This window comes from Triticum aestivum, chromosome 1B, assembly GCF_018294505.1.
Source record: "Triticum aestivum cultivar Chinese Spring chromosome 1B, IWGSC CS RefSeq v2.1, whole genome shotgun sequence".
NCBI classification, from domain to species: domain Eukaryota; kingdom Viridiplantae; phylum Streptophyta; class Magnoliopsida; order Poales; family Poaceae; genus Triticum; species Triticum aestivum.
In genome coordinates this window covers 154145356-154289534 of record NC_057795.1, presented here as the reverse complement: position 1 = coordinate 154289534, position 144179 = coordinate 154145356, and positions in this window count along the sequence as shown.

Genomic DNA, 144179 nt, shown 5'->3' with positions numbered 1-144179 from the left:
TGTGTACCACACCTAAAGTGTGCCTTGCCATGAGTAAGTCAAGGGGTACAAGTGTGATCCAGGAATGGATCATAGGACAACGGTCAAGGTTATCCTTAGTAACTAGTGGACTAAGGAATTTTCTCTATTATGGAGGTGGTAAAAGAGTTCGTCGTAAAGGGTAACGCCGATGCAAACTTTGACACTAATCTGGATGACTCTGAGTAGTATACTGGATTCGTATAGTAGAGCAGTTATTTGGAATAGTTCCAAATATCGCGTGGTAGCTGCATCTAAGAGATGACATAGAGATTTGTAAAGCACAGACGGATCTGAAAGATTCAGACCCGGTGACTAATAACCTCTCTCACAAGCGAGATATGATCAAACCCAATGGGTGTAGGATTCATTACAATCACATAGTGATGTGAACTAGATTATTGACTCTAGTTCAAGTGGGAGACTGTTGGAAATATGCCCTAGAGGCAATAATAAAATGGTTATTATTATATTTCCTTGTTCATGATAATTGTCTATTGTTCATGCTATAATTGTATTAACTGGAAACCGTAATACATGTGTGAATACATAGACCACAACATGTCCCTAGTGAGCCTCTAGTTGAATAGCCGTTGATCAATAGATGGTTATGGTTTCCTGACCATGGACATTGGATGTCATTAATGACAGGGTCACATCATTAGGAGAATGATTTGATGGACAAGACCCAATCCTAAGCATAGCACAAGATCGTGTAGTTCGTTTGCTAAAAGATTTTCTAATGTCAAGTATCATTTCCTTAGACCATGAGATTGTGCAACTCCCGGATACCATAGGAATGCGTTGGGTATGCCAACGTCACAACGTAACTGGGTGGCTATAAAGGTGCACTATGGGTATCTCCGAAAGTGTCTGTTGGGTTGGCACGAATCGAGACTGGGATTTGTCACTCCGTGTGACGGAGAGGTATCTCTGGGCCCACTCGGTAATGCATCATCATAATGAGCTCAATGTGACTAAGTAGTTAGTCACGGTATCATGCATTACAGAGTGAGTAAAGTGACTTGCCGGTAACGAGATTGAACGAGGTATTGGGATACCGACGATCGAATCTCCGGCAAGTAACATACCGATTGACAAAGGGAATTGTATATGGGATTGATTGAATCCCCGACATAGTGGTTCATCTGATGAGATCATCGTGGAACATGTGGGATCCAACATGGGTATCCAGATCCCGCTGTTGGTTATTGGCCACAGAGCTATCTCGGTCATGTCTGCATGATTCCCGAACCCGTAGGGTCTACACACTTAAGGTTCAGTGACGCTAGAGTTGTTATGGGAATTAGTGCGCAGTTACCGAATGTTGTTCGGAGTCCCGGATGAGATCCCGGATGTCACGAGAGTTCCGTAATGGTCCGGAGGTAAAGATTTATATATGGGAAGTCCTATTTTGGCCACCGGAAAATGTTTGGGATTTTTCGGTATTGTACCGGGAAGGTTCTAGAAGATTCTGGAGTGGGGCCCACCTGCATGGGGGTACCCACATGAACGTGGGTAGTGGGGGAAATTCCCCACACCCCTGGTCAAGGCGCACCAAGACCCCCCCTTAGAAGGAATAAGATCATATCCCGAAGGGATAAGATCAAGATCCCCAAAAAGGGGGGATAACAACCGACGGGGAAGGGAAATGATGGGATTTCTTTCCTCCCACCTTTGCCAACGCCCCAATGGACTTGGAGGGCAAGAAACCATCCCCCTCCACCCCTATATATAGTGGGGAGGCGCATGGGAGCTGCATCCCTTGCCCCTGGCACAGCCCTCCCCCTCTCCAACACCACCTCCTGCTCCGTAGTGCTTGGCGAAGCCCTGCCGGAGAACTGCAAGCTCCACCACCACGCCGTTGTGCTGCCAGAGCTCTCCCTCAACTGGATCAAGAAGGAGGAGACGTACCCTGGCTGTACGTGTGTTGAACATGGAGGCACCGTCCGTTCGGCGCTAGATCGGATCTTCCGCGATTTGAATCGCCGCGAGTACGACTCCATCAACCGTGTTCTAGTAACGCTTCCGCTTAGCGATCTTCAAGGGTATGAAGATGCACTCCCTCTCTCTCTTGTTGCTAGTATCTCCTAGATTGATCTTGGTGACATGTAGGAAATTTTTTAATTATTACTACGTTCGCCAACAGGGCCGAGATCCAAGGGGAGGCCAGGGGCTCTCCCACCCCTTTTGCTTTCTTTTCCTTTTTTATACTCTCACTTTATCTTTTTATATTGTTTGTTTTTCTTATTAGGTTTATTTTATTTTTAGTTTATAGAATATAACACTAGCGTAATATTAGTAATTATGCCACTACCACAATTAATTTGGCACTTTAATTAAATGGTTTACATTTTTATTATTTAAAAAGCATTTAATAATTGTTTTACCCCTGTTTTATTATTTTTGGGCACTTAAAATACCTTATAAAATATGGGTTTCAACATGACAAATATCCAGGGATTATTTGCCACACTTTGAACATTATAGTTTGCATGTTTGTGAAATTTAATTTTGGACTTCAATTTGAATTTGAATTTGAATTATGCCTTGGATCAAATGAGGATTAGCAACAGTAATGTGGTTACATGGCACGATTAACTTGGGATAACTGTAGCTTAATTATTTGGGTGTTACAAATCTCCTCCACTACAAGAAATCTCATCCCGAGATTTAGGAGGTAGATGGAAACAAAGCGAGGTATTCATCATGAAGACGGTCCTCGCATTACCAAGTGCCTTCATCTTTAGAATGATTTGACCACTGAACTTTAAGAAATTTGATAGCCCTCTGAAGGGTGTGATGTTCAGCTTGACCGAGAACGTGGACCGGATGCTCTTTGCAAGTGAGTCCATCTTGCAGGGGTTGAGCCTTATAAGGCATGGGGTTGTTGCAATAAGACTTGTGACTCAAGGCATCGACATGACATTAGTCTTGCCAGACGTATAAGGGATACTGTAGTCATAGTTCGTTGTTGCTTCCAAACATCACTGCTTACGGAGAACCAGAGCTAGATGAGTAACAAATACTTTAGACTTTGATGATCGGTGAAGATCTCGCAATGATAACCAAGAAAGAAATGTCGCTGCAAATTCAGTGCAAATTTAATTGTAGCATGTTCATGGTCATGGACTGGGTAGTTCTTTGGGAAGACATCCTGAAAAAAAACACTAGAGCATTTTCAATTCTCACAAGAGGAGAAGTGTTTAATGCATTCAAGGAATAAATCTGTGCTTCAACATTTCGAACAAGAAGAGCATGGTAGCTTACTATCTCACTTGAATGATGTAGTAGATGGACGGTATTAGTGGCACAAATGGCAGAAGTGATATGTGTTTTCAACCATTCCATTCCCAGAATGATGTCAATATTGGAAAACTTCAAAACAATGGGGGAAATTTGGAATTCCAACCCTTCAATTTGAACAGGGACGTTGTGACTAACCATGGTGGTTCGACATTGGCCGCAGAATTCAACTTGGAATTCCGGCCAAGTGATGGCGGTTCCAACAGGTAAGGAATGCCTGTGGTTGTCCCACCATTGAGCAACGGGACCTTTCTGGTAGTAAGCCGCGAAGGTGACATAGTTGGCAGGGCTACACCAGCACACTCCAACTCGAAAGTGATGTCACAGAGCCCGTCATCAGCATCAAGGGGCTGAGTTGAGCTACAGTAGATGATAGAGTTGAGACACGCAAAGTATTGCAATGTTACTAGGGGTGGCTGCTGATTCATATTGGGACGAGGAAACTGAGCCGTGACTCCTTCCATGAACTGGCAATTCAACTCAACTGCTTGTAGGAGATATGCCCTAGAAGAAATAATAAATGCTATTATTTATCTCCATGTTCATAATTGTGTTTATGTTCCGTGCTATAACTGCTATGGTTCTCGAGTCTGCAATAACCACGAGGCTCGGAGGGAAACTCATATGCACGTGTGGAATAATAACGGTAAAATGTATTCCTAGTCTGGCCTCTAAGACTAGCTCAAGTGTTGCATGATGGTTCTGTTTTCCTGATCATGGGCATGACTATGCCGGCAACTTTGAGGACACAATGCTAGAAGAACACTTGTGTTGAATTGACCTGATTGATGTTATGCTATGAGATATGTTCATCACGAGTTAATAGTAAATAACACAGAGAAAGTTAATGTCTGCATAATTCCTTAGACCATGTGAGTATCGAGTTCCTTCATGCTTGCTTCATGAACTTTGGGGTTTGTTAAACTTCATCCGTAAAAGGGTGGCTATTACAATGGCTTACGAGTTCATGGAAAAGAATGATAAGGAACTAGATAGCTCAAGATTGGGGTTTGCTCCTCCAACGTCGGAGAGATATTCTTTGGGCCCTCTCGGTGCTATGATATCCATCATCGTCTGGCTAGACACAGTGTGATTTGATCACAAGGATGCCGGAACACAGGAACGAGAAAAGAGAACAAAACTGGTAACGAGGAAACTGGCACAATGAACAAGTTGTTGATTCATGGGGATGCTACTAAATCTCACCTCCGATTTTGTAACATACCGCTAAGCAATAGGAATAACACAAGACAACTACAGGTTCACTCGAGTATTCATTCGTGTGTGTATAGGGACCAATATGGATGTCCACGGTTCAACTATTGATCATTGATCGGAAAGAGTTCCAGTCATGTCTATACTTCACCGAACCTATGGGGTCACACACTTAAGGGTCATCTATCTGCTAAGTAATAGACAGGGAGTCCGAGAGATTGTTTCCGAAAAAGTTTTGGAGACAACAGAAAAGTTTCAGAGAGTAAAACTGGAAATGTTTCAAAGACAAACTACATATAAAAAATCTTTCAGAATGAGTCAAGATATTTATTTAGTGGATATCGGAAATGTTCTGGACCATCCATAATTTTTCTGGATTTTTCAGACACTGAAAATATTTCATGAAAAGTTGTCATGAATAGTATAGTGAATAGTGTAACACTATTAGGGTACGACCCCCTTTTGGTGGATTTTTGGAAAGCCACCTTTTGGAGCTTTGTCCCTAAAGTTGTGGAGCATATTTTGGGGAGGTGGGGGGCCCTTTGTGGCAGCCCAAAACGTCCTTGGTATGGGGGCCCACCCATGGGGCTTCCTCCCACTTTTGGTGGCTTTTGGGTGGAAAATATCCAAGGGCTTTTTGGTATTTTCATGTGGCCCTCTACCCCTTGCCTCCCACTATAAATAGAGGTGGAGAGAGCTCTCCATGTCATTGAATCTCTCTCAAAAACACATGCCATGCAATTATCTGGCTTTCTATCTCCCTCTCTACGAAATAGTTTCATACGCAAAGGTTGTCTAGTCTTCGGTTGGGCCTAGTTCTGGATGGCGAAGCCCTGCTGGATAGTTGACACCGTATGTGTGCAACCCGATAGAGAGGTCGTAGTTTCAATCTTAGTTCGAGAGATAGGCTGAGGTTCTGTCCGAGGTTCTGACCGAGGATCTGACCATGTGCCCCCCGAAGGGCTGTCTGAGGGACTGATCGAGTTTCTGTCTGAGGACCTCTCGGATGGCTGTTCGAGGGACCGCCTAATGAGATGTTCAGGGGAGTACATCCTCGCGGTTGGGAGGTTGTAAAAGACTAGCTGCATGGATCTACACAAACAATCTCCACCGACTCTCCTTACGCTGTGCTACGAGTTGGTAATGATCAGATCAAACCTTGTATGCATCTTCATAGTGGTCCTGGGCTGGTGCATAGGTTGGATTTTTTGTTTCTGCTGCATTCCCCTACACTGTTGTATCATTCCGGCCATGTATTCGGGCAGCCATGACTAGCTGGTCTAACCATCCTTCTTAAATGCAACAAGGGGTAGTTTAGCAAGGGGTGGAGCAAGTGTATGGAGTTATTCATGATGTAACTTGAACAATGAGCAAAGGCGTAGTATGTACAAAGCAATAGTCATTGAAGACATACAGTTACATATGCGCAGCCAATTATAGGTTGTTCGTATGAGTTTGGACAAGAGAAACATCCTAGACATACTAGGCGGCACACATACACGCGTTGGAGGGATACAACAATGGAACATACCAAAGGCTATGTCAACGTCAAAAAAACCCACTAGAGTGAGGAATCTGCAGAGGACGATGCAGGGTGCCCTCGATAAGAGGATCCTGCGGCCCGTGAACATTGTGAAGCAGATCTTGGCCTTCAATTCGAGAAAGGTGTAATACAAATCTTCGGGTGGATGTGATCACGAGATCCTAATGTTTAGAGTTAGTAAAATCATTTAACCCGATTAGTAGAGAGATCACCCAGAGTATACACGAGGAATAAAAGATCCTAATACCAGACATTGGCGACGTGGTCCTGTAAGTCACACAATCATGTTAGTAAAACAATTTTTCAAAGACTAGACTAAACTTCGGCCAAGGAGTTGGAAAGGGGGGTTCTTATAGGCAGTCGGCTATGATTCCAACTTGTGATGCCCCCATTTAATCGTACACTAACCGTACACGCAAATGTGTATGATCAAGATCAGGGACTCACGGGAAGATATCACAACACAACTCTAGACACAAATTAAAATAGTGCAAGCTTCATATTACAAGCCAGGGGCCTCGACGGCTCAAAAACAGAAGCTCCAAACACAAGAGTCAGTCGAAGCAACAATATCTGTGTACATACATAAAGTTAAATAAGATTTCCTTAAGAGGGCAAGCACAAACAAGATACATATCAAAAATGCGCATGCCTCCTGCCTGGTACCTTCTAACTACCCTTGGTCGTTGGCGGTCTCCATGTAGAAGTAGGCAGTGTCGGGGTAGTAGTAGACGTCGGCAGTGGCATATGGCTCCTGGGATCCACCATCTGATCGCAACAACCGGGTATGGGAAAAAATAGGTAGCAAAGCAACCGTGAGTACTCATCCAAAGTACTCGCAAGCATCAGATCTATAGTAAGTATGCATCAGTATCAAAGGAATGAGCTGTATCTGTGGACTGAACTACAGAATGCCAGAGGAGAATGGAAATCCTAGCCTATCAACGACTAGCCTCTTCAAGCATCTTGCAATATTCAGAAGAGTACAAAATAACATATTATAATTAGTAAGTATATTTTAACATTAGCTCCTGGGGATCCTTTCTCGACTCCCTGTGAGAAAGCAATCCCGGAGCCATCATATCCATCTCATGTATCAAGTATCCATTTCTAGTTGTAATAGATTGGTATAGAACTCCGAGCATCCATTACCATGTACACGGCTATTCAAATAGATGAACTTCCCTGTAGGGGTGCACCACATTACCCAACACACTTGATTACTCTGGTCGGACACACTTTCATGGGTCATGCCCGGCCTTGGAGGATCAACATGTCGTTGTCCTACTGAGGGAGTCTGGATTAGGGGGTGTCCGGATGGCCGGACTATGACCTTTGGCTGGACTCCCGAACTATGAAGATACAAGATTGAAGACTTCGTCCCGTGTCCGGATGGGACTTTCCTTGGCGTGGAAGACAAGCTTAGTGATACGATATGTAGATCTCCTCCCATTGTAACCGACTCTGTCTAACCCTAGCCCTCTCCGGTGTCTATATAAACCGGAGAGTTTTAGTCCGTAGGACGAACAACAATCATACCATAGGCTAGCTTCTATGGTTTAGCCTCTCTGATCTCGTGGTAGATCTACTCTTGTACTACCCATATCATCAATATTAATCAAGCATGAGTAGGGTTTTACCTCCATCGAGAGGGCCCGAACCTGGGTAAAAACTTCATGTCCCTTGTCTCCTGTTACCATCCGCCTAGACGCACAGTTCGGAACCCCCTACCCGAGATCCGCCGGTTTTGACACCGACATTGGTGCTTTCATTGAGAGTTCCTCTGTGTCGTCACCTTTAGGCCCGATGGCTTCTTCGATCATCAACCACGACACGGTCCAGGGTGAGATTTTTCTCCCCGGATAGATCTTCGTATTCGGCGGCTTTGCACTGCGGGCCAATTCACTTGGCCATCTAGAGCAGATCGAAAGCTAAGCCCCTGGCCATCAGGTCAGATTTGGAAGTTTAAACTACACGGCTGACATCCGCAGAGATTTGATCTTTGACGGATTCGAACCAAAGCCGAGCGTGCCGCACTGTCACGATGGGCATGATCTAGCTCTGCCGCCGGACAGCTCCCAGAGCGTCGCTCAGGTGTGCGCTCTGACCCTTAGCTCGGAGCCGACTGCGCCGGTCGAGGACGGGTGGCTGGACGCCACCTCGGGGGCTGCAATCTCTACGGTGATCGAGCCGAACACCAATCTTATCCTTCGCGGAGCTCGTGACTCCAAGGTGCCGGACTCCTTTCCATACTCCGAATATTCCGCACCCCTCCCCATCGAACCCAATTGGGCTCCGATCATGGAGTTCACCGCCGCAGACATCTTTCAACACTCGCCCTTTGGCGACATCCTGAATTCACTAAAGTCTCTCTCTTTATCAGGAGAGGCCTGGCCGGACTATGGTCAGCAAGGTTGGGATGCGGACGACGAAGAAATTTGAAACCCACCCACCTCCCACTTCGTAGCCACTGTCGATGATTTAACCGACATGCTCGACTTTGACTCCGAAGACATCGACGGCATGGACGCCGATGAAGAAGACGAACAAGAACCAACGCCTATAGGGCACTGGACAACCACCTCATCCCACGATGTATACATGGTGGACACACCTAAAAGAAACAACGACGAGGATCAAAAGGGCGCAACGAGGGATCGTTCCCTCGAAAAGCAATCAAAGCGGCGGCATAAGCGCCGCGCCAAACCCCACCTCAACAAAGACCCAGCCATAGAGGAGGACGAACCGACGGACGACGAACATGCCGTCGAGCAACTGTCCGAACAGGGCAACTTGGATAAACAAACCAAACAACCCGACCCCGGCGAAAATAATAGTCCGGACGACCTCACGCCGGACAAGTTGCTGGAGCAGAAGAACCTCCACCAAAGGCTCGTTGCCACTGCGCGTAGCCTGAAAAAGCAGAAGCGGAAGCTCAAAACAGTGGAAGATGCACTCAGAATCAGATGGGGTAAAGTACTCAACACCGCACACAAGTATGGCAACAGTCACCACACAAAGAGCTATCCGAAGCGAAAATTACTACCGGAATTTGATGAGGAGGCCTTAGAGCCCCCACAGTCAAAAAACAAGGAAGCCACCAGGTCGGATAGACGACCCCATGACCAACATAAAGCGGCAAAGAATACCGCACTCAATCCGGCATGCGATCCGTATAAGGATTTGCATCAAAAAGACGGCCCAACTAGATCTATCTACGGGCCAAGAAAGCAAGCTCTAGTAAGCAATGCAATGCAACAAATATCCGAACATCGCGCGACACCCAAATACAGGGGCGCCGCACATCCCCTACGTTTCACCGACGAGGTGCTGGATCATGAATTTCCAGCGGGATTCAAGCCCATAAACATAGAGGCATACGACGGAACAACAGACCCTGGAGTCTGGATTGAGGATTATATCCTCCACATACATATGGCTAGAGGAGATGACCTCAAGCTCAAAGGGCCAGCCCGGCACTGGCTTAAAAGCCTTCCCGAAAACACCATAGGAAGTTGGGAAGAGCTCGAGGATGCTTTTCGGGCAAATTTTCAAGGGACCTATGTCCGACCTCCGGATGCAGACGGTCTAAGTCATATAACTCAACAACCCGGAGAGTCAACCCGGAAACTCTGGAACAGATTCCTTACTAAAAAGAATCAGATAGTCGAGTATCCGGACGCCGAAGCCCTAGCAGCTTTCAAACATAGCATTTGAGACGAATGGCTCGCCAGACACCTCGGCCAAGAAAAGCCAAGGACAATGGCCGCATTGACAAGCCTCATGACCCGCTTTTGCATAGGAGAGGATAGCTGGTTGGAAGGAAGTAGCACCAGCGACTCAAGTACATCCGAAGTCAGAAATGGAAACGGGAAACCGTGCCGTAGCAAGGAATAGCGCCGGATCAAGGGTAACAGCCCGAAGAGCATGGCAGTCAATGCCGGATTCAAAAGCTCTCGGAAGAATCCGAAAAAGCCGCCCCTAAAGATAATAAGGACGAGCTATCTAACCTCAATAAAATCTTGGACAAAATATGCCAAATCCATAGTACTATCGGGAAGCCTGCAAACCACACCCACAGAGGTTGTTGGCTCTTCAAGCAATCCGGCAAACTCAACGCCGAACACAAGGGGCTCGACATACCAAGTGAGGACGACGATGAACCCCACAAGCAGAGCACCAGAGAACAAAAGAAGTTCCCACAAGAAGTCAAAACAGTAAACTCACTTCATGTGACAAAAGGGAAAAACAGAGTGGCGCCTATGGAGATACGCGCCATACGGCCTGTCCCAGAGGAGTCCCGCCACTGGTTGTTACAACCAATCACCTTCGATCAACATGATTACTCTAGAGGTATCCGGAATGCAGGCTGTACTGCTATGGTCTTAGATCCAATAATTGGCGGACTCCACTTTACACAAGTCCTAATGGACGGCGACAGTGATCTGAACCTGCTATATCAGGACACAATCCGCAAAATGGGGATAAACCCAGCAATAATTCGCCATGGCAACACTTCCTTTCAAGGGGTCACGCCAGGCCCAGATACCCATTGTACAGGTTCCCTGTTGCTAGAAGTTATGTTCGGCTTCCCGGACAACTTTCGAAGCGAAAAGCTAACCTTCCACATCGCCCCATTCATAAGTAGCTATCAAGCACTACTGGGACGCGAAGCTTTCGCCCGCTTTAACGCAATACCGCATTATGCATCCCTCACACTCAAAATGCCCGGTCCACGAGGCATCATCTCATTAAAGGGAAATATCGAACGTACCTCGAGCGCGGACGATGGTGCGGCTGCCTTGACAGCCGCACACTAAACCAACTCTACTAGTTAGAGCACCTAAACAGGCGTTTAAGACCCCGGACATGGCTCGATGAGTCCGGCTTACACACACAAAGGCTTAATAGCCGCATACCCCTGAACAAGGGGCTCCGCGCGTTTACACCAAGAGACAATAAAGCTCAATTCTACCCATTTTCTGTATTATACTTTGGTTATTTTAACATCATTTTTTTCGCACAATTGTTTTCAACTAAGTTCTTCTCTTTTACAGACGAACACCGTGCTACACCCGTCCAGGATACGGCACAACGGAGACACAAGCGCAGACGTACAGTAGGGACCCGTTTCAAGGATTCTTTTCAGATTAAGACCCTGCGTAAACCTTTTTCACTGTCTCTTGTTGATAACATCCCCCGGTTCTTGCTATAACCGAGGTGGAGGCTGGCGTCTTGGCATGTGGCCACGCCAGAATTTTGCGCGTACCTGGACACCAGGGGCTTCTTACCAAGGGCTTTTGTTCAGCCCGTTTTCATAAAGACCGAATACCTTAGGGAGTGTTCGGTGTCGCGAGTTTGGCCTTATATGCATCAGCTCCGAATCATGTCTTTGGTCGAATGTTGGGTTTGCCCGGCTCCTGTGTTTTGCTGCCTTACGTTCCGCTCTATCGGCTAAGGCGGCACCAGGAGAACTACTGCGATTGTGCCCCGGTTCGGCCAGGCGAGCACCTCAGTAGAGAAAAGCAAAAAACTAATTGTCATGATATAGCGAGAGACTGGTCAACCACTCGATGACTTGCCGGAATCTTTAGGATTCCTCCGCATTAACGAAGGGACGTTTCCCAGTCAGGCACACACGCGCCCCGAATTCAGGCGAGCGCGGTGCCCCTAGGGGCTATTCAGTAGCCCCACTGTCAAACTCCTATGGCTAAGTGAAAGTGATAATGCATTATAGTCCGGTTGCCTAGTTCACTGCGCTATCACCTCCTTTATAGGACCAAGACGTTGGATCAAGTGTGAAAATGCACCTTCTTCGAACACCCCCGCATTATATGCATGGGGGCTGAAGCCAACGACTGCTGAGGGAGTTCCGAACTAGGGGGTGTCCGGGTAGCCGAACTATCATCATCGGCCGAACTCCAAGACTATGAAGATACAAGATTGAAGACTTCGTCCCGTGTTCGGATGGGACTTTCCTTGGCGTGGAAGGCAAGCTTGGCGATACGGATATGTAGATTTCCTACCATTGTAACCGACTCTATGTAACCCTAGCCCTCTCCGGTGTCTATATAAACCGGATGGCCTTAGTCCGTAGGTGGAACAACAATCATACCATAGGCTAGCTTCTAGGGTTTAGCCTCCTTGATCTCGTGGTAGATCTACTCTTGTAACACACCTCATCAATATTAATCAAGTAGGACGTAGGGTTTTACCTCCATCAAGAGGGCCTGAACCTGGGTAAAACATCGTGTCCCTCGTCTCCTGTTACCATCTGCCTAGACACCTGAGATCCGCCGGTTTTGACACCGACATTGGTGCTTTCATTGAGAGTTCCTCTGTGTCGTCGCCAATAGGCTCGATGGCTTCTTTGATCGTCATTAATGACGCAGTCCAGGGTGAGACCTTCCTCCCCGGACAGATCTTTCTATTCGGCGGCTTTGCACTGCGGGCCAATTCGCTTGGCCGTCTAGAGCAGATCGAAAGCTACGCCCCTGGCCGTCAAGTCAGATTCAGAAGCTTGAACTTCACGGCTGACATCCGTGGGGACTTGATCCTCGATGGATTCGAGCCACAGCCGAGCATGCCGCACTGTCGCGATGGGCATGATTTAGCTCTGCTGCCGGACAGTACCTTGGAGGCCGCACTCGAGCCCGCTCCGATCTTCAACTTGGAGCCGGCTGCGCAGATAGAGGACGGATGGCTAGACACCGCCTCGGGAGCTGCAACCTCTACGGTGATAGAGCCGAACACTGACATTGTCCCTCATAAGGCTTGTGACTCCAAGGTGCTGGACTCTGAACCTCCTGCGCCCCCTCCGATCGAATCTGATTGGGCGCCGATCATGGAGTTCACAGTGGCGGACATCTTTCAACACTCACCTTTCGGTGACATCTTGAGTTCGCTAAAGTGTCTCTCATTATTAGGAGAGCCCTGGCCGGACTACGGCCAGGACGGTTGGGATGCGGATGACGGAGAAATTCAAATCCCACCACCACCCACTTGGTAGCCACTGTCGATGACTTAACAGACATGCTAGACTACGACTCCAAAGACATCGACGGTATGGACGACGATGCCGGAGACGACCAAGAACCAGCGCCTACCGGGCACTGGAAAGCCACCTCATCATATGACATATACATGGTGGATATCCCAAAGGATGGGAATGGCGAAGGAACAGAGGAGGATGACCCCTCCAAGAAACAGCCCAAGCGCCGGCGTCAGCGGCGCCGCTCTAAATCCCACCACAGCAAGAATGAAGATTCCGGCACCGGAGATAATAATACACCGGACAGTGCCGAAGATAACCCACTCCAGCAAGATGCAGTGCAGGAGGACGGAGATGCCAGCCCTCATGAGAGAGCGGCAGAAGAAGAGATAGAGGATTGCATGCCTCCCTCCGGAGACGAGGCAAGCCTCGACGACGACGAATTCGTCGTGCCTTAGGATCCCGTCGAACAGGAGCGTTTCAAACGCAGGCTTATGGCCACGGCGAACAACGTGAAGAAAAAGCAGCAACAGCTTAGAGCTGATCAAGATCTGCTAGCCGACAGATGGACTGAAGTCCTCGCGGCCGAAGAGCATGAGCTCGAACGCCCCTCCAAAAGCTACCCTAAACGCAAGCTGCTCCCCCGATTAGAGGAGGAGGCATATGAACCCGCATCACCAGGAGACAATGCGGCTGATCGACCACCCCGTGGTCGCGACAGAGAGGCCTCTAGGCCCTTCACTAGACCCGTACCCCGGCATTGCTCGAAAAGCACAAGGCTACAGGGGAACGCTCCGGACTTGCGGGATATATTGGAGGATAGGGCAAGACAATCAAGATCGATCTATGGATCGCGTGGGCGCCCCATGATACGTGACGACAACCGTCGCGCCGGACACAATAAGTCCGGATGGGCCGAACAAAACAGACAAAGCTCTTTTGAGCTTCGTCGTGATATCGCCCAGTATAGAGGCGCCGCACACCCACTATGCTTCACAGATGAAGTAATGGATCATCAAATCCCCGAAGGGTTTAAACCCGTGAATATTGAATCTTACGATGGCACAACAGACCCCGCGGTTTGGATCGAAGACTATCTCCTTCACATCCATATGGCCCGCGGTGACGATCTTCACGCCATCAAATATGTCCCCCTCAAGCTTAAAGGACCAGCCCGACATTGGCTTAACAGCTTGCCAGCAGAGTCAATTGGGAGTTGGGAAGACCTGGAAGCCGCATTTCTCGATAACTTCCAAGGCACATATGTGCGACCACCAAACCCTGATGACCTAAGCCACATAATTCAGCAGCCAGACGAATCGGCCAGACAATTCTGGACACGGTTCTTAACCAAGAAAAACCAAATCGTCGACTGTCCGGATGCGGAGGCCCTTGCAGCCTTCAAGCATAACATCCGCGACGAGTGGCTTGCCTGGCACCTGGGACAGGAAAAGCCGAAATCTATGGCAGCCCTCACATCACTCATGACCCGCTTCTGCGCGGGTGAGGACAGCTGGCTAGCACGCAGCAACAACCTCAGCAAACATTCTGGCAGTCCGGATATCAAGGACCATAATGGCAGGCCGCGTCGTAGCAAAAACAAACGCCGCATTAACGGTGACAACAGTGAAGATATGACAGTCAATGCCGGATTCAGAGGCTCTAAACCTGGTCAGCGGAAAAAGCCATTCAAAAGAACTACTCCGGGTCCGTCCAATTTGGACCGAATACTCGACCGCTTATGCGAGATACATGGCACCCCTGAAAAACCAGCTAACCACACAAACAGGGACAGTTGGGTATTCAAGCAGGCAGGCAAGTTAATTGCAGAAAACAGTGACAAGGGGCTGCATAGCAATGACGAGGAAGAGACCCGGCCGCCGAACAATAGAGGACAGAAGGGTTTCCCCCCACAGGTGCGGATGGTGAACATGATATACGCAACGCACATACCGAAAAGGGATTGGAAGCATGCACTCAGGGATGTATACGCGATGGAGCCAGTTGCCCCGAAGTTCAACCCATGGTCCTCCTGCCCGATCACTTTTGACCGGCGGGACCACCCCACCAGCATCCACCATGGAGGATTCGCCGCATTGGTTCTAGACCCAATCGTCGATGGAGTTCACCTCACCAGAGTCCTGATGGACGGTGGCAACAGCCTCAACCTGCTTTATCAGGACACAGTTCGCAAAATGGGCATAGACCCCTCAAGGATTAAACCTACCAAGACGACCTTTAAAGGCATCATACCAGGTGTAGAAGCCAATTGTACAGGCTCAGTTACACTGGAAGTGGTCTTCGGATCCCCGGATAACTTCTGGAGCGAGGAGTTAATCTTTGACATAGTTCCATTCCGCAGCGGCTATCATGCCCTGTTCGGACATACCGCGTTCGCAAAGTTCAACATGGTGCCGCACTACGCATACCTCAAGATCAAGATGCCAGGCCCTCGAGGAGTCATCATGGTCAACGGAAACACTGAACGTTCTCTCCGTACGGAGGAACATACAGCGGCTTTCGCGGCAGAAGTACAAAGTAGTCTCTTAAGACAATTCTTGAGTCCGGCCGTTAAACGGCCGGACACGGCTAAGCGCGCCCGGAGTAACCTACAACAAGACCACCTGGCACGTTCCGAGCATGCGTAGCAGTGCGGCCCCGTCCCCAGCCCCTGTAAAACGTCAAGATAGGTCCTTCGTGTACACCATTACGCTCTGAAGATACCATGGGCATGGGGAGAGGGGCGCGACCACGATAAGCCCAGACTGCGGTTCAACCACACCAGGGGCTCTCAAGTGTGTCGTTCTTTTTTCCTTTTCTTTCTCTTTTTTTTACCCACAGGACTCCGTTCGTCAGAGGCCCTGTCCGGCAATAGACCTGCCGAACTCACGATGCAACAGCCAAGGAAGAAGAAAGGCTACAGCGAATATCCAGGTGGTCTCCATTACGAGCATTAAATCTGTTTTATGCACCATTCCGCAGCCTACCCCTGGAGGGGGACATATTTTACAGTCACATCCCTTGCTTATCGCACCATTTGTATCGTTCTGCACTTATAACAGTTTTTCTTGAATAAGTAATGCAGCACCCTTTTGCTTCCAATTGCATTTATCTTTTATACATATGTTCATTTGTGACATTACACAGCCGTACGTTTTGGTACGAGTAAAATACACCAGGGGCTTATGTTTCCTGCATCATGGTGTGATAAGTCCGAACACTTTCACAAGTGCGGCACCCCGAACTTATAGCACTATATGCATCAGCTCCGAATCATGTCTTGGGTCAATAGTTGGGTTTGCCCGGCTCCCATGTTTTGGTACCTTACGTTTCGTTGTATCGGCTAAGGTAGCACTGGGAGACCCACTGCGATTGCGCCCCAGTTGAGCTGGGTTAACGCCTCAGTGGAGAAAGCTAAAACTGACCGTCATGATGAGGCGAGAGCTGGTCGCTGTTCGAGAGGTTTTTGCGAGTCCTTAAAGACTTATGCCGCTTAGAGCGAGGAGCCGGATTTTGTCTGGCCCAGGCGTGGATAGCGCCCCAAATTCGGCCTTTTGAAGACTAGGGGCTTCGCCGAAATTTAAAATTATAGAATTCTATGGCTAAGTGAGAGTGTTCAAGCATTATAAGTCTGGTTGCCTTGTTCGTTGTGTTGAGCGCCTCCCTAGATGGACCCAAATATGGGAAGAAGAGCGCTCAAATTTATCCCGAACACCCCAACACTCGTGGCATGGGGGCTGAAGCCGACGACTTGCCATCTCTCAAATTTGATAAACAGCCGCACAGAAGGTAATATTTTAAATTAAAAAGTGTTGCTTAGCGCAAATGAACTAAGTTTTCAGTGCAGAGGATAACAAAATGCGAGTCTACTCAAATATTACATCTTTGGAGCACTCACCCGCAATAGTGCGGGCGCCCTTCAGCACACTCTTATAATACATCTCGGGTGTGCGGTACTCCTTCCCCTCCGGTGGTGGGTCCATCACAAGCTTCTGGGCATCCAGCTTGCCCCAGTGCACCTTTGCGTGGGCAAGGGCCCGACGGGCACCCTCAATACAGGCGGAGTGCTTGATATCTTCAACCCACGGGCACGCATCCACCAGCCGCCGCACCAGGCCGAAGTAGCTCCCAGGCATGGACTCCTTAGGCCACAGCCGAACTATAAGGCCCTTCATGGCCTGTTCGGCCGCCTTGTGGAGCTCGACCAGCTGCTTCAGCTGGTCGCTAAGGGGCATCGGATGTCCGGCCTCAGCATACTGAGACGAGAAGACCTTTTCTGTCGAGCTCCCCTCCCCGGCCCAGTAGACTGCGGCAGCATCAGACACGCTGCGAGGAAGATTTGCGAACGCTCCTGGAGAGCTCCGAATTCGGGTAAGCGACAGGTAATTAACACTCACATGCTTACTTTGCATGAAAAATGCCTTACCCGCTGCTATTTTCTTTACCGCCTCGATCTCCTGGAGGGCCTTGTAGGCTTCGGCCTTAGCGACTTTGGCACTCTCAAGAGCCGTTGCAAGCTCAGACTCTCGAGTCTTCGAGTCACGCTCCAGGCTCTCATGTTTTTGCATGAGATCTTGGAGCTCTTGCTGTACCTCCGCCACCCGCGCCTCCTGCTTCTCTCGCTCGGTGCGCTCCGCAGCCGCATTGCGTTCGGCCACGGCCACCGCCTCTTTCAGGGTCGCCACCTCGTTAGTGGCCCCTGCAATACCCATGTTATCCTTGTCATTCTTTTTGCAACCAAAATCCTTTTCTGTAAGGTGCAATTTTAATAAGGCGTTACTCACCTTCCTTGTCCTCGAGCTGCTTCTTGGCACGGCCGAGCTCATTCTCGGACCGCTCGAGGTTTTCTTTCAAAGTATTGACCTCCGCAGTCAGTGCGGCAGAGGTCAGCAGCGTAGCCTGCAATCCCATATTGACATATTTTTTATGACTCCTGCGTATATCTTTTTTAAGATCCTCAGTCCGGCTTTTCTTTCCGAACACCGAACCGAGCATCAGGGGCTACTGTCTATGTGGTACCATTTTATACATATCTAAATTCTTACCTCAAAGCCTGTTAAAAGGCTGTTGCAGGCTTCGGTCAGCCTGCTCTTGGCGAGCTGCACCTTCTGAATCACCGCACTCATAACAGTGCAGTGTTCCTCTTCGATGGAGGCACCGTTGAGCGCCTCCAGCAAATTATCCGGCACCTCCGGATGGACGGAGGCAGCCGGCGTCACGGTCTTGCCCTTCTTGCGAAGGGGTCGCCCGCCGGACTCCGGAGCCACTGTGGGTTCCGAGGCTGAGTCCGGTGCAAAGTCCGGGAGGTTGTCCTACGACACCTCCGGGGCCCTCTCCTCCTGGTGGGTCCCTTCCTGGGATCCCACCTCGGCATCGTCCGCATCACGGGGGGTGGAGGCAGTCGGAAGAGAATCCATATCCGACGCCCCTAAGGACCCGCTCGACGAAGTGGGGAGATCATCCTTAGGCGGACTGCAGGGTTGTATGCGGCATTAGAAAGACATAATGTGGCGGAAAATGAAAACCTTGAAGTTATTCGGGAGTCCGGATACTTATGATCTCGCCAGAGGCTTGGCCCTTGGAGGCCAGTCCTCGTCGTCGTCACTGGCGCTGGCGGAACAGTCCGGGGGAAGAGTTTTTCCCTTCTTGGACCCTTCGGCCTCCCTTGTTGGGGAGGCCTTCCTTTTCTTCCCTCCCCCCGCTAGGGGAGAGGCTTTCTTCTTCTATTCCTCGCCCTGGTGGGAGGAGTCGGCCTCAGATTCATCATCCGATAGCACCTGAAAACGGGAACTCTTCCGAGTCCCCGTGGCCTTCTTCTTGGCCTTCTTCTCCGGCACCACGTGGGGTGCCGGAGCCAGCAGCCCCGTTAGGCGGGCGTCAGCTGGGTCCTCTGGCAATGGGGCCGGACAGATAGCCTGTGCGGCCTTCTTCAGCCAGTCCTGTCAATGGAAAGGGAGTTTAGATCCCGCATAGAGTCAAGCTATGGAAAACAAGCGTCCCTTAAAGGACAGAATAACTTACTTCATCAGCTGGACGCTCCAAGCTGAATCCGCGATCTTCGGTAGCGAATGCGGGAGCCTCGGCGCCCTTGAACAGCACCTTCCAGACCTCTTCGTACGTAGTGTCAAAGAGCCCATTCAAAGTCTGGTGCTGCGCCGGATCGAACTCCCACATATTGAAGCCCCGTCATTGGCACGGGAGAATCTGGTGGATGAGCATGACCTGGACTACGTTGACAAGCTTGAGCTTCTTGTCCACCAGCTTTTGGATGCAGGCTTGGAGTCCGGTCAGCTCCTCCGAATCGCCCCAAATCCGGCCGCTCTCTTTATAGGAGGTGAGCCGTGTGGGGATGCTGGATCTGAATTCAGGGGCCGCTGCCCATTCGGGGTCACGCGGCTTGGTGATGTAGAACCACCCCGATTGCCACCCCTTGATGGTTTCCACAAAAGTGCCCTCCAGCCACGTTACATGGGACATCCTGCCCACCATGGCGCCTCTGCACTCCGCTTGGCTTCCCTTCACAACCTTCGGCTTGACACTGAAGGTCTTGAGCCACAAGCCGAAGTGGGGCTGGATGCAAAGGAAGGCCTCACACACGACGATAAACGCCGAGATGTTGAGGATGAAATTCGGGGCCAGATCGTGGAAATCCAGGCCGTAGTAGAACATGAGCCCTCGGACAAAGGGATGGAGCGGGAAGCCCAGTCCGTGGAGGAAATGGGGAAGGAATACTACCCTCTCATGGGGCTTGGGGGTGGGGATGAGCTCTCCCTCGGTGGGGAGCCGGTGCGCGATGTCGCTGGACAAGTATCCGGTATTGCGCAACTTCTCGATCTGCCCCTCCGTGACGGAGGAGGCCATCCACTTGCCTCCTGCTCCGGACATAGTTGGAGAAGGTTGAGGTGAGATGTGCAGGCTTGGGCGCTGGAGCTCGGGTTCACAGAGATGGATAAGCCAAGGAGGAAGAAGGCGCAGGTAAAAGGGTTGGATCTTTATCCCCTTATATGGGCGGATGGAAACATGCATCCCCACCGGCCTGATAAAACTCGCTTATCCCCCAAGCGCCGCAATCAATGGCGCGGTTGGGTTACCCACGTCCGTATTGATGGGAATCCCGGAATAAGGGGAACACGATCTCTGCTTCGACAAGACGTGCCAAGGAAACCGCTTCGCTAAACGCGCTGAGGTGGTATAATAAAAACAATTTAAGTAAAGGCTTGGTAGTGGTGTGACATCACGCCATCAAATACGTAAGCAGATTGAACTCGTGTAAATATTATTCTCTCTACGGTGGTATGTGGAAATTATTTTGCAGAGTCGGACACTATCCTGGTGTTCACAATCTTCTATGAATTATTCGGAGGGAGAACCCGTCTTGCAATGCTGAAGACAACATGCGCGCCAGACTCGTCGTCATTGAAGCCTGGTTCAGGGGCTACTGAGGGAGTTCCGGACTAGGGGGTGTCCGGGTAGCCGAACTATCATCATCGGCCGGACTCCAAGACTATGAAGATACTAGATTGAAGACTTCGTCCCATGTCCGGATGGGACTTTCCTTGGCGTGGAAGGCAAGCTTGGCGATACGGATATGTAGATCTCTTACCATTGTAACCGACTCTGTGTAACCCTAGCCCTCTCCGATGTCTATATAAACCGGATGGCTTTAGTCCATAGGACGAACAACAATCATACCATAGGCTAGCTTCTAGGGTTTAGCCTCCTTGATCTCGTGGTAGATCTACTCTTGTAACACACCTCATCAATATTAATCAAGCAGGACATAGGGTTTTACCTCCATCAAGAGGGCCCGAACCTGGGTAAAACATTGTTTCCCTCGTCTCCTGTTACCATCCGCCTAGACGCACAGTTCGGGACCCCCTACCCGAGATCCGCCGGTTTTGACACCGACAACTGCCATCTTTCAGGTTATATACACATATACATTAACGGCCGCACAGGAGGTATTCTAATTCTTGAAAGCACAAGTATAAAAAAGCTTTTATATTCCATCAAAACATTGTTTTACAATAGCACATGTTATTCGAACACAACATCCTTCGAGCACTGCGTCTCTATTAAACGAGCGCCCTGCAGAACTTCCTCAAAGTAGTGCTTGGCAGGTACTCGGCTTTCGTCCGAATCCTGGGATGTAACAACACTGGCCTTCATCTCCGCCCAGTATGTCTTGACACGGTCAAGAGCCATCTGCGCACCCTCTATGCACGCTGACCTCTTCATTGCATCAATATGCGGCACCGTACCAAGGAACTGCTGCACCAAGCTAAAATAACTCTTCGGCTCGGGCCCTTTCGGCCACAGATGACTCACGACATGCTTCATGGCGAGTTCGGATAACCTGTTCAGCTCCGCCCATGCGGCCAAACGATCGGATACCGAAAGTGGGCGCTCTGGATTGTGGAAATGCGACCAAAAAAGTTCTTCCAATTTGTGGTCATGTAGACCCCAGAAGTGTTCGGTCGCGTCCGCGGCACTCGCCGCCAAATCCAGATAAGTGTTCGCCGCACTCCACTTCCGGTCCAAAGGAGCAGACTTAGGATCCCCAAACTTCATCCGCAGCATATAGGGCTTTCCAGCCGTGATATCTCCGGCCTGACGTAGCTCCTCCTTCATAGCTCTCATTGCAGAGCGAGTGTCCTTGGCCTCGGCAGTGACCTTTTCTAGGTCCTTCTGTGCCACCCTATCTTCTTTTTCAAGAAGCTTACAACGATCGGCAACATCCTTCAATTTTACAGCCATCTCGACCATTTCTTTCTTGCTCTGGCAGTGAGCAGCCTGTTCAGCTTTTAGCTCTTCAGCCGCCTTTAAGGCAGCCGCATCACTTTTCCTGGCTTGCTCCTGGCTCGGGAAAGTTCTGCCCGAAGGTTCTCCACGGCAGCGGCGCCATCTGCATTAAGCACTCATGTTATAAGGTACGAGCATCAAGATCCTCTTACCTGATGTCTTCGGAGACATTACATACCTTGTGCCTCGTCCAGCCGCTCATTTACAAGCGTGATGTCGGCATCTGCCACGTCAAGTTGCCGCTTTAGCTCAGCAAATTCATCAGTCCGGCTAGCCACCGAACACCTCGCCACCTACATAGGAAAGGCGACATATTATACCTGCGATTATGATCCTCTGTGCGCCATCATTTTTGACAACACACAGAGTCTTAGGGGCTACTATCTATATAGGGCACATTTTATATATGCTGATCTGTCAAAAGGTACATCATTTCGCGTACCTTAAAACCCGTCAGTAATCTCCTGACGGCCTCGTACAATCCGCTTTCCACAGATGAAATCCTTCTAATCACCGTGTTCATCAACACACGGTGTTCTTCTGAGATAGACGCTCGCCCGAGCAGATACTTCAGCTCCTCCGACCGTGCACCGGAAGGTGCCGGACTAGTCCAAAGACCTTTTTCGAGGTCTGGATTTGGAGAAACCCTTCGAGACGACACCTCGGGGTCGCCCGCCTCGCAAGACAGTGCAGCTGGGGAGGCGTTCCGCTCTCCATCATCTCCGGACGAAGATCCCCTGAAGATGAGCTCTGCTCAGAAGGGTTGAGATCCGAACTGCAAGGTAAAATTTCGGTTATCTTCCTCAGAAATAAAACAGGGATGTCACTCATTTTAAAACCCCTCTCTTTACTTACGGCTCGGTGGAGAGCTGACCCCCTTGGGGGCGCAATGCGGCCGGGGCACTCTCTGCCGCCGGACCCTCTGACGAAGATTTCTTCCCCCGCTTTGAGGCCGTCACCTCCGGGTCTTCAAAGGCGGTCCTTTTCTTTCCCTGGTTAGGGGAATTCTCGATTCCTCCTTTCCTGACAGCCTCCTTCACGGAGGCGGTAGCTTCTTGGTTCCCCTCTTCGCCTTCTTCCAAAGACGCAGTCTCCAGCATCCTGGTCAACACTGGATCCGGCATGGTCTCAGGGAGGGGGGCCGGACACCTGATAAGCTTTGCTTTCACTATCCACTCCTGTTCAAAGGACAACTCTTTTAAGGGCAATTTTTATGATAAACATACGGGTAGCGTGTCCGGGTACAGGGCTACTTACTTGAGTGTCCGGGCGATTGTAGCTCAGACCTGCGTCCTCGGACGAGTCCGGACACATTGCTTGTGATCCAAAGAACAATTTATACATCTCCATGGGCGTCGTGCCCATAAAATATTAGAGGACTCGTGGTCCCTCCGGATTAAATTCCCACAGGTGGAGGGGGCGACGTTTGCAGGGCAGTATACGGCGAATCAGCATAACCTGCGCCACTACGACCAAATTGATATCTCTTTCTAGGAGATCTCGAATGCGGCCCTGCAGCAGGGGCACGTCCTTGGACGGCTCCCAGTTAAGCCCTTTATTGACCCATGACGCTAGCCGTGGTGGGGGACCTGAGCGAAAAGCAGGTGGCGCCACCCATGTGGTGCCCCTGGGAGCTGTGATGTAAAACCACTCTCGTTGCCATAAGCCGAACTCCTCTTGGAAAGAGCCCTCGGGCCATGGAGCACCGGCAATCTTGCTTATAAGAGCACATGCGCACTCTGCGTGCTGCCCTCGATTATCTTCGGTTCTACCTTGAAGGTCTTAAGCCACAGTCCGAAGTGAGGAGTAATATGGAGGAAGGCCTCACACAAAACAATGAACGATGAGATTTGGAGGATGGACTCCGGAGCTAAGTCATGAAATTCCAGCCTGTAATAAAACATGCGTCCCCTCACAAAGGGATCAATCAGGAAGCCTAGCCCCCGAAGGAAGTGAGACGTGAACACCACGCTCTCACCGGGCTGGGGAGTGGGAGTAGCCTGCCCTGGAGCAGGCAGTCTATGCGAGATTTCGCCGGTTAGGTACCTGGCATCTCACAGCTTTCGCACATCTTCCTCTGTGACGGAGGAAGACATCCACCGGCCTTGAAGGTCAGAGCCGGACGTCATCGAAGGTCCGAAGCGCCTGAATCTGGAGCTTTGGGTGTTGGAACTCGAGGTGGGAGGAGGATTTGATGGGATTGAAAGAAAGGAGTCGAGCCTTGGTCCCTTTATAAAAGGGTTTGAATAACAAGAGCCCTCCCCGTGACCGTCTGGGACTCACTTTCAATTAAAAAGTCATACCCATGGCACAGTTGGGTTACCCACGCCCGTATTGATGAGAATCCCGGAATAAGGGGACACGATCTCTGCTTTGACAAGACGTGCCAAGGAAACCGCCTCGCTAAACACACTGAGGTGGGACAGTAAAACGATTCAAATAAAGGTTTGGCTGTGACATGATGTCACGCTACGGAATACGTCAGCAGATTACATTTGCGCGAATATTATTCTCTCTACGGTGGTATGTGGAAATTATTTTGCAGAGCCGGACACTATCCTTGTGTTCAACATCTTCTATGAAGTATTCGGAGGGGGAACCTGCATTGCAATGTCGAAGACAATTTGCGCGCCGGACTCGTCGTCATTGAAGCCTGGTTCAGGGGCTACTGAGGGAGTCCTGGATTAGGGGGTGTCCGGATGGCCGGACTATGACCTTTGGCCGGACTCCCGGACTATGAAGATACAAGATTGAAGACTTCGTCCCGTGTCCGGATGGGACTTTCCTTGGCGTGGAAGGCAAGCTTGGCGATTCGATATGTAGATCTCCTCCCATTGTAACCGACTCTATGTAACCCTAGCCCTCTCTGGTGTCTATATAAATCCGAGAGTTTTAGTCCGTAGGACGAACAACAATCATACCATAGGCTAGCTTCTAGGGTTTACCCTCTCTGATCTCGTGGTAGATCTACTCTTGTACTACCCATATCATCAATATTAATCAAGCATGAGTAGGGTTTTACCTCCATCGAGAGGGCCCGAACCTGGGTAAAAACATCGTGTCCCTTGTCTCCTGTTACCATCCGCCTAGACGCACAGTTTGGGACTCCCTACCCGAGATCCACCGGTTTTGACACTGTCACCTACCTAGGCTCCACAGTGAGGTCCCCGCCGGTCTACATCCTAAGTGCTCTAGGTCTTGGGCCCATCGCCCATTGCACTTCGGGTCATTATGCGATGAGCCGGGACGAGCACCACCTCATCCTGGATGGCACTAGCCCGATAGACCCACAATGTTGAACTGGGTTTTAGCCCTATTTTATTGATTTTTGGACACTTAAAATACCTTATAAAATATGGGTTTCAACTTGACAAATATCCAGGGATTATTTGCCACACTTTGAACATTTTAGTTTGCATGTTTGTGAAATTTGGATTCGAATTATGCCTTGGAGCAAATGAGGATTAACAACAGTAATGTGATGACATGGCACCATTAACTTGGGATTACTGTAGCTTAATTATCGAGGCGTTACAACAAGATCCCATTGACTAAACACATTAGTCACATGCTTGCTAGCTACTTATGATCTTGTATTACCAAGAGGGCCTAGAGATATCTCTCCATCACATGGAGAGATATCTCAATCTATCCATACAACCCAAAAAAATAATTTCTGAGATACCTGTAGAGCACCTTTATGATCACCTAGTTACGAAGTGATGTTTGATACCCACAAAGTACTCTTTCGGTATTAGGGAATGGCACGATCTTATGGTCTAAGGAACAAATACTTGGCATTAAGAAAGTTGTAGCAATTAAACTAAGTGACACGATCAGATGCTAAGCTTATGGTTGGCACTGTCCATCACATAATTCTCATAATGACGTGACCCCGTTATTAAATGACAACTCATGTCTATGGTTAGGAAACCTTAACCATGTTTAATCAACGAGTGATAATCCACAAGTATAGGGGATCGCGACAGTCTTCGAGGGTAGTACTTCACCCAAATTTATTGATTCGACACAAGGGGGCCAAAGAATATTTACGAGCTTAGCAGTTGAGTTGGCAATTCAACCACACCTAGAGAACTAAGTATCTATAGCAAAGTGTTTAGTAACATAGTAGTATGATAGTTTGATAGCAGTGGTAACAGTAGCAATAGTAATGGTAACAGTAACAATAGTAGTTTTGTAGTGATTGTAACAACATCAACAACAGTAGTAACTTAGCAAAGATCAATATGAGAAAGGCATAGGCATTGGACCAGTGATGAATATTTTTGTTGGATGGCACTCATGATCTAGAGCGATACACAATACTCCAATTCATTGATGTAATGTAGGCATGTATTTCGTATATAGTCGTACGTGCTTATATAAGAACTTGCATGACATCTTTTGTCCTACCCTCCCGTGGCAGTGGGGTCCATAAGGAAATCTAAGGGATATTAAGGCCTCCTTTTAATAGAGAACTGGAACAAAGCATTAGCACATAGTGAATACATGAACTCCTCATACTACGATCATCACCAGAGTGAATCCCAATTTCTATCACCTTGGCGTCTGCGGATCATAACACATAGTAGGTGCACAAAACTTGCAAGATAGGATCCAAAACATGCTTATATTCAGGAAAACATAATAGGTTCAGATCTAAAATCATGGCACTCGGGTCCTAGTGACAAGCATTAAGCATATCAAAGTCATAGCAACATCAATCTCAGAACATAGTGGATACTAGGGATCAAACCCAAACAAATTGACTCGATTACATGATAAATCTCATCCAACTCCATCACCGTCTAGCAAGCCTACAAAGGAATTACTCACTCCTGGCAGTGAGTATCATGGAATTGTTGATGAAGAAGGGTTGACAATGATGACGGCGATGAACCCCCCTCCTCGGAGCCCCGAACGGACTCCAGAGCAGCCCTCCTGATGAAGAACAACAGGTGGTGGCGGCTCCATATCGTAAAACGCTACGATTCCTTCTCTCTGATTTTTTCTCTCCATGAGACAGTCTTTATGGATTTGGGGGTAGGGAATATGAAGATATGTGGGACCCATGAGCCAACGTGGGGGCGCACCCCCTAAGCTCGTGGCTCCCTGGTGGCCCCCCTCCAGCAGTTCTTTTCACTAATATTTTTTCTACATTCTAGAAATAATCTCCGTAATCCCAATTCGAGAACTTTATTTCTGCACAAACATAACACTATAGTTGTGCTGAGAACACCGTCAGTGCGGTTTAGTTTCATTCAAAATTATGCGAGTCGAAAACAAGAGCAAATGTGTTTGGAAAAGTAGATACTTCGGAGATGTATCAACTCCCCCAAGCTTAACTCATTGCTTATCCTCAAGCAATTCAGTGGAAAAATTGAAAGTGATAAACAAAAACTTTTACAGACTCTATTGTTCTCATTGTTGTATATATGCTTAACTAGTGCTGAAGTTTTCAGCAAAGATTATGAACTAACCATATGAATGATAACACATAGGTCTCATATTTACTCATGACAATAACATAACCAACTAGCGAGCAATAGTAAGATATCTCGAATGCCAACAATTGTCAAAACAACCATCTTGTTATATTATCAATCTTGGATGTTTTATATTCATTTTATCGCAATTTTATATCATTTTTAGGACTAACCTATTGACATAGTGCCCGGTGCCAGTTGTTGTTTTTGCTTGTTTTTTACTTCGCTGAATATCAGTACCAAACGAAGTCCAAATGCCACGAAACTTTTTGGTGATTTTTTCTGGACAGAAGACAACTTGGGAGCCAAGGAAGTGATCGAGGGGAGGCGCATGGGGCCCACAAGGCACCAGTGCGCGCCAGAGGCCCCTAGCGCGCCCTAATGGGTCGTGGGGCCCATAGCCCCCCTCTCCACCGCCTATCAGCTCTATAAATACTCTAAAATCCCCCAAACCCTAGGGGAGCGGAGAGATCAGAGTTTCCACCGCTGCAAGTTCCAGAACCACGAGATCCAATCTAGAGGACTTTTGGGCACCTTGTTGGAGGGGTCAACAATCATGGATGGGTTCTTCATCAATAGCCTTGCCCCTCCGATGATGCATGTGTAGTTTATCACAGACCTACGGGTCCGTAGGCAGTAGTGATATGTCCCCAACGTATCTATAATTCTTTATTGTTCCACGTTGTTATATTATCATCCTTGGATGTTTTACAATCATTTTATAGCAACTTTATATCATTTTTTGGGACTAACCTATTGACATAGTGCCCAGTGCCGGTTGCTGTTTTTTGCTTTTTTTTACTTCGCAGAATATGAGTACCAAACGGAGTCCAAACGCAGCAAAACTTTTTGGAGATTTCTTTCAGACCAGAAGACACCCAGTGGGCCAAAGAAATGCCAAAGAGGAGGCCCGAGGTGGGCACAACCCACCAGGGCGCACCAGGAGGCCTAGGTGCACCCATGGGGGTTGTGCCCCCCTCGGTGACCTCCCGCACCGCCTCTTCTCCTTATAAATTCCCAAATATTCCAGAAACCCTAGGGGACTCAATGAAACACAATTCCAGCCGCCGGAAGTTCTAGAACCATGAGATCCAATCTAGACACTATCATGAAGGGTTCATCATCCTCATTGGTGCCTCTCCAATGATGCATGAGTAGTTTATCATAAACCTAGGGTCCATAGGCAGTAGCTAGATGGCTTCATCTCTCATTTTGATTCTCAATACAATGGTCTCTTGGAGACCTATTTGATGTAACTCTTTTTGCGGTGTATTTGTTGGGATCCGATGTACTTTGAGTTTATGACAAGATCTATATATCCATGAAAGTTATTTGAGTTTCTGATCTCTTATATGCATGATTACTTATAGCCTCACATTTCTTCTTCAAATCATTCGTTTAGTTAGGCCAACTAGATCAATTTTCTTGCCATGGGAAGAGGTGCTTTGTGATGGGTTCAATCTCGTGGTATTCTTCCCTAGTGATAGAAGGGGCAGCAAGAGACACATGTATCGTTGCTATTAAGGATAAGAAGATGGCGGCTATTCCTACATGAATAGATCTCGTCTACATCATGTCATCATTCTTATTGCATTACTCTGTTTCTCCATGAACTTAATACACTAGATGCATGCTGGATATTGGTTGATGTGTGGAGTAATAGTAGTAGATGCAGGCAGGAGCCGGTCTACTAATATTGGACGTGATGCCTATCTAATGATCATTGCCTAGATATCGTCATAATTATTCAATCTTCTATCAATTTCCCAACAGTAATTTGTTTACCCACCGTGTGTTATCCCTTCAGAGAAGCCACTATTGAAATCTACGGCCCCGGGTCTATTTTCCCATCATATATTTTCAGATCTACATTGCTATTTTCCTTTTCTTTTATTTGCATCTTTTATTTTCAGATCTATATTATCAAAAACCCAAAAATACCCCGCTGAATTTTATTTGTCATTATGCTATTTGCATCTACCAATCTATCTATTTGCCAATCTTTTACCCGAGAGGGATTGACAACCCCTCTGACGCATCAGGTTGCAAGTATCTGTTCTTTGTGTGCAGGTACCATTTACGTAGTGTTGCTTGGTTCTCCTATTGGATTGATACCTTGGTTTCATAACTAAGGGAAATACCTACCGTAGTTGTGCTGCATCATCCTTTCCTCTTTGCAGAAATACCGACGTAGTTCAAGCGACATCAAAAGGAATTTTTGGAGCCGTTGCCGGGGAGACATCATCAACATCTATAAGGTTCCTAATCACAAATCTCATCTCATTACAATTTGTATTATTTTCCATTTGCCTCTTGTTTTCATCTCCCCCACTTCACAAAAATTTCCCTTTTTATTTTGCCTTCTTTCCATTTTCCTTTTTCTCGTTCGATCTTCTGTTTGCTTGTGTTGCCATGTGCCTTCTATATGCTTGCATATTTGCTTGCTAAAAATCTATTGATATGGATCCCCATCCACTTGCTAATCTTTATAAAAGATCCAATCATGATGAACCAATTGCTAGCAAGTTGAGTGCACTAGATTATCTTTATGAAGTTTTGCTTGAGATTCGTGAATCTGAAAATTGTGATGAAGAAATTAATGAAGTGATTCATGATAGCTCCTTCAATTAAAGGCATGTTTGCAATGATTTTACTATAAATTCTATTAATGTCAATTGTGCTAAAGATATGCAAAACCTCAAGCTTGGGGATGCTAATTTTGCTATGTCCACTATTTATTGCAATGATCATGATTGGGGTGATTCTTCTTATGATTTTCAAAATTTAATTAAGCCTCATGTTGAATATGTTATTTGCAATAGTATTGAAAGTGGGTTCGGAAAAGCATCTACTTTAGGTAAAAATAATCCCATTTATTTGGAGAGTGTTCAATCTTATGAAATTTTTGATAAAGGTGGGTTTGGAGAGGCCATGACTTTAGTTGATGTTAATCCCACTATCTTGGGAGATTATAAAACTTTTATGCATGTGGATGATGAAGAGAAAATTTTATATGATAGCTATATTGTTGAATTTGATTATGATCCTACATGTAATTATTATGAGAGAGGAAAATATGGTTGTAGAAATTTTCATGTTACTAAATTACATCTCTTCATGCTGAGATTGCTATTGTTTCCTTCTCCTTCCTTGCATATGCTAGGTTATTCTTGTCTTTATAACTTGTTATCTTATAAAATGCCTATGCATAGGAAGAGGTTAGACTTAAATGTGTTTTTTACATGTTTCATGATGCTCTATTTATGTTTCAATTGTTATCTTTCATGTGAGCATCATTGAATCTTATGCCTAGCTAGGAGCATATAACGATAGCGCTTGTTGACAGGCGACCCAATGAATAAAATTTAATTTTGCCTTTTTCTCTCTGTTCTTGAGTGTTTACACAATTATGCCTCTGTTCTAATTGTGTTTTTATGTTTTAGTTAGTCTTTGTGCCAAGCTAAGCCTTTGGGATAATGTTGGGTGATAGTTGATTTGATCTTGTTGAAAAATAGAAACTTTTGCGCCCAGTAGGAGAATTTTAGAAAATCATAGAAACATGTTTGTGCTATGATATTTTTACACAAGATTTATATAAAAATTTACCACATTGTTCTAATGTTTCAGAAATTTTGGAGTTACAGAAGTATACAAAGTTTCCTAATTACTACAAACTATTTTGTTTTTGACAGATTCTGTTTTTGTTGCATTGTGTGCTTATTTTGATGAATCTAAGGATTGTATCGGGGGGTATAAGCCATGGTAAAGTTAGAATACAATAGTTATAACGGAATAATAAAATATGAATGGGTTTGCAATAGTACTTAGAGTAGTTATTTGCTTTCTTATACTAACGGATCTCACAAAGGTTTTGTTAAGTTTTGTGTGATTGAAGTTATCAAGTTTGGGGTGAGATCACGATGGAGGAAGGAGTAAGGAGTAGCAAGAGCCTAAGCTTGGGGATGCCCCATGGAACCCCAAGATAATATTCAAGGAGAAACAAGCAACTAAGCTTAGGGATGCCCCGAGTGGCATCCCCTCTTTCTTCTAACGTCCATTGGTATTTTACTTGGAGCTATATTTTTATTGCTCACATATCATGAGTTTTTCTTGGAGCGTCTTGTATTATATGAGTCTTTACTTATTTTGCTTTTTAGTTTGTCACAAGTATCCTTGCTGGACTCACCTATTTGAGAGAGCCAAAATTATGCTATGATTTGTTAGAATTTCTCTTTATGCTTCACATATATTTTTTGAGCTATGGAATTGCTCTAGTGCTTCACTTATATCTTTTCGAGCACAATGTGATTTAATATGTTTGAAGAAATACTATCATGCTTCACTTATATTTATTTGAGAGTTAGTAAATTTTAAAAGAAATTCTCTCATGCTCCACTTATATTATTTTGAGAGATGAAAAAAATTTAAGCTCATGTTTTTCACTTAGATTTATTTGAGCTTGTCAAAAAGCAATTGTGATATATTAAACTAGTCCCAAAGTGATAGATATTCAAGAGTGATATAATAAAGACTTTCATGAAGATCATTGGACAAATTAAACTTGATTCTTTGTAGAACTTTTGAGATATGATGATAGTGATATGTGAGTCATGTTGGTGAGTAATTATGCTTTAGTAAGAATATTGGTGTTAAGGTTTGTGATTCTCCTATGCAAGAACGAAAGTCAATAGTTATGCAATGAAATTACATCCTACTTATGGTGCATTATTCGGTGTTAGTTATGCTTAATGCTCGCTTATGTGATTTTTCATTTCTTGGTGGGTTTCTTCTCAATCTTTTCGCTAGCCTCCACCTGTACTAAGTAAAATTACTACTTGTGCATCCAAAATACTTAAACCCAGTTTTGCCATATGAGTCCACCATACATACCTATTGTAGTATTTCCATACCGTTCTAAGAAAATATGTATGTGTCATCTCTAATTGTCAAAATAAATTTCCTTTTTGTGCTTGTACCGCTCATGAAATGGCAGGGGGTGGCTAATATTTTCCATGCTAGATGTGTTATTCTCAAGATGAGTGTTTATTCACTTGTCATTGCAGAGAGTACGACGGTAATAGGGATGCACAATCCCAAAATGAAAAAATGAATTTACTTTATGTTGTCAAATAATAAATTCCTTAGAAAGTGTTGTATGAACTATACCCGTGGATATGGCTAGCCGTGGATTGTGAAAGAATGGTGGAAAAAGGAATGAACTTTATTTTCTGTTTGGGAACCGCCTATGATATATCTAGCATGGAAAGTGTTGGGAATTACTCGGTCGTTTTTGTTGACAGGAAAAGCATGCCTATCAAAATATTTTTTCTCAATTTAAGCTTTGAGCTCTGGCACCTCTACAAATCCCTACTTCCTTCTGTGAAGGGCCTATCTATTTATGTCAGGGAAATGACACCTATGGGATCATAAGGATCCCTTCTACGATTGGCGGGGAGAGAGTTGCACAAAGAGAAGGTCTGGTGATCAGCGCGAGGGATTTTTACCCAGGTTCGGGCCACTGAGGAGTGTAAAACCCTAGTCCCGGTTTGGGTGTATATTTAGTGTTCTTGAGTTCTTAGACTAGCTGCTATGCATGCCCAGTCCAAAAAATTCGGAATCCTCCTCTAGTACGCTTCGGGCCTCTTTTTATATATCAAAGGGGTCGCCACAGTGGCACACAGGAGGTGCAAAGTAGCTATAGTGTACAAGCTTATCACTAACATCGTAGGACAAGCGCATTTAATGTGCTGCTTACGTGTCCTTTAACTTTATTAGGGACGGTAATGGAGCCAATCCCATCCGTCGCTGCTTCACCCCGTCTCGACACGCATCCAGGCTGACGAGGCATGCAGCACCAGGCTGGCTAGCTAGCCGCTATGCTGGCGCGGTGGCAGGGCCTTCGCGAAGATCTACATGCCACCACTCAGGTGCTTGCTTAGTTGGCTAAGGATCTGCATGCCGACACACATGCGTCTGCCAAGTTGGCAAGCTGGTTGCCGCACTGGAACAACTATGGGGTGGCGAAACCTTGTCAGGTGCGGGCCCAACCGTGGCCCCCGAAATTGTCCCTAACAAGGGTCTTGCTGGGGCCTCGTAGTCATCTCCGGCAAGAGCCTTGCCGGGGGGGTCTTTATCTTCTGGTCTCCACGTAGACTGGCGCTTCGCAAATTGCCCTGGCAAGGGCCTTGCTGGGGCTACGCAAGCCACCCCGACAAGGGTGTTGCCGTGGGAGGTCTAGCTTATCTTCTGCTCTATAATCGCTGGCTCGAATACTATCTTGGTAGCCTTGTATCTTTCCTTCTACTGCCCCGCCAAGCCTAGCGGCAGGTGTGGCTACAACTGCCCATGCACAAGTAAGGGGTATAGAAGGGCCCAAACTTATGTACACCGACAGGAGCCCCTAGGCCTGGGCCACACATGAGCGCGAAGTGTCGTTGGGCCAGGCACAGAACAGTGCGCGGACACGCGTGGCAGGGATTAACTGCTGTAATCTTCTTGTGAGTTGTGTTTCCCCATGGTCCGCATTGAGTGCATGACGTGGGGGTCATGCGTGGAATGGTTGCAGCAGGCCTGCGACGTCTCATAGTGAATAGTAAAGAGGCGGACCACGCCTTCCCCATAAAAAGAGGAATCCGCAGGGGCGCTGCTCATTTAACCTTCTTGCCTTTCCCAATCTAGGAATCGTCGTTCCCCTCTTATTCCTCGAGTGCAAACCAGAGCGCTAGCTTCTACTCGCTGTTAGTTGCTGAGCTTCCATCGCTCTTGATCCCTCGCCCCCTCTCAGCCGCCATGGCGCCTAAGGCAAGCAAGGGCAAGGGAGTGACCAAGGCCACCGAGGGGAAGGAGGTGCCGGAGAGCGAACTGGTGAAGCTTCGGAAGAAGCACACCATATTCACCTCGATGATCGATGCGCTCACGCTCAGGGACCGATTCTGGTGCCTGTGGTTGAGAGAGACGCCGGGGCACCCCGCCACGCACATCATCCCCGCTCCCTTTACCAACCCTGGTCTAGATAAATATCCTTTCTTCGTTGATTACTTCTATTGCAGGCTCTGCCCCATTTCTCACATTTCTTCAACGACATCATGCACACCTTCGGCTTCCACCTTCCGGATTTCACGCCGAAAACCGTGGCGTGCATGGCCATCTTCGCCCACCTTTGTGAGGGCTTCGCCGGGGTATATCCCAACATAGCGCTCTTCCGCCACTACTTCGTCCCTCGCCTCCAGCCAGGGGATGCCATCTCTGGCTGTATCACTTGGATCCCAAGGGCTTTGAGCAAGAGCACGTACCCAGAGGGGTCCCAGAAGGAGAAGTGAGATGAATGGCGGGGCCAGTGGTGCTGGATCATGGAGAAGGAGACGTAGCCATTCTGCCAGGTCCGTCAGAAGCCGCCGGTCCGCGGCAAGCACTGGGGTGAGTTTGATGTCAACGACAAGAAGCTTACGGTCGCCACCACCAGAATCCATCGCCTGAAATCAGCCGGGCTCACACTTGAGATGGTTGGGCCCAACTTCATCCGCCGCCGCATCGCCCCTCTGCAGAACAAGGGAAGGCTGACCTGGGACTTCAAGAATGCCAAAGACATCATGAGGCTTCGCCCCCGTCCCGAATTGCAATTTCATGGTAATGCAACATGCATCCCTCTGTCAGAAGCTTTTTCAGCTCAAGGTTGACATGGCCGGCAAGGCCAACAAGACCGGTAGGGCTAAAAAGACCAGCAAGGCCAACAACCCGTTCAAGTTGCCAGCAGGGGTGGTACGATTGAGCAACAACTCCTTCTTGACCTCCATCATCACCATGATGCCGGTGTTCAACGCCAATGGCCTGGACCCGACCTAGGATGAGCCAGAAACGGTGCTGGTGCAGGGATTCTTTGACAACTTGTCGAAGAAGTACATTTGCAGCAAGCCGTTGCTCATTTGCCCCACCACTGAAGAAGAGGTGGCATACATCGCCACCAGGGCGGAGAAGGCAACACTTGCCGAGGAGGCCAGCAGCCTTGGCACCATGGAGGACGAGGCCAAGGAGGCCAACAAGGAAAAGGAGTTTGCCAGGTGGAAGGACTCTATCAGGGAGCACAGCGGCACCGGTGTCGGGGTTCCCCTTGCTGAAGAGGCGTCCGAGGAGTTGGCCGAGGAGACATCTGATGCGGATGAGCCTTCAGCCCCAAAGAAGAAGCGTGTTCTGCGGCGGGCCAGCTCCGGCGAGCCAGTTCGGCCCGGCAAGGCCATGCAGTGGCAAGAGGCCCAGGTGCAACTCGTGCGTCAGACGAGGCATGTGGCTGTGGTAGCAGCGAAGGAAGCCACGATAGTGAAGAAAGTTGCGGCCGCTGCCTCCTCCTCGACCAAGCGGCCCAGGACTCCATCTCCTCCTCCTCCCCTCGTGGACACCATCCCGTCGGCTGATTTTGACCTCGGGTCCTTTAGCCCGAAAAGGAAGAGGAGGCCAGAAGTGGAAGATGAGTAAGCATCTTGCCTCCTTATTCATTCCCCCAATCCTCCATTTAGGTTATTTTATTCTGACTCGATCTTGTCTTCACAGTGATATGGAGACGCTGGCTCGAAGGGTGGCGAAGAGAGCCAAGGCCTCGATGGGCGACGAGCCCCCGGCAAGCACTTCACGTGCGCCAGAGATGATCGTAATCAGCTCGGACGCCAGCCCTCAACGCAGCCCCCATTCCAGCCCCCAGCGTGAGTCCATTACTCATTTCCCACTGGCAGGCGTTAGAATGTGCATCTTCAGTGCTGACTTTGCCGGGTTCACAGGAGGAGAGGGGCAACAGGAGGAGCCGCTGAGGGCCACACCCAACATGCCGCCCCCATTGACCACACCACCCAGGTGGGATCCTCGGCAAGGGCATCCATCAATGAGCCCACGTGCATGGAGGAAGGAATGGCGAGCATAGGCGCCAGCGGCTCTCCCCCGGCAAAGAGCGTTGCCGGGGAGGGAACCACTCTTCCTCACCTTGTCACAGGTAAGCCACCTTCCTCCTGTCTCCTTTCATCTTCGTCATGCAATTTTCTTTCTGTTTCCCTGTTCTGAGCTTTGATTTTGGTTCTTCCTCATTATCCTTTTTGGTTTCTAGACCCTCTCTCGACGGACCGGACGGACGTCGAAGCTATCATGGAGGAGACAACCAACGATGCCAAAGCTGAGGCCGCCAAAATCGCTGCCAAGGAAACCGCTAAGGCTACTGCCGAGGAACCCGTCAGGGCTTCTACCGAGGAGGCCACCAAGGGGCCTGCCAGGGAGGCCGGCAATGAAAACGGTGACCGTACTGACGACAACTTTGCCGCGGGAGCGCCTAGCGCTACACCAGTCCCAGAGCCCTCAACTGTCGAGGAGAAGGTCGTTGACGACCAACCCTCATCCTCTACAGCCCCCACCCCATGCAAGTACTTGAAGGTGGGCGACAATCTGTTCATCAGCATCCAAGGGACGGAAAGCACCGGAGCACCAACCGAAGGGGAGGTTTTTGATGACGAGGTCCTCACCGCTGCTTGGCTCCAAGTTGTTGATGAGCCGAGCACCAGCAGTAGTTGTTCTAAAGAAGACCAGCTCCTCCAGGCCATGAGCATGAATTTCTAGAAGCTCCAGGCTCTCTACCACGCCCGCAAGGATAAAGAGGACTCTAGGATGGCGGCCATGGACAAGGAAGAAGCAGACTTCCAGGAAAGCATCGCTCAGATGGAGGTTTGGTTCACCGAGGCCCAGCAGGATCTAAAGGCCGCCCAGGACCAGCTGGGCAAGCGCTGGCATGAGCTCCTCCTGAAGCAGGCTGACATGAAGAAGGCCCAAGAGGTGGCGACCGGTCAAGCCACCAAGGATGAAGCTGATCAGAGGCAGCACCGCATTCTGCTTGATGCCCAAGAAGAAGACCTGGTTGCCTGTGAAGAGGCGCTTGCCGCCAAGCTCCACGGCAAGGACGAAGAGGTCGAAAAGCTTGTCGCGTAGCGGACCCAGGAGCTGAAGCAGGAGCACAAAAACACACTTGATGCTCTGGCCCTCGACAATGTCGACAAGTTAAAGGAGGCCGTCGACGGCACTGAGGCTGTGGAGGCTGCCAAGAATGAGCTGGCCGGCAAGGTGGAGAAGCTGGAGCTAGAACTGGAGGAGCTGAAGAAGGAGATCTTGACGTTGAAGAACAACAGGGACATGACTGTCCACACCTTGGCGGATTTGCAGGTCGCCATCTTCGACAAGACTAGGCTACTCTTCGAGGCCAACGATTCCATCGCCGATCTAAAGCTGAAGCTGGACAGCTTGGAGGGGACACTCATGGAGACCAGAGCCCATGAAAAGGCCCTGGTCAATGACCTCGAGGATGAGAAACACCTGCTGCAGAGTGCTGCCGCCACCCACAACGACTTTGTGGATGACACAAGGCTCTGGACCAGCCGCCTTGTTGATGTTGCGGAGAGGCTCACCACGCAGTTGTCTGTCATGGGAATGTTGAGCTTCAGGTTCTCCTAGGAAGTGAATGTGAGCCAAAGTGCCAGGCTGACCCTGTTCTTTGAGCGCGTCCTCGAAGCCCTGGTGGTTCTCCACTCCAATCGAGCGACTCATCTGGCTAATGAGGCCCGGAAGCTTTGCCGGTGTGCCCTTCTCAAGGTGCTCACCAAGGTGGTGTACTGGAACCCCAACATCGACTTCACCAACACACTCGAGAGCTTGCTAGAGGATGCAGACCTCAAGGCGCTCGAAGAGCGTGTTGAGCCAACCATCAGCTGTGTTGATGGAGTCAAGAGGTTGGAAGGCCAGCGCCGGGATTAGCCACTCCATTCCTCATTGCCGCTGCGAATTCGTACCCAAGACGATTCCATCTCAAGTTAGAACCGCAGCAACTATTGATGTAATATAACTTGTTGTGCTTTGAACTGAACGCATGTTATTTTCCTATTTGATCTCTCTTTGTATGTACTACACCCTCTTGAGCTACCTCTTGAGCTTTGCGTTGGTTTTCCTTGAAGAGGAAAGGATGATGCAGCAAAGTAGCATAAGTATTTCCCTCAGTTTTTTAGAACCAAGGTATCAATCCAGTAGGAGGCTACACGCAAATCCCTCGTACCTACACAAACAAACAAGAACCTCGCAACCAACGCGATAAAGGGGTTGTCAATCCCTTCACGACCACTTGCAAGAGTGAGATCTGATAGAGATAATAATAAGATCAATATTTTTGGTATTTTTATGATATAGATTGGAAAGTAAAGATTGCAAAATAAAATAGATCGGAAACTTATATGATGGAAAATAGACCCAGGAGCCATAGGTTTCACTAGTGGCTTCTCTCAAGATAGCATTAGTATTACAGTGGGTGAACAAATTACTGTCGAGCAATTGATAGAAAAGTGCATAGTTATGAGAATATCTAGGCATGATCATGTATATAGGCATCACATCCGCGACAGGTAGATTGAAAAGATTCTGCATCTACTACTATTACTCCACACATCGACCGCTATCCAGCATGCATCTAGAGTATTAAGTTCATAAGAATAGAGTAACACATTAGGCAAGATGACATGATGTAGAGGGATAAACTCAAGCAATATGATATAAACCCCATCTTTTTATCCTCGATGGCAACAATACAATACGTGCCTTGCTGCCCCTGCTATCACTGGGAAAGGACACCGCAAGATTGAACCCAAAGCTAAGCACTTCTCCCATTGCAAGAAAGATCAATCTAGTAGGCCAAACCAAACTAATAATTCGAAGAGACTTGCAAAGATAACCAATCATACATAAAACAATTCAGAGGAGATTCATATTTCTCATAAATAAACTTGATCATAAACCCACAATTCATCGGATCTCGACAAACACACCGCAAAAAGAGTTACATCAAATAGATCTCCAAGAAGATCGAGGAGAACTTTGTATTGAGAATCAAAGAGGGAGAATAAGCCATCTAGCTAACAACTCAAGAATTAGAACTCAATACTTAGAACAAAATATGACTCTATGTGAATGCCTCCGGCGGTGTATCGGGATATGCAATGAATCAAGAGTGACATGTATGAAATAATTATAAGGGTGGCTTTGCCACAAATACGATGTCAACTACATGATCATGCAAAAGCAATATGACAATGATGGAGAGTGTCATAATAAACGGAATGGTGGAAAGTTGCATGGCAATATATCTCGGAGTGGCTATGGAAATGCCATAATAGGTAGGTATGGTGGTTGTTTTGAGGAAGGTAAATGGTGGGTGTATGATACCAGCAGAAGTTGCGCGGCACAAGAGAGGCTAGCAATGGTGGAAGGGTGAGAGTGCGTATAATCCATGGACTCACATTAGTCATAAAGAACTCATATACTTATTGCAAAAGTTTGTTATCCCTCGAAGCAAAGTACTACTATGCATGCTCCTAGGGGAAGGGTTGGTAGGAGTTAACCATCGCGCGATCCCGACCTCCACACATAAGGAAGGCAATCAAAAGAACACCCCATGCAACAAATTTGTCACACAATGGTTACCATACGTGCATGCTACGGGACTTGCGAACTTTAACACAAGTATTTCTCAATCTCATAATTACCCAACTAGCATGAATCTAACATTACCACCTTCATATCTCAAAACAATTATCAAGTATCAAACTGACCATAGTATCCAATGCACTCTATATGATAGTTTTTATTATACCCAACTTGGATGCCCATCATATTAGGACTAATTTTATAACCAAAGCAAATACCATGCTGTTCTAAAAGACTCTCAAAATAATATAAGTGAAGCATGAGAGATCAATAATTTCTACAAAAACCACGACCGTGCTCTAAAAAGATATAAGTGAAGCACTAGAGCAAAATTATCTAGCTCAAAAGATATAAGTGAAGCACATAGAGTATTCTAATAAATTCCTATTCATGTGTGTCTCTCCAAAAAGTTGTGTACAGCAAGGATGATTGTGGTAAGCTAAAAATCAAAGACTCAAATCATACAAGACGCTCCAAGTAAAACACACATCATGTGGTGAATAAAAATATAGCTCCAAGTAAAGTTACCGATAGACGAAGACGAAAGAGGGGATGCCTTCCGGGGCATCCCCAAGCTTAGGATTTTGGTTGTAATTGAATTTTACCTTGGGGTGACTTGGCAATACCCAATCTTAGGATATTGCCACTCATTATTCCATAATCCATCAAATCTTTACCCAAAACTTGAAAACTTCACAACACAAAACTCAACAGAAAATCTCATGAGCTCCGTTAGCAAAATAAACAAACCACCACCTTAAGGTACTGTAATGAACTCATTATTCATTTATAGTGGTGTTAAACCTACTTTATTCCAACTTCTCTATGGTTCATACCCCCGATACTAGCCATAGATTCATCAAAATAAGCAAACAACACACGGAAAACAGAATCTGTCAAAAACAGAACAGTCTTTAGAAATCTGTAACTTTTGAATACTTCTGAACTCTAAAAATCCTACAAAAATACGAAGTCCTAGGAAATTTTCCTATTAATCTTCTGCAAAAAGAATCAACTAAAAATCACGTTTCTGTGATTTATTAAAATTATTCTCGTGCGTGCAAAAGTTTCTGTTTTTCAGCAAGATAAAATTAACTATCACCCAAGATGATCCTATAGGTTCTACTTGGCACAAACACTAACTAAAACATAAAACCACATCTAACCAGAGGCTAGAATTATTATTTAATACTAAACAGGAGCAAAAATGAAAGAACAAAAATAAAATTGGGTTGCCTCCCAACAAGCGCTATTGTTTAACGCCCCTAGCTAGGCATAAAAGCGAGAATAGATCTAAGTATTGCCATCTTTGGTATTCAAATCATAGGTGGCTCTCATAATAGATTCATAAGGTAATTTTATTTTCTTCCAAGGAAAGTGTTCCATGCCTTTCCTTAATGGAAATTGGAATATAATATTTCCTTCTTTCATATCAATAATGGCACCAATCGTTCTAAGGAAAGGTATACCAAGAATAATAGGACATGAAAGATTGCAATCTATATCAAGAACAATAAAATCTACGGGCACATAATTCCTATTTGCAACAATAAGAACATCATTAGACCTTCCCATATGTTTCTTAATGGTGGAATCCGCAAGGTGCAAGTTTAAAGAGCAATCATCCAATTCACAGAAACCTAACACATCACACAAAGTTTTTCGAATCGTGGAAACACTAGCACCCAAATCACACAAAGCACATCATTCATGATCTTTAATTTTAATTTTAATAGTATGTTCCCACTCATCATAAAGTTTTCTAGGGATAGAAACTTCTAATTCAAGTTTTTCTTCATAAGATTACATTAAAGCATCAACAATATGTTTAGTAAAAGCTTTATTTTGACTATAAGCACGAGGAGCATTTAACACGGATTGCAACAAGGAAAAATACAATCTATTAAAGAACAAATACCATAATTAAATTCCTCGAAATCCGAAATAGTGGGTTCATTGCTATGTAAACTTTTGACCTCTTCAATCCCACTTTTACCAATTTTTGCATCAAGATCTAAAAACTCCGAATTATGGGGACGCCTTTTAACTAAAGTTGACTCATCTCCAGTTCCATCATTATCAAGATTCATATTGCAAAACAAAGATTTAATAGGAGACACATCAATCACCTTTAGACCTTCATCATTATTTGCTTCTAACCCTTCTGGTTTGGCGGCCATCTTATTAACTAAGGTGGCCTGCTTATCAGAAATTTGGGCTATTGATTTTTCAAGACGAGCAAACTGAGAATTCATACCATAAAATTCCTTAGACATATCATCAAGCTCTTTATTCATGTATTCCGTAAAGCTTTTTTTTGTTCTTTAAGCTCATTTCTAAAGAAATTATTATGCGCAAATTGTAAAGTCATAAAGCTTCTAACGTTGTTTTTGATTTCTTCTAACCTTCTAAGGTGAGGATCAACATTTTTAGTCAAGGCCATTAGGGCAAACAGGCACACAAGAAGCAAGCGAAAAAGAGGCGAACAGGAAAAAGAGGGCGAATAAAACTACAAGGGTGAAGTGGAGGAGAGGAAAATAGGAGGCAAATGACAAATAATGTAATGCGAGGGAGAAGAGTTTGTGATGGGTACTTGGTATGTCTTGACTTGAGCGTGGACCTCCCCGACAACGGTGCCAGAAATCCTTCTTGCTACCTCTTGAGCACTGCATTGGTTTTCTCTTGAAGAGGAAAGGGTGATGCAGCAAAGTAGCGTAAGTATTTCCCTCAGTTTTTGAGAACCAAGGTATCAATCCAGTAGGAGGCTACACGCAAATCCCTCGTACCTACACAAACAAACAAGAACCTCGCAACCAACGCGATAAAGGGGTTGTCAATCCCTTCACGACCACTTGCAAGAGTGAGATCTGATAGAGATAATAATAAGATAAATATTTTTGGTATTTTTATGATATAGATTGGAAAGTAAAGATTGCAAAATAAAATAGATCGGAAACTTATATGATGGAAAATAGACCCGGGAGCCATAGGTTTTACTAGTGGCTTCTCTCAAGATAGCATAAGTATTACGATGGGTGAACAAATTACTGTCGAGCAATTGATAGAGAAGTGCATAGTTATGAGAATACCTAGGCATGATCATGTATATAGGCATCACGTCCGTGACAAGTAGATTGAAAAAATTATGCATCTACTACTATTACTCCACACATCAACCGCTATCCAGCATGCATCTAGAGTATTAAGTTCATAAGAACAAAGCAACGCATTAGGCAAGATGACATGATGTAGAGGGATAAACTCAAGCAATATGATATAAACCCCATCTTTTTATCCTCGATGGGAACAATACAATACGTGCCTTGCTGCCCCTGCTGTCACTGGGAAAGGACACCACAAGATTGAACCCAAAGCTAAGCACTTCTCCCATTGCAAGAAAGATCAATCTAGTAGGCCAAACCAAACTGATAATTCGAAGAGACTTGCAAAGATAACCAATCATACATAAAATAATTCAGAGGAGATTCAAATATTTCTCATAGATAAACTTGATCATAAACCCACAATTCATCGGACCTCGACAAACACACCGCAAAAAGAGTTACATCAAATAGATCTCCAAGAAGATCGAGGAGAACTTTGTATTGAGAATCAAAGATGGAGAAGAAGCCATCTAGCTAATAACTATGGACCCGAAGGTCTGTGGTAAACTACTCACACTTCATCGAAGAGGCTATGGTGTTGATGTAGAAGCCCTCCGTGATCAATTCCCCCTCCAGCGGAGCGCCGGAAAAGGCCTCAAGATGGGATCTCACGGGTACAGAAGGTTGTGGCAGTGGAAATAGGGTTTCGTGGTGCTCCTAGATGTTTTCAGGGTATGTGAATATATATATGCGAAGGAAGTCGGTCAGGGGAGCCACTAGGGGACCACAAGGGTGGGGTGCATGCCCACCCCCTAGGGCGCGCCTCCCTGCCTTGTGGCTTCCTTGTTTGCTTCTTGACATCCACTCCAAGTCTCCTAGATTGCATTTGTTCCAAAAATAACTCTCCGGAAGGTTTCATTCTGGTTGGACTCCGTTTGATATTCCTTTTCTGCGAAACACTGAAATAGGCAAAAAAACAGCAATTTTGGCTGGGCCTCCGGTTAATAGGTTAGTCCCAAAAACAATATAAAAGTTCCTAGTAAAGCCCATAAACATCCAAATCGGGTAATATAATAGCATGGAACAATAAAAAATTATAGATACGTTGGAGACGTACAACTTGCCAGCGCGTACACCCTTGTCGCGAGTGCTTTGAGGAACGGATCCTTAGCAGCCTGCTGGGGGTGTCGCTATCGACAAGACACCTTGCTATTCTTAGCGCAGCCACTTGAGCTGTTGAGCAGACTCGAAACAGAACAAGGGCGCTAAAAATTGTTGCAGGGTTCCTTCGCGTGCAGGTTTTCCATACAAGAGCCAAAACCATTAGAGAAAAATAACCTTACAAAAAGGAAATCACTCGAGGTTTGGCGTGACTTAGCTTCCCATTGCTGTGTGGATCATTGTCGCAGCTGCAGACGACACCGCTCGCCTAGCTGCTAGTACCAGAATGGTGTGGATGGTCTTGATCTCCTCCGCCACCAGCGTCTGCTCCGTCGCCTGTTTGTGCTGGAACGGGCAGACCGGCTCCAGACGAACCGATCGCCGTGATCGTGTTCTTCTTCGGAACCATGGTGATGAAGAAACTGATGCACTAACTACAAGACCAGATTTGCACAACTTCTTCCCCCGACCTGGCGCGCCAAAGATGTCGGGGAAACGACACCTATGGGATCATGAGGAGCCCTTCTATGGTTGGCGGGGAGAGAGCTGCACAAAGAGCAGGTCTGCTGATCAGCGCGAGGGATTTTTACCCAGGTTCGGGCCGCTGAGGAGCATAAAACCCTAGTCATGCTTTGGGTGTATATTTAGTGTTCTTGAGTTCTTAGACTAGCTGCTATGCATGCCCAGTCCAAAAAGTCCGAATCCTCCTCCAGTACGCTTCGAGCCTCCTTTTATATGTCAAAGGGGTCGCCACAGTGGCACACAGGAGGTGTAAAGTAGCTATAGTGTACAAGCTTATCATTGACATCGTAGTACAAACGCATTTAATGTGCTGCTTACGTGTCCTTTAACTTTATCGGGGACGGTAATGGTGCCCGTACCGTCCGCCACCGCCTCACCCCGTCTCGACACACGTCCAGGCTGACGAGGCATGCATCGCCAGGCTAGCTGGCTAGCCGTTGTGCTGGCGCGGTGGCAAGGCCTTCACAAAGATCTACATGCCACCACGCAGGTGCTTGCTTAGTTGGCCTAGGATCTACATGTCGCCACGCATGCGTCTCCCTAGTTGGCAAGCTGGTTGCCACGCTGGAACGGCTGTGGGGTGGCGAAACCTTGTCGGGTGCGGGCCTAGCTGTGGCCCCACAATTGTCCCCGACAAGGGGCTCGCCGGGGCCTCGTAGTCGTCCCCGGCAAGAGCCCGTCTTTATATTCTGGTCTCCACGTAGACCTGCAGGCCATCAGTCTTCACAAAAATCGGCATGCTACTATGCACACGCCCCCCGAGTCTTGGCCTTGACGTTGTCGATGGTGTTAGAGCTCTCAGACTCAAGGGTTGACAGCCTTGCTGGTGCTTTGCAAGTCACCCTGGCAAGGGCCTTGCCGGGTCTACGCAAGCCGCCCCAGAAAGGGTGTTGCCGGGGGAGTTCTAGCTTGTCTTGTGCTCTATATTTGCTGGATCAAATACTGTCTTGGTAGCCTTGTATCTTTCCTTCTACTGCCCCGCCAAGCCTTGCGCAGGTGTGGCTACAACTGCCCATGCACAAGTAAGGGGCACAGAAGGGCCCAAACTTATGTACACCGACAATTTACTTTATGCAATTTTTATTTGAGTCTCCATCTTATGTTATAAAGCACAAACTAAGGGGCACAATGATCATACTTGAGCATTGGATGTTGCTAAAATGTGAGTGTGTTTCATGAATGGATCAATGATTGAGCATGATGGGCTAGGGATAACTTTCCTTGGTGTTGATATTTTGAAAAACACGGTTTCTTGTTGATATGCTTGAGTATTTAAATCTTCATGTCAAAAATAGACTATTGCTTTGAACCATATAAAAGTCCAAATGTCCATGCTACAAAAGAAAGTAATATGTGATGAACATGTTAGGCAACATTCCACATCAAAAATTCTGTTTTTATCATTTACCTACTCGAGGACGAGCAGGAATTAATCTTGGGGATGATGATACGTCTCCAACGTATCTACAATTTTTGATTGTTCCATGCTATTATATTATCATTCTTGGATGTTTTAAAATCATTTTATAACAAATTTATATCATTTTTAGGGACTAACCTATTGACATAGTGCCCAGTGCCAGTTGTTGTTTTTTGCTTGTTTTTTACTTCACAGAATAACAATACCAAACGGAGTCCAAACACAGCGAAGCTTTTTGGAGATTTTATCTGGACCAGAAGAAACCCAGTGGGCCAAAGAAATACCAGAGGGGAGGCCCGAGGTGGGCACAACCCATGAGGGCGTGCCAGGAGGCCCAGGTGCGCCCATGGGGGTTGTGCCCCCCTGGGTGACCTTCCGCACCGCCTCTTCGCTTTATAAATTCACAAATATTCCAGAAACTGTAGGGGAGTCGACAAAACACAATTCCAGCTGCCCCAAGTTCCAGAACCACGAGATCCAATCTAGACACCATCACGGAGGGGTTCATCACCCTCATTGGTTCCTCTCCGGTGATGTGTGAGTAGTTCATCATAGACCTACCGCTCCGTAGGCAGTAGCTAGATTGCTTCTTCTCTCTTTTTGAATCTCAATACAATGGTATCTTGGAGATTTATTTTATGTAACTCTTTTTGCAGTGTGATTGTTGAGATCTGGCGAACTTTGAGTTTATGATTAGATCAATATATCCATGAAAGTTATTTGAGTTTGTGATCTCTTATATGCATGATTACTTATGGCCTCATATTTCTTCTTCGAATCTTTGGTTTAGTTAGGCCAACTAGATCGATTTTTCTTGCCATGGGAAGAGGTCGTTTGTGATAGGTTCGATCTTGCAGTGTTCATTCCCAGTGATAGAAGGGGCGGCAAGACACGCATGTTTCGTTGTTATTAACGATAACAAGATGGGGGTTATTCCTACATGAATAGATCTCGTCTACATCATGCCATCGTTCTTATTGCATTACTCCATTTGTCCATGAACTTAATACACTAGATGCATGCTGGATAGCAGTCAATGTGTGGAGTAATAGTAGTCGATGCAGGCAGGAGTCGGTCTACTAATCTTGGACGTGATGCTTATATAATGATTATTGCCTGGATATCGTCATAATTATTCGATCTTCTATCAATTTCCCAACAGTAATTTTTTTACCCACCGTGTGCTATACCTCGAGAGAAGCCACTAGTGAAATCTATGGGCCCGGGTCTATTTTCCGATAATATATTTTTAGATCTACATTGCTATTTGCCTTCTCTTTTATTTGCATCTTTTATTATCTGATCTATATTACCAAAAACCCAAAAATACCTTGCTGAATTTTAGTTGTCGACATTCTATTTGCATCTACCAATCTATGTATTTACCAATGTTTTACCCGAGAGGGATTGACAACCCCTCTTACGCGTTGGGTTGCAATTATTTGTTCTTTGTGTGCAGGTACCGTTTACATAATGTTGCTTGGTTCTCAACATGCATGACATGGGTAATATAAACCTGCCAAATTTGAGCATAGACCTCAGGGGGAAATAGGACTGGTCATCAGTCTCCGAATCCTCCTCCGAGGAGCTCTCTGTAACCAGCAAGATGTCTGCTTCAGCAAGTAGCATTGTCTGCTCTGAATATCTTGTTTTCACTCCAGATACTTCCATCACCGCTTCAAATGGCTGATGCACAGGAAGATTAGTTGAATATACAAACGTTGTCAATAAATGGAACACGTAATACAAAAAAATGATAGCATGATATAATTCACATACATGATGATTGGCTAAACAGCATGGCATTGCATAATTCGCATATATAATGCCTTTACAACAAGATAGCATTGCATAATTCACATATATAATGTCTTGGAACAAGATGGCAATGCATAATTCACATATATGGTAATTAGACACTAAACAAGTGGCATTCACACAAAGCATGTCTAAACTAATCAAATGACATAGCAATGCAAGATACCATACGCACGATGAGCAACATAACCCTGCCAAGTTAGAGCATACACCTCGGGGGGGGGGGGGGGATAGGACTGGTCATCTGTCTCTGAATCCTCCTCTAAGGAGCTATCAGTTACCAGCGAGATATGCGCTTCGTCAGATAGAATAGTCTGCTCTGAAGACCTTGTTTTCACTCCAGAATTTTCCATCATCGTGTCAAATCGCTAATGCACACGAAGAGTAGTTGAATGTACTAACATTTATTGACAAATGTAATACGTAACGGAAAAAAGGATGGCCTGATATAATTCACATATAAGATGACTGGCTAAGCAGGATGGCATTGCAAAATTCACATATATGATGCCTGGCTAAACAAGATGGCGTTGCATAATTCACATAAACGATGAATAAACTAAACAGATGGCATTCACACAAAGCATGTCTAAACTAAGCAGATGACATATTTGATGTATAAAGTAAGCAATGCAAGGCACCATATGCATGATATAACCAACGTCAACATGCCAACTTAGAGCAAAGACCTCAGGGGGTAAATAGGAGTGGTCTCTTGTTCTAAATCCCCCTCAGAATAGATATCTTCCTCTAGATTACAATCCGAAATGGGTGGAAGGGGGGCTGCCTTTGCGCCTACCATGGAGCCACGTCTGCGGAAATTTTATTGCCATGCAAGGCTCGTCTCTTTTGCTCAACATGTTCAATTCCATTGTGTACAATAACTGACATGCATAGGAATAAAACATAGTGAGATTATGTAAGGAATGCATGCAGAAATCCAGAGTGATGGTAGCAACCTGTGGATAGACCCAAAACCAACGATAGCAGGCAGATAATGGCTTCAGTTAAAAAATACAGATAATGGATTCTTTATTGTTTGTTTCCCACCCAACATGAAACTCATAGTAGACACCAGAGATTACCCAGATAGTAGATAGATACTATTGATTGCGGCCCCGATATGTACCCCACAACCATTTAAAAACTCAAGTTCGACCATTAGTTTGGAGCTGACTCAGAGTCTAATCGGTGAACAGGATGATAAAGTAGCATGTAATATTAAGCGATGCATAACTTAAGAAGACATGAAAGAGTGCGACCTCTCTTGCGGACCCGTGTAGTCCTCGAGGTCATCTACTCGGTTGATGATGGTAATGCAGTTGTCATGGCTGCTGGCGGAGGGGAAGAATATCTGAGGCGATGAAAGACAGTGTGGAGGCTAGATCCCTACTGTGTTGGACCCTTTTGTTGTTGGAGCAGCTGAGCTAGGGTGGACAACAGCGCAGCAGGAGCGGGTCAAACCACACAAGGTTTTCTTTGACAACTATATGTAAGAGAAGTAATTCTGTAAGGACTCGTTTGAATTGGAGGATTCTAACAATGCAGGGATAGGAAATACACAGTAATAGGATAGGAATGCACGTGCAAAACAGATAATTTTAAAATACAGGATTTCTACCAATCTAGGTGTTTGGTTCACAAGAATTGGAAGATCACAGGATGCAAAGAAGCATGGTGAGATTAAGTCAAACAATAAGAAAATGTATTGTTAGAATGCTATTATGCTACTATCTCTTAGTCTTGTGCTTCAGGAATAGGAATTTGAAAAGGAGGACAAGTGGATATTCAAATTCCTACGGTTTTTCTTTCAAGGAGACACAAAAGGAACAAATCCTACAGTTTTCCTTTGCTCCATTTCTTTGAACCAAATGCATGAATAGTAGTGCCATAGTAAACTTTCGAATTCCTATGTTTTTCCTTCACTTTTCCTTTCAAGCACTGGCGATTCTAGTAGGCAGGCTTGAGCAAGGAAAAGCCTACACTCAAAGAATGTTTTTATGCTACTTCTACTACTTTGGACCTAGGCCACTGCCCTACTAGCTCAACTCCCAGGCCCATCGAAAAATGCACAGCTCCAACACATAGAGACAAATAATGATGGCTGAGGGAGTCCTGGACTGTGGGGTCCTCGGGGAGCCGGCCTGTGTGACATGGGCTGGACTGATGGGCCGTAAAGATACAAGATAGAAAGCCTTCTCCCATGTTCAGACAAGACTCCACTTTGCATGGATGGCAAGCTTGGCGTCCATATGTGTAGTTTCCTTCTTCTGTAAACCGACTTTGTACAACCCTAGTCCGCTCCGGTGCCTATATAAACCGGAGGGTTTAGTCCTTAGAGGCAAGAACAATCATATAGGCTAGACATCTAGGGTTTAGCCATTACGATCTTGAGGTATATCAACTCTTGTAACCCCTATACTCATCAAAGTCAATCAAGCAGGAAGTAGGGTATTACCTCCATCAAGAGGGCCCAAACCTGGGTAAACATCGTGTCCCCCACCTCCTATTACCTTCGATCCTTAGACGCACAGTTCGGGACCCCCTACCCGAGATCTATCGGTTTTGACACTGACATTGGTGCTTTCATTGAGAGTTGTACTGTGTTGTCGCTAGAAGGCTCGATGGCTCCATCAATCATCTACAACAATACCACCCCGAGGGAGACTTTTCTCCCCGGCCAAATCTTCGTATTTGATGGCTTCGTGCTGCGTGCCAATTCAATTGGCCATCTGGAGCAGATCGACAGCTATGCCCCTGGTCATCAGATTAATTTTGAAAACCTAAACTATGTCGACAATATCCAAGGAGACTTGATCCTTCAAGGGTTCGCGAGCTCAACCACAGCTCCGGCCTTAGATCCGGAACACCTCACCGAGTCCGAAGACGGGAGCTCAGAACCCGCTGGACTCTCCGCAGCCATAGAGCACAACATCGAAGATACGGAGGGGATCGTTTCACCGGCAGGCATGGAGTCATACTAGGCTCCCTTCATCAAGACGAAGCTGGACTCACCCCCGAACACCTGATCCGAACTCTCGAGGTCCGTGTTATGAGAGCTCGGCCAAGGAACTCCTGTCTCACCCTGCTCCATGGAATCTCGCTTCCCTGTCCAAACCTCACTCTTAAACGAGGCCCTGGACTTAATGCAACCTCTCTCCATTACAGAAGAATCGCTGCCAAACTACGCCCAACCCACTCTAGGGGATGAGAGCGGGGAATTTTACGTCCCACCCACCACCCACTTCATAGCCATTGTCGAGGACTTAACTGACATGCTCGATTATGCTTCCGGAGACATTGACGGCATGGATGATGATGCCAGAGAAGAGCAAAGCCAGAACCCTCCATTTACCAGACGCTGGACGGCCACTTCCACATATGACGTATACATGGTGGACACACCCAGAGGATGACGGCGAAGGTGGAAAGGATCCAGTTGAGGACAAGCCTCCCGTGGCACCACCAAAGCATCAACGTCAACGACGCCGCTCTAAATCACGCCACGAAGAAGACAACAATACCGGCACCGGAGATAACAATACTCTGGATAACGCCGAAGACCAAGAAGCCCCTAACAAACCAACATCCGAGCATGATGATAACATATGGGCATGTTCATGGCAACAAAAACATATGCTACATGACATATATAAGGCATCAAATGGCATGGCATGATAGAGCATAGCAAGGGCAACAAAACATGTCAACTAAGCATCTCCAGAATATGCATGGATTAATTGGTAGTATCAAGAAAACATGGCAACATGATATGACAGAAACAGACTTGATAGAACATTAACAGCGAGTAGCCCACTTCACAAGCTTGATGCACTCACTACAGGGCATAACAAAATACATGGATTGCACCCCTGCAAATATGGCATGATTATTCTCCTAAAACATGTAGACATGATACTCAAAAGAAAATCACACAAAAAGATATAAAATCACAAATAGGCAAGTTATAATAGTTTCCAGCAGTTAACAGCAACATGCACATTTGCAACAGGGATTAAGATATCAAGATGCACCCTAACATGAATGCAAAGCACACCAACATGTAGAGCATTTAGAGTAGAACATGTGCATATCAAGATCATCATCATAGGATTAACACGTACAAAGTTACACCACTCATAAGATGCATACATGATGTTAACAATCAGCATATTACAGCAGTTTATATCACTTAGCAGTTCTGCAACAAAGATTAATGCATCAATATGAATAGGAACATGCATGCAAATGCAACTTGCATGTAGAGAACTCTGAGATGAACATTTTGACATATTATATGCATAAAATGAAGCTATGTGCAAGAAGTTATGGCCATGCAAACATGCACACATGAAGTTGAATTTCAGGGGCTCAAAAGAAAAATCTCACCCCGAGAAAATTGGATGGAGAGGAGCAGGAGGGAGCGATCTGGGGCGGGGCGGGGGGGGGGCATTTGGATCGCGGGACGGGTGGATCTCATCCCACCCGTCCGATCTGGCACCAGCGGCGAGCGGCAACGGCGGCAAGCGGCGCGTGGTGGCCGAGGCGGCAGGCGGTCTGGTGGTGCAGCGAAGCAGCGGCGAGGCGCGGAGGCACAGGGGCAAGCTGTGAGGTGGCGACAGCGGCCGGAGGCGGTTGTCGGTTCAATATCCGGCGTATCTCATAGTAGGGGTCCTAAGCTAGGCGTCTTGGAGCGATGGTAACTTGGACACGGGGTTTTACTCAGCTTCGGGCTCTCTCGATGAGATAATACCCTACATGTTGCTTTTGGTTGTATTCATATGGGTGTAGTACAGAGTACATGTGTCTACCACGAGATTGTAGTAATGAATATGAGATTGTCTATTGACTAGCCTGGCCTCGGTTTATATAAGACACCGGAGGCCTAGGGTTTAGGAGAGTCCTTGTCTCGGGCGCCAAGTCTTGTGGAGTCTTCCTTGTATGTGGCAGGGGTTGTCCGAACTGGCCCATGAGTATACGTCCATGGGGGTCCTCGGCCCAATCCAACTGATTGGGAGACGATGTGGTGAGTACCCCCTAGTCCAGGACATTGTCAGTAGCCCCCTGAACCGGTCTTCAAGTTGGGGACGCTCCTCGATTCTTCCAAACTATTCTTCACCTTTGGTTGTTGGTCTTGGAAACTGGTTCAACAAATCTTCTCGTCTTTGATCCTGAGGATGGCCGAGGTGACTCTGAAGAGTTTACACATCCGGTATCCGAGGAGCCCCTTTAAGTTTCCAGCTTTTATCAATGCCTTATTATTTTTATGCCATACTTCGGGTTTGAAGTTGTTCCCGAGTGGCAACGTCCTCTTGCGTCCGAGCTCCAACATCGGACTGCATTCGAGGTATTTTTAGCAGCCGAGCACCAACGCCGGACCGCTTCCGAGCTCCAATGACGGAATGCATCCGAGCTCCATCGCTGGACTATGTCCAAGCTCCAACGCCGGACTATGTCTAGGCTCCAATGTCAGACTATGTCCAAGCTCCAATGCCGGACTATGTCCAAGCTCCAACCCGGACTATATCCGAGGTGGAGCACGACCTCGGCCATGGGCTGATTTTAATTTTGAATTATGCAATGTAATCTCTGTCGAGATGTATAGCCAGTAGCCCTCAAGGTGCATGTTGGCCTAATATCCGGGATGCGCCTGAAGGAAAAACTCAAACTGCTGACCCTAGTAGTCCCTGAGAATCTGGTCGATTCATAAAATCAGGCTGAGGATCAATTCCTAGCTCGGCAGCATACTTAGGAATAGAAACACGGTGTGCAAAGTCCTCGAGACTCAGGTTGGGTGCGGCCGACCAACCTGAGGATAATAATCTCCTCGAAAACTATATTGCGCTTTAAATTTTCTGCATTGGATTGTCAATGCAGTAGCCCCCGAGACACTGGTCGGGTGGCAACACCAGATTAGGGGATCGATGTGCCCTTTAAATATTTGTAAATAATAAGCCCGAAGCCTATTAGCCCCCGAGCCTTAATGCAGGCATGGGAGGCCGAATTAAGGATCGATATCCATAGTAAAATCACAAATTATGTGTAATGACTCTATGTATCCAAGTACTTTACATCATTAACTCTTGGATCCGCATTGTACAAAACTTTGTTGGCCGACCATCGGCTTCAACCTCCTCGGCCAGCAGCCGAGGAGTGTTTGTCCTACTCTATAAAGCCTTTATGAGGGCAAAGATTTACGACAAACAAGGAAATCCGGCCATATTGTTTTATAAACAAAGGTACACAGAGAGACATGTTATATTATTGTTTAACATAAGAAACATCGTCCAAAGAAAATAGTCCCGCTATCGGTTCCTTTCTTTGGGTTGTCATGCTAAGCATGATCATGAAACCTCAGCCCCGGTCAATGTGGGAGGAAAACACTGAGGATTTAGTTCAGGGAAATCTTCCAAACTCTGTGGTCTAAATGAACCCAAATTTTCACTTCTGTTGCGACCGTTTATAATCTGAAAGTGGCCCATCATCGGCTTCTACCCCCTTGTAGATGCTATGCAGGGTGTTTCCGAAATAACAAAACAACCCTTAGCCGACGTCTCGATGCCCGAAGGCGGTTGTGTTGGCGGAAATGAGGCAATCAGATATGCGGGCTTTATAACTTTCACTTAGTCATAGGAGCTTAAAGTTGGGAGGCTAGCATGCCCCCCCCCCCCGGTTAGTGTTCGGTGACAGCCGAGGTCAAGACGTAAACACTTCGGCCAATGTTATGAATGGCTCGTCATTTAATACAGTCATTGGACCGCTGACCAATTTACGCTTATTATGACAGTCAGTTTTCGGCTTTCTCCACTGCGGTGCTTAACCATGCGAGCTGGAAGCACAATCGCAGTGGTTCTCCCTTTGCACACCTAGCCGAACAAAGCGAAACATAGGAGGCAAGCACATGAGCTGGGCAACCCAACTATTGACCGAAGACACAATTCAAAACTGATGCATATATAGCAATATCCGAGAATTTTTGCCGAATCTCTAAAGGTGTCCGACGTTGCACTGTGAGACTTATGCGAAAAACACACAAAAATTTTAAAAGTGCCAAAAGCTTGGAAAACCAAAAAACGCCAGTAAAAACATGACGTTCGAACAAGATCAAGTGTTCGGTGCCAATCCGAAAATTGGAAAAAAAATTGTGCTTCTGCCGTGTTTTAACATGACACATCCTATCTCAAGACTTCAAGCGGGTCAGCCTACGGCTTCAACCTCCTATCACGAAGGCAGAGTGCATCTCGTTAGGCCAGTTTAGCAAACTTTAGCGGCTTTGAGAGAGAAATTAGGCTCCCCGGCTATGGACCGCACAATCGTGTCGAAAAAAGGAGTGATAGAAAAAAGACTTTGCAACGACTAAGAAGAAGAACACTTATTATGAAACAGCTCACATAAATTTAAGAGCCCCTGAGTGACTTGGGTAAAAGAATTTTATGTATAATGATTGTATGTACCGAAGTACTTGTATCATATCTGTGTTCACCCAAACTCTATACGCGTCTTAACCGACCGTCGGCTTCTCCCTCTTCCGTTAAGGACCGAAAAGTGTTATGTACTCCACCTGTCAAGATTATCGACGGTGTTTCCGATAACCAGGCAATCAGGCCATAAGGCTGTAATAGACAAAGCATGCTCAGGGAACTTATGCTATATTACCGACGAAGTGTAAGAAGCATCTTCGAAGAAAATAGTACCCCCACCGATACCTTTCTTCGGTTGCTCATTATTACTGTGAGACTTGTGCGATAGATTTTTTGTACTCATGAGTTCCGTTGTGTGCCGACCATTATGGAAAACAGTAAGAGCGCTAGCTTTCGGCTTCACCCAGTCCGAGGTCCGGCTCGGATGACCCAATCGTGACAATCGCAGAGGTGCTCCCTTTACTCCCTAGGCGAACAATCGGGAACGTAGGGGTAAACACAGGAGCAAGGCAATCAACCTTGCAAATCGCTTAAGTCAACATGTTGCATATTGTGGCGTAATACACGAACAAGGAACGAAGCCGTAGAAGTATAATCATTTGCAAGAGGAAAGGCTTCATAAAGGAAGCCCCCAAGTAAACGGGGTATTCGAATTTGTGTGTCACAAACAAAGTTTGGACAAGGAAGTTTTTCACAAACAACTTTTTGCTAAAAAAAGTATAATGCTTGGTCGGACCGAACATAATTTAAAATTTTAAAACTTTGAGCATGAAAGCGACTTAGCTGGTTAATGTGTTCGGCATTGATGATGCGGTCCGAGCTTGGTGCGGGAGGACGTCTCAGCCCCCCAGCCCGATGTGGCCGAGCGAAGAGCTCATCACTTCGAAGAGGTGAAGCCCTCGGTCTAGCCGAGGTGATGGAGTAGGCCAGCAGTATGACGCCGAAGTCCCCAGCATGGGTTAATGAATTGATGATGAAGCCCTGATCCAACGTATGTGGCATGGTACGTCGGTACGCCGAGGTGACAGCGCTGCCGGACCCGGATCATTTATCTGTGCACGGAAAATAGTGCAAGCCGGAGATAATAGTAATAATAATAAATTACAAAAAGCTTGCATAATTAATAATTTATGCAAAGTGAGTAATAAAAGAAATATGGCCCGTGTGCCGAATACTCGATGAGGTAGAGCTCCCTCAGCGATGCCAAAGTTCCCGAGGCAACCAAACATGTTGGTGTGGCAATTCGACCAACAAGATGATCATGCGGGCCGATTTATGCCGATTGGGACGACAACGTCGGCTTGCCGAAGTGACCGCGTGATGCAGTCGAAGTCGATTACTAGAAGTCGATTATTGAAGCTCCGGAGTTGACCGATGCGACGAGAAGGCTGGCATGGTAGTTGGACCAATTAGGTCATGATGCATCCGAATTGGAGCCGGTTGGGGCGATGGCGTCGGATTGCCAAGCTGGAGGCATAGCGCAACCACCGTTATTTTCCACGTCGCGCATGAGGTGTCCGTCAGTCGGCACACAGAAAACTAGACTGATGGGAAGACAGTCAAGTCGAGGCCGCGCGGAGGAGATTCCTTGATCATGAGAGACTCCTCAAATCGAGCTGTGTTCAAACCTTGCAAAATCATGAACAATTAGTACCATGCATGCCTTTAAGTACGTACTACATAGAAAACAAAGTAGTCTATGCCTTTAAATAAGGAAGAAAGAGGGAAAGAAGACAAGGAGTCTTCCTGATTATCTTCCCCATAGTAATTTTGGAGAGAGGGAAGGCATTAAATAATTTGTCCACGTGAAGCAGATTTGATGCCCTTGTCGGCTGCCAAACATAGCATGTTTCTCTGGAACTCCATGCATGACACTTTTTCTTGAATCAAAGCGGAGCAGCCGGCTTGATCCGGACTAATTTGGCGTCTGGGAGTAACCTAAAGAGGACAACTCCTCTATTTCCTTAAATCCTCCTGATGCGTGATTGGTCGGCACCGAATTGAATACGGCTGCATCCTGCAGGACTTGTGGGCGGCGATAGTCAACCTGCGCCCACACGCAATCTGATAACTTGATTGCGGCAGTAGGTAGATTGATTTCAACCTGCTCGCTCCTGCAAACAGAACAACACGAAAGAGTAGACGGGACAAACCGAAAAGAATTGATTACGCCGAATAGGTTAAAAACTGATAGGACAACACCTGATTCAATGTCGCTTCGAGATCCCATAACACCGCGATGACACCCAACATGCTCTCAATGAAAGCACCAATGTCGGTTCAATATCCGTCGTATCTCGTAGTAGGGGTCCTAAGCTAGGCGTCTTGGAGCGATGGTAATATGGACACGGGGTTTTACCCAGATCGGGCTCTCTTGATGAGATAATATCCTACATGCTGCTTTTGATTGTATTCATATGGGTGTAGTACAGAGTACATGTGTCTACCACGAGATTGTAGTAATGAATATGAGATTGTCTATTGACTAGCCTGGCCTCGGTTTATATAAGACACCGGAGGCCTAGGTTTTAGGAGAGTCCTTGTCTCGGGCGCCAAGTCTTGTGGAGTCTTCCTTGTATGCGGCAGGGGGTTGTCCGAACTGGCCCATGAGTATACATCCATATGGGTCCTCGGCCCAATCCAACTGATCGGGAGAAGACGTGGTGAGTACCCCCTAGTCCAGGACACTGCCAGTGCTGTCGGGCGGCTCGACAGCGGGGAGCGAGGCGGCGGCGGATGGCGGAGCAAAGCCAGCGCCGCGGCGTGGCGCAGGCTGGAGGGGGAGCGGGGCGGCGCGCGCGGGCTTGGGAGGTCCCGACCCGGGCTCGGCGGGCCGGTGGTGGTGGGGTGGCGCGGGCATCACATGGCGGCACGGGAGTGGACAGGAGGCGGCGGCGGACGCGTCCGATGGCGGAGTGGACATGTCCGGCGCACGTAGGAAGAGGAAGGCTAGGGTTTCATCCACGAAAATTGGAAGGGGTGGGCCTTTATATAGGTAGAGGGAGCTAGGAGAGTCCAAATGAGGTGTGGTTTTTGCCCACATGATCGTGATCCAATGACGGAGAGTATGGAAGGGGTTTGGATGGGCTAGCGGGCTATTGTGAAGGGGTGCTGGGCTACAAAGAGAAGGGGGTTTTGCTTAACTCGGTTAACCATTGGGGCATCAAACGACCTCCAAATGGAACGAAATTTGACAGGCGGTGTACCGGTGATATACCAAGACCACTCATCAACACTCGGCCCATTCCAAGAATTTTTTTCAGTGTCTCATGCAACAAGGTCTGAGAGGGGTGACGGGTGCTTGCGAGTGTGGTTGGGCTCAGAACGGACAACAGAGAGAACCGGGGGAACCTGAACGGATGCAAGTTTTGAAAAACATGCAAATGAAATGCAAATGATGACATGGCAAAGTGCAACACGCAAGCAAATGACATGGCAACGATGGGGAATAACTAGAAGACACCTGGCGCATCGGACTCGGGGCGTTACAAGTTTTTTCGCCCAACCTATTATGTACGGGCTTATTTGCTAATCTGTTTTCCCTCTTTTCTTTCGTCTGATTGGCATGTACACCTCGGCACGACTTAAATCGCCAGGGGCTCCATTAAGCCATGTACATTTCTTAAAAATAGCTCAAGTCCGAACACTTTTACAGTACGAATTTGGCGTCTCGAATCTAGCATTATATGCATCGGCTCTGAATCAGGTCTTGGGTCAATAGTTGGGTTGCCCGGCTCCTGTGGTTACTACCTTACGTTCTGATTGTTTGGCTAAGGAAGTAAAGGGAGAACTACTGCGATTGTATTTCTGGTTCATCCAAATAAACACCTTAGTAGAGAAAGCCGAACACTGACTATCATGATGTGGCGAGAGCTAGTCAGCTATTCGGCGACTTAGTATAAATATCTTGCAATTTTTTCCATGTCACACGAAGGACTGGTGTTCACCTCGTCAGGCATTTACAACAACCAAGTCCGGATAGCCGAACAGTACCAAGCGCTGCACCTACAATCTTGTTGTCAAACTCCTATGGCTAAGTGAGAGTGATAAAGCCGCATAGTCTGATTGCCTGGTTCGCCGCACTAACACCTCCTTCAAGGACCATGTTGTTGGGTTAAGTGTGTTTATTATGCTGTTCCGAACACCCCCGTACTATCTACGCGAGGGGCTGAAGCCGCCGACTAGCAAACTCTCAGATTCAATAAAAGGACGCAATGGAGGGAAAATAATTTCAGATGAAACAAGTAAAACTATTATACAAACGCCTTGTTTTCATAATACAAAATTTGGGCAGCACAGATACACTCATTCAAAAATGATGTCCTTCGGACACTGGCCCTCTACAATGCGGGATCCTTCAAGGACGTCGTTGAAATACCGCTCCGGCGTCTGGTGCTCCTTGCCTGCGGGCGGTCCCTCGGTTGCAAGACTGGTGGCATTCATCTTCACCCACTGCATCTTGACACGGGCGAAGGCCATCTGGGCACCTTCGATACAGACTGGCCGCTTTATATGGTCAAGCCATGGGCAGGCGTCGACTAGCCGCTTCACAAGCCCAAAGTAGCTACTAGGTATGGGTTCCGCTGGCCAAAGACGGACTATCACATCCTTGATGGCCCGTTCGACCACCCTATGTAGCTCTGTCAACTGTTTCACCTAATCACTAAGGGGCACATGATGCTCTAATGCAACGTACCGCGACCAGAACAACTTCTCTGTTGAGCTCCCCTCTTCGGCTCGGAAGAAATCTGCAGCATCTGCAATACTTCGGGGTAAATCCGCAAACACCCCTGGAGAACTCCAAATGCGTGTCAGTAAGGTGTACTTTCTCCTTACAATTTTGCTCTGCATATTAAAAGCCTTACCCGCCGCGATCTTCTTGGCCTCTTTGATTTCCCGACAGGCACCTTGGGCTTCAACCCGGGACTCCTTCACACTTTGGAGCACCGTAGCAAGTTCGGAGTCTTGATCCGACACCTTGTGCTCCAAGGACTCACATTTGCTAATAGCATCTGTGAGCTCTTGTTGGACTTCCTCCAACCTTGCTTCATATTTTCGACAGGTGGCTCGTTCCTCGTCCGCCTCCTTCTTGGCCTTGGCCAGAGCACTCTTGAGGGCCTCGACCTCAGACGTGTCACCTACGAGCATAATCATAAAGCTCATTTAAGACAACAAATCAGAACTAAATATCATTTCAGATATGCTTCGGTATCACATACCTCACTTTTCTTCCAACTTCCGCTTTAGTTTGGACACTTCAGCGACATGCGAGGTTGCCGCTTGCATCGAAGCCTGCTCATCAAAATAAACATATATGTTAGCTCCTGCCAAGCATTATTCGCTCCCCTGTTTGGCCTTCCTTCACGAACGTCGAACAGAGTCTCAGGGGCTACTATCTATATACAGGTATTCCTTATGCAAATATCCAAAAATATATTACGTCACATACCTCAAATCCTGTTAGAAGGCTGGTATAGGCTTGGTTCAATCCGTTCTTAGCGGACCAAACCTTTTCAACCACTGTACCCATAAGGCTATGGTGTTCCTCCACAATGGAAGCACTCTAAAGTGCTTCCACCAGATTGTCCGGCGCCTCCGGATTGATAGAGGACGCCGGTGGAGTCAGCGCGTCCCCTTCCCTCAAAGAAGGTTGCTGGTCCAATTCTGGAGTCGTATGGGTCTCAGAATAATATGCGGTTGGGGGCCGAATTGAGCATGGCCCTCGTCGCCAGTCTCCATGGGGGTTGATTTCCCCCTCTCTTCGGCAATAGAGGTATTACCCTCCATCGCCACCTTCACGGCCTCCTGCACCTCCCCGTGACCTAGATAGGTTCTTTGGGACAACACTACGGTGTTGTCCGTAGCAGTGGGTGGAGAGATCTGCGGAGGTGACTCACTCTCCATCGTGTTTGGACCTAGCGAGTTCCCAGATGACGATGATCGTTGGGGGAGATCGCGAGCTGGGCTGTATTACGGAATTTGATATGTTAGAACCACAAGGCATGAAACCGGATATGTCAATAGGGTCTTCAGATGTTTACGATCCGGCCAGGGGCTTCGGCTTGGGGTGCCAGTCGGGGGTGGCGTCGACATCCGATTCAGAATCATCCGAAAGGGAGAGTTTACCCTTCTTGGATGCCTCTGCCTCCAGTTCCACGGAAGCTCCGTTTTCTTCTTTCCCCCTTGAGGGGAGAATTGCTCTCTTCCTCCTCTTCATCTTCGTCATGAGAGGAGAGGGTCTCGGTGTCTTCAGACATAATGTCCGAAGCAGCTTTGTGGTGGAGGCCACTTTTGGTCTCCTTTCCCTTCTTCTTGGCCTTTTCTCCTACGCCTGGTACGGCGCCGGAAACAGCATCTTCGTCAACAAGGGGATGGCTAGGTCTTTGGGCAATGGAGCCAGACATTGGATCCGTTCCGCCTTCTTTGTCTAGCCCTATGGGAATAATGGAAAGTTCAATATACTCCTTGGTTTTGCAAATTAAAGTTATCATAAAACTTACGGGAGTGGCCAGATGAGCACAGTCGAGGCCACGGTCGTTGGTCGTCTCTGACCACGACTTCTGAACCTTGAAAAGCAGCTTCCATATGTTTTCGTGCATCGTGCCAAAGAACCGCTGCAGGGTCCAAGGACCGGCTGGGTCGAATTCCCACAAGTACTAAGTCCGTTGTTGGCAGGGGAGAATCTGGCAAAAGAGCATCACCTGGATCACGTTGGCAAGACCGGTGTTCTTGTTTATCATACCTTTTGATGCGACTATGCAGTGTTGTCACCTCGTCGGGTGACGCCCAATCTAGGACCTTGTTGATCCATGAGGTAAGCCACATTGAAGGCCCGGATTTGAACTCGGGAGCGGCGGCCCACGTGGTATCGTGGGGTTACGTGATATAGAACCACCCCTGCTGCCATCCCTTGACAGACTCCACAAAGGTCCCCTTTGGCCAGGTGACATTGGGAAGTTTGCTCACCATGGTGCCGCCACACTCAGTGTGTTGACCTTCAACCACCTTCAGCTTCACATTGAAGACCTTGAGCCATAGGATGAAGTGGGGAGGGATGCGGAGGAGTGCCTCGCACACGACGATGAACACCGAAATGTTGAGGAAGGAATTTGGGGCTAGATCATGGAAATCTAGCCCATAGTAAAACATGAGACGGCGGGCGAAAGGATGGATGGGAAACCCTAGTCCGCGAAGGAAATAGGGAATGAACACTACCCTCTCATTAGGCTCCAGAGTGGGAACGACCTGCTTCTTGGCAGGGAGCCGGTGGACTATGTCCGTGGCTAGGTACCCAGCTTCCGGGAGCTCCTTGATGTTCTCCTCTGTCATAGAGGAAGCCATCCACTTGCCCTGTGCTCCAGATCCGGACATGGCCAGGGTGTTTGGTGGAAATGGAAAAGATTGGAACTTGGGCGCTGCAGCTCGAATGGCGGATGGGTTGAGAAGGAAGAAGGCATGGGGTAAAAATAAGGATCCTTATCTTCTTTTAAAGGCAGTGGATATCAAGCGTCCCCTCTTAAGCCTTAAATCTCGCCTACTCCCAAGGGGATGTGTGAAAGACACGATTGAGTTACCCAAACCCTTATTAATGAGAATCGCGTGATAAGGGGACACGACCCCTGCTTTGACAAGACGTGCCTACGACCATGCCTCGAAACACGAAGCAGGGGATATAAAACAGTTCTGAATACTAACAAGGCCAGGATGTAACGCCTCGCCGGGAAAACCGCCTATGGACGTGACTTTCTTTGCTACCAGTATTTTTTCCCTTACAGCTTATGTTGTAATTATTAAATAGAGCCGGATACTGCTATCATGTGCGGAAGGCTACTTTTCAGTACTCGGAGAAGGAACCTGCCTTGCAATGCCGAAGACAATCTGCGTGCCGATACATAATCATTGAAGCCCGGTTCAGGGGCTACTGAGGGAGTCCTGGACTATGGGGTCCTCGGGGAGCCGGCCTGTGTGACATGGGCCAGACTGATGGGCCGTAAAGCTACGAGATAGAAAGCCTTCTCCCGTGTTCAGACGAGACTCTCCTTTGCGTGGATGGCAAGCTTGGCGTCCGGATGTGTAGTTTCCTTCTTCTGTAAACCGACTTTGTACAACCCTAGTCCCCTCCGGTGCCTATATAATCCGGAGGGTTTAGTCCTTAGAGGCAAGAACAATCATACAGGCTAGACATCTAGGGTTTAGCCATTACGATCTCGAGGTAGAACAACTCTTGTAACATCTATACTCATCAAAGTCAATCAAGCAGGAAGTAGGGTATTACCTCCATCAAGAGGGCCCGAACCTAGTAAACATCGTGTCCCCCGCCTCCTGTTACTTTTGATCCTTAGACGCACAGTTCGGGTCACCCTACCCGAGATCTGCCGGATTTGACACCGACAATGGCGTTCAAGAGAGTCCATCCCGGATAGCTAAGTTGCCTAGTACCTCGCTGCTTGTCTTATAGTAGGAGAAACTAATGGTATTTCATGTTATATATATATATATATAACATGTAGAGTAATAGAGAGATGCAACAAGTGTACAACCTCTTTGGCGAAGCCATGCCGATCTCAACGTGATTGGGTTGGTCGGTGAGGATGATCCGGCTGACTTGGCTGTCGGAGGAGGGGAAGAAGATCTTAGGAATCTTGAGATGGAGCCCAAGGTACTGCTCCGCTGTGATGGAGGGTTTCGTCGTTGGAGGAGCTCTAGTGAGTTGTACGATGCCGAGGCTGAAGCAGGATAGGAGAGGCAGCCCTAACTTGAGTGGAATTCTAATAACATCTTCAATAGATGACATGAAATACAAAACCACAAAGTGCTAGATGTAAAATACATCAGCCGCTCATCTATGAACTTAACTATCGAAACTGAATTTAACTGTCAAAACTGAACTTAACTGTCAAAACTGAATTTTGCTGTCACAACTGAATTTTACTGTCGAAACTGAACACACTAGTAGCAGAAAAGCAGTAGCAGCAACAACGCATGTGATAGCCAGGGCTGGTCATGTAGTAGCATCATGTGAGGCTACACGTCAGTCGACTAACTTTTTCATCTCTCATCAGTCGATTTTCCAGCCGTTGGATACGAAATCAAGGGCCTGCAGTTCATCTTCAACCTCCACCCCCGTGAGCCACCAGCCACCACCGGCCAAACAGCCGCCCCCACCACCCGCGGCCGGCTATGCGCTGCCCCGCCTGCCCCAAAACCACTCCCCACCGTCGGTCCCGCCGCCGCCTCGACCATCCCTCTAGACCCCCCCCCCCCCCCCGTGCCGAGCTTTTTCTCCGGCGATCCCCACGCCACTGCCCCACCACCGCCGGCGACCACCGCCTGCACACTGAACCTAAGATAGATAGTGGGGTACCTCTCCGGTGCTCCCCCTCCCTGCTGTGGCTGGTTCTTCCTTAACTCCGGCGAGCCCCCCACCCCCTAAATTTTGACTGACCCAAAAGTCGATTTAGTCGACTGAAGTGTAGCTAAATCGGAGCAGCATCGCAAGCAAGAGCAAGAGCAAGAGAAGCACCGTGAGCAAGAGAAAGAGAAATAGCAAGAGCAGACCAGGCAGGGGACTGAGAGCAAGAGCAGAGCAACAGCACGAGCGAGAGATAAAGCAGTAGCAGCTCCTACTGATGTGGACGTTGTTGTCGGTGTCAAAACCGGCGGATCTCGGGTAGGGGGTCCTGAACTGTGCGTCTAAGGCTAATGGTAACAGGAGGCGGGGGACATAATGTTTACCCAGGTTCGGGCCCTCTCTATGGAGGTAATACCCTACTTCCTGCTTGATTGATCTTGATGAATATGAGTATTACAAGAGTTGATCTACCACGCGGTCGTAATGGCTAAACCCTAGAAGTTTAGCTTATGAAATTATGATTGTTGTCCTATGAACTAAACCCTCCGGTTTATATAGACACCGGAGGGGGTTAGGGTTACACAAAGTTGATTACAGATAAAGGAATCTACATATATGAATCGCCAAGCTTGCCTCCCACACAAAGGAGAGTCCCATCCAGACATGGGAAGAAGTCTTCTATCTTGTATCTTCATAGCCCAACAGTCCAGCCAAACTGTATAGTCCGGCTGTCCGAGGACCCCTTAATCTAGGACTCCCTCAGTAGCCCCTGAACCAGGCTTCAATGACGATGAGTCCGGCATGGAGATTGTCTTCGGCATTGCAAGGCGGGTTCCTTCTCAGAATACTCCAAAGTAGATTTCAAACACAAGAATCGTGTCCAGCTCTGCAAAACAAGTTCCATACACAACCGTAGAGAGTATAATATTTCACGAGTCCAATATACTGACAACTTTTTGTAGTGTGACATCACGCCACTGCCCGGCCATTATTCGAACCGTTTTTAGCCTGCCGCTCCATATTTCGAGGTGCGATTTCATTGGCACATCTTGTCTAAGCAGAGATCGTGTCCCCTTATCACGGGATCCTCATCAATACGGGCATGGGTAACCCAACCGTGTCATCTGCATGTCTCTTGGGGAATAGGCAAATTTTAAGGCAAGTGGGGAGGCGCATGACTTTTACTGCCTTTATAAAGGGATAAGGATTAACCTTTTTATCACCCACGCCTTCTCCTCCCATCCATTCTCGAGCTCCAGCTCCCATGATCTCGCCTTCTCCACCCAAAAAAGCACTCCAATCATGTCCGGATTCAGAGCAGCAGGCAAGTCGATGGCCTCCTCCGCCAAGGAGAAGGACATCAAGAAGCTCCGGGAGGCCGGGTACTTGGCCAAGGGAATCACTCACCAGCTCCCGGCCAAAGGATAGATTGTCCCTACCCCGGAGCCCCAAGAGAGGGTGGTGTTTATCACACACTTCGTCCGCGGGCTTGGATTCCCTCTCCACCCGTTTGTCCGTGGACTGATGTTTTACTACGGGCTAGACTTCCATGATTTGGCCCCCAAACTCTATCCTCAACATCTCGGCATTTATTGTTGTGTGCGAGGCCTTCCTCTGCATCCCACGTCACTTTGGCCTATGGCTGAAGACCTTCAACGTGAAGCCGAAGGTTGTGAGCGGGAACAAGTAGACTGCGGAGGCGCCATGGTGGGCAAGATGCCCAATTTCACCTGGCCCGAAGGTTCCTTCGTGGAGACCGTCAAAGGGTGGCAGTCGGGGTGGTTCTACATCACTGAACTGTGCGGCACCAACTGGGCAGCGGCTCTCGCATTCTGGTCCGGAGTCCCGATGCGGCTCACCTCCTGGCAACAGAAGGGCCTAACATGGTCTTCTCTGGACGAGATGACGATGCTCCAAACGCATGTTCAGAGCATGATAAACAAGAGAGTCAAGCTCGTCAATGTGATCCAGGTGATGCTCGTTCGCCGGATCCTTCCGTGCCAACACCCGACTTGCTATTTGTGGGAGTTCGATCCGGTCAAGCACCAAAAGCTATTGGAGCTCTTTGGTACAATGCACGAAGACATCTGGAAGGTGCTCTTCAAGGCCGGCGAGATGCCACTGCCCACGGATGAGGACCGTGAGCATGACTTGACTCACCCCACTAATCCGGTAAGTTCTTTCATGTTTTCAAGGTGTACCCTTTACTTGCATATTCAAGGAAGGAATCTAAGTCTCCCTATTAATTATTTCAGGACTGGACAAAGATAGCAGAGTGGATTAACTGTCTGACTCCGCTGCCCAAAGACCCAGAATCCCCGCTTCTAACGAAGATGTTGTTTCTGGTGCCTTATGAGGTGCTAGAGAAGAAGGCAAAGAAGAAGGCCAAGGGGACCGGAGGTGGTCTCCGCCGCAAGGGTACTTCGGACGCGACATCCGAAGACGCCGAGGCTCACTCCTCCGTCGCCGAAGATGATGAGGAGGAGGAGGAAGAAGAAGAACAAATCCATTCCCCCCCTACAGGGGGAGAAAGAAGAGGACAAAACCCTACGCACCTGGAGGCCGAGGCGTCCAAGAAGGGGAAAGCTTCCCTTCCGGACAGCTCCGCAGCGGCCACCCACAACAGCTGGGAGTGGGAACCCAGGGAGAAGCCCCTGGCCAAATCGTAAGTATCCGAACACGTTCACGTATTCGGCCTCTTTATTTTATTGTTTTAATGTGCTGACTTATGCATTCGCAGTCCGGCTCGGTCCAATCTCGAGCAGTCCTTATCCTTAGAGGATTCGCTGGATCCGGCTACGATGGACAGCGGGACCCTTCCATGGGCCACCTCTCCCCGAGACATGGATGGCGCCGAGGCATCATCCTAAAGGATCCCCAGCCTGGGAGAGAATCTGGAGGCCGTCAGGGACACACCAGAGGGCGAAGCCTCGACGGCCGGACACATGGGGGAGCCAGCCCCCATGGACACTGACGGTGGGGGCCATATCCAAATTGGCCCTCAGCCGAATATACTTTTGGAGACACATGCGGCTCCAAAACCAGGCCAGCCGCCCCTTTCAAAAGGAGGCGGTGCGCCTATCCCACCAGTGGCCTCTGTCAATACAGAGGCACCGGATAGTTTGCTAGAAGCGCTGCAAGGCGCTTCCATTGTGGAAGAACACCGTACCCTTATGGGTACGGTGATTGAGAGGATCCAGTCTGTGAAAAGCGGACTGGCCGAAGCCTGCACTAGCCTTGTAACAGGCTTTGAGGTAAGTAATACAATTGTATAAAAAGAATGTCACAGTATAGACAGTAGCCCCTGATGCTCTGTCTGGTGTTCGAAAAGAAAAGCCGAACAAAGGATCAAATAATTTTTGCAGGAGTCTAATTGAATATGTCTATGTGAATAAGCGGGCATCGCTGCTGGCTGCGATCACTCACACTACAGAAGTCTTCGGACTGAAGAAAAATCTGGAGCAGGCCGAGGAAGAGCTCGGCCATGTGAGGAAGCAACTGGAGAACAGTCAAGGTTGTCGGCGTTCTGGGAACATGGGTCCCTAGACTTGCCTGCCTGTGGCCTGCGGCGTGGCTCGAATAGTGGCCCAGTACGGCCCATCTTCATCGACTCAAGCTCAAGACCCTCGCGAGGGGCCAAGCCTCGCGGGGCGGACGACAGGAAGCTTCCTCAGAGGCGGCCTCACCAGGTAGGCTTGCGAGGAGGTGGAGAGATCAAGGCAAGGGTACCTCGCGAGGTGCTCATGACGCAAGCCATGCCGATCGAAACCAGGCGGGCGCCAGGTGGGCGCCGTCCTGGGCAGAGTCCTTGTTCCCCCTTTGGTGCAAAGGGGGCAAGCGCAGGCGCGGAGTACCAAGGCGTCAAGTAAAGGTTACCATTTTGGTGCAACCAGACCAAGACTAGTAGAGCGGCAGGATGGAAGTCACTGTGGAGCCCAAGATGGCGTCATCGTCAGGGCCTTTGGCACTTGAAGACCAACTTTAGTCAGGATAAGTTGTACTAGATGTTCCCCTTCAAAATGGCTGTTGTTGGCTCCCTTCCCGCTCAATATTTGGGAAGAGGACCAGGGCCTCTATATATAGGGCTAGCCACCACAATAGGGCGGCATCTTGGATCGAACCCTTACGAAGCAGAACACCCACCACCACAAGAACATCCCTCGCGAGGCTGTTCTTCATTTGTACTGTTCATCATCAGCCCCTGAGGCAATCCACACACCACACACTGGAGTAGGGTATTACACCACAATGGTGGCCTGAACCAGTATAAACCCCGTGTCCCTTGTGTTGTTCATCTTGCTAGTCTAGATTCTCAGCGAGGCGTTGGGACGTAGGTTGCTAGAGGAGAGATCTTCGCGCGCACCCCAGAGTTTGAACCTTAAGGGTCTGCCAGAACCCTACATCTGACATTTGGCGCGCCAGGTAGGGGTGTGCTAGAATCTTTTCCTCCGCCATCTCGCGTCGCATCGTCTGTCGCATCCATGGCTAACGCTCGACGAGCTCGTGCCGAGCGTCGGGCTGCTGTTGCTGCCCACGTCGCCCAGACGGCTCCCCTCGGCGGGCCTCCCCATCGTTCCCCGTCGCCTGCCACCCACGCCGCCACCGGCCCGACGGGGAACAAGCAGCAGGGGTCGTCACTGCATCCCTCGGTGCGGCGGGAAGGTTGCACCGCCACCCCGTCGCTGACTCCCATAGGCTCGTCGTCGCACGCCCATCACGCTCCTGCGGACGCGCACGCCACGTTGCTCCTGGCGCGTGAGCTCCTGCACTACCGTCCCGTCGACGACCTCTACGAAGAGTGGCTCGCTCGCATCACCGAGGTCGTCTGTGCCGCAGGGGGATCCCCTGCGCCATCCCTCTCACTGCATCGCCCTCCATCCTGCACGGGTAAAGCAGCTCCAGAGGCGCCTCCACCGCCTCCTCCCCAAGAGGGCGCCCTGGCTCCAAGGCGCGCGGCCCCTGGGCGAGACCCGCCTCGCCCAGCGCCCACGCAGCAAGAAAGGAGCTGCTAGGAAATCCCTCGCCCTCAAGAAGGCACTCGCGTGCTCCCTGCACCGGTGTGCCATGATCGCGTTCCTGCTCCAGCACGCCAAGGCCCCGCGCTGCTCCTAGCGGCAGCGCGCAGAGACCCCCAGGATCAAGCCCTGGGTCAGCAAAGGCCTCCAGTGGCTAACGCAGGCTGCCGCGCCTTCACCGCCGAGCTGCGCAGCATGGCCTGGCCGGGCAAGCTCAAGCCGGATCTACCTCCACGCTATGACGGCACCACCGACCCCGCGGAGTTCCTCCAGCTCTACGAGCTGGGCATCGAAGCGGCCAACGGAGACGAAAAAGTCATGGCGAATTGGTTCCCCATGGCGCTCAAGGACGGAGCCCGCACCTGGCTCCTGAACCTGCCTCCCAGCACGATCTCCTCTTGGGACGAGATGCGCACCCGCTTCATCGCCAAATTCCAAGGCACGCGCGACCGGCCCCCTGCCATGAGCGACCTGCACCTCATCAAGCAGCAACCAGGATAGACCCTGCAGAAGTACATTCAGCGCTTCAACAACGTTCGCCTGAAAATCCCCAGGGTGATTGAGGAAGCCATCATCTCAGCCTTCTCTGATGGCTTCCGTGACATCAAGATGAAGGAGGAACTGGCGATCCATGAAGATCTGTGCACATCACTGGAGCTGTTCAACTTGGCGACCAAGTGCGCCAGGGCTGAGGAGGGACGACTCTCCCTCCTCGAGCTTCCAGCCGCTGATCCTGAAGAGAAGAAGCCCAAGGCCAAGGATGTGAAGCGCAAGGGAGCAGTTGTGCTCGCAGCTGAGCCAGACACCAAGCATGGCAGAGATCAGCCGGAGTCGTCCAAGGGCAGCCGGTATTGCATGTACCACGACCTTCACACCCACAACACCAACGAATGTGAAGAGCTCAGGGCTGTACGAGAAGGACGTGTCGGCCGACGCCCCGAGCGGAGTGTTCGGGGCTATGGCCGAGGAGGAGGAAGAGGTGGAGGACGATGGGAAGATCGTAGCCCTCGCCAAGGGTGGCGTGGCCGGCCTCGCGAGGACCGCTAGCAGGACCAGCCTCGCGAGGGGGCTTGGAGGGATTAGCCTCGTGACGATCTCCCACAAGGTAACGCATGCCTTCCTCCTCTGCCACCACCACCAGCACCAGGACGAGGGGGCTGGGGGCTTCCAGGAGCCGCGTGCTATAGCTTGCATCTTGGGCGGGGCTCAGGCCCCATCCTCTTAGTGCATCTTCAAGCAGTTTTCTTGCGAGGTGAATGCAATCCAGCCAAAGCTCGAGGCCTTGCACCCTCTCAGCTAGTCCACGTGCGCCATCACGTTCAGCTCAATGGATCAGATCAAGTGTGCTGTGATAGCTGGGGTCCTCCCGATGCTCTGTTCCCCAGTCATCAGCAATTTGCACGTCACCAGGACCCTCATCGATGGCGGCGCAGGGCTCAATGTTCTGTCTGTCGAGACATTCAACAATCTCCAAGTGCCCTATGATCAGCTTCAACCAACCAAGCCTTTCTCAGGAGTCACTGATGGTTCTACCACCCCAATAGGGCAGGTCCGCCTCCCTGTCACCTTCGGACAGCGCAAGAACTATCGTACCGAGCTCATCGACTTCGACGTCGCTCACATTCGCCTGCCGTACAATGCCATCCTCGGGTATCCAGCCCTGACCAAGTTCATGGCAGTGACTCACCATGGCTACAATGTCCTCAAGATGCCAGGAAGCGGTGGAGTCATCACAGTCCCCTGTGAGTCGAAAGATGCAGTGTGTTCCCTCGAGCGTGCCTTCCATGCCGCGTCAATCAAAGACCCAGATCACAAGAGCGGGAGCCTTCCCGAGGCGGCTCCCAAGAAGAAGAGGACATCGCCTGGCCCAAGGCCCCAGGAGGCAGGCACCTCCGGCGGCACGGTGCCAGGTCCGCGCCCGCTCAAGGGGCGCCTCCCTCCGTCACATAGGAAGGCGCGCCCGGCGCCCTCCTCGAGCAAGGCTCGGGGACTCTCTCCTGTAGGGCCACTGACCTTACAAAGAACACGAGGGAGGCGCTCGGGCACCACTTGGAGGCGTGCTCCATGGCACGTTTCCCTCAGGAAGGTACAAGGCAAGGAAGATCCAACCCTCAGGAGTTCATCACTAAAATCACTCAGGAGTTACAGGAGTCAAGAGTCATTCGTGGTAACCGCCGCCTGCCCGCCGTAGCTCCCCATCCAGGCAAGGATGGTGGGTTGCACGTCTGCATCGATGTACCAGGGCTCAACCGATCCGCATCTCAGGAGCGCCTCTGGCCTTCGCACGTGGGACGTTGTGAGGGGTCGCCTCACAGCTACATTCGCATGCCTCTCGGCCTGCCGAACGCGGCCGCTGCGCATTAGCGCCTAGTGCGGAGCATTCTGGAAGCTCAGGAGGTCAGGCACAATGCGGTCCTGGCGGAGATGGGGATGGTCCTTGAAGAACCACCCGGACCCCTAGAGCCTCCCCAGGCCCAGGGCCCTGGGGGCTCGTGAGGGTCAGCCTCCTCACCGCGCGTCGTCAGCTACTCCAACACTCCTTCGTCTCCAACGATATCAGGTGACATCTTTCAAGTTCCATTTCAACTGGGAGCGCCCCCAGGGCTGCATCATTCCCAGGTCACGTGGGTCTGTCCCTGCGGCATGTATCCCTTTTGCTCATGTCTTTAGTTTACTTTGCTGGGGGCACCCCTCGGGCTGCATCATCCCCAAGCCGCTCGGGCCTGACCCAGTGGTGTGTATCTTTCTCGCATCTATCTAAGTTGGTTTGCTCTTTCATGCTCAACTTCCCCATTGTAATCGCCTGCTCGATTGACACCAACCCTTGGAGCTGCTTGCCCCGACACGGCGCTTGTGCATGGGTCCGTCCCTACAATGTCAACAAACCTGAGTGGCCGAGCTCTGGCCGTGGCAGCCCCGCATGGCGCCACCTCACCAGGCCCTCAGTGCCCTCAGCACTCCCTCAGAGCAACCCGTGGCTGGTCGGCAATCGTATTGGCAATCCTTGTTTTCCTCATGATTAGTTTGCAAGGCCACTCTAAGGAATAATGTCAGGCAAGGCCTTCGCGAGCTCTCTCTCTCACCCGCGCGAACCGCTTGCACGTTAAAAGGGGGGCGACTGAGCATCGTGACTCATGGGCTCTTACTGGCTCTCCAGCCCTCACCTCCTGGCCTTGTCCACGGCATCGCGACCTGGCATACCAGCGATGGCTGAGCTCGCTCGAGGGCTGGGACCTGAGAACGTAGAGCACGAAGGAGAGCACGAGGAAGAGGGAAGAAGCTCATGAGGACCTCATCAGGCAATTTCCCAGCTGCCGGCACGTAGGCCCCGTACCGCGCCGAGTGATGACTCCAAGCTCCTGAGATAAGTCACTCCCTAGAACAGCTAGCTAGTGCAACACCCAACCTTCACTTAATGCGGCTCTGTGACGGTGATGTTGCCGTCCTTTCTCGCCTAGCGGTGGCTGCTTGAGCGCTAAAGGGGACCTCCTGAGCATCGTGCCTCGGGGGCTCTTACTGGACCTTGGGCCGCTCACCTCCTGGCCTTGACCACGACATCGCAACCTGGCTTCCTAGCGACGACTGAAGCCTGCCTAGGGACCAGGACCTGTCAGCGTAGAGCATCGAGCCCCCGTGAGGATAGAAAGGACGAGAGATAGGACATGCATCTCCCACTGCTTCACGATAAGGATCATATCGACAAAAGACATCACAGACGCTTTACATGCCCCCTCGTGGTACTTCCTTGATTCCTTGCAGGGAACAAAGGTGCTAATCCTAAGGGACTCTAACTACGCGCTCCTCCATGGTCGACACCATCATCAACAGTGGGCCGCTGAGCGTAGGCGCCAACCCCATCTAGATCAGCCGCGCTGGCGGCCCCGGCTGCCCTGCTCCGAGCACGGCGCGAGCTCAGTGGCTCGTAGCTGTCGTTGCTCGTCTCCGGAGTTGTGAGAAGCTTGGGAGAGTCACTGGACCCTCCGGCTCCTCCGCTGCTGCTGGGGAAGCGGGCAGCAGGCTTGGCCCTCGCCACTCTAGGGCTTCGGTCGCTGCCCCTGGGGCAACACTCCAGACAGCGTCCTTCCACATCGAAGACCTTGAAGAACATCAAGGAGGCGCCGTCGTATTCTAGATGAATCACGAGGGCGCCCTCCATTCGGCAGGCCCGGGCGATCTCGCCCCAGCCACGGGTCATGAAGACCTTGCCCGGAGCGACAACCTCGACCTCCGCTTCGGTCGCGGGGGTGCTGCAGTCGGCGTGCTGTAGCCAGAGCTCCCGAGGCCCCCTCGACGGTATATGGAAGGCGAAGGAGGGAGGAAGGCAAATCCAGGAGCGTGTGGGCATAGCGGTGTGAAGCACAAGCTCGCAAGAAGAGCCCTCAAGATAGATCCCAGGGGCAACAACGCGCACTGCTGTGACTCGTCGGCGTCGCCAGTGGCACCGACGGTGCCGCTCGGTGTCTCCTTCTCCAGAACCCACGGCTTGGGCGTACAAGGGCAGCGAAAACCCCGGCGGCGGCCGCTCATACCAAGGCCTCGACGCCTCATGCCGAGTGCCCTCGTCGCGACGACAGGGGACTGACCGCTTCTTCAGTGGGAGTGGGACGGGCCGCTCTCGGGGGGCCTTCCCCTTCTCTTCCGCGGAGAACCTGCGAATCGGCACCATCGTCATCAAAATGGAGGAGGAGCGAAGAAGAAGAGGAGGAGCAAGGAGAGATAAGCTGGGAGGGCTCACACCGTTCCGTACTTATAGCCGGAGGAGGCCAACCATCAGCCTCCGTGATCGCAGGTAATCATGACTCATTTTTGCATGCAGAGACCTGTCAAGTTGGGCAGTTTCCGAGGCAGCGTGGGGGAGCTTAGACGCCCACGTCCAATCAACCACCACACGGCGCCCAAGGCCGCAGGCTGTTGGGGCCCGCGGCGCTTCACACTTGCCCCTTCGCTTATCTGCTAAGCCAAGTCCGCGCGCGCCTTGAGCCCGGGGGCTATTGTCAGTGTTCTGGGAACGGGGGTCCCCAGACTTGCCTGCCTACGGCCTGTGGTGCGGCTCGAATAGTGGCCCAGTACGGCCCATCTTCGTCGACTCAAGCTCAAGACCCTCGCGAGGGGCCAGGCCTCATGGGGCGGACGACAGGAAGCTTCCTCAAAGGCGGCCTCACCAGGCAGGCTCGCGAGGAGGAGGAGAGATCAAGGCAAGGGTACCTCGCATGGTGCTCATGACGCAAGCCATGACGATCGAAACCAGGCGGGCGCCGGCCTGGGCAGAATCCTTGTTCCCCCTTTGGTGCAAAGGAGGCAAGCGCAGACGCGTAGTACCAAGGCGTCATGTAAAGGTTACCATTTCGGTGCAACGAGACCAAGACCAGCAGAGCAGCAGGATGGAAGTCACCGTGGAGCCCAAGACGGCGTCATCGTCAGGGCCTTTGGTAGTCGAAGACCAAATTTAGTCAGGATAAGCTGTACTAGATGTTCCCCTTCAAAATGGTCGTTGTTTGCGCCCTTCCTGCTCAATATTTGGGAAGAGGACCAGGGCCTCTATATATAGGGCTAGCCACCACAATAGGGCGCCATCTTGGATCAAACCCTTACGAAGCAGAACACCCACCACCACAAGAACACCCCTCGCGAGGTTGTTCTTCATTTGTACTATTCATCATCAGCCCCTGAGGCAATCCACATGCCACACACTGGAGTAGGGTACTACACCACAATGGTGGCCTGAACCAGTATAAACCCCGTGTCCCTTGTGTTGTTCATCTTGCTAGTCTAGATTCTCAGCGAGGCATTGGGACGTAGGTTGGTAGAGGAGAGATCTTCGCGCGCACCCCAGAGTTTGAACCTTAAGGGTCTGCCAGAACCCTACATCCGACAAAGGTATGCAGTAACCTTGTATATATTCAGGAAGGATGAATGATTCAATGTTGACTAAAGTGTCATGAACTTTATTAGGGGCAACGACCGAAGTAGCGGCCCTCAAGAAGGCACTGGCAGAGGCCGAGGACAAGGCGGCCAAGGAGCAGGCTGCACGCGAAAAGCATGAGGCCCGGGTCAATGAGGTCCAGCAAGATCTCAAGGACGCCGTCAAGAAGTACGAGTCCTTGGAGCACGACTTTAAGAATCAGGATTCTGAACTTGCCAAGGCCCACCAGAGCGCACAAGATGCCCGGGCCAAAGCCCAGGGCGCCCTCTAGGAAATTCAGGCGGCCAAGAAGATCACGGCGGGTAATGATTTTATTATGCAGAGCAGATATGTGAAGGAAAGGTTCCTTTTACTTACCCGGATTTGGAGCTCTCCAGGGGCGTTTGTGGATCTGCCGCACAGCGTGTCAGATGCTGCGGAATTCTATCGAGCCGAAGAGGGGAGCTCAATGGAGAAGCTGTTCTGGTCACAATACCTTGGACCAGAACATTAAGTGCCCTTTAGCTATCAGCTGAAACAGCTGGTCGAGCTGCATAGGGCGTCCGAACTAGCCATGAAGGATTTGATAATCCGGCTATGCCCTGCCGAATCCATTCCTAGCAGCTACTTCAGACTCGTGAAGCGGTTTGTCAGTGCCTACCCTCGGCCTCGTGAAACTGGGTTGTGGCCATGGACCCAGCTCTGGCCGTGGACCCAGCTGTCAGCTTCTCCACATACAGTACTCTTCCGAAAGTTGGTCGTTGACCACATTTACCACGCCGCGCCGAGAGCACCAAGGAGATGGACAACGGTGAGGCCTAGGAAGGAGACGACACGGAGCCAGGGAAGACGCGACAGTGGATGCCCACGCGGAGAGGAGTATGAGGGTTCACTGGTTCGGCTGTAGCGTGAGGCTGCCGTCGCCGCAGAATAACAGGGGGTGTGGGTGAGTAGAGGGATGCCCTGGGCCAACGGTGGGAGTAGTAGGGGGCGGTGATGCCTCCGCGGCATCAGAACCGGCCACGAGAGGCAGGAGCACCCTGCATGACCGGCGCTGCTTTGGGCGGCTGGAGCAAGAAGACTAGAGGTTGAAGAAGCACTATGGTCGTTGGATGGACATCGTATGGTCACTGGAGCTAGAATCATTCATATTGACTAAGTTGACAAAGCCCTCCGTCCTCGTCAACTTAGTAGGCCCACAAGTCAGCCACCCACTATGGTGGGTCCCAGCTAGCAGGGGAGTATTCATTTTTTTTGTGCGTAATAAGGAGGCACTTCCTTGCGTGCGAAGATATAAACTACAAAAAAATACACTTTCGTGATGATACATGTTTGTCACAGTAGGTCGCGTTTTTTGTCATGCATGTACATCCATGACGATTTTATGACAGAATCAAGATAGTCATACCTGTGCTGTCGTAGAAGTGTTCCATGACATTACCAAAATTATCATCACGGAAGTGTCCACTTCCATGACGATAAATCGTGCATCACAGAAGTGCTTTCGTCAAGGGTGACCGACACGTGGCATCCACCGTAACGGAACGCCGTTAAGCTATCGGGTCGGGTTTTGGATCCGATAACCCGTTAACAGCCCGACCAATGGGAAATTTCCACGTGTAAAATTCTGATTGGCCGAAGGGAACACCTGTCAGCTCGTCAGTGGGCCAGATGTCGCCCGTCCATTGGAGGAGACATGCCTATGATACGTCGACACGTGGCTGGGCCCAACAGAGGCCCATATAGGTTAAAAAGGCCGGCCCAGTCAAAGGCCCGTAGTACTTAATCAGGTACTAGTGGGCCAGCCCAATAACGGCCTGCTTAATAAAGGCCCATTTACGGCCCGAAGCCAGATCTGGCCCGTTAATTGTTCGCCCAATATTTGGGCCCATTTACGGCCCGAAGCCAGATCTGGCCCGTTAATTGTTCGCCCAATATTTGGGCCCATTTGCGGCCCGAAGCCAGATCTGGCCCGTTAATTGTTCGCCGAATATTTGGGCCCAACTACAGCCCAGTGACTTTCGGCCTGTTAGAGGCCTGATGTAGACATGGGCCCATTTCAGCCCGGTGTGACTTTCGGCCTGGGAATGGCCCGTGCTGCCCATGGGCCATATATGGTCCGACGGGACATCGGGCCCACTAACGGCCCGTGCTAAAGGTGGCAACAGTTAAGCCCAACGTGACTTTGGGCCTGTTAAAGGCCTGTCGCGTAATTCGGCCCGTTGATGCCTGTACTAAGCTTTCGGCCTCTTAAAGGCCCATGATATCAGTGGGCCAACTAAGGCCCGAGATATGTTTCGGCCTGGTAACGGCCCGTGAGCTAACTGGGCCCAAAAAGGCCCGGTCTACATTTCAGCCTGCTGAAGGCCCGTCGACGACTAGTGAAAATTGAGGCCCAACATGCATTTTGGCCTGCTAAAGGCCCGTGGTTTCATCTCGGCCGTAACAGGCCAGTACAATATTCAGCCTGTTAATGGCCCAACGCTACCTGGGCCAAACTAAGCGCTGGGTCGACAAAAGGCCCAACTAAAATATAGGCCGGTGTAAGTTTGGGCCTGGCGCAATGTGTGAAGGCCCCAATCATTCGGGCCCAAGAAAGACGCAGGCCGGCCCAATTGTGGCCCGCTAAAAACCAGGCCCGTTAGAGTCGAATGTTTCGGCCCGGTCGACTACATCTGATTTTTTTCAGATAGCGAATGATGGCAGTAACTAGTAGGAATTAAGAACAAACCTACTCTATACAATAAAGAAATTACGGCATAGTAACTAAGAATAAACCTACACTATACAATAAAGGATTTAAGGTATATTACATCCACTGGGCATCGAAGTTCGCCACCAGTGATCATAAAGCGCAACGAAGAAGCAGATTACAAAAACTGGGCACCATTGCAGCGTAACAAAATAATACTGAACCGAGACCACTTCCAAGACAGTTCAAGAAAGGTTAGCCTTGCGGGGGAACTGCTGCGCAAGCTGCTGAGCAAGGCTGTGAGACCGGCCTAGCATGTCGGTCATAGCTTCCAGGTGTAGCTGTTTAGCGATGAGGTTCTCATTGGTGTTCTCCGCAATCTTTCTTAGAGATAGGACTTCAAGTCGAAGTTGAGTTGCAGAATGCCTTTCTGCTAGAACTTGGGACTGAAGAAGTCGAACTGATTCAGACAACGAATTCTGTGAGCTTGTCTGACTGTTAGTCTCAAGTAACTTGAACACTGCATCAAGACAAGACTTTGGGGTTGTCTCGCTATCTTCAAGATGTTTTGCCTTCTTTGCTGCAATATATGTTGGGTTTGTCTCACAGCCTTCAGCAGACTTGTGCATGCCATCAGGCATATCACCCTGAAACAAAGCAGAGAGATGACAGGTTTTGCACGTGTATAAACAAAGATGATAACTGTGCTGTCAATTCCATCCAATTTCAAATTAGAAAATAAAGAGTAAGTTCAAAATATCAATAGCATAATTTGGCATTGTTCATAATGCGGGGAGCTTCACCACACTACTGGATTACCATGTCAACATAACAAGCATAGATGAAGGGCAAAGAAAATCATTGTATCTATTTTGGATAATGTGCATGGCATGTTGTTCATATCATCAGCCACATCAGTAAGATAAAACAGGAGATGACAAGGTGCAAACGTGGGCTGCTTCACCACACACTGGATTATAGATCCACAAAAACAAGCATACATATAGGGAGTATTAAGTAATGTGCATGGTATGAATAAGGAATTTGGTTTTACAAGTAAAACTTAGAACTTACGGTTCTTGCGAACATGCATTTTGGTAGAAACAGCAAACTAAACAGCAGTAAACGATAGGGAGTATGAGCAAATTAAACAGCAGTTGAGGATAAAGGCTTTAGAAGGACTGACTTACATTAACAGTTAACACCGGCTTTATAATGCCCTTCTCCATGTCAAGGGAAGGATAACTCAAGAATTTCAGCACAGAATCTTCTTCATAAGCATTGCCTGTACTCTACATTTTGTAGAGAGTAATTATAGATATGATAATACTGGAAGGGATAGAGGATAATGAAGATAAGATGCAGATTGATGCTACATAATCAACTACCAATCCCTGGAAGTACAAGCGTTACAGGACAAAATGTACTGACAAGAGCAATGGGCTACACTTCTGCACTGGCATTGTCTGTGTATTCTACTTGTTGGTAAGATTAAATATAGATCTGATCTTTTTTAGTAAATGGTGGGCGAGGGAGATAAGATGCAGAATGCTACAAAATGAACCAATCCCTCTTCCCATAATACAAGAGTGTTTTGAACACTGGTGTACTGTACAAAACGTTCTTATATTATGGGACGGAGGGAGTAGCTGTTAATGTAAGTACAGTGATAGACCACGTTCAGTCCTTACAAGAGGACTGCAGAGCTAAACCTCTTCAAAAGCATTGGGTTGATTCTAAATTTATGTAAGAGTCCATACGGATCTTATAATGTCCACCAAATGGACGATTACGAGGCTAACATGTGCAGTGATGCTACATAATCAAACAGCTATGAAAGTAAGTATGGTCATACAGGGCAAGAGGTACTCACAAGAGCAATGCAGTGTGCAGTATAGTTGCGAGATTCTGTGGTCCCTTGAGAACGAATGTTCTTCTGCTAACAGTTTTCGTACAAGTGAGACATTAAGGCAAATGCAGAAATGTAGTTCAAATTGTGATGTGATATCATAGACAGTACCTTACGCTGCAGCCGAGACCAATGTGTAACAAGATTATTCCAGTCACCGTCGGATAAATGTAGCACCGGAGACTTTACAGAAATTTCGTTCAGAGGCTTGCCATCGAAGTGCGCTTGCCTCAGGTAGGAACGATACTTCATCAACGAGTGCTTGAAAAGCGCAACCAACCCTTGCTCGTCATCACAATCCAGTTTGCTCCTCGCCTATTTAAAAGAATGAAATCTTGTGTCTTCTGTCAGCAGAAACATATGCAGTAATGACCATGAATAACATTAGTACATTACTTACGCGTAAGTTGCGGAGGAAGACTGGAAATTGTTCTGTGTCTGCGGTATAATCTTTCCATGAAGGAAAGATGCGCACAAAGTTCCTGACAACAACATAAGCTTCGTCTTCTAAACTGGGAAGAAATGGAACAGGGGTCCTATTTGCTGCAATTGGGGCTCTCTCTGGTTCGAAAAGGGATTTGGCAACTGGATTTGGTGTACTCTTTGCTGGAATGGGGGTTTTGCGTCGTAGAGCTGGTGCTATGTCAACTGGCATAATCATACTGTTTGCTGCAGTTGGGGTCTGCTGAGTTGGGGCATCAGAAATGACCAGTGTAGTAGGGCTAGAGTCTGCTAGAGTTGGGGTGTTTTGTGGGTCAGGTGATATTGCAACTACACCTAATGGGCTATTTGATTTATCAGGTGCCACTACCTTTTCCAAATACTTTGCTTGTGCTCCTCCACGATCAGCAATCGCCCTCTTCCTTTTGAACGTCTGATACACAAGAACAACATTTGAATGGATAAATATGGTATGATGACAGATGGAATATGTACTGAAAATGGATAGGCAGGGCGTATTCACATACACGATGTGTAAACTAAGCTAATGGCAGTTCAACAAAGTAGAAGCAATGCAAAGCATCAGTTGCAAGATATGTGCGAGCAATGTAACCTTGGAAAGTTAGAGCAAGTACCTTGATGGGTGAATAAGATAGGGCATCTTCCTCTGACTCCTCCACTAGGGAGCTACATTGACTTAGGTCTCCCTCTAGCTCAGAATCACTGTTAGGATCATATTCTGAGCATGAATCTGTAGGTGGAGAGCGTTTGCATTGCATTGCATCCAGACTTGATTTCAGTCCCTTAATGCCAAGTTTGACAGCCATGGCATTGTTCTGCTTTATTCTTTTCATGCGCGCAAGCTCATAATCATTATGATGCTGTTCAGAATCTGAGATTCATGAAAACATAAAAAGTAGTCAGATTATCTATGGAATGCATTGCGGATTCAACTCGAAGAGTGTCTCCCTATAAACCCCTGCATATGCAAAGTTCACCTCCCCAACCGTGCTGACCAGACCACACACAGAAATACAAACCCCTTATGTCTCTATAACAGGCAGGCACACATTTCAAAACTGAAGTAGGAACATTAGAATCATATGAAATTCGTATTTGAACAAATAAACTAAGCAATTATGAGTGGCATAATGTTTAGCTTCAAGGGTGGAGTGTTGGTAGTGCGACACAAAGCAAGTAGGCAGATTGTATTCCATGTAAAAGATCGAAACCTATGTAAAAGCTGGAAATGACACTTTCTTTCTATACAATGCAGTGTTCGTTGCCCACACATGATGGAAGAGATCACATAGAGAAATACTATTCACTCATGTCTACGGTTCCAGTATTTAGAAACAGGGTGGTCCACCCTAAAAGAATATTGACAACAAATATGACAAGGCAAGCATAGATGTAGTGAATCAATCATTTACTTGTGAGCTTACTAGGACAAGTATGCAGAATTGTAACTGCAGTAAGAGACCGTCCAAAATCTGAATGAAGAAGTTTGTCTAGCACTTATTGTTTGCAACTAATCGACGTGAATAATTGGATATTATATCGAATGAGTAAGAAAGACAAGTAAAATTGTCAACAAACCTGGCTTGCAGTAGTAATCTGGGTCAATGTCACTACGACCAACAATCCAAAATGACTAGTGTCTGTTCCGAGGGCCGGAATTTTGAAAACCCTGTGAACTTTAGAGGTACTAAAGATTACCGAAATACATCTGAACCATTAAGTGTAGGTAGCACTGAGCACACAACAAACCCTAATGACAGTCCTGCCTAATGAGTAATGAATCAATTAGAAAATGGGTGATGAGGAGTGGCTGCTGAGTGTTGAGGACGTATCTCAGGATAAATCGGGTTGGCTTGGTGGGTGCTGCACGCCTGAGCCCTGAACGGACTGGGAAGGTAGGCACGGCGGCGCGCCCGGGCAGCGGTGACGCTGTTGGGCGAGCGGCTCCTGGCCTCCTGTTAGTCCGGCGTCTCCTCCTAGAGTCATGCCGTCCGGGGACGGCAAGTCGCCGGCGAGGCAGGCGGCTGGGGGCGAGTAGAGATCGGAAGCGCGCAGCAGAACAGAGGGGAATCGGGGCCTGGGACGACCCAAAATCCCAGGGTGGGCCGGCCCACCGTGGGCACCCTGTAGAGATACACACCCGAGCGGCGAACATGCATTTTCGAAACTAATTTAGGAACATTTAGCTGACCAATTAAACAACTCTGTTTTAATAATATCAGATTCGTATTTGAACAACTAAGCTTGTTTAGCTTGATGGGTGGAGCAGTGTTATTATGACACGAAGCACGTATTCTGATCGTATAGTGATCATAAAAGGGGGAAACTCTAAGCATATTTTTTTAGCAAAAGAGGGTTTCCCCTCCGATTTCTATTAAAGAAACCACCACGGAACCAACATGATCAATTAAACCCTAAGCATGATCAATTAAACCGTATTATGGCTGTGCCATGGCAGATTTGAAGCTGCAAACCGGAGAAATGATATTTAGCATCCATTGTTTGCTTCGAACTAAGAACTAAATTCTAAGAGCTGAAAAGAAAGTAGAGTAACCAAGTTAAGATCTATTTTCTGGTTGAGATCAAAAAGTTGAGGAGATATGAAGTACCACCTCTCTTGCGGCGCCGTGTAGGCATCGGGGGTGCGATGGCTGTCGGTGGCGTTGAAGCAGATCTGCGACGGTAGACGGGTGCATCGGGGGATAAGTCCCGTTGCGGTGGAAGAGAAGGTCGTGTGAGCGGCCCCGGCAAAGAGGACGACGGCGCCGATGAAGCGAGAGGACGCGATGCAAGGCTATTGGTCCGTCGCCGTGGATGAGAAACGTCCATCTCTAGCAGTGGACGACGCGGTCTTGGTAGGCGCTCCGGCATGGTGGAGGACGGTGGCGATGGATGTGGTGGAGGACGGCGGCGATGGATGGGGTGGCGGACGGAGGCTGGTGTGGGGATGGGGTGTTCTAGCGCGGACGGTGTATGAATGGGAAAATGGAGGGAGAGGTACGGGGAACCATGTTTTTGGGACGCGCCTGTCTGAAATATGGGAAAGTTACGAACTTAGCCCCCGTTTAAAATTTGGACGTCTCGTCGGTTGGGGATAGGACGGTAATCTCGCATCTCGCCAATATTTGCCCAGAGCGATTTCGGGCGAGGAGAGGGTGGTTGGCGCCCATGGTTGGCGCCCACGGTGTATGAACGGGGCTGACAGGTAGGGCGGTTGTGTCACGTCTGAGTGAAGTTACAAACCTGCCCCTATTGAAAATATTTGCCTACATCGATTTCGGCCGAGTCGAGTTTGTTTTGCCGCCCACCGTGTATGAATGGGGAATGGAGGGAGAAACAGAGGTCTTTCGGACGAGCTTGAATCAAATGTGTTTTGCCGCCCATGTTTGACGCCCACCGTGTCGGAATGGGCTCAGAGGCGGTCGTGTCACGTCTAATTGAAGTTACTAACCTACCCCTATTTAGAGCAGTGGAAATCGGGCCGATGGATTGTCCGTGTAATGGGTAGACAGTAATTTCCATCTCCCAAACACTTGGCTTCGGGCAGCCGACGTGGGAGTGGACATTTTGCCGCTTCTTTCGAATTTTGGGACAATAAGCATCCACGTTTACCCTGGCAACTAAATTCGAATCCATTTTGTATTCCTATATGAATCTTTATAAATCATTCTATGTGTTTTTATATATCTTCAAAAGGACGACAAAGATGTATTCCACTGTCATATATGAATATGGTTTACAAATGCCGATACTCAAATTCAGAAGCTAGAATCCAGTTTAAGGTGAATTCGAATATTTGGAACACTTCATGTCCAACTCAAATGTCACACGCAGCATAATGTGTACTCCCATTTAGATATGTACACAAGCGATGTATCAAGATTCAAATACCGAGTCAATCAACCAAGAATGTACAGAACTAACAGACATATAAACACTTATAGAGTATATGGATCAATAATATCAACTAACATACATAAGCCAGGCCGCTGTACTTTTTTTGGCTACAACAGCATCCTTTTTTTAGCCAGCATCTTGGCCCTTTCCGATGCGTGCCACTTATGGTCCATCTATACTACTACTATTGCTGAATGCACATTCAGCCCGATTGGCATATTTGTAGGTCTGGCACAGCAATCCAAATGAAATGTCTCCGAGTCTTATCAATTAATACAGACTTGTGCTCAAATAAAATTACAAACCAAAAAACAAAAAAAACAATTATTACATGATCTCTAAAACAAATGGTTTGATTGATTACATGAACAGACAACACAAAGGTTATTCAACGATGGAAAGAACATTTCACCTATGATTTACCAAGTAGGAATTTAATTTCCTTTTTTCCTTCAGGACCTTAACAATCTGGTCAGTCTCAGCTTGCTTCGTTTTGAAATCCACCAAATATTTAATGGTTGTCTTGAGTACTGCTTGTGATTGTGCTGTTTGCTTCCTCAACATGTCAACTTCATCTCTAAGTGCAGAAGCAGAATCTCTTTCTACCACTAGTTTAGCCTCTAGAGCATCAGCAGTTGGCAATTCATAATGCACGATTGGGCCGGTGCCACTGCTGTGGGATGATGCAACGTCCATGGGGACCTCGCTCTTTGATCTTGGGCTAACCTGTTTTGCCATTAAAGTTCCGATTGGATTCAGAAAAGTTGAAGTTAGCAAAACATCTCAACTGGGAGTTATAACAGCAAACCAGTTAAACAAACAAGGAATTAAAGAGTTTCAATTGGATGCTGAAAAGTAGTTATTAACATCATTGTAACCCGCTGTTGCAGCAGCAAAGCAGTTAAACAAACAAGTAGATATTTAAGTTAAGGCAAACAGGTAATTCTTAACAGTAAGTATCAAACACATAGATAGGCGCAGTCTACAATATGATTAACAGGCTGTGGCATTATGTAATCAGTAGCAAACTAAATTAAGCCAAGCAACGTAATTGAACAATTTTGCAATAAGTGGCTAACTAAAATTCCGAGAAGCAGGTAACTGAACTTACGCTAGTTCTTTGTACAGGCACACTGCAACTTCTTTTTCGCTTACAAGGTTGTACGAAGGAGTCCATGGCATCAATTGCTTGGATACGCAGTCCCAATACTTCTTTCTTCCCACACTGCATTGGTAAGTCGAATGGTTAATCTGGTAAGATGGTGCGTCCTTGATATGTTATATGAGGACGTGTAGTCAGACTAGTTGTAGCCACACACATCACACTGGCTTTTACTGTATATTTCATGCGATTACTTTTGGCATATCGAGATCTAAGCAATCTACAATAGGATGAAAAGACTGGCATCCTTCACATTATTGGCGAACTCAGTTCATAGAAACAAGCAATTCAACCATTCTGTGGGTAAATCAAAAGCGCCACTGGAATATTTTTCACTATCCAATCATACACGCAAAAAGGGGCGACGCCACCATAGGGGCTGGTATGGGCGGCCGCCTCAGGTGGCTGGAAAGTGTGCACCTAGTTTGAGTCGTCCAGGTTGGCCCACGCTAGTTTTGTTCGTCCCAACGCACGAGCAGGCAATGTAAAAAATGAAGAAAAATGTTTCAATTTGGATGGGCCAATAACATAAGTGCAAGGCAGGCCCTATAGCAGGCTCGCGGCCCAAACGAGCGCCTCCCATATCGATCGACAGCAGGAAAAATCCCAATTCATTCGCTCCAGCCTCCAGTCTGGTTCGCTCCTAACCTAGCCGCCGCTGGACAGACCGACACAGCACTTCCTCGCGCCCTCGTTGGAGGGCGGTCGCCGGGCTTCAAGCGAACGGAAGGACAAGAAGATGAAGATCCAACCCTGGGTGTAGCCTGCGTGGGAGGCAGCGGCGGCAGCACGGGCATGGCATCGAGCTTGCGCAAACGGACAGTCGCAGCTTGCAAGAGTAGCATGCGCAACGAGCAGGTACATCACATCCCTGATTATATCTAATTCAACTCTTCAATTTCTGGCCAATAGTTAAACCTGACGGTGTTGTAAAACTGCTTGTATGTAGGGAATCTATGAGAAAATGAAACCAATTTCTACTTATTTTATAACTCCCCCAATCAATACTGAACTGACTGAATCTGATGTATCTAATCAAGTTTCCGGTGCAAACATACAAGCTCATGTTGTTCTTGAGCCTGAAGTGTCTAATGAACAGACTGCTAATGAAGGATTTGATGCAAACATTTTACATGCTCCTGGTGATGAACATATAGTGTCTAATGAGGGATCTAATGCAAGCATTTTGCAAGCTCATTGAAGGATTTAGTGTCTAATGATGATCTACTATGTTGAGAGAGACAGAGATTTGCAGGCATTGATGACAAGCAAATTATAGTGCATTTTCATAGCTTGAGGAAACGTCGAGGCCATCTACCAGAAAGTCCCCGTATCATGACAACATAGCATAAATACTTTTCTAATCTGTTGTTTGAAACTATTGGCATACTTGTGCAGGATAGATATATTGATATGCAGTTTGCGCACTGGTTATAGGTGCAATTACACTTCGATATTTTCAGCCAGAGAACGAATAATTCAAGCAGGTACAGACCATGTTTGTAGTCCTTGTACACCATGTTGCATTTTGTGTTTTTTGGTGCTTGCATCATTTAGTGTTTATAATCTGAACTACTTTGGATCATTAGCTGGTTTTCAAAGTGCATGTAGCTTCACATTTCTCAAGTTATGTTGATTTCCGGAGTGCAAGTGCCTTCGTATTTTTTAAGTTAAATGTTCGCCCCTGGTAACTTGAATTCGTGGATCCGCCACTGCACACAAATCATACACGAATGCCAGTACGAATTAAATGAAATGCAGGGACTTACGCTAGCTCGTTGTACAGGCTCACTGCAGCTCTGCTTGCGCTTGGGATGTTCCATGTACAAGTCCATGTTACCACTTGCTTGGATGTGCAGGCCTTGTGCTCCTTGCATCCCCCTCTGCATTTTTGACACGGCGAATGGTTGATCAAATAAGAGGAATCGACCTTGATGTTGTACCGGAGGACAGATACTTACAAGGTTATACGGGTGTGCAGGATGTGTACCAGATCCCGTAGCGCCGTCATGCTTCGCTAAAAAATGGATTTGCTTGTTTCAGATGATATCTCCAGAAGAAATAAGAGTTAAAGTCAGAGTTGCATAGGCGTGTAAGCTAAGAGAGCAGTGAAAGGATATCCAAACATCGTCGGAACAGTGCACAAGGGAGTGATGTGTGGATACCTAGTTCGGGCCGGCGTTTGGGCATGCTCGCCTAGCTAGAGTGCGGGTCACTTCAGAGCCGTTGAGGGTGATGCGCTGGCGTTGGCTGGCCGCGCACGGATGCAGATCTTGAGTGGCAGCGGAGCGCTACGATGCGGTGGACGAGACCGTTGGTGAAGCCCCAACGGCCTCGGGGGGCGGAGGTGCGACGATGTGCTCGGTGAAGTAGCCCCGGTGAGCTGGGAGACGGCGTCGGTGAAGCGCACCTGATGCGGTGGAACTCGGTGTCTGTGAGGCACGTCGGTTGCGGCGGCCGACGTTGTCGGTGGACCACCCGGTGCGGTGGACGAGGGCGTAGATGAGGTAGCTCCGGTGCGGTGGTGAAGCGCGACCGTCGTCTTCGTCGTCGTCGTCCGGCACAGAGGTGGGGAACGGTGGGGAAAGAGACGAGATGAGGGGCGATTCGAGGGTTGGCGGCGAATTAGGGATTTGAGCAATCTGGGCGCGGAAGGGGACGGTGGAGAAGAGAGATTTTGCAGGGCTGGAATTGGGGCCGCCAGATATTTCAATCCGAAACGTGGAAGCGCGAACTTATATTGTCGTCGTCCTTTTTTGGGGGGGAGGGGGGTGGGTGGCTGGGTGCTACGCGTCCGTCCGACACACGCGACCACCCCGACAGGACTATGCTTCGGTGCCTTAAGGCACCTGCCTTTGTGTCCATGACATGTGGGCCCAACAGGTGGCTGGCCCACATGTCAGTGACCCAAAGGCAGTTGCCTTTAAGGCACCGAAGCAGCGTCCACCCCGACACGACCCTGGTCTGCCTGGTGCGCCTACATTTGAGAATGCAAACGAATCTTCTTTCATTTGCAAACGAATCTGTATGTATTACCATGCCCGTGTTTTCCTTGCAATAATTAGTCATTCGAAACGAGATACTCCATCCGTTCACTTTTGTAAGTCGTTTCAGACAACTTAAAATGAACTGTTTTGCACATTGTCTGAAATGTCTTCAAGGTCTTATAAAAGTGAACAGAGGGAGTACTATAAATTAATTAATGAGGAGTTATTTGAAAAAAATCGAAACGGTACCCACGCTAACGTGGATTAGAGTGTGTGTCACATAATTAGTTATTTGAATTAGAGTGTGTGTCACGTAGTTAGTTATTTGAATTAGAGTGTGTGTCACGTAGCGATCTCCAATTCTAACGTGGATTTCGCATTTCACTGTATCCACGCTACTTTTTTAATACAAATTCATATGTATATGATGAACACCATGGTAGTGAGAAAACTTTTGGATGGATTCAAACATATGACCTACAAAAAGCACAACAAATTGAGTCAATGTCAACTTTTCGAAACTTAGTATGGCACGAATTCGAAATAATTACCCGTATGCCTGGTCCTCGGTTCAAATCTTACAATGTACACCGAATTGAAACATCGATATTAAGTCTCGTACTATGTACATTCAAATGTTGTTTTTAGCCCCCCCCCCCCCGCACAAACGCTACATACTTCCTGTATCGGTCAATCTTCCTCTCCTAACCACCTTAGGAAGCTATCGGTTTCCAACACACGTTCATTCTTTCTCTCCATGTTTCGATCTCTAAGTCTCTCAACTACACAACCCCTTTTTCCACTCTGTTACCAAATGTATTTACCTCACACACCCGCCATTGCACCCCATGCCGAGCTCTCTCTCTCTCCCCCTCTCCCTCTCACCCTCTCGCGCTAAATACATGCATTGCCTATCTAGCCCCCCCAACCTCTCGTGCGCACGCACGCACGTTGTATATCTAGGTCACTCCCTCGAGACTGTCTCACTCTTTCTTCCGCACGGCGGGCCACACTCGCTCAATCTCGCTCTCTTTATCTGAGTCTCGTTTAACCTCGTTTTCTTTCACACACAAATGATATATCTCCCTGTTCGGGCCTCGATCGACACACTCTATACTCTCTCACGCAGATTGTCTATCTAGGTCAGTCCATCCAAGCCGCCGCCACTCTTTCGACCTCATGGTGGGCCACGCTCACTCAATCTCTCTCTCTCTCTCTCTCTCTCTGTATGTCTCGATTGACCTCGCTCTTTCTCGGACAAAAACGATATATCACCATGTTTGAGCCCAATTCGACCTATTCACATTGTATACTCTCTCACGCACATCGTCTATCTAGGTCACTCTCTCCAACCCGTCTCACTCTTTCGATCGCACGGCGACCCTATGTGATCGGTTGACCTTGCTTCCTCCCACGCACAAAATATATCTACACGTCTGTGACTGGATCATCTCTCAAGCTCTATCTTACAGCCCTCACCCTTGCCAAAAGCTCAATCGGACAATATCTCTCCAGAGCATATATATTTGTTCAATGAATGTCGGACCACACTCACTTTGTCTCTCTATCTATATGTCTCTCGATTGACCTCGCTTTCTCACACCGTATCTTCCACGCGTTGAAGCTACTACCTCTCCATCCCTCGCAAAGCCGGAGCTATTTACATTGCGAGGGGCACTCCAACCTTGGATTAATTTGTGTAGGCATTTATTCCGGTCGGTTTAGATTATATTTTCGTAGCATTCGGCCCACAACTACTCCAAACACCGTTGCAACCCACGCAACTCCCCTAGTTGATTTCCCTCTGGCTCGGTCATCGCTCTCTCGCACGTCCTTTCTCGCCTTCAACGTCGCACCATGGTATTATTGAAAAAACTATGTTGTTCTCTTTAATTATTATAAATAAGCTACAAAACTACACACCGATAGTCCACTTGGAATGGAACAAATTTCGACCCACAAATTAAAGTGCTACAAACTACACACCGAGGGGCCCACATGTCATGAAACAAATTTGGACCCATATACAAATTAAAAAATAAAGGACGAGGATCGAACATGCGACCGGGCCTTCAAGCCGCACGTCAATAGGCAACATACGTAGAATAGCAATGTTTGTTGTACCCCCTTTGTTCACATAATGTTTTTATATTACCACAGCCTAATTAATGGATAACATGTAATATTATTTTTAGTACTATTCGCCTTCACTTACTGGTGGGTTCCATGTGTGCTCTCTCTCTCTCCTCCCCTTCTGCATTTAGACGCACGGGCAAACAGGAAGAACTCGCGGGCGATGTTGCCGTTGACCATATCTGGACGCGTTCACAAGTCACGGCACCAGTTTCACGTACTAGCAGCACTAGTCAGTGTGTACGTGCAATGCACGTTAATTTGGAAGTATATTAAGTGCATGCGGATATTAAGTACTAGGATATTATTTGCGTGTTGTTATGTGATTAGCACTATTTTTGGCATGAAATTAACTGCACGCTAAACGTGTTGAGCGCTCGACATTGAAGCAGTCTAGGTCGTTGGATGACAAGGAATACATGTGGCTTGATGACGTTTTATATTTAATTTGATACGGCTCTAGCAGAACATTCAATCGATCAAACCATAGATTTCGTTCAGTCTGACTCCGACTTTAAATTATACGACGATCGATATAAAATAAACGGAAATGATAAACGTTCGGATTTTAAGCATGGCAATCCGAACGTTTTTCATGGCAAATTTAGATTACGCGGCGGCGGCGGGGGCGTCTCGCGGTGGGAAGCGGCTCCTCTGCCGTGCTCTGTGTGTCGTCGGGCCACTGACCGACGGCGACGGCGGCGTCTTGCGCCGTTGTTGGCGTACTCCTGGACGTTGGCCTAGCTTCAAGGAAGGCCAAAATGTTCTGGACTTCGGAGCGAGTCAACTGGCGGGAGGAGGCGACTGGCGTTGGTGCAAGGAAGCGGTCGACGGCGGCCATCCATGCCGCTGAGGGGGGCACTGGCACCCGCGCGGGGACAGGCGCTGTCAACGGCGCGGCGGAGACATTCGTGTGCACGGGCACCGGCACGGGCGCGCACGTCAGTGCACGCGCAGGCGCATGCGCTGGCAGGTGCACGGGCACCGGCACGGGCGTGCGCGTCAGTGCACGCGCAGGCGCATGCGCTGGCAGGTGCACGGGCGCGTGAAAGTCGGCGGGGACCTCGTGGAACCCCGTGGGATCAAGCTCGGCGACAATGTGCGGCTCCCAGCCCATCAATGCCACGGGGATGGGCGCTGGCGCAGTCGGGGCGACGGGAGCCGGAACGGGAGCGGGGACAGGCGCGGCGTCTTCCCGCAAGGCCAGTTCAAGCTCGTCCCAAAGCGCCTTATGTTCTTGAGACTCCGGCTGGGTGTCTTCCTCAGGAAACTGGAACACTAAGGGCAGACCATCGTGATGCGGCATGGCGTACGTTTAGGTCAGGCTAGTTGGAGGTAGACGACAGGAGAATCGGAGAGGAAGAGAGAAGATTGTAGCGATACCGGGTAGTGCGGGGTTGATTTTAAACTGCGGCGCCGGCGACATTAAAAGTGGGAGCAGTTGGGACGACGGTGGGCGGCGGAGCCTGGTCAAAGGGCTCGCCTCCCGGTGAGCCTGCACAGCGGTCTGCTCGCACGCCTCCCTGACAGCCGGCGCAGCGGTCTGCTCGCACGCCTCCCGTCGACTCACACGCTTGCTCGGACGGCACCTGCCGATGAGAAGCGGGGACTCGTGGCGGCACGTAAACGCCCACGGTTTCAATAGTGAAAGCGTTCGCCTTAACGTGACAGGTCTTTGTTCCAAAATACCTTGGCTCTTCATTTGTGCAACTTGTCATAAGCAGCTTGTCTCAAATTGAAGAAAAAACTTACGAAGTAATATTTGTGCCATATCACGTGACCATGCTCAGTTTCAAGAATTTATGCTCACTTTTGGATTTTCTGAAATTTAAGATCCAGGATTCGAAACAATATCATAACCTGCATCATGCAATAAATTTTCAAGCCGTACATCTGTCCTGTTGTATTTCTTAAGAAAGGATTTGGTCAAACATTTTGCTTAGTTAGACTTCAGACAAGTTATATATGCAGAGTAAAAGGATAATCCCTCCGTACCAGTGCATTGCCTGATATATTAACTCAAGTACTAGGCACGAACAAACGGGCTCAATTCTGTGCTCATCCTGGTGTAGTAGTAGTAGTACTAGGCAATGCAGTTGACGGGTGACCTTGACGAGCGGCGACCGAGGGAATTGAACCGTGCTCGGCACGGTAGGTAACGTTGTCTAGTTACTAAAGCATCCCTCCGTTGTTCATCGGTAGTCATTATGGACCGGGGACATGAGGGGAATTTCCTAGGGCTGGAATTCTGGCCGCCAGATATTTCGACTTGAAACGCTGAGGCTCGACTGGTTGGGGTTGCCTAATGTGCGTACCACGCACGCCACCGAAGGACACGAGCCCGGTTTTTTTTTTTAGGATCAACACGAGCCAAGGTCTGGCTGGTACGCCGTTGGGTCCTACCATTCGAGAATACGAAAGGAACCTTTTAAATTGCCGAACGAATCTATGTGTATTACAATACCCGTATTTTCCTTGCAAATACTAATCTCAACGTGGTAATTGATTTATGACGAGTTGTTGAATTAGAGTGAGTTTGTGATATAGTGATCTCAACGTGGATTTCACATTTCATGGTATCCCTAGTAAGTTTTCCAATGCAAATTCAAATTTAAAAGATGAACAATATGGAGGTGAGAAAACTTTGTATGTATCAAGCATATGACCACACACACACACAGAGACACACACGCACGAACACAACAACAATCCAATAAGTATAGTGCATCTATTTTTCCAAACCATGCATGTATGACACGAATTCAAAAATACTCCTTCTATTCCTAAATATTAGTCTTTTAGAGAGTTCAACAAGTGACTACATACGGAGCAAAATGAGTGAATCTAGACTCTAAAATATGTCTATATACATCCGTATGTGCCAGTCCATTTGAAACCTCTAAAAAGACTAATATTTAGGAACGAAGGGAGTAAAATGTAAGACATCCATGGTCCTCAGTTCAATATTTAAAATGAACATGAAACTGAAACATGAATATTAAGTCTAGTACTACAGTACATGCAAATGTTGTGTTTAGGCGGAGCTATGATTGTCGGGGGTCAACCCCTCGACCTTAGATAAAATTGTGGAGCTCTGTTTAGGGTTGTTTAGATTATATTTGTCCCCACCCTCCCAACCACCGATTGGTTGTGCACCCCCACCCCTCCTCCCCGGGAGAATATCATGTGCCCCCATACCTTAGATGCTATATGCCGATACGAGTTGCTTGGAGCTTGTAGATCTGAGATATAGCAGCTCACATGATGTGTCTTAATATTTTTGCAGGAAACCTTGATGAGTTTGAGAATTGCACACAATTTGTACAAAAACTACTCAGATGCCCTTTGATCCCATATCCAACGACCTCGAAGCTCGTATCACCGTAGCATCTAAGATGAAGGAGGACATCATATTCTCCTGTATGTAAGAATATCATGTGCTACCACACCTTAGATGCTTTGGTGATACAAGCTCTTCGGAGGCGTTGGATTTGTGACCCAACACCTCCTCGGTGGTTCGAATGGTTTTTTGCAGAAAAGCCCCAAAAGAGTTCGGCCACTGCTTACAAGCACAAAGACTGCTCAGATGCCATTGGATCTCAGATCAAACGACCTCCAAGCTCGTATCACCGTAGCATCCAAGCTGCGATAGCACCTTATGTTTTCTCGCACGGGAGAATATGAGGTGCTCCCGCACCGTAGATTCTATGGTGATACGAGTTCACTGAGATCTAACGGCCCACAGTAGGAGGTTTGAATGTTTTTGCAATATACGGCTGATAGAGTTTGGGAAATGCGCAGAAAGTACAAGTACTACGCATGTGCCATCTGATCACTGATCATACGACCTAGATGCTCATATCACCGTAGCGGGTAATTAAGCTACGGGGAGCACCTAATATGAGCACGGGGAGCCGTTGGATCGAAGATGCAGCGGCACACACGAGGCCTGAATGTTTTATTTGCAAAAAAAACCTTTGGAGAGTTTGGAAATTGCGCATAATTACAAAGACTACTCCCAAGCCATTGGATCTCACTTCCAACGGTGTAAAAACTCGTATCACCATAGTATCTAAGCTGCGGGGTGGATGTGATATTCTATGCCGCTGTCATTTTTGTTCGTAAACTTGCAAAATACGTGTAACTCGTGCCGTTACTTGTCTAACCGCGCAAAGTGTTTGTTCAAAAAAACCATCCTACACTGAAATATCGGAACAACACACGGGGGTCCCACTTGTCATTAATCAAATTTGGACCTAAAACTAACAAATCTGAAAGACGAGATTCGAACTGGCAACCTGGACTACAAAGCGTAAGTCGATAGCCTGAAAAACGAACGGTTGTTGGCTTTGTCCCATAACTTGATTTTATACAGTACTTGCGTTGAGTAGAGTAGAGGGAGTGCCTCGTCAACACGTGCATGACCGTTGTCTCACTTACTGGTGGGTCCCAGGTCTGCGATCTCAATCTCTCTTCTCTCCATCGTCTAACCTTTGCACGGGCACACACGAAGAGCGGCGCTAGCTTGCCGTGGTGTTATTACAACTAAAAAAAGCTTGGAAAATAGAAGAATCGCCTAGAACAAGAGACGTTGTGGCTGGTCGAGACGGAGCTAACCACATCTATCCTCCGTGCCACGTTTGCATGATGAAGCTGTGTGGCTAGTGGGGTGTTTTCGACCGACTGGCTGGGTCCCGAGGTCGAACCATAGGTACTACGTCTGATACAGTATATTTTTACACGCACATTTTTCCTCCGTGCCGAGACGTGGCACACCCTACCGCGCGGTTTCGGGGTCCTCCCGGGTGGTGCACGCATATATTCTTCCTGACGTGGGACGCCCTACCGCGCGTTTTCTGGGTCCTCCTCGGTCGTAGCGCCGAAGCAAGTAAATGAGTCGTCAAATCACGAAAGACCACCTTTCCCGCCGAGTACATCAGTGAAGCACGGTGGCTAGCTAGTTGGGCTAGTTCGACCGATTAGCTAGGCCGCCGCCACATTTGTTTTTTCACCCCTTTTTTATCTACTTGCCGGCAGGTAAATTTAAATATCCACCGCGGCGTTGCTCTGGTGTTTGGGTGCGGCAGGATTTTTAATTTTTTGATTGACGGGAGCAGGCGCGGCAGGATTTTTAATTTTTTGATTGACGGGAGCAGGCGCGGCAGCAATTAGTCACGATGACTCCGCCTGTAAAACCCACTGCTCCCTGATGTGAGAAGTCGTCGACTGGTGTTTTACCGTGGTGAAAACCAAAAGATTCCCCGCTCCTCGGCTGGCTCCCTCCGCCTTCCCGTAGATTGCATTGCCTTTCAGCCGTTTCGCCCCCTTTGCTTCCTCTCCCCATTGCTTCTACCTGGTGCCATGGCGGCGCAGCAGATCACGGAGTCCGAGGTGAGGCGCCTGACACAGGAGCTCCATGCCAAGGATGCGGAGCTCAGGGCCAAGGACGTGGAGCTCCGTGAGCTCAAGGAGGAGAGGAGTGCCATGCTCCTCCGTTATGTGCGGGAGTTCACGGAGCTTCAAAAGCGGCAGGCGTCCACCACAAAGATGCTCGAGGCGTCGGCGGCGTTGCTGCAGAAAGCGGGAGATACGATAGGCCGTCAGGGGAGCCGGCTGGAGCGCGAGCGGGCCGATCGTGACGAGGTCCAGGATCGCCTCAGCCACTTGGTGAACCAAGTTGCCACGCACGTGTTGCGGCTGCGCGATGCCTACCGTCGTGCCAGCGCGACGATGCCGGCCGTCGGGCTAAACCCGTTCGACCACCCGGTCGACTTCAACGAGCTGCGGCTTCCTGACCTGGTCTCCTTCTTCACCTATATCTCCGAGGAGCTGAGCCGTCTCCGCGCGATGGTGGGGGCTGAGCTGGACAAGGAGGGGTTGCGGGCTGCCGTCGCCGTTGCCGGGCGAATCCTTTCAGGGCTCCGTCACCGGAATCCATTCGTGCCATTGGACGCCGTCTTTGACGAGCTGGCTCCCGTCGACCGGGAGCGGGCTCTGCGGGCGGTTGCACCCTGCATCACCAACGTCGTGCGCCTCGAGAAGCAGAGGGACTTCGGTGGTGTTTAGGCGCCCTCTGCATGGGCATGTCCATGTCTCGGCGCAACATGACCGTTGGATCAAACTCAGACGGTGCAGATCAGTCACTGTAGCACAAAGCGTGTGGGTGTGTTTGGTTGCATTCTCATCTCAATATAGTTGTTTCCTCTTCGTGTATTTTTGTCAACCTACTAGTGTGGACTCATGCACCCTTCATGCACTCTGCCAAACACCCAAAAGTGGGTCGAGAAGGGAACTTTTGCTCCCATCCCGTGCACCCTTCATACACCCTGCCTAACACTATTCGTGCTTCATATGGTTCATGTTTCGTGGAGTACTGTAGCACCGTACTCTCCGTGCGCTGTGGACCTAGTTCTGTTAACATTGATCTCACCGTTCATTCTCGACCGGACAGTCGAAAAAGCGGTACTATGTTACATATAGGAGTAGTTGACATGCGCACAACATCATTTGTTATCGTCATATCTTACTACACTAGCAACAAGATTGTGTAGTACTGACGTATGAACCACTGCACATGCCTAGTAGTAGGAGCACTGTGTATGTTCAAGTGGCTGCCGTGTTTCGCACTCCTCCGTCGTAAGAGTGGAAACGCTTGCTGTAATCATTTTTTTCTTCAGAAAAACAGTGGACACGCTCTACCGTGCGGATCCTCCTCCAGCCATGCACTAAATTACTCACTTTCGCCGACGTGTGGGACAGCCAGCACCTGGGTCCACCAGCCATGCACTAAATTACTCCGTAGTAGAGTGACGGTAGACTACCCCGATCGAACCGCCGCAGTAATGCCCAATGAGCCGTCAAATCACAAAACCCCCTCCTTTCCAGCAGTAAGTTGGACGGACGAAGCAACCATCATTTCACTCTTCTCTCTCAGCTTCCTCTCTTGAAGAAAACCCCCACTCGCTTCGCTTCTCCCTCATCTCGTTCCTCCTTTCACTCTTCTCTCTCAGCTTCCTCTCTTGGATGGACGCCGGAGCACCGGCCGACGTGATGTCTATGGCTCTGGCCAAAACCGTCGAGGCTCATGGTACGAAGAAGCGCAAGCACCCCGCCGAGACTACCGCAGACAAGCTCAAAGCCATCGCCCTGTCCAAGCCCCCCTCTCCGGGATCCCTCATTAAGCAAGTCCAGGTAATGTCTCTTGTTGACGATCTTTTTCTCGATCTTGATCGTGTTTTTTCATCTAACACGCAGTACTAGTACTGGTAGTACAACTTTCTGGGTGATCTTGCATGTGATTTTAGTGTGCCAAATGACGGTTCTAAATTCCTCTTTTGACCAAAACATGCGAGAGGTTGACACTGATTTCTTATAGATTACTTTCAACTACTCCCTCTGTCCCAAATTTCTTGTCTTAGATTTGTCTAGATACGGATGTATCTAATACTAAAATGTGACTTGATACATCCGTATCTAGACAAATCTAAGACAAGAATTTTGGGACGGAGGGAGTACTTTATGAACATCAATGCTACCTTTTAAGAGGGTATATTTGCCTCAGTAACTTGTGTTATGGATATTGCATGTAATCCCTCTGCTCTCATGCCTTTGAAGACATGTTCTAGTGTCTTTGTTCACTCATTTCTGTGCGTATATGTAGTCATATATGGAGTATAATATCGAAAATCATCTTATATTTCTGAACGGAGGTAGTAATAAAATATGGTTTCTGTTTGAATTAGAACCAGGTCCGCGGTGGAGATGAAGTTCTCAAAGTCATGCCGTGTGAACTGGAAGACCTGATGATGAGTTCTACTGCTGAACTATCCAGCTGCTGTGTCCTTGTCGCCACGTGTCCTGAACTAGTGTTTTCCTGTAGCATTGTTGTCAGGCGTGTTCTCGAGGCTGTACTTGACCACAACAATTTCCTGGTTGTGCCTTCGATTACGAAGGGTGTGGTTCTTGTAAAGCTTCCCAACAAATCTGATGCGGCCTGTCTTCATCATCATGTTTATGAGTGGAAAGACCACTCTGTTAGGTTCTCCAAGGTTGACAAGATGGTGATGGTGCATGTAGACATCTCACACGAAGTCCATGGCCTAGTCAGTTATGCGGGGTTCATCCCGTAGGTCGGTGGCAAGAAATAGTCTGCAGAGTTTAGTTAGTGCAACTTTGCTTGTCTGTAGTAAGTACTATTGTTCAGTACTTGATTTGTGTTTGTGAACCCTGTATTGTTTATTAGTACTGCCGCTTTTGGTGTGTGGTCAGTCCTGAGAACGGTCTATGTTAATGTCTGTCCACTCAATTCAGTCTGTATATTTTGAAGTATCCAGATCATATTTTTTGTGAGGACGGTTTATCAATTATGGTTACACTCCAATATCTGTATGCATTGCAGGGTTTATCGCACCCACCAGGATTTCCAGTCCCATGGATGTTCGGTCCATACGATTTGTCACGACCTTTGGACTGTCCTGCTTGTGGGAGTAGGCGGGGCCCCTGCATGCCACGCGTAGTTGGACGATCAATCTTCTGTTTAGTACTTCAACATAGTGATTTCCTGGTAAGGATTCACTCGTGTCACATCAAGTAAATCTTATTGATTTACTGTCTAAATCTTATTGATTTAATGTCATGTTTTCTTTCTTTTCCTGCAATTTTACGATGCAGGTTTTGCCATGTGACATTCATCACAGAATAAACCGTTTGGTTTGCTCTACGATGGCTATTTTTGCAGGTTTCACTTCTTATGTCGTGTCAGTAACGAAGGCACTGTCCATCACTTATATTACTGGAAAAAATTGGATCAGTCTGTTGTCTGAGTACAAGCTGAATCCCTATGATGAACTGCAGTTTGGTTTAACAAAAACGCCACAATTAGTCCTTCTCGCGTTTAAAAGAAATGAAGAAAAAAACTGGATCACGGTCACGGATCCTAGTCAAGTTAGAAAGCTGATCATAGCAGACCAGACACGATCACCGCTGTCTCGCACATCGGTACCACCTTCAGCAAGGATCGAGCACCGGCAGTTGCTCTAGCACTGACAGCGGCAGCAGCTCAGTCTGATCCAGCTGAGGATTGGGCACCGACCGCGTCAGCGGATCAGTCTGATCTACCGGAGGATCGGGCATCGACACCGGCACCTGCTCCGACACCGGCACCAGCTCTACAAGGAGCACCATCTCCGGCAGCAGCAGCGGCTTCGGCACCTGCACCAACACTTGCACTTGCATCTGCTCCGGCCCGTGCAGTTGCACCGGCAATAGACTGGGCTGCAGTTCGCACTTCATATACCAAAGTCCTTACAAAAACCGACATGTCCACCTTCTTGGTAAGCATTGGCCGCCCAAGTGCTTCGTTCTTTTTTCTTTCCATGTTGTTTCACACGATTCACTGTGTTGATCTAACTGTTTGGGTATGTCTTCTTGTTTGCAAACAGAGAATTCCTAGAGCAACGAGGGAGTCGTTCAACAATCCGGGCGACCGCGGCCAAGTTTCTCTTACCATGCGCAGCCTTGGTGTGAATGAACCTGCTCAATATACCGTAAGTACAAAGGATGGTCGCATGATGATTGATGCTAAAGGATGGTCAAGGTTCAAATCTAAATCATATCTTGCGGTAGGGGATGATGTCAAAATCGAACTTTCTCGGCAAGGAGAGCTGGTCCAAATCAACTTTGAAATTCTTCAGTAGCAGCACGCAACTGCCGAACTGATCTATCCTCCGAGAGATTTTGATGTAATAATCTGGCATGGTGAAACAAGTGTCCTGTGTGTATAAGTAGTACGACAGTATTATTTATCACATGGTATATCGTTGATAGAATTGCAACTCTGATTGCTGGTTAGGAACTGTCGTTCGATTTCATTCCAACAGCTGCCGTGCTTTATTCAATTTTGTGTATTCGCCTTGCGACAGCATCTAAAACCAGCGCCGTACCGATCGCTTGCAATATGAAAAGCGCTGAGGTAGAACACATGGGCCCCCAAACATGCAGGGTCGGCCTGCGGCCCAAAGTCCAGAACCGTGAGCCTATCTGAGTATTATATTCTCAGCTGAACCCCCATAAAAAAAGCTGAACCCCCATAATGCCCGTGCGTTGCAGAGGGAGTATATTTCTCGGCAAGGTGAGCCTGTGATATAAAAGATTTGTATATTTCTTTACAGAGGGAGTATCTCTCTGTCAAAAATATATTTATGTGTAACTAGTTACTCCTGTCTTTCTACTTCCTTTCGCTGATATGTGGGGCAACCGGCAACGGGGTCCACGTGCCATATGCACAAATTAGAGTGCACAACTTCACGGTAGACACACCCCGGTCGTAGCGCCGCAGTAATGCCCAATGAGCCGTCAAATCACAACCCCCCCCTTTCCAGCTTTAGCAGTAAGCTGGACGGACGAAGCGGCAATATTTCACTGGGCCTGAATCCCCTTCTCCCTCGTCTGCTTGTTCAGAGAAAACCCCCTCTCGGCGATTGCATAGGGTTTTCTCATGGAGAACCAGGTACGAATTCTTCATCCATCCCCGATAAATCCAAGTCCCTTGGTCGCAGGTAATCCTAGGATGGCAGCCGCCGCCGTTGATGCATTTTTCTTCCTACTGAATCTAGTGTGTTTCATTTGCAGTGCCCAAAGTGCGAGTACCCTACAGGTTTCTGCGCCCTCGGCGAGACGCCACACTTGTTCCTTCTCATCCTAACACAGCATTTTGAAACGCGCACAGTATGTTCCTAGAATCCTCTTTTCTATCCGGGAGGGTGGGTTTTTTTGAACATGCTGTGTTCTCATATTATTTTTCCTGCAGTGTATTATTTGCTCTGCCAGAACACATGTACTCAAGATGCTCGGCCTTGCCATAACTGAATACACTAGTTTAATGGTCACAGTGAAGACAAGCCATGGATATAAGTTCCGAGTTGGGTTCATGAACCAAGAAGATCGCTGCTTTTTTATGGCCGAACTTGGATAAACTTTCTCAAGTGTTACGGACTGAAAGTTGGCGCACGAATGTTGATGGAAATAGCAGAACCTGGTCTCATCTTCACTGCGATCTTCCACCCCGACGTCGTTCCAATTGTTCATCCATGTTAGTTTTGTATCTGGTTCTTGCTTGTTGCCTCGATTACTTCTTAATCCACCTATTCTGTCTAACTAATCACAATTTAACTTTAGAAGTAGCAACGAATCTCTCACGAAGATGCTACTTCTAACTAATATTTTCTTATAATTGGTGGCACGTGTAGGTTTTTTCAGAGTTAAGCAGTCTGCTCGTTTGTTACTCTGTAATAACTCGGCTGTTACTAATGGCACTGAAGTTGACTGGATCGACATCCACAAGTTCCTACACTTTATTGATCGTCTTGAGGTCCTTGTGGGGCGTTTCAATGGTGGAAGGCCACGTGGGATATGTGTGCCACTGCTGCACTCGTTGAACAGGTCCAACTGTGTCGAGAAACTTATGGTACGAGCTGTTTTCTGTTATATATGTTGTTCATAAACTATTGCTTATACACAGTTTTACAGCTGTGATCTTCTTGAAACAGGAACTGCCGAGTTCTATTGTTCCTATACAGATGCCTGACCATGGTCGGGTCAGACTTGCGCTTGGTCACAACATGATGTTTATGTCGACCTACTCAATTCCCCTTGGAGGTGAAAAGATACTTATTCATGGGTGGTCTCAAATAATGAAGGCCCGTCCATCTTGGAGAATAGGACAGAAGATTATGTTCATGCTTTTCCATGGCTCTAAAGCGAATATCCTGTTTATTGACCACGTTGCGAGATGAAGCCGCTTTCAGAAGGTTGTGGATGCGCGGGGTGGCGCCTGGGCCTTGTCCTGGGGCTTGGCGGCCTCACCCTTGGTTAACTGTAGGCAAAGTAGCACTGTTCGAGGCGTGCTTTGTACGGTTGAACCTGTATAAGTACTCATACTGCTTTCAGCTTTGGTTGTTAAGTGCCCCTGCTGGTTTCAGTTAAGGTTGTTAAGTACTCCTGCTGCTTTTACAGTCTGTCGTGTTTCTTCAGTCCTGTCTTCCTCCAGCCGCCAAAACCAAACCAGCGCCGGCGGGGCCGCCTGCTTCCGCCTCCCACGGCTGGCTGCGCCTCAGCGCACGCATCGCCGCCCCACCGTCTCCTAAATCGTTAACGCCGACGTCCTCCGTACGCTTTGGTGCGCTCGCCGCGGCGCCGCCCTCTCGCATTGTCAACATGGTCAACAAACAACAGGAATCGGCAGAAGTACGTGGAGAGGATGACAGTAGGGGCCCACCACGTCAGCGTATGGAAAAATAAAATGCTTCCTCCTAGTGTTTTCCTGACATCTGGGACCCACGACATTGTGAGCGTATATAGTCAATAGACAAGAGAACAACACAAGATCGGCTGACACCTGGGACGTAGCTACTCGAGCAGTATTTTTTTGTTTGTATTGTTGAGACGGAGCAGGGTTTGAACTGGGTTGTGGCCCGTCTAGCCCAGGCTTATATTTTATGTTCACCATGTGACCAGCCCAGCTATTTTTTCTTTGTGAAAATGAGCCCAGTTTATTTTTTCTGAAGAATACCCAATCCAGGCCTACTTATTTTTCTACGCCCTGATGGGCTGCAACTCTTTCAAGACGCCTGCAAATCTTGAAAGTAATATGAAATGGGTTGTAAATATAAAAACAGATGACAAATTGGCAATTACTTTATAATTTCTGAATTTTTTCACATTTTCAGATTCCTATTTCACTGGGCATTAACCTAATTTAAATATATCTTCAAAGTACTTTAAATCTGGCTCGACATTTCGGTATTAAAAATAGTTTGGAACCCACAGAAATATGCAAAATTGGCCCTGGCCAACCAAAAAAAACGACTGCAATAAATTGCATAAGAAGTTGCCATGAGCTATATATAAATTATTAAAAAAAAGAGGGAGTGGTCTGACTTGTGGGCCTGTTTAGTTGACGTGTATGCAAGATTTTTTTAGTTATTATATACATCAAGAAACGATTCTAGCAGATGTAACCATTGGATGTCAATCCAATGGCCGTCGTGTTTCTTCAATCTCTGATCTTCTTGCTCCAGCCGCCAAAGCAGCGCCGGCGGGACCGCCTGCTCCCGCCTCCCATGGCCGGCTGTGCTGCCGCGCAGGCCTTAGCGCCCCCTACTACTCCCACCGCTGGCCAGGGCATCCCTCTACTCACCCACACCCCCTGTTATTCTGCAGCGATGGCAGCCTCACACCGCAATCGAACCGGTGAACCCTCATACTCCTCTCCGCGCGGGCTTCCACTGCCACGTCTTCCCTGGCTCCGCGTTGTCCCCTTCCTAGGCCTCGCTGTCGTCCACCACCGTGGTGCTCTCGGCGCGGCGTGGTCAATGTGGTCAACGACTGACTTCCATCGGAAGAGTACTGTATGTGGAGAGGCTGACAGCTGGGTCCACGGCAGCCGCAAGGAAGTGCCTCCTTATTACGCGGAAAATAATTATTCCTCCACCTGACAGCAGGGACCCACCGGACGGGCCACCAGTATTTCACGAAAAAAACATTTCCCCCTGACTGCTGGGACCCACAGGACGGGCCACCGTATTTCACAAAAAAACGTTCCCCCCGCTGTCAGCTCGGACCCACCGGAAGTGCCTCCTTATTACGCACAAAAAATGAATACCCCCTGCTAGCTGGGACCCACCTTGGTGGGAGGCTGACTTGTGGGCCTACTAAGTTGACTGGGACGGAGGCCTTTGTCAACTTTAGTCAATATATGAACGATTCTAGCTCCAGTGACCGTACGATGTCCATCCAACGGCCGTAGTGCTTCTTCAACCTCTGGTCTTCTTGCTCCAGCCGCCCAAAGCAGCACCGGTCGTGCTGCCTGCTCCTGCCGCCTGTGGCCAGCTGTGATGCCACGGAGGCCTCACCGCCCCCTACTACTCCCACCGCTGGTTAGACCATCCCTCTACGCACCCACACCCCCTGTTATTCTGTGGCGACGGCAGCCTCACACCGCAGCCGAATGAGTGAACCCTCATACTCCTCTACGTGTGGGCATCCACTGCCGCATCTTCCTCGGCTCCGCGTCGTCCCCTTCCTAGGCCTCGCTGTCGTCCACCGCCCTGGTGCTCTCGGTGCGGCGTGGTCAACGTGGTCAAGGAACGGCTTTCATCGGATGTGGACTGTACGAGGAGAGGCTGACAGCTGGGTCCACGGCCGCAGCAAGGAAGTGCCTCCTTATTACGCGGAAAATAATTATTCCTCCACGTGACAGCGGGGACCCACCGGACGGGCCACCGTATTTCATGAAAAAAAACGTTTCCCCCTGACTTCTGGGACCCACCAGCTACATCTTCGCACACAAGGAAGTGCGTCCGGACAAAAAACAAAACGATTCGCCCCCTGACTGCTGGGACACACCAGCTACATCTTCGCAGGCAAGGAAGTGCCTGACAGTCGGGACCCACCTGGTCGAAGCATATGTAGCGTTGTCATTCTGGTCGCTAACGTGTACGTACATACTGGTGGATGTAGAGGCGCGCACGTGTCGTAGTAGAGGTACGCATGTGTCGTAGTAGAGGCGCGCACGTAGCATGTACATGTACGTACAGCTGCCAGGGTGCAAGAAAGAAAATACGGCCACGTATGTGTACATATGGGCGGGGTCTCGAACGCCTACTCGCGCATACATACGGCCATGGCTCATGTACATGGCTGGGTAGGAACGGAGAAACAGCGTCGTCGTCGTGTTCATGGGGAGGCAACGGAATGCATCGTGTTCATGGGGAGGCAACGGAATGCGTCGTGTTCATCGGGAGGCAACGGAATGCGTCGTGTTCATCAGGAGGCAATGGAACGCATGGGAGCCAACCGGCTGGGTCGGAACGGAATGTGTGGTCTTGTTCATCGGGAGGGCTTGGACGGAACAGGCGATGGAAATGAGGCCTGGCATACCACAAAACGGAGGAAACAGACCTCCTACGTTCGGAACGGGGTCCTGTTGATCGGGAGGGGTCTGGCGTACCGCAAAACGGAGGAAACGGACCTCCTGCGGTCGAAATGGGAGTCCTATTGATCAGGAGGGGTGTGGCGTACCGCAAAATGGACGAAATGGACCTCCTACGGTCGAAACGGGGTTCTGTTGATCGGGAGGGGTGTGGCGTACCGCAAAACGGGCGAAACGGACTTGTGTTGGAGCGCTACGGTCGAAACAGGGGTCCTGTTCATAGGGAGGGGTGTGGCGTACCGCAAAACGGGACTCCACGGGATACTGTTCATCTCCACCGTCGACCTCCTCCAGCCTCCACGGGCTACCATCGACCTCCTCCAGCCTCCACGGGCTCCTGTTCGTCCAGCCTCCACCGCGCGCTACTCCACCGGCTACTGTTCAACCACCCCTCCACGAGCACCCCTCCACCGCCTACTGTTCATCCAGCCCTCCACACCACGGGGTCCTGTTCAACCACCCCTCCACGAGCACCCCTCCACCGTCTACTGTTCATCCAGCCCTCCACACCACGGGGTACTGTTCATCCAGAGGCAATGCCACCGCTCACTGTTCATCCACCCCCCCACCCCCCCGCAACGCTCACTGTGCATCCAATCGATCGGCTTCAGTTAGCAGCAGTAGCGAAGGAATCGCTCGATCGGGTTCAGTTAACAGCAATCGATCGATCGCTCGGGTTCAGTAACGTGTAGCCTGTAGTGCAATCGCTCGGGTTCAGTTAGAGCCCAACGCCTCGCTCGGGTTCAGTTAGAGTCAACGCCTCGCACACATGCACGTACGTGTACAAGAGAAACGCGCATCGCTCGGCCCCCGACCTCCCACCGTAACCGGGAACTCCCCGAAATTTTCCTCCCCCTCGCTTCTACCATGGTTTTTTGCGTCGTGGACGGCCCAAAGAATGTCATGCAGCTGCGTCTCCGGCCCGCCCAGGATGAAAAGCCCATTTTCTTTCATGATTTTTTGTCATAGAAGTAGGAGCCCACCACATCTATGATGATACCGGGTTTTGTCACAATTATCGTCATAGAAGTGTCATATGTATGATAGAAAAAATTTTGTTCGGCCCAAAATGTCACGGATGTGTCTTTTTTTTTGTAGTGATAGCTGGTGGGTCCGACCTGTCAGCGAGGGGATTGTTTTTTTCGTGAAATACAGAAGTCCTTCCCACGTACAGTCCATGTACAGTTCGTAATAAGGAGGAACTTTCCTTGCGTGCGACCATGGACCTCATGGGAACTCTCCACGTACAGTCCTCTTCCGATGACTCTCGTATGTTGACCACGCCGCACCGAGTGCACCGAGCCGGTGGACGACGGCGAGGCCCCAGACTAGAACGACCCGAAGATGGGGAAGACGCAGCAGTGGAGTCACAGACGGAGAGGAGTGGGAAACTTGACTGTTTCGGGTGCGGGGTGGGCCTACACTCGGCAGAGAATAACAGGAGGTGCGGAGTGGAGGGATGGTCTGGCCGTCGGCAGGGTAGTGTTTCACTTAGGAGCGCAAAACAACACCGCTGGACGCCGATGGCTGGAGCAGGAGGTTTCGGCAGCGCTGGGGGAAGAAGACGAGAGATTGAAGAAGAATGCCGGCTGTTGGATGTAAATCCAACGCCTTCTTAGGCTTCGACCTACTGGTCCACATGTCAGCCAATCCATTTGTTTTTTAGTCCATTTGGTGGGCTGGGTGAAACAATGATGTAGCATCTATGCAGCCCGTTTAAATCCCATTTGCACTTTTCTCGAAATCCGCGGACTTGCTGGGCTGGGTGAAAATATCATGTTGGGCTAGACGGAGAAATGTTATGAAAACATAAACACATGATTGCACGTCTATTACTGCATTGGTCAGTAAAATCTTTGCAAGCTTATGTACACAATCACTAGGAGTTAACTTGCCTAGTTATATATTGTCGGTGTACTAGAGTAGGGGTACCCTAGTATCCCGAACTAGTGCACGGACAGTTGCAGCGCCCCGCGGAAAGGCTTGCCGGGCGACCGCCAGGGTCCTCCGTTTCCTTTGGAGCCATTCAAGAACAAAGTATTCAAGATGAAGAGACAAGGCCCCGGCAAGAGGAGCTTGCCAGGAACAGACAAGGCCCCAGCAAGAGGAGCTTGCCGGGAAGGCCAACCATGGCACCTCAAGAAACTTGCCGCGACGCACCACGCGTCCCGGCAAGGACCGGCGAGCGACAAGCTTCCGGTCGCGACAAGACGACGACCCCGACAAGGTACTTGCCGGGGGCTCGCTGCCACTCTATACCCGCGCTCCAGCGCACCCACCCGCGTGTCACCATGAGACTTTCTCATGGGGCGCGTGGCGGGAGCCTGTGCAGCCAGGGGTACGCGGTGGCAAGAGGAGATGAAGAGGAGGCCATCGTGGCAAACGGTGGCGCTCCTAACGGTCACTTTTTGCACTGTTTAGGCAACTCAGACAGGCATTCAATGATCTTGTCCCCTGCCGTCAGAGTTAGGTAGGATACACTGTGTCCACAGTAGCGGTAGCTGCACCTACCGCACTCTTTTCCATTTTTTGCCCTTCTAGTCTACGTTGCCACCTGTCGGTGACCCCTTGAGAGTATAAAAGGAGGACCATGCGCAACGTAGAAAGGGTTCGGTTCGGCTCTTTCGAAGCACCAAGAACATTCTCACGCTCAGTCTGGTAGCGTTCATCGCTCCTGAGCAAGAACTCAATACAATCAAGCAAGCAGGAGTAGGGTTTTACGCATCCGTGCGGCCCGAACCTGGGTAAACTGCTCGTGTGCACTGCCTCGATCCGCTCTTCGTGCAACCTCCGCCCCCCTCCGAACTGAAAGGGGCTCGGTCCGCCGGTCCCCATAGGTGTTCGTGGATCAGTTTCCCCGACATCTTTAGGTTGCTTGTCGGTAGCGACCCCGCTAGCAGGCTGCTGAAGTTCCGCACTCGGCGCTCGCGGCAAGGGTGCCTGCACCGGCAAGTTTCCCTAGAAAGCGTAGGGCAGAACCATACAAAGCCAAGAATCGAGTAAAGGAAGTAACACAGCAATTTTTTGCCTAAGATAGAGTTATATTACAAAAATAACTTGTCGCGCCTCTAATAAAGTGTTCCCATGACATGACTGGCAGCGACAAGAAAAGAAGAAAGCGGACGGCCTAATCTACGCGACCGCCGTTAACCCTTTTAACCTCGTTCACCCTGTCCACAATGGGTGCGACGAGGGCCTTAAGTGCGTCAAGATCAGCGTCCGCCGGCAGCCTCTTGAGGACGTTGGTGAGGTTGAGGCCCGGATTGCAGAAGGCCACCATCACCAGCACCTTCTCCAGAACTCCGGCACAAATCGAGCGCGACTCGTCGGCCAGCTACTTTGGGATCCGTTCCCGGAGTTGCTGGAGGGCCATCGCCACGCCCTTGAAGAACAGAGTGAGCTTGGCTCTAGGTTGGAGGTTCTCGTCGGAGGAGTACCCGAGGCCCTCCACCCCCAATTGCTCCAGCTCCTCTTCAATGACTGCAGCAATGTTCACGAGGCCCTCCGTCCAGAGCGCCACAGTATCTCTGAGGAGATTCTGGGTTTCGGCGGCCCTCGCCAGCAGCGCCTCGTTGGCCTTGATATCCTTCTTCAAGTCCGCCTCCCGTTTCTTGGCGCCGTCCAACGTCTCCGTCAAGGTGGCCAGCTTCAGCTCCAGATCAGCATTGGAATCCTTGGCGGCGCGCAGCTCTTTGCCCTTCTCGGAGAGTTGGCCCTGCAGCTCACCGTGGGCAAGAGCGTCCTTCTCGCGCTCCCGCTTGAGCGCGGCAAGCTCTTCGCCACCCACCTTCAGATCAGCCTCCAGCTGCGCCACCTTTACCTCCAATTCCTTCTTGGCGGTCTCGGCAGCCGCAGCCGCATCCTTTGCTTCTTGGAGCGTCCCGCCAAGTGCCTGTTCGCGCGCGGCGAGCTCCTCCTCGTGGCTGTCGAGGTTCACCTTTCGTTGAGCCAGCTCGCCTTCTTGCGCGTACAGCTTCTCGCCCGTGAGCCGCTGCTGCTCTTCAGCTTCGGCCTTCTCGAGGAGGAAGGCCTTCCGCTCCTCAGCAAGCTGCTCCCGCTCCTCCGCCAAAGCCCGGAGAGCTTCCTGGCGAAGACCCCGGAGCTCCTCCGCGCGCTTCTCTATATCCACGCTCGCCTTCGCGACAAGCGCTTCCTGGGACTCCAACGTGACTTGGCGGGCGCGATAGAGCGCCAGCAGCCTCCGTAGCAGCCGCTCCTCCTCGGGCTCGTCACTGCTGCTTCCCGGCGCGTCGATGATCGCCAACCCGGCGGAGGCAAGCACCTCCCCATCCAGTGCTTCACCTTCCACCGGTGCCCTGGAGCTTGACGCCCAGGGGAGCTTGATGAAGATGCCCTTGCCGGCCTTCAGATAGGCGCTGGGCTGGGACTCCTCGGAGCCTGGCGCTGCGGCAGCGGCGGAGGGATCGGCGGTCGGTGCAGCGCCTGGCGCTCCTGCGGCCTCAGGGCCGTCAGTGCGATCGCCAGATCCCCCGCCAGCTTCCTCGGCGGCAGCCTTGGCGGCCTCTTCGCCGGCGGGCACATCTGCACCGGCTCCTTCTTCGGTGGCCGTGGCATCATCAGTGTTGTCGCGCGCATCTTCCTCGCCTCCCGCCTCGGTCTCCATTGGGTCCGCGGAGGGTGGATCTGACGACCGGAGAAGAATGACGTATCAAACAAGCACTCGAGAAGAAAAATCAGCAGAAGAATACAAGGAAAGTTTCGGGCAAGAAGGACTACCTGTGCTGGGATCCGCTATCATGAGCTCCACCTCCGGGGGCTCATTGGCGATGTCCCTTGCCGAAGACCCCTTCCTTGCCGGAGACTCCTCCCTTGCCGGAGATTTCTCCCTTGCCGGAGAACGCCTCCTTGCCGGGAGTCCGCCCTTGGCGGCGTAGTCGAAGCAGACGACGAGTCGGAGGTGATCACCACGCCCTCCTGATGAAGCTGTTCTGCTCCTGCACAAACAAACCAGTGATCAGATGTCAACAAAGGAAAAGAGCAACTGCGTGCGCCCAGAAGCAGAAAGTAAACCATGTACTTACGCTGGGGCCTGCGCTGGGGGCTCCTCTGCGGAGCAGTGGCTGGATCCGGCAAGGTGGTCTCGGGTGCGCCTCCTGCCGTCGCAGTGGGCTCGTCATCGATGATCACCACCTGAGCCTTGGCCCTCTTCGCCGCCCTTTGGGCTAGAGTCCTGAAAAGGGAAAGTCCAGGGTGGAGCAGATCAGATGCAAGACAAGAATAGCAAAGTGAAGAACTACAAGAACAACAAGGAAATCTTACTCTTCTTCTTCCTCCTCTTCGGAGCTGAGCGCGGAGAGGTCGAAGTTCGGCCCTCCTCCGGCGCGACGAGGTGGAGGGGTGGGATCCCTTGGCCGCTTGGCGGGGACTGCAGTGCCAGCCCGAACTAGTGCACGGGCAGTTGCAGCGCCCCGCGGCAAGGCTTGTCGGGCGACCGCCAGGGTCCTCCGTTGGTTCCTTTGGAGCCATTCAAGAACAAAGTATTCAAGATGAAGAGACAAGGCCCCGGCAAGAGGAGCTTGCCGGGAAGAGACAAGGCCCCGGCAAGAGGAGCTTTCCGGGAAGGCCAACCACGGCACCTCAAGAAACTTGCCGCGACGCACCACGCGTCCCGGCAAGGACCGGTGACCGACAAGCTTCCGGTCGCGACAAGACGACGACCCCGACAAGGTACTTGCCGGGGGCCCGCTGCCACTCTATACCCGCGCTCCAGCGCACCCACCCGCGTGTCACCATGAGACTTTCTCATGGGGCGCGTGGCGGGAGCCTATGCAGCCAGGGGTACGCGGTGGCAAGCGGAGATGAAGAGGAGGCCATCGTGGCAAACGGTGGCGCTCCTAACGGTTACTTTTTGCACTGTTTAGGCAACTCAGACAGGCATTCAATGATCTTGTCCCCTGCCGTCAGAGTTAGGTAGGATACACTGTGTCCACAGTAGCGGTAGCTGCACCTACCGCACTCTTTTCCATTTTTTGCCCTTCTAGTCTACGTTGCCACCTGTCGGTGACCCCTTGAGAGTATAAAAGGAGGACCATGCGCAACGTAGAAAGGGTTCGGTTCACCTCTTTCGAAGCACCAAGAACATTCTCACGCTCAGTCTGGTAGCGTTCATCGCTCCTGAGCAAGAACTCAATACAATCAAGCAAGCAGGAGTAGGGTTTTACGCATCCGTGCGGCCCGAACCTGGGTAAACTGCTCGTGTGCACTGCCTCGATCCGCTCTTCGTGCAACCTCCGCCCCCCTCCGAACCGAAAGGGGCTCGGTCCGAACCCGATCCGGCGTGCACGCGAGCTAAATCTTCATCGTCTTTGTCGACATGCCACCGAAGAAGAAGGCTTCGGAGGCAGCTGTTCCGTCTGCGTCACTTTCACCACCTCCGGAGCAAACGGGTGGTGGAGTGGACGCCGGCGGAAGAATGGGCGTCGACGAGGGAGCTCTCAGTGCGGCCAAGTCCAAGGACAAGGCGGCACAGACCTCGGCGTCCATACGCGTACCGCGCTCGTCTCAGGAGGCGCGGGACCAGCAGCGTCATGGCGTTCACAGCACCATACGTCCGCTGAGCCAAGATCAAGCTGGTGGTTCTCGTGGCGTCCAAGACCAGCATGCACGTCAACATGCTGGCTCGAGCGAAGTACGGTCGCCTGGACGGGACACTGCTCCTTCTAACGTGGTTAGGAGTCCGAGCATGCCCCGCTCCTCACACCGTTCACCTCTGCCGCCCACCACTCCAGCAGAAGCCTTGGCGCGAGCTCAACTGCTCCTAGACTACCCTCTGACGGCGGACAAAACCGACGAATGGAGGGCCACTATACAGAGCCTCATCGGCTTCGCCAACAGCGACACTGCGCGGCAACCAAGCACCTCGCTGCCACGGCAGGACAGCCGGACGCGAGCTGATGGCAACAAGACCGGGGGAGGTGCGACTTCCATGCACTCTCCACTACGAAGGCCAAAATCGCCGACTCGCCGGGTCCACCCCGACAGCGGCTCCACCGCGTCCTCGGACCCACAAGCTCGTCGCGACCAGCGCCAAGTTCTCCACGAATGGCAATAAGAGGACGCTCGTACTCGCATCGAGCGCCGAAGAGAAGCGCGGCGTTAATCTGACCAGCGCACTGGGCCCTCTGTCGACATGCACGCGCCGGGGGAGCTAGGCAACTTGCCGTACGCGGTAGGTTGCCCTGCATTCACCCATGAGCTGCGGCAGGTCCAGTGGCCCAGCAAGAAAAACTTCAAACCAGACATACCAGAGATGTATGACGGCAAGTCGCATCCGTCGGAGTTCCTCAGCATCTACACCATCACGGTGCAGGCTGCCGGGGGACGGGACGACAGGATCCTTGCCAACTACTTCCCGCTGGTGCTCAAGCCCAACGTCAGGTCCTGGCTCATGCACTTGCCAGACAACTCCATCTCCTCTTGGGCTGATCTATGCCATCAGTTTGTTGGCGCCTTCACAGGCGGCCACAAGCCACATGGCCAAGAGAGCGATCTTCATCTGCTTGCCCAAAAGGAAGGAGAGCCACTGCGCAAGTACATTCAAAGATTCAGCCATGTACAGCACAACATCCCAGACGTCCACCCTGCCGCGATCATCAAGGCGTTCCACCAGAATGTGCGGAACCGCAGGATGAGAGAGGAAATGGCGATGTGTAAGATCAGGGACGTCAGCGAGCTTTACGCTCTGGCCGACAAGTGTGCGTGCGCTGAAGAGGGGAGGAGGCTCCCCGGAGAAAATACAGGAGCAGGAGGATCCGACAGTGAGGATACCGCCCCGGCAAGGAAAGGCCGGCGGCGGAACAACAGAAGGAAGAAGGGCAAGGAAGTGCTAGCTGTCGAGCAGACCGGCAACGGAGGTGGCGCCAAGGAAGCTAAAGCTGGCAGCTCCGGCAAGGAGGCCCAGCCTGTGGCGGCCGCCAACAAGCAGGACAGCTCCGGCAAGCAGTATTGCAAGATCCACCACACCAAGGGTCACGATCTCCAGAGCTGCAAGAAGGTCGAGCAGCTTGTTGAGCTGCAAAAAGCTGAGTACGAGCGATGCGACAAGGAGAAGGCCCAGGAAGGTGCTGGAGGAGCCGGCAAGAAACGCCCCGGCCGGGGAAGACGCTGCGGCAAGGCCAAGCAGCGGCAAGGAGACAGACCTCCCCGCGGCCGCGACAAGGATGAGGACGACGACGACAACGAAGACATGGATGATGACGAGGCTGACGAGCAGGAATTTCAGAAAGCCACAGAGGTCCTGTGTGTTGACGGTGGTGCCTCTCTGCATACTTCGCACCGCCAACTCAAGCAGTGGATGCGGGAAGTAAATGCAGCAGAGCCATCGGTAGAGTCACGCAAGCCCCTGAAATGGTCCAGCACGCCTATCATCTTCGATATTGAGGACCACCCTGATCGCGTAACTGCGGTCGGGTGCTTGGCGATGTTGGTTTCTCCAACTATCCGCAACCTCAAGGTCACGAAGATGCTAGTTGACGGCGGGGCCGGCTTGAACCTGATATCCTCCGCGTCCTTCAGAAACTCCAGATCCCTGACAGCAAGCTCGAAGAGACCGGCACGTTCCAAGGAATTAGCTTGGGAAGGAGCAAGCCGAAGGGAAAGATCATGCTGCCAGTCACATTTGGCAGCGAGCTGAACTTTAGAACCGAGAGGGTCATTTTTGACGTTGCCGACTTTCCATTACCCTACAATGGGATCCTTGGCCGTCCAGCGCTGGCCAAGTTCATGGCAGCCAATCACTATGCATACAACATGCTCAAGATGCCAGGCCCGATAAGTGTCATCTCTGTCCCTGGCGACAAGAAAGATGCCCTTATCTGCGCCGACAACATTTACCAGGAGGCAGCAGCCGCAGCTGATCGCAAATCACTTGCCGCTGAAGCTCCCGGGGGGAAGAAGAAGACCAAGTCCGGCAAGAGCTCTGATGCCCACTCCGGCAAGCGCACCTCTTCGGAGTGCTGCGCTACCGTCGAGGACGCACCATCGAGCTCCACCGGCAAGTTCAAGAAGACGATGGCAGCTCCACCAGAGACCAAGAAGGTGTCCGCCAAGGAGGACGGCACTAGTGGTACCTTCACCATCAGTGCCACTCTCGATCCCAAATAGGAAAGCGCGCTCGTTGCTTTCCTGCGGGCAAATGTCGACGTGTTTGCATGGCAACCGTCTGACATCCCCGGTGTTCCCAGGAAAGTGATTGAGCACCACCTAGCCGTTTGTCCTCATGCCCGGCCCGTCAAGCAGAGAGTCAGGAAGCAAGCAGTAGAGCGCCAAGAGTTTATTGCAGAAGAAATCAAGAAGCTCGAAGCAGCAGGCCTTGTCAGAGGAGTGCTCCATCCCACGTGGTTGGCCAATCCTGTAGTAGTGCGCAAGGCCAACGGGAAATGGAGGCTTTGTATAGACTTCACTGATGTCAATAAAGCTTGTCCCAAAGACCCATTTCCCCTGCCGCGCATTGACCAGATTGTTGACTCCACAGCCGGATGTGACTTGCTTTCATTTCTTGATGCATACTCAGGATACCATCAGATCTTCATGGCAGAGGAAGATGAGGATAAAACCGCGTTCATCACCCCATGTGGCACATACTGTTTCGTACGGATGCCCTTCGGGTTGAAGAATGCTGGATCAACATTTGCAAGGGTAGTCCATGTCGCTTTTGAGCCCCAGATACACAGGAATGTGGAAGCCTACATGGATGATATAGCGGTCAAGAGCAAGGACAAGGCTACTCTGATTCAAGATCTAGATGAAACTTTTACAAATCTGCGCAAGATCAACCTCAAGCTCAATCCCGAGAAGTGCGTGTTTGGAGTCCCTTCCGGCAAGCTTCTCGGGTTCTTTGTGTCACAGCGGGGGATTGAAGCCAATCCCGACAAGATCAAAGCCATCGAGCAGATTGAAGCACCAAAGCGCGTCAAGGATGTACGAAGGCTTGCCGGTTGCGTGGCTGCTCTCAGCAGGTTTATCTCTAAGTCCGCAGAGCGCGCCTTGCCGTTTTTCAAAATATTGAAAAAGGCAGGTCCGATGAAATGGACTCCGGAAGCGGAGGCTGCGCTGCAGGACTTGAAGAGGTACATGTCCTCTACTCCAATACTTGTCGCACCTAAGCCACAAGAGAAGTTACTGCTGTATCTAGCAGCAACCAATCAAGTGGTTAGTGCTGCGTTGGTAGCGGAGAGGGAGGCGGACGATGAGCCAGCGACTGCAGCAAGTGAATCCAGCGACAAGCAGGGAGCTTCTCCGACAAGCTTTGGCCCCGACAAAGATGGATCCGCGCAGGCATGCAAGGAGGTGCAGAAGAAAATGGTGCAGCGCCCAGTTTACTTTGTCTGTTCCCTTCTGCAGGGGGCTAGGTCAAGGTACTCTGGCGTGCAGAAATTGCTTTTCGGCCTTCTCATGGCCTCGAGAAAGCTGCGCCATTACTTCCAGGCACATGAGATAACAGTTGTCACTCGCTTCCCGTTGAAGAGGATACTGCAAAATCCAGAAGCGACAGGCAGGATTGTCGAGTGGGCACTGGAACTGTCAAGCTTTGGCCTCAAGTTTGAGAGCACTTCCACTATACAGAGCAGAGCATTGGCAGAATTCATAGCGGAATGGACACCAACACCAGAAGAAACTCCAGAAACAACCATCCCCGTCAAAGAGGCAAGCAAAGAATGGTTGATGTACTTTGATGGTGCCTTCTCGCTGCAAGGCGCCGGTGCTGGCGTGCTGCTTATCGCACCCACCGGAGAGCACCTCAAGTACGTAGTTCAGATGCACTTTCCCAAGGAGCAAGCAATAAACAATACCGCAGAGTATGAGGGTTTGCTTGCCGGCCTCAGAATTGCGGCAGACCTTGGGATCAACAAGCTCATTGTCAGGGGTGACTCGCAGTTGGTCGTCCGCCAAGTAAACAAAAGCTATCAGAGTCCGTTGATGGATGCATATGTTGATGAAGTGAGGAAGCTAGAAGAGCACTTTGACGGCCTGCAAATGGAGCACGTTCCACGAGATCAGAACGATATTGCTGATAGCCTGTCAAAGTGCGCAGCACTAAAGTTACCTGTGGAACCAGGGATCTTTGTGCTCAAGCTGACTCAACCATCCGTAACACCATCGACTGGACAGAGTAAGAAGAGAAAGTTGGTTTCTAGTGACTACTTTCCGGCAGAGCTTCCCGAAGCCGCCGCCAAGAAGGTCCCCAAGATCGACGCCAAGAGTGCTGAGGAGCAGTCTGCTCCGGCGAACCTCTCGGTTTGTTCCGTTGAAGCAGACACTCCCAACAAGTTTTGCTCCGGCAAGCTTGCCGGGGAACATCACGCTCCGGCCGAACCGCAGGTTCTTGCTGTAGAAGCGGATGTTCCCACAGCAACAGATATGCCTTTAGTCCTTGTTGTCGAGCCGCAAGCTCCAGCATGGGCGCAGCAGATTGTCCGTTTCCTTCAGACAGGAGAGCTTCGCGAAGAGCAAGAAGAAGCGGAAAGAGTAGCCCGGCAGTCAAGTATGTACAAGTTTGTCGACGACACACTGTACAGAATAAGACTCAACGGTGTGAAATTGAAGTGCATTCGCCGGGAAGATGGACAACGGCTGTTGGCAGAGATACATGGAGGCATATGTGGTCACCACATTGGCGCAAGAGCACTTGCCGGCAAAGCATTCCGACAAGGTTTCTTCTGGCCGACAGCCCTCCAGGATGCGACTGCACAAGTAACCAAGTCTGAAGCATGCCAGTTCCATTCCAAACAGATACACCAGCTAGCCCAAGCTCTCCAGACGATCCCTTTATCCTGGCTGTTTTCGGTCTGGGGGCTCGACATCCTTGGCCCCTTTCCCCGAGCTGTCGGGGGCTTGAGTTCTTGTACGTCGCCATCGACAAGTTCACAAAGTGGCCAGAAGTGGAACCAGTGAGGAAGTTGACAGCACAGTCAGCAGTCAAGTTCTTGAGGTCGATTGTTTGCCGTTTCGGGATCCCTAACAGGATCATCACCGACAACGGCACGCAATTTACGAGCCGCACCTTCATGCAGTACGTCCAAGATCTTGGCGCCAAGGTCTGCTTCGCTTCTGTTGCTCATCCGAGAAGCAACGGTCAAGCGGAGAGGGCAAATGCTGAAGTGTTGTGAGGCCTCAAGACGAGAACTTTCGACAGGCTGCACAAGTGCGGAAGAAACTGGATCGAGGAGCTGCCGGTGGTTCTTTGGTCGATCAGGACGACGCCAAATCGAGCCACTGGCCAGACACCTTTCGCTCTAGTCTACGGAGCAGAGGCAGTTCTCCCCACGGAACTCGTTTACGGGTCACCTCGAGTGCTCACTTATGATGAGCTCGAGCAAGAGCAGCTGCGCCAAGATGACGCGCTGCTCCTTGAGGAAGACCGTCTTCAGGCTGTTGTGCGAGCCGCTCGCTACCAGCAAGCTTTGCGTTGCTACCATAGCCGCAAAGTTAAAGCCAGAAGCTTCGAGGAAGGCGACCTTGTTCTTCGGCGTGTTCAGTCCGCCAAGAATTCCAACAAGTTGACGCCGAAGTGGGAAGGCCCTTATCGGGTGAAACGAGTCACTAGGCCCGGCGCTGTCCGCCTTGAGACCGAAGATGGCATTCCAGTGAGCAACTCCTGGAACATTGAACATCTTCGTAAGTTTTACCCGTAGGGCACGGTTTCTGGAAGCTTTTCCGGCAACCACCTTTTGTACAAGTCTTGCCGTTGTTGCATGTAATCCTTTGTACAAAGCCGGGCGTAGACCCCGTGCACGAGTAAAGTTCATGTGCCCCGCACATCTTGTCAGTTTCATGCTGTAATCCTTTTTTGCATATGTTATCTGACACTTTGTGCAGCACCAGACCCCGGTAAGCAATAACGAGCCTAAGGCTCCATATCATTACTTTCTTTCTTTGTCTCTTTCTCAAAAGAAGGAAGGTTCCCTCGCCCACAAGGTTTGCCGGGGGGGGGGGGAGGAGAAGATAATGGTGTGGACCTGGCCATTCAAGAGAGTTTCTCCTTGCCGGGAAGCAGACGACAGAAAAGCTAAGTTGCAAAAGTTTGAGCAATCAGTTTTTAAGTTTTGAGTTATTTTCCTTGAACGACCGTGCTTTGTATGGAAAACCTGTGCGCGGAGGAACCAACTCGTAGCTAGTTGCGCCCTTACTTTGTTTCGAGTCCGCTCAACAACTTAAGTGAGCTGCAACTAGTTGCGACAAGGTTGCTTGTCGGTAGCGACCCTGCCAGCAGGCTGCTGAAGTTCCGCACTCGGCGCTCGCGGCAAGGGTGCCTGCACCGGCAAGTTTCCCTAGAAAGCGTAGGGCAGAACCATACAAAGCCAAGAATCGAGTAAAGGAAGTAACACAGCAATTTTTTGCCTAAGATAGAGTTATATTACAAAAATAACTTGTCGCGCCTCTAATAAAGTGTTCCCATGACATGACTGGCAGCGACAAGAAAAGAAGAAAGCGAACGGCCTAATCTACGCGACCGCCATCAACCCTTTTGACCTCGTTCACCCTGTCCACAATGGGTGCGACGAGGGCCTTAAGTGCGTCAAGATCAGCGTCCGCCGGCAGCCTCTTGAGGACGTTGGTGAGGTTGAGGCCCGGATTGCGGAAGGCCACCTTCACCAGCACCTTCTCCAGAACTCTGGCACAAATCGAGCGCGACTCGTCGGCTAGCTGCTTTGGGATCCGTTCCCGGAGTTGCTGGAGGGCTATCGCCACGCCCTTGAAGAACAGAGTGAGCTTGGCGCTAGGTTGGAAGTTCTCGTCGGAGGAGTACCCGAGGCCCTCCACCCCCAATTGCTCCAGCTCCTCTTCAATGACTGCAGCAATGTTCACGAGGCCCTCCGTCCAGAGCGCCACAGTATCTCTGAGGAGATTCTGGGTTTCGTCGGCCCTCGCCAGCAGCGCCTCGTTGGCCTTGATATCCTTCTTCAAGTCCACCTCCCGTTTCTTGGCGTCGTCCAACGTCTCCGTCAAGGTGGCCAGCTTCAGCTCCAGATCAGCATTGGAATCCTTGGCGGCGCGCAGCTCTTTGCCCTTCTCGGAGAGTTGGCCCTACAACTCAGCGTGGGCAAGAGCGTCCTTCTCGCGCTCCCGCTTGAGCGCGGCAAGCTCTTCGCCATCCACCTTCAGATCAGCCTCCAGCTGCGCCACCTTTACCTCCAATTCCTTCTTGGCGGTCTCGGCAGCCGCAGCCACATCCTTTGCTTCTTGGAGCGTCCCGCCAAGTGCCTATTCGCGCGCGGCGAGCTCCTCCTCATGGTTGTCGAGGTTCACCTTCCGTTGAGCCAGCTCGCCTTCTTGCGTGTACAGCTTCTCCCCGGTGAGCCGCTGCTGCTCTTCAGCTTCGGCCTTCTCCAGGAGGAAGGCCTTCCGCTCCTCAGCAAGCTGCTCCCGCTCCTCCGCCAAAGCCCGGAGAGCTTCCTGGCGAAGACCCCGGAGCTCCTCCGTGCGCTTCTCTATATCCACACTCGCCTTAGCGACAAGCGCTTCCGGGGACTCCAACTTGACTTGGCGGGCGCGATAGAGCGCCAGCAGCCTCCGTAGCAGCCGCTCCTCCTCGGGCTCGTCACTGCTGCTTCCCGGCGCGTCGACGATCGCCAACCCGGTGGAGGCAAGCACCTCCCCATCCAGAGCTTCTCCTTCCACCGGTGCCCTGGAGCTTGATGCCCAGGGGAGCTTGATGAAGATGCCCTCGCCGGCCTTCAGATAGGCGCTGGGCTGGGACTCCTCGGAGCCTGGCGCTGCGGCAGCGGCAGAGGGATCGGCGGTCGGTGCAGCGCCTGGCGCTCCTGCGGCCTCAGGGCCGTCAGTGCGATCGCCAGATCCCCCGCCAGCTTCCTCGGCGGCAGCCTTGGCGGCCTCTTCGCCGGCGGGCACATCTGCACCGGCTCCTTCTTTGGTGGCCGCGGCATCATTAGTGTTGTCGCGCGCGTCTTCCTCGCCGCCCGCCTCGGTCTCCATTGGGTCCGCGGAGGGTGGATCTGACGACCGGAGAAGAATGAGGAATCAAACAAGCACTCGAGAAGAAAAATCAGCAGAAGAATACAAGGAAAGTTTCGGGCAAGAAGGACTACCTGTGCTGGGATTCGTTGTCATGAGCTCCACCTTCGGGGGCTCGTTGGCGCTGTCCCTTGCCGGAGACCCATTCCTTGCCGGAGACTCCTCCCTTGCCAGAGATTTCTCCCTTGCCGGAGAACGCCTCCTTGCCGAGGAGTCCGCCCTTGGCGGCGTAGTCGAAGTAGACGACGAGTCGGAGGTGATCACCACGCCCTCCTGATGAAGCTGTTCTGCTCCTGCACAAACAAACCAGTGATCAGATGTCAACAAAGGAAAAGAGAAACCGCGAGTGCCCAGAAGCAGAAAGTAAACCATGTACTTATGCTGGGGGCTGCGTTGGGGGCTGCTCTGCGGAGCAGTGGCTGGATCCGGCAAGGTGGTCTCGGGTGCGCCTCCTGCCGTCGCAGTGGGCTCGTCATCAATGATCACCACCTGAGCCTTGGCCCTCTTCGCCGCCCTCTGGGCCAGAGTCCTGAAAAGGGAAAGTCCAGGGTGGATCAGATCAGATGCAAGACAATAATAGCAAAGTGAAGAACTACAAGAACAACAAGGAAATCTTACTCTTCTTCTTCCTCCTCGTCGGAGCTGAGCGCGGAGAGGTCGAAGTTCGGCCCTCCTCCGGCGCGACGAGGTGGAGGGGTGGGATCCCTTGGCCGCTTGGCGGGGACTGCAGCGCCAGCCCAAGACGACCCCGCTCCAGTTGTCACCGTGGCAGGAGGCGCTCCCCCGGCAACCGTACTTGCCGCGGCGGGGCGCGTCACGCTGCGCTACGGCTATTGGCCCACTTGCCGCCCTGCTGCGTCCCCGGCCATGCGAAGGCACCTTCTTGGCTGCGCTGCGGGCCCTGCTCGCGGCAAGCTCCTTGGAGATGGCGGGCCGCTCGCACCCTCGGCGGGCTCGCTCGACTCGGCGTCGGGCGCGGCAAGCTCTTCTTCGTCTTCGGGCCACTCCCGTTCGGCAAGACTCGTCGCCGATGCCGCGTCCGCTTCCTCCACTGTGAACCCAAATTCACCCGCGGCTGCGGCTGCCTCCGCCTCTTCCGCCCTGGTGGCGATGCGTTCCATCTCTTGATCAGTGGTGTCGCGGGTGATGAGCTTCTTTTCGTCAGCATTGACCGCCACTTCCACTAGGCTGTCGAAGAACTGCTGCACAACGTCGCCGGCAGGTTCCCGCCAAGTTGGAGCGATCCCGTGCGAATCGCACAATGGCATCATGGCGCAGATGCGGTCGCGCAAGGAGTTGTTGCACAAAGGAACGACGCCTGCCGGCAACCTGAACCATTCGGGATGCTGTGGGTCATGCTTGAATATCTCCTTGAGTATCCCGTCCAACTCTATGACGGTGAAATTGAAGTTGAGGCCTGAGCGCAACCTCATGATATCTGCCGGGCCTCCAAATTCCCAGGCGGGTCTCCCCCTCGCCTGTAGAGGGGCGATGCGGCGGCGAAGGAAATCTGCGCTGACAGCTCCTACAGTCAGCCCGGCAAGCCTGAGACGCAAGATCCGGGTGGTGGCGATCTTCAGCTTGTCGTCGTCCACGGACAGGGTGCTCCAATCATTGCCACGCACTACTGGGGTTTGGCGCTGGGCGGTGAACGGCTGCGGGTTCTCCTCTACAACCCAGCACCAATCTGCTCTCCACTCACCCCACTTGCCGCGGAGCTCCCCCTCCAGATAAGTCTCCTTCTTGCCGGCTCGCGAGATCCAGGCGATCCCACCGGCAAGAGGTTCCCCTCTCTCGACACGAGGCATAAAGAAGTGGCGGAAGAGGGCTACGTTGGGGTGGACTCCGACAAAGTTTTCGCATAGATGGGCGAAAACTGCCATGGTCAGAACGGCGTTGGGGGTGAAATCAAGGAGGTGGAGCCCATAAGTGTTCATGATGTCGCAGAAGAAATCAGAGAATGGCGGGCAGAGCCCGCAGTAGAAGAACACGGCGAAGAAAGGGTACCCGTCGACTGGAGCTCCTTGCGAGGCGACGGCGGAGAGTACCTTCGTGCGCGGATGCGCCCGCGTCTCCATCGACCAGAAGAGATAATACCACTCCCTCAGCTCCCTCGCGGAGAGCTCGGGGGGGAAAGTGGCCCGCTCCTTCCGCAGCGCCTCAAGCCGCTGCGCTTCGGTCAACTTCGCAGCTTTCGCGGCCGCAGTCTTCACGTCCTTCCCCTTCCCGGCCTTCGGAGCCATGGCGGAGGAAGTGGGGGAGATCGACGGCGCTGGTGGTGGCGGCAGCGACGGGGGCGGAGCGCTGCTCTCTTTCGACTTTGGAAGCGGAGGAGGGCGGCGGAGATTTCTGAGATTGCAGCAGCGAATGGCGAAGGTGGGGGAAATGCCCCTGTTTCCCCTGCTTATAAGGAGGAGGGGGCGAATGTTGCGCTCTTTCCGAATAAAGAACCACCCACGATCTCTCCCACGACGCCGCGATTGACGCGTGCCGTTACGGGGGGCGCGGTGGATACGGAGTTAGATTCGGCATAACCCAGGCCCGCGCGTGCCCGTGCCCTGTTTTGGGCCTGGCCCAATAGCGCTCGGCACCGTGTGTGGCCCAGGCCCGGGGGCTCCTATCGGTGTACTAGAGTAGGGGTACCCTAGTATCCCGAACTAGTGCACGGGCAGTTGCAGCGCCCCGCGGCAAGGCTTGCCGGGCGACCGCCAGGGTCCTCCGTTGGTTCCTTTGGAGCCATTCAAGAACAAAGTATTCAAGATGAAGAGACAAGGCCCCGGCAAGAGGAGCTTGCCGGGAAGAGACAAGGCCCCGGCAAGAGGAGCTTGCCGGGAAGGCCAACCACGGCACCTCAAGAAACTTGCCGCGACGCACCACGCGTCCCGGCAAGGACCGACGAGCGACAAGCTTCCGGTCGCGACAAGACGACGACCCCAACAAGGTACTTGCCGGGGGCCCGCTGCCACTCTATACCCGCGCTCCAGCGCACCCACCCACGTGTCACCATGAGACTTTCTCATGGGGCGTGTGGCTGGAGCCTGTGCAGCCAGGCGTACGCGGTGGCAAGCGGAGATGAAGAGGAGGCCATCGTGGCAAATGGTGGCGCTCCTAACGGTCACTTTGTGCACTGTTTAGGCAACTCAGACAGGCATTCAATGATCTTGTCCCCTGCCGTCAGAGTTAGGTAGGATACACTGTGTCCACAGTAGCGGTAGCTGCACCTACCGCACTCTTTTCCATTTTTTGCCCTTCTAGTCTATGTTGCCACCCGTCGGTGACCCCTTGAGAGTATAAAAGGAGGACCATGCGCAACGTAGAAAGGGTTCGGTTCGGCTCTTTCGAAGCACTAAGAAGATTCTCATGCTCAGTCTGGTAGCGTTCATCGCTCCTGAGCAAGAACTCAATACAATCAAGCAAGCAGGAGTAGGGTTTTACGCATCCGTGCGGCCCGAACCTGGGTAAACTACTCGCGTGCACTGCCTCGATCCGCTCTTCGTGCAACCTCCGCCCCCCTCCGAACCGAAAGGGGCTCGGTCCGCCGGTCCTCATAGGTGTTCGTGGATCAGTTTCCCCGACATATATAAACAATTATTATTATTATTTTGTAAGAACTTTCAACTTACAAAATAAAATATCATTTAAATTTGATGGATTAATAGTACGCGGGGTATTATTATTTTTTAGGCTAGACGTGGGACAGTTGAGTTGGTTCTAGGGAAAAGTACTGGGAGAAAACTCAGTTTACATCGAAAAAGAAAGTGGGAGAAAATTCAGAGACCTGCTGGGTCCACCTGAGGAGGGGAATATGTTGGGAGGAAGGAGATTCAAAGCACGGCATCCGAGTGAACTAGTTTTTTTTAATGGACAAGTGAACTAGTTACATACATAATCAAATAGCCACTAAAAAGCAATCAGGTTAATGGGTTCTTAAAAGAAATATTTCGGACAAAACAGATAATTACGACATATAGGCTAATGCATGAAACACTCAGATGATAAAGGTGCTTATAAACAGATAAAGTACAACATCTAGACCTTCCTGGCACGCTTGATCATGACGTTGCGGCTGTCCGTGTACTCGTCGGTTACGGGAAGCAGACACGCCCTCATGTCCAAGATCTGCCTGTACATGTCGTAGCATGCGTATGCATGCTTGGCCGCGTAGGTTATGTAGGCTAGATTCAGAGGTACCTCCCACATGTTCAGGTCCTTGGTATCGTTGTCTTCTTTCATGTTGGTGTATCAGGGGTCGATGATGGTCTCAGCGAGGTCAACCACGGAGTCCTTCTCCTGCCCGTTGCTGATGATCTTGTATTTCTTCTGGATGTCGACAAGCTTGTTGCACCAGATGGCCGAATCATCACGTTCTTCCTTCTCTCCACCGTAGAGAAGGTGCAGTCAGTGCTGCCGATGAAACGGGCGAATGCTCCAGAACCCGGTGCAGCCATAGGACTGAGGCGAGGCAGAGCTTCACCGAGTCTGTATCGTTGGTGTACATCACATTCATCTTGGTGCAGCCATAGGACTAAACGGAGAACTCAAAGGGGAACTCCTTGCTGAAGTCCATATCCAGCAGGCTCACCCTCAGATCGCCATTGGAGTCTCTTCGAGTGAACGAGTGTGTAGGCGGCGGCAACAGTTCGGTTTTCAGCTCTTGGGGAACTGGATTCAACATTAAGCTGAGTGTGTACAGGCGACAACAGTTACTACCCCTCCCTCGTCTGTTGCACGCCCGACAGAAGATGCACCCTCGGCGCATTCAAACGCCTCCATTAGGAAACCTACTCCGGCAACACGTCGGTTCACGAGCGGGTCTGTATTGGTACTGTAATAACAGGAGTTAGTGGTCACTTTACTTAAATTTAATTAGCTTTAATAGAAATGTATACTTAAAACAAGCAATGCATTGGCTCATTCTATCAGTGCCACAGGATCAACATGCATAACAATTAGAATTATTATTCTCAGGATGCACACGATCAGCACATTTGTCGCACTTTCACAAAGATAATACTACCAAGTTTGAACTGTTTGTTATGGTTGTTGTCCTCTGCATCATCATGTCGTGTTTTCCAGCTTGCAAGATTCAGAACCAACAAATAAGATCCAAATAATAAGTACAACAAAGATGCCTACACATCTCATTGATTTCCAACTTGCAAGATTCAGAACCAACAAATAAGATCCAAATAATAAGTACAACAAAGATGCCTACACACCTCATTGATTCCCAGCTGGCAAGATTCAGAACCAACAAATAAGATTCAAATAATAAGTACAACAAAGATGCCTACACATCTCATTGATTCCCAGCTTGCAAGATTCAGAACCAACCCATTAGAGCCTTTTGATAAAGTGAATATCGGGATTAAATCCATCTTGGCTAGCCATGTCATACAATCGAAGAACTTGGTGAATGCTCTTGACCATCACAACATCTGTAGTTGAGTATTCCTGTTTGCACAACACAAACAAGGAGACAAGAGAGCATGATTTCGCTTTAATGGTGGCCTCCTTGAACTCAACCTGCAGCTCCACTAGGATGAGGTCTGCCTGGAGTTCCATGATTCAATTCATGCACCTTTTTCTGCAGTTCACCTGAAATGAAGCAAAGATTGCATCATTCAGTTAGCAAGAAGTACTTGCTCTCGTGAGTTGGCAGGTTCTTCTTTAGTAGTTGCACTAAAATTGAGGAACATTAAGGTTGGTTGTCCGTCTCATGTAAGGTGCAACTATAATTTTCTTATCCTTTTGTGCAGTTCCACTAAAATAAAGCGCCATTGTGGTGACAGTGACGGCTCCATCTTGCAAAGGCTAATAAAATGTTGCACGAGATTACCAGCAGAACTTGAGGAAGACTTTGGAAACACCAATCACCATTTTGTGTAGTTCCACAAAGAGATGTTGCCCACGTGACATTTTAGTTGAACTGCACAAGACACTCATTCCAAAAAAAGTGTTTTGTGCAGTTCACCAAAAGGTCACAATAGCAACAAGGTGAAATGGATATCCCTATCTGCACAAGAAGATAGAAAGTAAACAGTTGCTAGTCAATAAGAATATACGAAACATATACAAAATGAAAAGAAGCATCTTAATTATGTTCATGGCAATCACGCAAGGAAAGTAGAAATTTTAAAACGTCAGGAATGCTTCATGTTACTAGAAGCATTACGATCTACAATGAGATTCCTCAAATATGGGATTACTTTAATGGTGGCATTGCTTGTTTACCAAACACAGTAAATCAATAGCAGCTAAAGAGTTGGTTTAAGGGCATGGCACCGTGGGACACCAGGACACTCAGCAGCGTAAAGGAGCAACTTACTTATCATACTGGGGAAAACAGCAGGAGTGCCATTTGTAACACAGTTTAATTGCATCTTATCAATGGAGGCATTAGATTAACAATAACACTGGTTAGACATGTCCCTATGGTAACAGTATGATCGCTTCATTTTACATGCGCCCTTACATTAACAACAGCAAAAGGTTGGTATAAGGACATGTGACAGTGGACGCATCAGCACAATGTACCTACAAGGGGGCATAAAGTGGTGATGCCGAGTTTGTTCATGCTATGTGAGGGCAGCAAACCTAATCCTGGAGACCTTGTACTATGTGAGGGCAACAAATCTAATCCTGGAGACCTGTTACTATGTGAGGGCAGCAAATCTAATCCTGGAGACCTTTTACTATGTGAGGGCAGCAAATCTAATCCTGGAGACCTTTTACTATGTGAGGGCAGCAAATCTAATCCTGAGACCTTTTACTGTGCGAGGGCAGCAAATCTAATCCTGGAGACCTTTTACTATGTGATGGCAGCAAATCTAATCCTGGACATACTTTGTTGACTTGTCCACCAGCCGCCACTTTCTATCCTTTTTTCAACCAATAATAGATCTGTTCCTTATCCAATTTTTACTACGTTTTCCCATTATTTCCCTTTTCAACCAAGAGACCGGTTGGGTATCCGGTCTCTACTACTTTCACCATATTATTTCCTCTTTGAATCAAGTCCTATATTCATGCTACAACTTTCCCCCCTTTCTTCGTTGTTTGAACAAAGCCCTAGATTCAAATGCATGAGGTAGCTTTACCTCTAATAATACTAAAAATTTAGGTGGCTTTTGAAGAGCTGATGGGAGTAGAAAAAGATGCACATGTAGACACGTGGGGAGCTGGGGTAGTAGAGCAAGGTCGCTTTCGAAGAGCTTATACCTGAGGGTCGCCGGGATGTCGGCGGCGGCACGTCGGATCTGCGGACAATACGGCGGGGAGGAAGAAGGGTCGGAGGACCTCCCGAGCCGGTGCTGTGTCGGAGAGAACGACACGGGCAGAGGATCGGGCCCCTCCGGCATCTGTGGGTTTCCTCCTTGGGCGGTGTTGACCGCGTGAATGATGCACCTTTTAGTCCTCTACACACACCAGCCGAAGGGATCCGGCCGGATCTGTGACCAGTGGTGAGCAGAGAGAAAATGTTGCTACCACTGTCTTGTTTATATCTGGAGAGGATGAGAGAATGAAGAGAGCAACCCTAGTAAAGCAAGCACTCAGGCCCCTGCGTACATATATAGTGGAGTGATTATCTTTTTCCTCTCCACAACAAGCATTTCAATTTGTGTACGTGGCATTAAAGAAAAGAAACTCTCTATTTATGGTGTCTACTGTACGACTCCTACTTACTACTAGTAGTACTATAGTATTGTTCACTTGTGCTGCCCGCCCCTCCATTCATTAAACAACCCCACGGGTGAATAAACATACAGTAAGTATTGTATTTATATAGAACAAACAAGCTCGAACTATTTTCATGTAGTTAAAAGTTGAGGGCGGGGCTTTTCCCAGGCAGTACACGCGGCAGTTTTCGGGTAGGCGGTTTGACAGAGAGGCAAGGAGGGTGAGCGAGTGGCAGATTCTCAAACATACTGCTGGGAAGGTTGGGTTGTGCTATTTGACGACGCGTTACTGCTGGAAAGACTTGTGATATGACCACTCACTATAGTCATGAATTACTGGCGCTCCGACCAGGGTGATGCCCCCTTCCGTTCCGTGCTCTAATCTGGTGCATGACACGCCAACCCGGATGCTGGCTCTCCCACATGTTGGAGTAGTAAGAAGGAGCAAAGAATGATGCGGTATATACTAGTACTACTACTACTTAGGTCGAAGGAGTGCGAACCACGACAGCCTAGTGAACCAAAAGTGTGAACCACGGCAGCCCAGTGAACCAGCAGTGCAAACCACGGTAGCCCAGTGAACTAGCAGTAGAAAACAATGTGGTGATATGGCCATAAAAACAATGTGCTATGGTCCACACTATAGCATGTACAGTAACACTCCTCTTTGTTTGGATCCCTGAGTTAGAGCTAGTTTGGGTTGAAATAGCCTCAAATTATCGAAATAAGAGGGGTTAGTTTCTGCTAGTTTGCTCTAACCCAGCTAAAAAAACTAGCCTGATGGAGAGGTTCTAATTCGGTTAGTAATCCTCGGGCCCACTAAAAGAGAACTAAAAAAATCTCCCCTGCCCGCACCAGATCACTCCCCCCCTCTCACACGACTCCTCTCTATTCCCCATAGGGCCGCCCGCCCAAGCGCCACTCGCCCTCTCTCTCCTCCAACCGCCCTGTCCTTCTGGCCTCCACCGCCCTACTCCGGCCGCCCTCTACCTCCGGCCTTCGAAGGTCGCCCCGCTCCCCCTTCACCAGTCGTTTTTCTCCCTCTGTCGTGCGCGGCAGCGGTGCATCTACCAGGGAGGTCACGAGAGGGGTGAGTTTGTTCGTTCCTTCTCTGTCTCACGGCCATATCATTGATCTTGCTTGCTCTAGCACTAATTCTGATTTGGAAAAGTAGATGATCAAACTTGGTATAGATTTGTGGTGCACGCATGGAATTGTTTGATGCTGCTTGAGGAGGTAATAAATCTTTCTAGAGGCCCAAAGATTCAGTTCACCTTTCTAGGTATTTCAATTTCAGGCTTGCATTATTTCTAGAGGCCCAAAGATTCAGTTCACCTTTCTAGGTAGTTCAGTTTCAGGCTTGCATTATTTCTAGAGGCCCAAAGATTCAGTTTACCTTTCTAGGTATTTTAGTTACATGCTTGCATTATTTTTAGAGGCCCAAAGATTAAGTTCCCAGTCGGCGGCAAGCAGCCCTGTTACCCATGCCGGTGTCGACCTCAACTCGCTTGGGCCGGCGTCGGAGGGTTTCCCGGGGCTTGGGCTCTACAGAGCCTTCCTCTAGAGCGATGATGGCGAGCTCCTCCCTCGGTGCGTGAGGGGCTCCGGGCTCCCTCCATATCGTGAATGACTTCCGTGATGAGTTAGCTCATGCTTTGTTTCATGAAGTGTTTTTTTATTTTGTGAAGCTTGATTGATGACTTGTATGTTTAAGTGGGATATCTCATTTTTATGGACAAAGTAAAAATTATCATGTTTTGCATGCTTGATTTGTATAGATGGTTCGTTTATGTCAATTGTGAGCAGGAGGAGGCCACAGAAGAGCCGGCCACACCAAATCCGGTAGGAAATAGGATCCAAAGTAGTCAAATGATTGAGAAAGAGCATTTATTGTCAATCTAACCCTGCCATCCATACACCTCTTTGGTTTAGAGTTAGTTCAGGGTTAGAATCTAACTCTAACCTCTAACTGAGTTAGAGTTCTCCTCGTCTCAGTTCATCGCCATCATACTTTCCCCATTCCTGTGTTTTCAGTATCCCGTGAATCAAAGAGGCCTTTTTTGCGGAAAAAAATCAAAGAGGCCCTTAGACTGGTTTAGGTCTGGTCATTTTTTATAAACGTGTTATGTCCTAAATTTAATGAACGTGCTCCGGTTTCTACGAAAATAATCTGGTTTCATGTAGTAATTCATTCATTTATTTATTCTTCTGCGGGGGGTTTGCATGTAATTCATGAGGTCTGAAATGTAAAGTACCCCGGCATATGCTCCGAGTCGTGCATGCACTACGACCCAGATGCTCTATGTCCCACATGTCGGCGAATGGGAGCACGTGGAAATAGCCTAGGACTACATATAGGAGGATACATGTGTGAAAAATATGTACTGTGAAACGTAGCTGCGGTTCAAAAAGGAGACCTAAAGTGATGACAGCTATAGGTCGCACGCACCCAACTAGTGGTACTAGACATACGACTAATTTTTCCCTAAAAAAGGAGGCACGAGTGCTCAGTACTCCTATTCTATAAACACGAGTCCCATCTGACAAACAACATCCGTGCTACAGCTAGCTCTCCTCCCTCGTTTCTCTCTTCTAATTCTAAACTCGGCCAACGCCTGGTGGGCGGGGTGGGTTTGCTCAACTGCGGCCCCACCTCCTAGTGAAAACGTTACGACTGGAATAAAAATGCCATATACTCCATCTGTTCCTAAATATAAGGCTTTTTAGATACTATTTCAAATGGAATACAACATACAGATGTATGTAGACATAGTTTAGAGTGTAGATTCACTCATTTTGCTCCGTATATAGTAGCCACTTGCTGGAATCTTTAGAAAGACTTATATTTCGGAACGGAGGGAGTACTATACTAATAAAACATTAAGGCCATGGGGCGATGCAGTGCTGGTTATAGGAGGCAAGAAGAAGAGATGCATCCATCAATGACATCCACCTCCTCGACTCAGGGCGCCGGCACACCGAACGGCGCCTAAGTAGCAGCGGCTTTCATGGCCAGGTCGGCGTGCTTCTGAACAATGGCGTCCAAAGATTCCAGCCGCTGGAAGAAGGCCAACGTCTTTCTGTCCACGCTTGCCTTGTAGTGGCCTATGTAGACGATTTCCTCATAGACGTGGATGTGCAGGTCGACGGTTTCTTGCATGGCGAGGCGTTGCGCGGAGAGCGCGGCCTTGAGGTGCACATTCTTCGTCGCGACCTCCGGCACCTGCAGGGCCACCAAGGCTTGAAAGAGTTCGTCACCATGGAGGCCGATGAGGGTGGCAGGCAATGAGGAGCCTGGGCGCGCGGGCTGGAGCGGTACGGCAAGGTCGTCCGCGCGCTTCCTGACGGCTGTGAACTTGCAGATGGAGTTGACCATCATGTCGTCCATGCGAGAGGTGAAGCCGGTGTCGGCGAGGGCTACGATGCCGACGGTCGCTAGAACCATCTGGAAACGCTGCACGGTGCGAGGCTGCAGGCCGGTGCCTTGGATGATTTGGCACAGCCGACTGCCGCTCGCATCCATCGCCTCCATAGGTGCTTGTGGCTTATGGTCACTTGGTCTTGGATTGGAGTGAGCAGTGTTGCGCAGAGACTTGGAAGTAGATGGATTGGAGTGGTGGGGCGCCTTTATTATATGAGAGTCCAAACTCTGTTGCATTCACATCATGCTGGCTCTATTCTGCTTCTCCAATTAATTCCCTCTCCATGTAATTGAGGATGCATCATTGACCGTTCAATGTCTCGGGAACCGCTAACCCTCTCCCTCGTTGGCATTCAAGCACCTATGGACCCGTCGACGACGAGGTGCCTATGGTGACTTCATAAATTTCAAGATGATAGTGACGTGCGTGTGTGTGTTCATAGAGGTGAGTGTATGTGCGTGTATATGAGCGTTTGTGTCTGTACTGTGTCAAAAAAACGTAAATGCGTGTCAAAAAGAGACTAGTCAGTATACTCAATATTGTGCACCTCGGAGAGGAAAACGATAGAACTATTACGTATTTATTTACGGTGCAGATTCACTCATTTTGCTCCATATGTACTCCCTCTCGGTGTAGTCTAGTCACTTGTTGAAATCTCTAGAAGGGCAAATACTCCTTTCTGGTTTACAGGGCTATACTAGCAAGTAGTTGTACGTACTAGTACAATAGTGGGCTCACATAGCAATATTGTCTCATGTAAGAGCCTGGCTATATCCGTGCTCCAATGTTTGCAACTGCAACATTCGGTCTGCGCTTGGCTCTTCGCCTCTTCGAGAAGACGAACAATGATGTTACTACTACTACTTCTTACAGTGTCGAATCCACTGCTACATGTCCGTTCACCGCGAGCGGGATGGATAGCTTGTTGTAGAAGTACTACTAAGCAAAAGCCTGTCCTCATTTGCAAACAACCACACACATGGGCGAGGGATAAGGCATGTAGTAGTAAAATAAAGCCTCTCCTCGTTGTGCGAGTTGACGCGACACATCATAGCACTGGCCCCACATGCTTGCCTCTAAACTTGGCTGAAAGACCCGTAGTGTACAATATATTTTCTGCAACCTCTAACATTTACCCACCACAAATTAAAATATATGTGGCTGTATGCATCGTTCTAATGCAGAGGCCGGGGAGTCCCCCCTTTTCAAAAAAAACAAATTAAAATATATATTCCTGTCTTGACGAGATGAGCGTGCAAACTACAATCACTAGGGTGACAGGTAGGGCCAGAAGACTATTTTTTAAAAAAACTTTGAGACGGCCACATAGCATGGAGCCGACACCAACGATTTTAAGCTTACAGGCACGGTACATGCTATCCTAGACTACTCTACACATGAAACTGCCACACGAGCGTCCGGGCTGCGCTTGGCTCTTCGCCTCTTTGGGAAGTTGAACAATGATGGAGTACTACTGCACTGGAGGAGTACTATAGTATGCTTCTTGCCATCTGACACGGATTGAACTGCTGCATGTCCACCGCGTGCGGGAGAAGAGCGTTTAGCGAAAGCTTCTCCTAGTCTTGCCAGCCACCACGCTCATGGGCGAGGGAGGGACGCTCCTACCTTTGCGTGTATAACATTTGGGCCCAACAGGTGTGTGGCCAACCTATCATACAGCCAAAGGCAGGTGCAGTTAAGTCCGCGAGGGAGAGGATAATCAAACTTCTCGTTGATGTACGAGTTGATGCGACACATCAAAGCGCTGCACTCGATATATTTCAATAATTTGCGTTTACCGATGCATTAATTACAATGCATGCATGCATTCCGTGACTCTCCTTTTGATGCATGTGTTAATTTAATGCACCTTGAAGTAGTATAAAATATGTGATGGTAAAGCTTTGTAATGCCCCGGCCCAAGTCAAGAGATGGTTGTGCACGAGGAGGGCGAGATCATGCAGACCGAACATGTCCCGACGATGGAGCTCTCTAAGGTCTCGATGGACCTCACCGTGCTCCACTACCCCTTGTGCCTCCACCCCTTGATGCCTCCAGTGTATGGGGTTCGAATACACCTCGTCCGTTTGGATGATTGAGCAAGGTGCAGGTTTCTTGATTGATGTGCTGTTTGATTGATTTCCGCAATGCAAGGGAGGGCACCTGGCCTGCACGGACTACCACGTCGAGCGCCCCGGGAACCAGTGGCAGTGCCAGAAGTGCGAGCGCGGCGGTGGCTTCGACGTGCGGAACACGGCGGTGGACTCCGTCCTTTCGTCGGTGAGGGTGGAGTGCCCGCAAGAAGGTTGTGGGCTGTACCTCACTTACCACAAGCTCACCGATCACCAGAGCGTGTGTCCGCTCCCGCCCTGCAAATGCCCTGTGCCCGTCTGCGTCTACGAAGGCCCACCGTCGGCGCTCTACCACCACATCAGCACTACGCATCCCACGCACGTGCACAGGATCCAGTACGGCAAGGTGCTCCAGGTGCAAGTGCCACTATCGGAGCCACGGCTCTTGCTGTTTGTGAAGGAGGACGGTCGCGCATTTTTCTTGGTCAGCGGCGTGCTCGACATTGGCGCGCCTATTGCCGTGTTGGTCATCTGCATCAGAGCAGGGCCGTCCTCACTGCCGCACTATGTGGCCAAGCTTTGGGCGAACGGCCCGCCGGGGGAGCCCAAAGGCACGACCGACGTTGTCAAGGTGGAAATGGGTGACAAGCAGTAAGGATCCCGGCGACATCGACGTGTAGGAGCTGACCTTCTTCATAGTTCCGCCCAAGCTGCTGGCCGGGGCTAAGCTGGTGTCCCTCCACATTCAAATTGACAAGCTCGCATCCTAAATGTTTCTACAATGCCTTCTGTTTATCTTAGTAATATGCTAATATAGGGATTACCTTGGTCTACTTTAGCTTAATAAATGGTGGGTTTTGGTGGCGATGCAACAATTACTTCGACATCAGATCAGTAATTTCCAACAGTCGAACGGATATTTTGTCTCTGTTGGATATAAAGTTCCTTTGGGTAAGAAGTACTACTTGTCATCAAAATGGATAAAAGGAGATATATGTAGACGTATTTTAGTTCTAGATACGTCCCTTTTTATCCATTTTGATGACAAGCACTCCCTCCGTTCCACAATACATGCCTTCCATTTGTCAAAATATAGATGTATCTAGACATGTTTTAGTATATAGGTACATCCATGATAGAGCCAATCGGATGGTTGAGAACACTACAATTCGTAGCTACACATGCGTGTGTGACTCCCAGATGCAAAGGCCGGGGGTCATCATCCTCCTTTTCGAGAAAAACAGACGTGTGTGTGAGAAGATGAGTGCATGCATGCACCTCTTCTCTTCATGTATAACGTACTAAACTCAGAGTACAAGTTTTTGTCGGTGGCACGATGGTGCGTGCGAGAAGTCCCGAGAGATAGGTTTAATGCATCTGAAAAAAGACTAACCTAGAGCTCGCCAGGTGGCTATTCCTATCGAATGCCCCATTAACCGTAAGATATGTATACGACGGTGCAGTTATTGCACGTACACAACAGTACTCCCTCCTTTCCGGTTTATAGGGCTTAATTCAAAAATCTCACCAACCAAGATGGTGAGTGGTGGAATATTTTTTGTAGTTTGCAAAAGCACCTAATTAATGCTATTGTTTTTCTCAAAAAAATTATGTTGATCAATGAATTAATTGCAATGCATGCATGCATAAAGTACATGCATTGGTCAAGTTTCTCTTAATACTTGCATGCAATGATTTAATGCACCTTGGAATTTGAACATGTGATGGGGAACAACCAAATATAAAATGGAAAAACTAAAATTTTGAGATAATCCCTATAAACCGGAAAGGAGGGAGTAGAAAAAGAACTACTCCATCTGAGAATAGTGCCGCACTTCGAAACTAGAACCATCAATAAATTTTGAGCTTGCGTCTCGTCACATTCCAAATTACTCCATGATATATTGAATTGCAAACATGTTCACACCGGTCACAACCAAAACAGTTTCCCACTTAGGAGCGTATTAGTACCACGCTATATTGAATTGCAAACCTGTTCACACCGATCACAACCTAAAAGGTTTCCCACTTAGGAGCGTATTAGTACTCGGTTATAAATACTAGTATGCCAAGATGACTGCACATTCCTCCTCAACTCCTCATCCACAAAAACAAACAAGTCATTCAACATCCTTCCCTTGCGTCTGCCATGGCCAGCGTGAGTTCCGGTTCGAGAGATTGCCACTAGGGAGAGGCGAGCATGCAAGCGGAAGCACGAGAGATGTCCCGCCTTGCTGCGAGAGTAGCCGACATGTCCCGCCGCGTGGAAGTAGCAGCACAGAGGTCCCGCCGCGCCGCTGAAGCAGCACGGAGGTCCCGCTGCACCATCGATGCAGCAGATTGGTCCGGCCGCGCCACGGAAGCAGCAGAGATGTCTCGCCGCACCGCGAATGCAGCAGAGATGGCCCGCCGCGCCGCTGCAACCTGGGAAAATTTCTCGCGGGCAGGCGACGACTGTTACAGGCACATGCATTGGATCGTCCATAGCTAGATGGATCAGATCTCCGACTGGGCGAAGTTGCAGGATGACATGAAAGCCTCGTTTGAACAGGCTACCGGCGTCATCCGGCAACTAAGGGAGGGCAATGAGAGGCTCCGGGCCGAGTGCGACCTGCTGAGGGCGAAGATCATCCGAAGTGCAGACCAACAGGAGGAGACTAGTGCCTTGTTGAAGAGGACCAGCGTCATCGTCAAGAAACTTATGGACGAGAATGACATGCTCCGCAACGAGCTCCAAAGGCTGGTGGAGGAATCCGTGGATGTTCTCAAGCAGCATCTTGAGGACACGAGATAGCTCATCGCCGCTCACCGCGGAGACTAGTTCTCACGGCCTGCAGCAACGCATCAAGAAAGTAGAGATCAGTGAGTCAGATCCTTGTCTTCCTTCTTCTTTTTCCCTTGTGTATTTCGGGCATAGCCGCATGTGGCTTTTTTAATTATCTTTCTAATTATGTAAGACAATTAATCGTCCTTATATATTCATCAGTCTTGCTATAAGTCGCAGTAGATGCTATATAGGTCCATCGGATCTTACATCAAGATCCGTGCTTTCAGATTTTCTTTTTTCTCTCTTAAATATCAGTCGAGTGAGACATAGCCACGCCATTAAACAGAGGCTCGGGTGCCATTAATGGAGACCTTGGGAGATAGGTGGACGGCAAATGGAGGTCAAAGGGCTCTCCTCCCGATAAGCACGCGCAGGGATCTGATCGCACGCCTCTCGTACTCAAATAGCTACCCTGCATGATGCCTCCTAGCTAATAAAAAATGGGGACGCGTGGCGGCACGTAAATGGTACTAGTAAGTAGAACGCCCACGGTTTCAATAATACTTGTGTTTCCGATTGTAACGTGACAACACTTGTTCCAAAATGACTTTGTTGATTGTTAATGTGTGCGCCTTCACAAATTGGACTGCAAAATTACACCAACATGTTGGTGCCATGTCATCGCACCAAGCCAAGTTTCATTATTTTCATGCGTGTTTTGGATTTACAGGAATTAAAAAACTAAGTTTCTCAATGTTTCCAACCCAGCCACGACGCCTAGAATTTTGAATTTCATTCCCATTTCTTGCATGGAACCTAGAAATTTACCCGAGGACACACATGTGATTTTTCAACCAACTTTGGTGCACTGGAACATGTGCTTGTATTTCAAATTTGAATTATGCACACAAAGGTGACACGTTCCCTCCCAGAACCACGAGCCTTCTTGAGAGAAGCACCGATTTGCAAGAAGCTTATACCAAAATTTGTTCCTATTCGGCCATTTTTTGCCACAACATGGTACTACCATGACATGACACCATGCCAAGTTTCATGATTTTAAAACCAAGTTTCCCAATGTTCTCGACCGAGCCACGATGCCCAGATGTTTGACTTCTATTCTCACTTTTTGCATGGGACCTAGAAATTCACCCGAGGACACAAATGTGATTTTTCAACCAACTTTGGTGCACGGGAGCCTGTGCTTGTAGTTCAAATTTGAATTATGCACATTAAATGACCAAAAACTCAATTAATGTGTAAATAAGGACAAACGAAGCCGGAACAATTCCAAAATTTAACAGGGCACTCATGTAGTGCTATGTTGCCTTTGTAAATAAACTCAAGGGGGACAACGTATATTGTTTCACACTCAAAGGTGGCACATTTCCTCTCAGAACCACGAGCCTTCTTGAGAGAAGCTTCGGTTTGCAAGAAGCTTATAGCAAAATATGTTCCTATTCGGCCAATGTTTTTACCATAGCATGGTAGTACCATGACATGACACCCATGCCAAGTTTCATGATTTTCAGACGTGTTTTGGATTTACAAGAATTTTAGAACTAAGTTTCTCAATGTTCTCGGCCGAGCCACGATGCCCAGATGTTTTAATTTTATTCTCATTTCTTGCATGGGACCTAGAAATTCACCGAGGACACAAATGTGATTTTTCAACCAACTTTGGTGCACGCGAGCATGTGCTTGTAGTTCAAATTTGACTTATGAACATTAAATGACTAGAAACTCAATTAATGTACAAAAACAACAAACGAACCCAGAATAATTCCAAAATTTAACAGGGCACTCATGTAGTTCGATGTTGCCTTTGTTAAGAAACTCAAGGGGGGCAACGTATATCGTTTCACACTCAAAGGTGGCACGTTCCCTCTTAGAACCACGCGCTTCCAAATCGGCCCATTTTTTACCACAATATGTTAGTGCCATGACATGACACCATGCCAAGTTTCATGATTTCCACGCGAGTTTTGGATTTACATGAATTTAAAATCTAAGTTTCTTGATGTTCTCGGCCGAGTCATGACGCCCAGATGTTTGAATTCCATCCTCATTTCTTCCATGGGACCTAGAAATTAAATCAAGGACACACATGTGATTTTTTAAACCACTTTGGTGCACCAGAGCATGTGCATGCAATTCATATTTGGATCATGCACATTAAAAGCCCAGAAACTCAATTAATGTATAAAAAGGCCAAATGAACCCGAAATAATTCCAAAATTTAACAGGGCACTCATATAGTTCTATGTTGCCTCTATAAAGAAAATCAGGGGGAGGCAGCGTATATCATTTCGCACACAAAGGTGACACGTTCCCTCTCGGAACCATGAGGCTTGTTGAGAGAATCTCCGGTTTTGCAAGAAGCTTATACCAAAACTTGTCCCAATTCAGCCAAAAATTATACATATGATAACAGGGTTTAGATTATCCCGAACATCTCGCTACCTAGACCAATAATGTACTATGATTTGAATTCAACATAAAATGGATACAAATATTTGAATTGGAGAGCGTATGGTACATGTAGTTCATAGTGAAATATCATTACTGCTATATGCATGTTTTTTGTTATCAAGATAATATTTAAATTATTGTATAACTTGACAACAATCGTATTCAAATAAGGAAAATTGATTCAAATTTAGTCCATATGGTAGAAGACAATATATATGTTCACATGGTAGAGTAAAATGTTCATATATGATGGAAGATCAAAACATATGACTACATCAATTATAAACCGCAAGGTCACCTAATGATATATTCGAATTCAACATAACATGGATTCAGAAATTGAAATTCGAGATCCTGGCATTTGTTTGGTGGGAATTGATTTGTGGACATTACTCTTTCTTTGGTGGGAATTGATTTTGTTTTTTGTTGTTGTTGAGGGAAGTGCGAATCGATTTGGTACTGTGCAGGGTAATCTTGTTCTCCCGATTTTTTTTACATTTTTCTTGTAGTTCTTTCAATGACATCTATAGCAATATAGTAAAAGGGGACATGACTCTCTTATGTCTTGTATGAATTGTTTTTTACACGTTAAGTTTGTTCTGCCGAACAAGGAATCCGCACCTTGTTATCCCGAAATTTTCAAGCTCGAGTATCTTTTGTCTCACCTGCTATGAAACTCCTGCCTCTTCAACCCGCGCCATGCCTTGTTATCCCGAAAGTTGGATGCGCGTGAGAACTCCCTCCTCATCCAAAATCGGTCCCGTAGCCCAGACACGCGAAATCCCCCTTCTACCCCTCAGCCGGAAATGAAGCTCCACGTCGCGGTGTCAAAACCGGTGGGGGTACGCTGGTAACTTACCCTACATTTCGAACAAGCGCGTCCCTAAGCTTGGTTCCCCACTCCCCCTTCGCCCCCCCATTCGTACACCGAGGTCGCCAAAACCCGCGAAACCCCACGCTCCTACGTCGGCCTCCCGACCACCGCCCAGTCGGAGACTCTTCCCCGACTACATCGTCCACTGCAACAGCCCGCCGTCCCTCATCCACCGCACCGGATGAGGATCTGTTGTCGATCTCGTCGTCCCACCGGATCAGCCACCCCGTCCTCCACCTCCAAGGATCTGCCCCGACGTTCGCCTCATCTATCGCGCCACCTCAATCCCCACAGCGCCGTCTTGACCTGCCCCACCAGAACCGTAGCACCCTCACCAATTCCTCCGATGAAGCCGAGGCCAACTCGGCGCCACCAAGGAGGTTCTGCATTCACTGTTGCATTTTATATTTTATTCGATCTCACGGGGCTGCCGGTGCTCGATACCGAGCAGACACGGCGGGTCTCCATCGACGGCGCCGTCGCCGGCCACATCATCCACGGCATCTCTCCCCCATGTCGTTGCTTCCTTGGCGGCGACTTCCACAACGGCACTAGCTGCAGCTGCTCCTGCTCTCGCTCGCGCTGTGGCTCTGTTCTTGCTGTCGGTCGCGCTGCTGCACTTCTCTTGCTTTCATCGTGCTGCCGTTCTGCTCTTGCTCTCGCTTGCGCTGCTGCTGCTGCTGCACGACCTCCGACAGCTACAGGAGTTGCTTCTTTAGCACTCGCTCATGGTGCTGCTGCATGACTTGCTCTCTGCTAGTGCGTTCCCTGCTCGAGCATCTGCAGATTTATATCACTGCTTCTCTGCTACTAGTGCTCGAACGCCCTAAACATCTATTGCAATGCTCTGTTACTAGTTCAATCAGTTTCGACAGTAAAATTTAGTTTCGACTGTAAAGTTCATTTTCTTTAGTTAAGTTCAGAGTGAACAGTACTTACGACATCTGTCGGAGCCACCGTGGTGCGGCTGATGCGTTTTACATCTAGCACTTTTTGGTGATGTATTTTACATCACCTATTGCAGATGATATTAGGGTCCCACTTCAGATTAACCTTGTTTGTCTTGTCCTGCTTTAGCCTCATCGCCATACACCTTAGCGGAGCTGCTCCAACGACGGAACCGTCCATCATACCAGAGCAGTACCCTCGGCTCCATTTCCAGAGGCCTCGGATCTTCTTCCCCGCCTCCGACAGTCACACCAGCATCATCACCATCCTCCACGTCCAACCCAATGATGCTGAGGTCCACAAGGCTATGCCAAAGAGTTTGTACACTCATCGCATCACTTTGTTACTCTGCATTCATGTGGATCCCTCAGGGATCCTTTGCTATGGAACTACTGTTGGTGCAAATTATTTAGAAGAAGTGGAGCAAAGCAAAACTGGAGGATTTTTTTCCTTTGGTGTCTCTTTTAAAGAAAAAACGTAGGAATTTTATTCACTTGGACATCCTTTTAAAATTAATATGCATGAAGAACAGAACTAATTGCATTACTGGCATCATAAGATTCTTATTTTTTCATTTTCACGTGGTTTGACTTTAATTTGACCATGTTTCTCCATTCCTGTGTTCTTCCAATTCATGTGAACCAAACACCCAGGTTGGCTGAAATCCTAAGTTTCCAAATGCTCTGTTTTGCACGTGCACTCCTATCCTATTCCTGTGTTTTTCCTGTCCCTGCATTTGTAGAATCCTCCAATTCTAAGGAGACCTTACAGATTTACTTCATTTTTAGATAGGCGTCAAAGAAAACTCTGTGTGTTATGTCCTGCTCCTGTCGTGCCCTCATTCACCCCACCTGAGGTGCACCATCGACAGAAGTGTTCACTGCAGGAGAGATCCCCCCTGTAGACTTTCTTTTGCTGCCTCAGATCATCTTCCCCGTTGCCGGCAGCCACGCCAACTACATTACCATCATCGACTGAGCAGATGAACCTGAGGACTACACAGTTCCGGAAGAGAGGTCGTAGTCTTTCATGTTTGCCTATGTTATATATCGGTTATTATTACCTGCTACTTTATCATTCAAACTTGAGTTTTGAAATGCCCATGGGTCTCATATTGAGCCAACAACAAATAGTATTTGTCTACTATCTAGTTCATCCGAGGTCTTCTATGTGGTTCATATTGGGTGGGCAACAAACAATAGATGATCCATTGTCTATCTTTTTAAATTGAAGCTATAATCTACCTGCTATCGTTAGTTTTAGATCCATCCACTTGTTTGCTACCATCAGTCTTGATTTTTGCATGCACCCTTTAGGCCTTACAAAATCTAACTATTTTTTTATTATGCATGTCAGATATTGTACACAATCATACTGAACATGTAGAGAAAAAGAGAAGACCGTTGCGTGGGAATATAGTGTCATGCAGACGCCACTCCATGGTGGGCGAAGTGGCCCCCTCCCGCCTTTCCAGATTGTATTCCAGAGGAAGATAACTATTCAGATGGAGATTCAGAAGAAGCCGACCATGCATGTTTACCACCTGAGGTGTTTGCTCTAACCTGGCATGCTGATGTTGGTCATATCATGCATATGGCGCCTTGCATTGCTTACATTATACATCTTATATGTCATCAACTTAGTTTAGATTTGCTTTATGTGAATGCCACCTGTTTGGTTTCTATATCATACTCCCACCATTCCTAAATATTTGTCTTTTTAGAGATTTCAACAAGTGACTACATACGGAACAAAATGAGTGAATCTACACTCTAAAATATGTCTATATACATCTGTATGTGGTAGTCCATTTGAAATCTCTAAAAAGACAAATATTTAGGAACGGAGGGAGTATATAGGAATTATGCAATGCCATCTTCTTTAGCCAGGCATCATATACGTGAATCATGCAATGCCATCCTGTTTAGCCAGCCATCGTATATGTGAATTGTATCGTGCCATATTTTTTTCCATAACGTATTCCATTTGTCAACAATGTTTATACATTCATCTACTCTTCTTGTGCATCAGCCATTTGAGTCGGTCATGGGAAAATCTGGAGTGAAAACAAGGTCTTCTCAGCAGTTAGTGCTACCTGTCGATGTAGATTTCTTGCTGGTTACAAATAGCTCCTCAGAGGAGGATTCAGAGACAGATGGCCAGTCGTATTCCCCCCGAGGTGCACGCTCTAACTTGGCTGGGTTATATTGCTCATATCATGCATATGGTGTCTTCCATTGCCATGCCATCTGCTTAGATTAGACATGCTTTGTGTGAATGCCTCCTGTTTGCTTTCTATATCAGATATGTGAATTATGCAATGCCATGTTTTTCAACCAGTTATCATATATGTGAATTATGCACCGCCATGGAGCTAGGCATCATATATGTGAATTATCTCATGCCATCTTTTTTTTCATTACGTATTCCATTTGTTGAAAATCTGTGTATATTGAACTACTCTTCATGTGTATCAGCCTATGAAAAAATATGGAGTGAAAACAAGGTCTTCAGAGCAGGCAATGGTACCTGTTGAAGCATATATCTTGATGGTTACAGGGAGCTCCTCAGAGGAGGATTCAGAGACATATGACCAGTCCTATATCCCACCTGAGGTGTATACTCTAAGTTGCAATGTTTATATTTCTCATATGATGCATATGGTGTCTTGTATTGCTTAGTTTAGACATCATATGCACAATATTGAATTCCATCTGCTTAGTTTAGACATCATATGCACAATATTGAATTCCATCTGCTTAGTTTAGAGATCATACATGCGAGTGCCAGCTGCTTAGTATATGAATCAATTATGTTAATTATATCATGCCATCCTGTATACTTAGACAACATGTATGTGAATTATTTCATCCCAACCTATTTTAGAAAGACATCATATAGTTTTGTCATGTCATCATGTTTAGGTACTCATCATATGTTGAATTATGCCATTATATCCCGTTAAGTTATCCATCATATATCTGAAACTGTGTCATGCTATCCTATTTAGTTAGGCATCATATATGTGAAATTGTGTCATGCTGTCTTGTTTGGTTAGACAACATATATGTGAATTACCACATCTGTCTATCATACAATGTCTGTACGTTCAATTTATTTTCTTGTTTATCAGCCATTTGAATTGGAGGGGG